We start from the raw sequence: 144,179 nt of genomic DNA on the forward strand, positions 1-144,179 counted from the left end.
TTTCAAAATGTCTAAGATGGTGGGGGGAGGGTGATGTGGGTATGCACTTAAAGTGAAAGGAGAAAATTTGAAAGGAGATGGGTAGGGGGAAGTTCCCTATAACAGTGAAAGCTCAACTGACCAACACAAAACTGGACAGCAAGTATAACTTTCATCCCTAAGACAGAGGAATATTAACCTTAGGTTAAGGTAAACCTTGACTGAGAGAAAGAAAGACACAGCAATAAAACTTAATGTCCGATTTATTTCTTCAGATCTTGCACCAGCACAATTCCATGTGTACACATGCAACACATTAGCTATCATATATAGTAAAGTGCATCAATAGAAGTAATTTACCCCAAGGTTTGGGGCAATCTTATGGCCAGATTGAACAACCAAAATGACTAGGCCAGCGGAGGTAAGCATACTTACGAAAATAACAGTTCGTCATATGGAAATGTCAGACTCACAGGAATAGGCAAGCATCACATTGCATCGTGAAGAGCACAGATGTTAAACTGAATTCTGTGGCATTGCATTAATTCCTTTTAGACGCAAGTTCACATAATGCTAATTCACTGGTGGCACAAATAGAAAAGTAATACTTTACTACATTTGTAATCGAAGTAGATAACTGCAGCACTACAAGTTAAGTTCACGTGGTACAAAGAGCCTAGGCTTGGTTACAGCTGAATTAAGAAGATAGTTTCTCCTTATCAGGCAGCTCTTTAAAGTTCCAATCAAATTCAATTAAGTTTCATTCAAGCATAAATCTCCCATTCACAGCTGCCAAAAATTCAGTACAGCAGTTGACCTCTTTACTATCTTTTGATGGGACAATCTTGTTCAGAGTTCACTAGGACAGGCAAAGCTCTAAGTATTTAACACGGACATGGTGATGGGAAGTTGTTTGCAGTTCTTCTCTATACTTGCACAGGGTTCTGTGCTTTACAGTGATAGTGTGAAACCTGAAGCTGACATCAAGCTCTTTTCACTACAGTCTCAACTTCTTCGCGCACTGCTCACAAGTGGAAAAGTAATCTTCCAAACTCTGTAAACCATTTAGCTCCTTTGATTATACCAAAGGAATAAAAACATAATTCTGGATTACTCATTTAATCCCAACGTACATTGATAAATAAAAATATAATGGCCCCAAATGAGTATTCTTCAGATCCAAGAAGCAAGTTCTGTTTCATTAATTAATTAGTTAAAAAAATAAATGTAAACCTGTTGAATTTTTGAAACTCAATGATGATCTTTTTGTTCTTTCCTATTACTGTGGCCAATGCATTTAATAATTTTTCAATCAATAAATAGGTCAATGAGAATATAGTTATTTTCTCATGAAGCATTTGCATTGCAAAAATAATTGTGATAATCACAATACTTTCTAATGACGTCCCTTCTTTTATACCTAGGATTCTCTGTATGACCTATCCATCTGTCATTTTCCCTGATGAAAACAGTTTTGTGTGTTATTTTCCTTTAATCCATTCAATCTTTTTTGAATATAAAACTAATATTTTATAATTTATATGTTGTTTTTCACTGCAAAATACATTAAAATTGCTGAGGTACAGAAGCGAGACAGTAAGCAGTCTGTGAGAAATGGCAAACTGATCTAGAAACTCTGAATCAGAGGAGTTTTTAACATGCTCGATAAGGTTTCTAATCCACTCAACCTGTACATGGACCCACAATCCCAGGAATTACTTTGGAAAATTCTTGTACAGCTGTTGTGTTTTTCCAACTCAATACCCACCCACTCCCACCCAACCCTGCCAAAATGAACACTGACAACCAGACGAATTGGGCCAGAAAACCCTTCACAGTGCCTAACCTGGATTATGTCTGTTAGAGGAGACAGCTTAAAATCAAGATAATACACAGCTCAGAAAAAACCGTCTTACTGGCTGCAACCCAGTGTGACAGAAATCAAATCGGCTGCACACTCTACCTCACTGACTGGTGGAAAGAAAAGGAATTTGAGGGTGATCTACTTTGTTAAAAAAAAATAAATCCGAAGCAATACACAAATAAATCTTGGACTTTTGTTTCTCCATCTAACCATTAACACGACAATGCGTGCAATTTCAGCAAATAAAGCTTATTTTTCCTTATTTTGCCCACTTATTTCTTTCTAATGAAATGAGAAGGGGCAGCAGGTCCAATGATCCAAAAGCCCTCATTCTGTCCAGCGCTCCGTTCCTTCCGAGGTCTGCCACTTAGGAGGAAGAATAAAACAGGGTTGAGTGGAGTCAGCGGGCTGGAGAGAAGATGAAGTCTAGAGCTTGGCGCTCGGTGGCTGCAACATTTGGGTGCCACAAGTCAATCATGAAGACAACCCGTGGACCATCTTCAGCTGAACCTGCAACCACAAAGAACGCTGTCAGGACTAGGTCTGACATTTCTTGGTTTGTCAGAAGATAAAGTATGGCGGCTGTCCAATGAGTTCTCATTTTGTACAACCAAAAGACCATATACATAGATAAAGAAGCAGAATCAGGCCATTTGGCACATTGAGTACGGCCCTCCATCCCATCTTGGATGATTTTATTATCCCTGACAACTCCATTCTCCTGCCATCTCCCAGTAACCTTCGACACCCTGACTGCTCAAGAATCTATTAATCTCCACTTTAAATTGTTGGCGAGAAAGAACTACAGTCTACAAATTAGTGAATTCAAATGAGTCAAGGACAGTGGAAGCAGATAGACCAATTGTCTTTATTATTGCCATGAGGGAGGAGATGGAGGCTGCCATTTTATGAAGATACTGTGTTCTCCATTTTGTGAGTCAGTCACTTGGCTTGATCAGTGTTTGAAATCTGACACAGTGATGCCTCAAATAATCTACTGAACTTGGGATCATTTCCAATTAAGAAGTTATTTATGAGGTGTTCTTTGATTGGATGTAACATTCAGGTTTATGAATGCTGGTCTCTGTGATTCAAGCTGGTTGGTAAGTGAGAACAAAGAGCCATGAATTACAGATTATCATTTGCTGGGAAGAAGGTAATAACTGGATGCTGGCCTGGACCAGTGCCAATAAAAAGGTGTTAATGGTCAGACAATTGACCTGTAGCCAATGACACTACTATGCACTTCTTGAAATTAAATATAAAAGTAGATGCTTCAAGTGTGCTGGCAGCAGTAACTCTGTAGGAGACCAACTATTGTGGATGTGAGGTGCCCCACAGATATATGGAGATTCAAAAATGAACTATAAGGAACATGTGACCAGCAGCAGGAATCCCTTTTTAACTTGTATTATATTTTCTGTTAGAAACATAGAAAACCTACAACACAATAACGGCCCTATGGCCCACAAAGTTGTACCAAACATGTCCCTACCTTAGAAATTACTAGACTTCTCCATAGCCCTCTATTTTTCTAAGCTCTATGTATCTATCCAAAAGTCTCTTAAAAGACCCTATCGTATCCGCCTCCACCACTGTTGCCGGCAGCCCATTCTGCGCATTCACCACTCTGTGCATAAAAAACTTACGCCTGACATTTCCTCTGTACCTACTCCCAAGCACCTTAAACCTGTGCCCTCTTATGGCAGCCATTTCAGCCCTGGGAAAAAGCCTCTGACTAACCGCACAATCAATGCCTCTCATCATCTTATACACCTCTATCGGGTCACCTCTCATCCTCCTTCGCTCCAAGGAGAAAAGGCCGAGTTCACTCAACCTATTCTCATAAGGCATGCTCCCCAATTCAGGCAACATTCTTGTAAATCTCCTCTGCACCCTTTCTATGGTTTCCATATCCTTCCTGTACTGAGGCGACCAGAACTGAGCACAGTACTCCAAGTGGGGTCTGACCAGGGTCCTATATAGCTGCAATATTACCTCTCAGCTCCTAAATTCAATTCTATGATTGATGAAGGCCAATACACCATATGCTTCCTTAACCACAGAGTCAACCTGCGCAGCTGCTTTGAGCGTCCTATGGACTCGGACCCCAAGATCCCTCTGATCCCCCACACTGCCATGAGTCTTACCATTAATACTATATTCTGTCATCATATTTGACCTACCAAAATGAACCACTTCACACTTATCTGGGTTGAACTCCATCTGTTCTTTGATTGTTCGTGGAAGGTCATCACACAGGTATTGGTTGTGTAAGTTCAGGTGTTCTTCCATTGGTAAGTACAGATTCTCTCTGTGCTTCACTGATCATTATTACAAGGAGTGATTCTTGTAACAAAATATACCCAGTGGCTTGGCCTCCACAGGCATCTGTGACAATGAGTTCTGTAGATTCACCACCCTTTGGCTAAAGAAATCTTCTTCATCTCTATTGTAAAGGGACATCCCTATATTGTGAGACTGTACCCTCTGGTCCACTCTGCCTACGACTTTCAATATTCAATTAGTTTCATTGAGACACCCTCTCATTCTTCTAAACTCCAGCAAGTACAAGCCCAAAGCCATCAAATGTTCTTCATATGGCAACCCTTTCACTCCTGGATTCATTCTCCTGAATCTCCTCTGGATCTTCTCCAATGCCAGCACATCCTTTGTTAGACAAAGGGCTCAAAACTGCTCACACTGCTCCAAGAGTGGTCTGACCAATGCTTTAATGACCCAAGCAGCTACAGTAAACAGGATCCCACTTCCAATCATTACCCAGAAACTTGTATTGGGAAGTATGCTTGTGTTAATGAGGAGGCAGGAGAGGATCAGAGAACGTATATAATGAGGAAAGTCTCTTACTATATAGGTGGACCCTGGTATATTTCTCAAATGAATCTCAAGGGGTAAAGGTAAAGACATTCAATAATTCAGATTTATTCCATATCCCATTTAAACACTTTTTTTCTGGATTGAAGTTTGGAAAGTCCTCTTGTCCTTTATGTCTTTATCTTAATTATTTATAACATAGAGCAAAGAAACAACCCATTTACCAATTATATTTCACCTGAGATTCCTCCAACTCTGTCAGATGGATTAAGAACATAAAACATTACAGTACAGATCCTTCGGCTCATGATGTTATGCTGTCCTTCTACCCTGCTTTAAGATCACTCTAACCCTCCCTCCTACATAGCCCTCCATTTTTCTATCATCCATGTGCCTATCTGAAGACTGTCTTAAATGTCCCTAATGTACCTGCTGCTACAATCACCCTGGCATCCAAGCACCCACAGTTCTCTGTATATAAAAAACTCAACGATACTAAATTTACTGAAAATTCACTGAACAATTACACACATGCAGGTGATTATAAAAATTATAAGTAGACACAAGAAAATTAAACTACAAGAAAAATACTAATTCTACACTGTACTCCAAAGGCTCTTTGCATAGATTGTCCCTGTGGGATAAGAGCCAGATGATGACTAAATCCCACTTCTCACTCACTCCAACATGGAACTGGCACTCAACAGCCGTCAGCACAGAGACTCTAGTGGGTTTGAAATACGAGAGGGTGAATTTAAGTATGAGAAGTTAGTGAAACTGTGATCTTTAACTAGAGTCTTACCTCCATGGAATGCTGTGTGAAGGAAGGAATCATCAAATAGCAAACATCGCCCTTCTGCCCAGCACTGGGGCTCTCCCCCTACCACCAGTTCACAGTTGCTGGGAACCTTCAAACCTGGAACAGCAGGAGACCACACTTACAATGAACATTCAGACAAGCATTGCCAAGGAAAACAAGACATAATCTTAAATCTGTTAAGTATAGCAGGTGCTGCCTGCTAACCAACACTATACCTGAATATACATATTGCTTTATTGCTTACATGCACTGTACTTATTGGTACACTTTATTAATTCTACAGTGTTTCATTAATTCGTGAACATGCTGCAAGAAAATGAATCTGAAGGTAGTGTTCAAAGGTTCATTTTATTATCGTAGTGTGTATGCACAATATAACTCTGAGATTTGTCTTCTCCAGATAGCCATAAAAATACAGAAAACCATAGAAGTAGCTGAAAGAAAGACAAATCCCAGCGCCACATGAAAAGAAAAAGAAACAGAAACATGCAACCTTCCCCCACCTGCCCCCCCCATCCCTGTCTCACACAAAAACTAAAAAATCACCCACATGGAGAAATAACAGCAAAAACATGAGTATATGTACTTTAATAAACTTACTTTCCTGTAATGTGACTTAGATTTATTCTATCTCAATGCACTGAGTAATGATTTGATCTGCATGAACAGTGGGCAAGACAAGCAGTTCATTGTAATTTGGGACATGTGACAAGAATAAACCAGTACCATTAGGTTCTTAATAGAATCTGTGTTTGTGACATACAGAGCAAAATAATCAAATTTAAAACCAGGAAATGTGTAATGCTTGGCACATGAGCATCATCAAACACCCAAGGTCCTTGAATGATTTTCTTCTGTTTCCCTGCAGAAACTGTGTACAGTAAGTCCCAGGTTATAACAATACTGTTCCTGAGTATTGTTCATAATATGAAGAGTCAGCCAGTTGGAAATGAACAAACACAGTGTGAAGGAGATGATTGTGGAAACTGTGGTGAAGGGAGAGAACACGAGTCCAGCAAGAGAGATCACTAGCCGGTCTCACTGACTCAGTGCATGAGCGAATGGCTCAGCTCCACATGGCCTCATCCAGCCCTTGATTGCTGTGACTCTGGGGAGCTGGTGTGGAGGGAGGGCAAGGAAGAAATGCCCTGTTCTCACCCAGCACAAGGTTCTGCCACAAGCAGTTGTCAAATCCATTCCGATCTATTCCATGGTGTCCCAGGCGCTTGTTCATGGGTAGGGGGCACTTATTACCTGTGCCTCCAGTATTGTTTGTCTTTATTTCAAATTTCCAGCATCAATAGCTTTTAAGTCTGTACCGTGATTAGAATTCTCAGTCAGATAGTTTACCAAAAACCAAGATTTACAGCAGTGATCCATGGCAAAGTATTGTGTCTACTTCAAAACTTCTAAATATACCTGTTCTGAATTACTGCCACTGTAATCTGCAGCCTGTAATTTCCCTTTAACTAATGAACTGTTAATGAACTAGTGATTTCAAGACCTTCTGAAGAACTTGGCAGATGTAACTCTTAAGCATGCAGGTATGGGAACTTTAAGCAGACAAAGGTACATCTCCATGGCTAGAAGAAAGGAGGAGGGGAGGACTCCAAGCTAGGCTGAGACGCAGAGGACTGAGACTCCTTCTACCCAGCATCTTATTAGCAAATGTACAGTCGCTGGAGAACAAGACTGAAGGCCTAACAACAAGATTGCTGTATCACAGAGAAATGAGAAATTGCTGTGTTTGATGTTTTGCAGAGAAAAACTCCAAACATGCTGGATTTGGCGATCAGACTCGAGGGCTTCTCAATAGATCAGATAGACTGGACTGGTGATTTGGAGAAGGCAAAAGGTGGGGGTTTGCGTTTCATGATAAAGTCTCAGTGGTGCTCGGACACAGTGGTCTTGGTCTTGTCACAGTCTTCTTCTCCCAACTGGAAATCTAATGATTAAGTACTGACCGTTCTACTTACCAACAGAGTTCTCCTCAGTGATCCTGATTGCAGCTTACATATGGTGATGTTAACTAGGTACTCGAGACATTGAATGTTGCCATCACCAAACTAGAAACAGCCTACCTAATGCATTTTAAATCATAGTCCGCCACTTCAATCAAGCTTGTTTGAAGAAATCTCCGCCCAGTTATCATCAGTAATTATCATCAGTTATTATCACCTGCAGTACCAGAGGTCCCAACATGCTAGACTGCATACTACCGTTCCATGCTTGGACTGCAATTTAGTAAATCTGATCACTTGGCTGTCCTTTTCCTAGCTGCATACAGTATAGGGAGAGGCTAAAGAGCAAGGCTCTAAAGTTGAGGACAACAATGAGGTGCTCACAGGAGGCAGAGGAGCGGCTACAGGATTGCCTTGCGTCAGTGGACTGGGTTGTGTTCAAGCACCCAGAGGACCTTAAGAAATACCCCATGATTGTCACTGATTTCATTAAAATGGTCATAGATGAGTGTGACCCCACAAAATCATTCAGTCTTCCTCAACCAGAAGCCGTGGATGAACCATGAAATTCACAATCTGCTGAGGGCCAGACCAGTGACATTCAGGTCTGGTGACTTAAGTAAGGTAAAAGAGGTCAAAGTGTGACCTCCAGAAACTCATTTCACACCCAAAGTAGTAATTCCAGACCAAACATGAGTCACTGGGGGATACTCACCCCCAGAGCTTGAACGCTATTACCTCTTACAAAGTAACATCAAGCAAAATAGATGACAAGTCTTCACTCCCAGATGAGCTCAATACCTCCTAAGCTTGCTTTGACTGCCAAAACATGGAGGAACCTTCATGAACTTCCTCAGCCCCCGATGACCCGGTGATTTCAGTATTCAAGGCTAACATGTGAGCATCCTTCATTCAGGAGGGTGAACCCATAGAAAGCAATCAGCTCACATGGGGTACCTGGCTGAGTACTAAAGAACTGTGCTAATCAACTGGCTGGAGTGCTTACTAGTATCTTTAACCTCTTACTTTAGTAGTCTGAGGTACCTTCCTGCTTCAAGCAAGCTTCAGTTATACAGGTGCCTGTGAAGAACGTGGTAACCTGCCTCAATGACTATTGCCCAGTAGCACTTACATCCACTGTGAAGAAGTGCTTTGAGAGGTTGGCGAAAACACATCAACTCCTGTCTAAGAAGTGACTTGGATCTGCTCCTATTTGCCTATTAGCACAGCAGATGCCATTTCATTGGATCTTCACTCAACCCTAGAACACCTGGACAGCGCAGATCAGGATGCTTTTTATTAACTACAATTTGGCGTTCAATACCATCATCCCCTCAAAACCAATTGATAAGCTTCAAGACGGATTGGGAACATTATCTCCTCCATAATCTACATCAGTAATGAGCATCACAAGGCTGTGTGCTTAGCCCCATCCTCTACTCACTTTATATTTATGACTGTGCAGTTAAAGCACAGCTCCAATACCATATTTAAGTGTGCCGACGACACCACTGAGCTGATCTATTGGTTTCAGGAGGAGGAAACTGGAGGACAATTAGCCAGTCCTCACTGAGCATTCAGAGGTAGAGAGTGTCATCAGCTTTAAATTCCTTGGTGTTATCATTTCAGAAGATTTGAACTGGGCTTAGCACGGTGGCACCTGTACTTCCTTAGAAGTTTGTGAATTCAGCATGACAAACATCTACAGATGTGTGTAAGATATACTGAATGGTTGCATCATGGGCCAGTAGAGAAACACCAAAGCACTTGAATGGAAAATCCTACAAGTAGTGGATACTCCAAAAATAAGCCTGTTATAGTGATAAAGGCCTTTGTGAGTGATTATGGTGAGAAACACTTTGGATTCTTCTTCCATCTCCATCTGTAGGTAGGCCTCCACTAAGTCTACTGTGCTGAGGTGCGTCCCTCCAGAAAGGTTTGCAAAGGTATCCTCTACCTTGGGCAGTAGGCATTGATCTACTTCCAGTAAAATCACCACAGATCCTGACAGATACATTTCTTTTGGCTACTGAGACCACAACCTTGGAAAGAATTCCTTCAGCCTCCATGCAATCTAATTCACTGGCTACTTTATCATAAATGGTATAAGGAACTGAACTGGCTTTGTAAAACTTTGGTTTGGCATTTTCCTTTATCACTATTTTATCCTTGATAATATTTGAGTTTTATGATGGCATCCTTGAATACTGTTGTGGCATTATCCAGTATCTTTCTTAATTCACTTCCAGTTGATTCTATTTGTGGCATGCAAATGATGGATGGATCTCCAAACAAGTTGTAGTTGTCTCAGCCAATCGTGACCCCACAATGCTGGCCCTCTTGTTTTTACCACGTACAAACTCAATGTGCCCTGTCAGTTGCTGTTATGAATGTCATTCCCACAGCAGTTATCTTTTCTCCAGTATAAGTTCTCTGTTGTATATCAGAAGTGCTTCAGTTAGGAGACATTTTTGAATGTACTCCTGTAGGATTTCACAAACTAAATAATCTCACAGTGCAACATTAATAAGCCCGTTACTGAACTAGCAATGCTTGGACAATCTCTTTAATTCAGCCACATAAACAAAAGGACTCCCTTTCCTTTTGATTCTACTTAGGAAACCTAAAGCATTCTGCAATCAACAATGGTTTCAGTTCTAACTGTTTGTGCATTACTTTCATGATATCAGCAAAGTTTATTTCAGCTGTTTTGGTTGAAACACAAACTATATATTTTCTCACTAATTACACTTAACAACACTGGCACTTACTTCGCATTAGCTATTTCAAAATACTGCTCAGTTTGTTCAGTATACATAAACAGTTATCCCTTGTGCAATCAAATGTGTCTATCTTCCTGATGTAGTCAGCCACTTCTGCTTTGTTTTGTTATTTATTATCATTATTGTCACTCAGAACTCACTGTTTATGAACCCGTGAATTTTTTTCAACAATATTTTTATTTTTTAAAATAAACAGAGCATGGTATAACAGAGGATTGTACAGTATATAACAAATGTATCAAATGTACAGTTCACATTTATGAAAGAGATGCACCCATAGTACAAACATGCTTTATTGCCCCACCACTCCCAGTCCCCAACTCCAAGCCATCAATGCACTGGCAAAAAGGTTTAAACAGAACCTTTGTGTTCCCACAAAGCTGCATTGGTATGGAGAAGGTGTATTTTACTAATACATAGGCTGTTGTATGATAACAAATTTGAGTCTGAAGAGTTTTACCGGAAAATGCTTAAAGTCAGGGATTTATGTACTGGGGAAAGGGAGAAAGAATGGACCTTTAGTCTGGCTGGGAATTTTGGAAATATTTAAGAAGGGGTTCCCTCACCTTTTGGAACTTCATTTCCAAATTGAGGATTGAATAGTGGATCTTCTCAAGGTGTAGACTGGACATGATGTCCCTGAGCCACTGAGCGTGGGTGGGCGGGGCAGCATCCCTCCACCTCCGCAAAACTGCGCGCCTGGCCAGCAGAGAAGCAAAAGACAGTGTGTGACGTTTAGTTGGACCTAGGTGCATGTCCCCCTCTCCGGAGGTGCCGAAAAGAGCAATCAAAGTGCTGGGTTCCAAATTATAATTAAGTATTTGGGATAGAGTTTGGAAAAAATCTTTCCAGTATTTTTCCAAACTAGGGCATGTCCAGTACATATGAATAAGGGAAGCCTCGCCCCTTTTGCATTTGTCGCAACAGAGATTAACATCTGGGTAAATGCGAAATAATTTAGTTTTAGACATATGTGTACGACTTTGAACTGTAACAGGCAGTGGCGGGCACATAAAGAGGTTGAGTTAACTAATTTGAGGACTTCATCCCAGACCTCAACTGACACTGAAAAGTTTAAATCTTGCTCCCAAGCAGTTTTAATTTGTCAAGAGAGGCTCACTTCAGAGCCACCAGCTTGTCGCAGATAAAAGATATTAGACCTTTGTGCAATGGATTCATACAGAGAAACATACCAATGACGTTTGTGCTGGGTGTCTCAGGGAAGTTTGGTATCAGAGGGAGGATAAAATATCTAAAGAAATGTGTGTTGGGTAGATTAAACTTTGCAGACAGTTGTTCAAATGATGCAAAACAGTTGTCTAAAAAAAATCTTTAAAGTGTCTGATGCCCTTTCTGTACTAGTCTTGAAATGTTGAATCATGTATAGAAGGCTGGAAGAAATGATTATGTAGAATAGGACTTGAAAGAGAGAAGCCATGGAGGCCACTATGCTTTCTTAACTGAGCCCACACTCTCTGGGTGTGCCTGATAACAGGATTAACAATTGGTTCAGACGTGCGAAAAGGGAGTGCAGATCCAAGAAGTGCAGAGATGGAAACATTCTTAGTAGAGTTTAGCTCCATTGTCACCCATATTGGGTAGTCGGATTGATTATAAAAATGAGACAAAAAGATGAGACAATGAATGTTAGCCTCCCAGTAGTATAGGTGGAAATTGGGCAGAACCATGCCCCCAACACTTTTAAATTTTTGAAGATGAACTTTATTCAGTCAAGGACGCTTGCCTTTCCATAGGTAGGATGATATGACTGAGTCTAGCGAGTCAAAAAAAGGCTTTAGGAATGAAAATTGGTATGGATTGAAAAAAGTATAAAATCTTAGGAAGGATGTTCATTTTGACAACATTGATTCGGCCCATCAGGGACATGGATGGGGTGATCACTGTGCTAGGCTGTTTTGCTTGATTTAACAAATTAATAAAGTTTTGAACCCTTGAATTTCATCCATTTTCTGCCTTCCTTTTAAACTCAACCATCTCTTTCCTCCTTCTGAAGAAAAACAACATACTGTGCTTTTTTTAAAAAACTTAAACATCATCACAGTGCTTCAACAAGTAGGGTTCATTTTAAAACTTACTCTTCACTACTGGTATGTTTTGTAACTCCAAAACATAAAACTAAATGTAAAAAAAGCATGGGACCCCAGGGATAAACGTATTTATACCATTTAGTGAGGTGCAAAAATATGTGGTGGAATATTGATGTAAGCTATTCATGCACTTACATATAACCCATAACGGATTATGTAAACAAATGAAGAATGCTGAATCAAACTGTATAATATAGACACACACACACACACACACACACACACACACACACACACACACACACGTACAATATTACTCAAATATTAGTGAACTATTAAAATACACAACACTATACGGCTCAGTCCATTATGGATGAAGCCCTCTCTTCCATAGCTGGCTGGTGGCATAGTGGCATCAGCGCCGGACTGAAGTGAAGGCTCCCAAGTTCGAATCCAGCTGGCTCCCCTGCATGCTTTCCATCCATGCTGGGTTGAGCATCGAGCTAGCAACTCAGCCTCGTAAAAACAAGAAAGCCTGCTAAAAATATGCCGTCATGATGGCACCCCGATAACTCCACTCGGAGTTAAGGGCTTTCTTCTTCTTCTTCTCTACTATCACACCTACATGGAGCGTTGTCACAGGAAAACAGCACCCATCATCAAGGACCCCAACTATCCAGACAATGCTCTCTTTTCACTGTCATCAGGAAGGAGGTACAGGAGCCTCGAGACCCATATCATCAAGTTCAGGAACAGTTACGACCCTTCAACCATCAGGCTCCTGAACCAAAGGGGATAACTTCACTCGCTGCATCACTGAACTATTCCCATAAGCTATAGACTCACTTTCAAGCACTCTTCATCTCAAGTTCTCAATATTTATCACTTATTTTTTCTCTTTATCTAGTTTTAGGATTTAACAGAAGATCTGATGACATTTTAGGTCATATTTATGCAGAAATAGAGAAAACTCTAGTGTTCACAAACTTTCTTGCACCACTTTATGTCACCTTATACTACCCTGAGGTTAATTTTTTTCGCAGGTTTTCACAGTAGAATGTAGAAATACAAGAAAATCAATGAAAAACTACACACTGTAGCGGAGTGCTACACGCAGCGCTAAAATTACGACACGGAGTCGGTAACTGTAGTCGAAGGAAAAAACTTTATTCGAAATCCTCAGCCTCACTTTTAAGCCTCCCTCAACCTGCCCCCCGTGGCGCAGAGGCTCCAAAGCTCTGTGCTCGCAAACCCCCGTAGGCTATCTAATTGTGAGTCGGTTCGGATGCGCCAGGAAATGGGTCGCCACATAACCCCCCCCCAGAACCGGCGATACACCCCCCAATGTCCAGAGTCTGGGCCAGAACCTGCTTGGGAGGTCGGCCTCTGCGCCGAGGTGCCGGAAACTCGGCCGGTTGCGCCAGGTCCACATGGGCCGGTTTGAGGCGGACTCTGCGGCCGGGCCTGGACTGGTTTGCTGCCGGAAGCGTGGCTGGGAGATCTTTTTGGCGTTCCACAGCAAGTCCGCCCGGGCTGCCACCTTCCGGGGGTCACTGAAATCCGCGTCGGATAGCAGCAGGCGTATGTCCTCGGGCAGCTGCTCCAGGAATGCCTGCTCAAACATGAGGCATGTGTGTCCGTCGGCCAGAGACAACATCTCATTCATTAAAGCCGATGGAGGTCTGTCGCCCAAGCCATCCAGGTGCAGTAAACGGGCAGCCCGCTCGCGCCGTGAGAGTCCGAAAGTCCTGAGGAGCAGGGCTTTGAATTCCGTGTACTTGCCGTCTGCCGGGGGCGACTGTACGAACTCCGCGACCTGGGCCGCTGTGTCCTGGTCGAGGGAGCTCACCACGTAGTAGTAGCGGGTGTCTTCTGAGGTGATCTGGCGAACGTGGAATTGGGCTTCGGCTTGCTGGAACCATAGGTCTGGGCGCTGGTCCAGAAACCCGGCAGTTTCAACAAAACCGCATGAACAGAGGTGGTGTCGGTCATTTCTGGTCCAAAAATCGTTTGGACCGTCGGGGTCACCAATTGTAGCGGTGTGCTACACGCAGCGCTAAAATTACGACACGGAGTCGGTAACTGCAGTCGAAGGAAAAAACTTTATTCGAAAACTTCAGCCTCACTTTTAAGCCTCCCTCAACCGGCCCCCCATGGCGCAGAGGCTCCAAAGCTCTGTGCTCGCAAACCCCCGTAGGCTATCTAATTGTGAGTCGGTTCGGATGCGCCAGGAAATGGGTCGCCACAACACAACCAATGTGGAAAAGACAAACTGTGCAAATATGAAAAAAACTATTGATATTATTCTAATACGACAAATTTTAGAAAATACTGCGTACACTCAAAAACACTTCGATTAACACTACCTAGGACAGAAGGAAGAGCAATAATAGATATAAAATTACAAACAGTCAGATAAAACTTCTAAGAATATATTTTCATCAACGAAAATAGAATTTACCATGACATGTGATCATATGCAATTCTGATAAGAAGTTCACACCACCAAACTTAACTGAAAGCCGAACCCAGAAAAATGAAGAAATTATCACTATGGAAGGAAAAGTTAACCAATGGAAGAGTATGACCCTCCATGTAAGACACCCCCACAATCTGAGCAGATGTTAACAAGGAAGCGTCAAACGCCTGGCTCAGAGTTGAAGACTTCTTCCAAGAAACAGAGAGGTTCCTTGTGGCAATATAGGGCCAAGCGGTTAACACAAAAAATTATCAAAAATAAATAATAAAAGACCAACAAATTCAATACAATAAATGCAGAAAATGCCAAGAGAAACCAGAAACAATCCAACACATTACAGGCTCCTGCAGCGGTTTAACTTAATCTGATCACTTACACAGGCACAATCAAGTAGCAAGCACTGAAGGGCCTGCATTGTGCTATAGGTTTTCCATTCACCAAAATCTTGCTTTAAAGCAAAACTCATAAAAGACAACACACACAAAATGCTGGAGGAACTCAGCAGGCCAGGGAGTATCTATGGAAAAGAGTACAGTTGACATTTTGGGCTGAAACCCTTCAGCAAGACTGCAGAAAAAAAGCTGAAGAGTAGATTTTTATATTGCTCAATTTCCAGCATCACCAGATTTTTTCTTTTTTGTACTTGTTTGTACTCTTAAAGACACCATACTTATTATAAATACAAGCCTGATGCAGTTTTAGAGTCAGAATCCCACAAATTATATTACAACATCCATTATTACAGATAGGACAATCCATAATAACTGCACAGATATAATAATACAGGATAAACGAGTATACGAGGATACAGCTTAATTAATAGATATTGCCATTCCAAACACACATAACATACAGAAATTGATGTGAAAAATACCAGAAGTATGCTGAATTAAAGGAGGATTTTGAAAGACTCTGGAACATGAACAGGGTATACATTGGGCCTATAGAGCAATATTTATGTAAATCTTGAGAAAGTCACAATTAAACAGCACCAGAACAGTCAGAAAGTCCTTAGCAACTGAAAAATGAGTGTGCTTGGCTATATGAGAAAAAAAATAATACTGAGAACATGAGTTGCAAAATCTTTGAAAGCGAGGCTATAGGTTGTGGAGCCAGTTCAGGACAAGGTGTGAAGTTATTCACAACGGTTCAGAGGCCTGATGGTTAAGGGGTAATATCTGTTCCTGAACCTGGTAGTCTGGGACCTAGGACTCTTATACTGCCTGAAGACACAAATTCAATGTTTCAGCAACAGCTTCTGCTCCCCTGCCATCAGATTTCTGAATGGACAGTGAGTCTATCCATTAATACTATTTCAGTATTTCTGCTCTCTTATTGCATTATTTCTTTATTTTTTGCAGCATTTCTTATTGTAATTTATAGTTTTTTTGTTACGTATTGCATTGTACTGCTGTCTCAAAACAACAAATTTCACAACATATGTCAGTGGTATTAAATAAAAGCACAAAATGTTGGCAGAACTCAGCAGGCCAGACAGCATCTATGGGAGGAGGTAGTGACGACGTTTTGGGCCGAAACCCTTCATCAGGAGTGAAGTAACATTGGATGGTCAAGGGGGGATAAGAAGTGAGGGGAGGGATAAAGTAGAGAGCTAGGAAGTGATAGGCTGGAGGGAAATAAAAGAGAAAGAAAGGTAGGGCTGGGGGGGAGATTATAATGAGGGGGGAAAAAGAGAGACAAAGAGAACCAGATTAAAGTAATAAATAGGGATGGGGGTAAGGGGGGCAGGGGTATCAACGGAGGTCTGTGAGTTGGATGTTCATGCCGGCAGGTAGGAGGCTACCCAGGCGGGAGATAAGGTATTGCTCCATCGACCTGCGTGTGGCCTCAGCTTGACGGTAGAGGAGGCCATGGACAGACATGTCGGAGTGGGAGTGGTCTGTGGAATTGAAGTGTGTGGCCACAGGGAGATCCCGCCACTGCTGGAGGAATGAGCGCTGGTGTTCGGCGAAATGGTCTCCCAGTCTGCGGCAGGTCTTCCCAATGTATAAATGGCCACATCGGGAGCACCGGATACAGTATATCACCCCAGTTGACTTGCAGGTGAAGTGGTGCCTCACCTGCAAGGACTGTCGGGGGGGCTGGGATGGGAGCTACACCTGCCCCCCACACTTCTTCCCTCACTACCATCCCAGGCCCCCGACAGTCCTTTCAGGTGAGGCACCACTTCACCTGTGAGTCAACTGGGGTGATATACTGTATCTGGTGCTCCCGATGTGGCCACTTATACATTGGGGAGACCCGCCGCAGACTGGGAGACCATTTCGCCGAACACCAGCCTTCAGTCCTCCAGCAGTGGCGGGATCTCCCTGTGGCCACACACTTCAATTCCACATACCATTCCCACTCCGACATGTCTGTCCATGGCCTCCTCTACCGTCAAGATGAGGTCACACGCAGGTCGATGGAGCAATACCTTATCTCCCGCCTGGGTAGCCTCCTACCTGCCGGCATGAACATTCAACTCACAGACCTCTGTTGATACCCCTGCCCCTCCTCTTACCCCCATCCCTATCTATTATTTCTCTATAGTTCTCTTTCTCTCTCTTTTCTCCCCCCTCACTATAATCTCCCCCAGCCCTACCTTTCTTTCTCTTTTATTTCCCATAATTCTCCACCTTCCCCCCAGCCCATTTCCCTCCAACCTATCACTTCCCAGCTCTCTACTTTATCCTTCCCCCGACTTCTTATCCCCCCTTGACCATCCTATATTACTTCACTCCTGATGAAGGGTTTCGGCCCAAAACATTGTCACTACCTCCTCCCATTGATGCCGTCTGGCCTGCTAAGTTCTGCCAGCATTTTGTGTTTTTATTTATTTCTAGCATCTGCAGCTTTACTCATGCTGTCAGTGGTATTAAACTTGATTCTGGTTCATTCTGCAGGCCTTTTGTCCCTTCACCTTCACACTAACCACTCTGCTTTATTTCCAGCATTCCATAACATTTTTAAAAATGATTCAAAGGTTAGCTCTTTTTGTCACGTGTACATCAAAGTATTCAACTGGACATTAAAGTGTGTTGGTTGCATCAAATCAGTGAGGATTGTATAAAGGGCTGTCTGCCAGCGTCAGCACGCTTCTAGTGCCAATGTAACATGCTCACTTAACATAGCACTTTAAATGCTGATTTAGAAGTTGTGAGGGTACCTGGCCCACCCTGCACCCAAAGCAGTGTGATTTAATCTCCCACCAACCCTGGTGAAAATATTTAACCCCTCACTCAACATCTCCAGAATTGCTCCAAAAATCTCCATTCTAATCCTGTCTCTCATCTGAATACTCTGCAGTCTGGTTTTTATACTCCTCTGCCAAATCTTTGGGTTGAACTCCTGTTTGAAGTATGACCAAATATTGGGCCAAGTCCGGGAGATTTTCTAAAGGCCTATCTTGATTTCTCAGAGCAGTTCTACAGAAATTCTCACCAGTCATATGCCAACTCACTTGGTTTCCATCAATCCTTGGAGAACTACATAAATTCCAGAGAAGTGCCCATATCTAGATACTTTTCCCCATCCCATTTTTACCTTGTTGGTGTGGACAGTATGTTACTGACAGTTGCAGAGATTAAGTCATTGTACATACTTAAAGTGGAGGTTGATTAGTTCTTGATTAATCAAAGGTTACAGGGAGAAGACAGGAGAATGGGGTGTGAGAGAAAATGTATCAGCCATGATTGAATGGCAGAACAGACTTGATGGGCCAAATGATCCAGTTCACTCCTATCATATACATGGTAAATGGTAGGGGACTGAAGAACGCAGTAGAAAAGAGTGATCTAGGAATAATGGTGCATAGTTCCCTGAAGGTGGAATCTCATCTGGATAGGGTGGTGGAGAAAGCTTTTGGTATGCAGGCCTTTATAAATCAGAGCATTGAGTACAGGAGCTGGGATGTAATGTTAAAATTGTACAAGCCATTGGTAAGGCTGAATTTGGAGTATTGTGTACAGTTCTGGTCACTGAATTATAGGAAAGATGTCAACAAAATAGAGAGAGTACAGAGGAGATTTACTAGAATGTTACCTGGGTTTCCGCACCTAAGCTACAGGGAAAGGTTGAACAAGTTAGGTCTTTATTCTTTGAAGTGTAGAAGGTTGAAGGGGGACTTGATAGAGGTATTTAAAATTATGAAGGGGATAGATATAGTTGGCGTGAATAGGCTTTTTCCATTGAGAGTAGAGGAGATTCAAACAAGAGGACATGAGTTGAGAGTTAGGGGGCAAAAGTTTAAGAGTAACACGAGGGGGAATTTCTTTACTCAGAGAGTGGTAGCTGTGTGGAACGAGCTTCCAGTAGAAGTGGTAGAAGCAGGTTTCGTATTGTCATTTAAAGTAAAATTGGATAGGTATATGGACAGGAAAGGAATGGAGGGTTATGGGCTGAGTGCGGGCCAGTGGGACTAGGTGAGAGTAAGCATTCGGCACAGACTAGAAGGGCTGAGATGGCCTGTTTCCGTGCAGTAATTGTTATATGGTCTTATGGTCATAAAAGTTATTAGTAGTATTCAGAAAGGCACAAATTGACCTAGGGAAGTCAGTATGATTTAATTAACAGAAAGTTGGGCCTGACTAGCTAAAAGATTATTTTTAAGAAGAGTTTTAATGAGGGTTGTGCTTAGAGGAATTTTAGCAAAGGCTTTTGTCCAAACATATCAAAAAGTAACTGGCCATAGGATTCAAGGGAAAACAGAAGTTGGGTTAAAACTGGACTCAGGGATGAAAATCAAAAATACTGGTTGAAAAGAATTTTATTGACTGGAAAGCTATAAGGAGTGGGGTTCAGAAGTTTGAACTTAGTATATGAATGTTTTAAATTGAAATACAAGATTAGAATTAAGAAGGTTGTCACTGATAACAAAAGCTGCAGTGTGGTTAACTGTGAAGAGGAAGAGGGTGTAGCAGGCACACAAGTGGCAAACAACAGTGCAAGGTCACACATTTAGAGATAGCAACAAAGCAAAGGAACACACAATAAATGCCAGGTCACTCAGAAATCTAAATGAAGAGAGGATCATTGATGTACAAGCTTACACATCCTTGCAAGACAAGGCTAAAGCAGATACTTGCATGCTCTATCTCAACCAACAAGAGTTGAGAGGGGAAATGCTAGGCTTGAAGTACCAAAAGCATTAGACAGCCTGTCTGTGATACTGGTCACCATGCTCACTCTGAGGATGTTGATAAAACAGCACCCGGTGGAGAACCTGAACAGCAGGGTCACAAAGCAAAAAGATTTTTTATTCTCCATAATGACTTACATAATTGGTTAGAAATGTGCTTGGTGGTCAGTTAAAAAGACTTAATTGAAATGATAAAGTCAAAATGCTTGAAATGAATGGTGAAAATAGTTGGATGCCATCTTAGTTATCTTTGTGAAGGAAAGCATCCCATTCCCTCTCAATATTACATGGAGAATGTGCAGACCAACAAGTCACAATTGATAAGGCTTTTCGTCACTGCACATTTAAATTACAACTTCTTAATCCAAGATACAAGGTTGTTTATGGTCTTTCTTCAGTACACAGGTATAAAGGAGAACAAAATGATTGTTAGTCCAGATCTAATTCAGCAGAAAGTAAAACACAATAAGCATAAAGTTCACAATAAATATAAAAGCAATCCTGTAAAACACTATGCATTGAGTGTGGCCATATTTAAATAAGACTAGCTTATATACATACTGAGCCCACTTCTTCGGCAAGAATTCCCCACCCTGCACCAGTTATCCCTTTTCCCGTCTCCAACCCTCCTCCTCTTTTGGATATCCCGTGCTGATTCCCTGCCTGCCCTGGATCTTTTCATCTCTAATTGCAAATGAGACATCAAATGGCTCAACTTTAGTACTCCTCTCTTCTCGAACTTTACTCTCTCTGTATGCACGGCCTTCCATTCTCTCTGCACCAATCTCACCTCTCTATCGAACCCACAGACAAAGGGGATGCTGCTGCAGTGTGGCAGACTGACCTCTACCTTGCTTTATCTTACTCTCTGACACCTCCTCATACTTACCCCTCAAAGAAAACTGAAGACCATCAGAAAACTGTCTACGACACCATTACTGACCACATCAACTCTGGAGAACTCCCACTGATTGCCATCAAACTTATAGTTCCCTTACCCCACACTGCTTACTTTTACTGTTATGTACCAGCAGCAACAGATCACAAAATGAGTCAGGTTTTAATGTTAATACCAGTATCTTTATTAGTATCTACTCATAATATAGAAAATTAAACAAAATAAACAGAAGTTGTGTGTGTGTGCGCGCGTCTCCCAAACAGTTAAGCTTAGGAATAGTTCTTAAAGTCATAAGATAGCAAACTAGAAAAAGTCCAGTAATCCACAGAATAAATGAAGGGAGAGATTTGTAAATCCACATTAAAATGTAGAGAGGAGGCAATTACGAAGAACTGTACAGATTCCACGCTGGAACTATCCCAACAGTGACAGTCATGGAATATCCCTTCGCACAAGTGGTTACCACTTAACACATCCAAATTCAGGTAAGACTTAATGAAAGTGTCCACCACAGGATACTCCAACAAAATCCACGTATGGATCATATGAAGTGACAGTCATACATCCAATGTGCACCATGTGCTGTTAATCAACCCAATCTTGGGCATGGGGAAGTATCAGACTTTACCCATTGTTGCAGCAAACTACTGCCAGCAGCTTGCAGTTCAAACTTCCATTCTCCCTCTCACTCTCTCCACTGAAAATATCAGTGGTCTGTCACAGCATGTTATACTGATATCATAGTCTCGCTTCATCCAAGTGTCTTAAAGTGACACCCACAGTACGAAACCGTGGTCACGTAACACATCCCCCCAAAAGGGAAAATTTTGATCTGTAAGAGCAAAAATTTAACTGCAAACTACAGTATGTGGAATAACACATATACAGTTACCACACAGCATACTACAAACTAATACAACATATTGCAGAAGCGTATACAAATAGTAAATTCCACCGCACTATTAAAAAAATGCATAGCAAGCTTAACATCTGGAATGACAATTGGCAATGATTGCCTTTAATATGAGCTATCATGCGATCGTACTCCTGAAAAATCAAGCCCTATTGTTGAATTGGAGTTTCCTTAACCATGCCCTGACCTACAACATAATCAAGACATGTCACAGTAGCATGGCCAAATTCACTCTTAGCTAAGTTAACTGTAAGGCTGGCCTTTAAAAGCCTGTCAAATAGGTTTTCCCATGGGTTTCCCAAGTGTCATTTCCTTTGACCAAATCATCAACATAGACATCTGTGTGTTCGAACCCTTGAATTATAGAATTAAACATTCTCTGGAATGTTCCGGCAGCATTTTTCATTCCAAGTGGCAAAACATTGTATTCATATAATCCAGAAGACGTTACAAATGCAGAAATTTCTCTACCTCTATCTGTTAATGGAACACACCAATATCCTTTTAACAGATCAATCTTTGTAAGAAACTTAAGCCTTTCCAACTTCGTCTACACGATCATCCACTCTAGGGATGGGTTAAGCATCTGTTTTTGTTATAGCATTCACCTTCCTGTAATCAGTGCAAAACCTGATACTACCATCTGGTTTAGGCACTATAACACAAGGTGAGCTCCAACCTGAAGTAGAATGCTTAATAATACCATTTTCCAACATATACTCAATTTCTTGTTCAACGAGTCTACATTTTTCTATATTCATGCATTATGGATGCTGTTTTATAGGTTTGGCATCATACTCCAACAAAATCCATGTATGAATCATACGAAGTGACAGTCACACATCCAATGTGCACCATGTGCAGTTAATCAACCCAATCTTGGGCATGGGGAAGTATCAGACTTTACCCATTGTTGCAGCAAACTACTGCCAGCAGCTTGCAGTCCAAACTTCCACTCTCTCTCTCAACTGAAAATCTCAGCAGTCTGTCGCAGCTTGTTATACTGGCATCATAGTACCGCCTCATCCAAGCATTTTAAAGTGACACCCACAGTACGAAACCATGGTCACGTAACATTACCTCGTACCAAAGATCCATAAAATAGACTTGCTGGGTAAACCCATTGTCTGACTGCTCCTTGCTCCCCTGAACTTGTGTCCTCATATCTCAATTCCTTTCTATTTCTCTTGGTTCTGTCCCTTCCCATTTATATCCACAACACTTCTCATATTCTCAATCTCCTCACGAACTTTTAATTCCCTGCCCCTGACTGCCTTATTTTCACTCTGGATGTCCAGTCCCTATATACCTCTATCCCCCATCAAGAAGGCCTTAAAGCTCGCCATTTCTTTCTCAATAAAAACAACCAACCAGTTCCCTCCACCACCCCTCTTCCATCTGGCAAAACTAGTCCTCACCCTCAATAATCTCTCCTTCAGCTCCTCCCACTTTCTCCAGATTTCAGGGGTAGACATGGGCACCCATATGCCTACCTTTTCATTGGCTATGTAGAACAGTCCATGTTCCAAGCCTTTCCTGGTAATGCTCCTCCACTATTTCTCCATTACATCAACAACTGCACTGGTGCAGCTCATTAATTTCATCAACTTTGCCCCTAACTTCTGCCCTGTGCTTAAAATTTTGATCCACTCCTGACACCTCCATCCCCTTTCTCAATCTCTCTGTATCCATCTCTGGAGACAAACTTTCACCTGAAGTTATTTATAAATCTACCCATTCCTACAGCTATCTTGACTATACCTGAGCAAGATAGCGGTAGAAATTATGGTGGCATTAGGAATAATCTTTCAAAAATCATTGGACTCTGGCTTGGTGCCAGAGGACTAGAAAATTGCAAACGTCACTCCACCTTTTAAGAAAGGAGGAAGACAGCAGAAAGGAAATTAAACACCAGTTAGCCTGACTTCAGTGGTTGGGAATATGTTGGAGTCAGTTGTTAAGGATGAGGTTATGGAATATTGTTGATACAAGACAAGATAGGACAAAGTCAGCATGGTTTCCTTAAAGGAAAATCTTGTCTGACAAACCTGCTGGAATTGTTTGAGGAGATTACACAGAGGACAGATAAAGGAGGAGTAGTGGATTTTGTATAATTGGACTTTCAGAAGGCCTTTGACAAGGTGCCACACATGAGGTTGCTTACCAAGTTAAGAGCCCATGGTATTACAGGAAAGTCACCTCTCAAGTCTGGTTAGAGCATTGGCTGATTAGTAGGAGGCAGCGAGTGGGAATAAAAGGATCCCTTTCTGATTGGCTGCCAGTGACTAGTAGTGTTCCACAGAGGTTGGGACTGGTTTTTATACTGTACATAAATGATTTAGATGATGGAATAGATGGCTTTGGTGCCAAGCTTTCAAATGATGTGAAGACTGATGGAGGGGCAGCTGGAATTGAGGATACAGGTAGGCTGCAGAAGGACTCAGATAGATTAGGAGAATGGGCAAGAAAATGGCAAATGAAATGCAATGTTGGAAAATACTTGCTCATGCATTTTGGTAGAAGAAATAAATGTACAAAGTATTTTCTTAATGGGGAGAAAATCCAAAAATTTGAGGTGCAAAGAGACTTGGGAATCCTTGTGCAGAACACCCTAGAGGCTAACCTGCAGGTAGAGTCAGTGGTGAGGAAGGAAAATGCAATGATAGTGTTTATTTCAAGAGGTCTAGAATACAAGAGCAGGGATGTGATGTTGAGGCTTTATAAAGCACTGGTGAGGCCTCACCTTGAGTACTGTGATCAGTTCTGGGCTCCTCAACTAAGAAAAGATGTGCTGGCTTGCAAAGTGTCAGAGGGCGTTCACAAGGATGATTCTGGAATGGAAAGGTTTATCACACGAGGAATGTTTGATAGCTCTGTGTATGTACTCGCTGGAATTTAGAAGGATGAGGGAGGACTTACTGAAAGCTTTTTAATGTTGAAAAGCCTAGACAGAGTAAGTATGGAAAGGATGTTTCCTATGGTGGGGGACAAGAGGGCATGTCATCAGGATAAAGGAGCTTCCATTTAAGATAGAGATGTGGAGAAATTGCTTTATCCAGAGGGTGGTGAACTTATGGAATTTATTAACAGAAGCAGCTGTGGAGGCCAGGCTGTTGGATGAATTTAAGGCAGAGCTTGATAGGTTCTTAATTGGGCATAGATCCTATCTGGGGAGAAGGTGGGGAGTGGGGCTGAGGAGTGGAAAAAAAGGATCAGCCATGATTGAATGGCGGAGCAGACTCAAAGCGCCAAATGGCCTAATTCTACTCCTCTTCCCACCCTGGTCTATACCTCTTCCCACCCTGTCTCCTGTAAAAATGTTATTCTGTTTTTGCAGTTCCTTCTTCTCCACATCTGTTCCCAGGATGAGGCTTTCCTTACCATGACATCAGAGATGTCCTCCTTCTTCAAAGAACAGGATTTCCCTTCCTCCACTGTTGATGCTGCCCTCACCCACATCTCCTCAATTTCCTGGACATCAGCACTCACCCCATCTTCCCCCTGCCATGCCATAGCCAGCAATAGAGTTTCCTTTGTCCTTACTACCACCCTATGAGCCTCCGCATCCAGTATATTATTCTCTGTAACTTTCATCGTCTCTGAAAGAATCCTACTACCAAACACATCTTTACATCCCCATCTCCACTCAATGCTTTCTGCAGAGATCACTCCCTCCGCGATTCCCTTATCTGTTCGTCCTTCCTGGTACATATTCCTGCAAGCAACCAAAGTACAGGTTGACCTTCACTAATCCGACTACCTGTTCCGGTTCTGACTAATCCAGTTCCTTCGATAATCCGGCACTGATTTCAAATTTCCCAGGCCACCGTACCAATCTGTTGCTCATTGTTTTGGTTGTGCAAGATCTGTTCACATGTTGGCACGTTCTTGTAAGCACAGATTCCTGTAAGCACAGATTCCTGCGATTCCTGCAAGATCTGTTCACATGTTGGCACGTTCTTGTAAGCACAGATTCCATGCGATTCCTGCTTGTTTTCCTGCGTTTATTAATATCATTTTTGTGAGGCGCGGCTGCCCGGCACCTGCCCATCTCACCCGCCAGTGGCGGGGGAACTGTCACACACTGGGTCGGTCCGCCTTCTCGCCTGCATGCCGGCAGTTGTGCACTTCCCTTCAGTGTTGCCTGGCCAGCACTCTGTTCTCTTCTGCCTACGATCTCAGATCAGATACGGCGACTCGCTGAATTTAAGCATATTACTAAGCGGAGGTAAATAAACTAATGAGGATTTCCTCAGCAACTGCAAGTGAACAGGGAAGAGCCCAGTGCCAGATCCCCGGCCGCCTGGCATCTGCGTGAACTGTGGCATATAGAAGACCTCCTTTTTCTGACTTCTGCTTCTGCTCACCCAGCTGTGCTGCCACCATCAACTGTTCTTGAAGTTCTTGTTGAGCCAGTTTCAGCACCAGTTCCTGATGCTTCACTCATTTTTCACGATGAAGATGTTGATGATCCTGACAACCCTACACTTGCAGATATGAAACTTTGCCTGAAGGTATATTAAACATCTCACTTTAGAAGCAGAAGTGCTCTACTGTTCTGTGTAAGTTAATTCCTGTACATTTACCTGTACCTTTTATTTTATCTGTGCTGTACAGTATTTTACTTTATTAAAATTCCACTTGCTATTGATTTAATATTTCTATTTCATTATTATCTAACTTGTACTGATTTACATGATATTTTATAGGTATGATGAGGCAGTTAGCTATTGCTTAATGTAATCCTTCCGTAATTCAGCATTTTCACTAATCTAGCACTCATCAGGTCCCAATGGTGCCGGATTATAGAAGGTTGACCTGTATTACACCTGCCCGTTCAACTCCATTCAGGGCCCTAAACGTCCTGATGAAGGGTCTCGGCCTGAAACGTTGACTGTTTGTTTCCACGGATGCTGCCCGACCTGCTGAGTTCCTCCAGCAGGTACATGTTGCTTTGACCCCAGCATCTACAGAGTATTTTGTGTTTAGGACCCTAAACAGTCCTTCCAGGTGAAGCAACACTTCTGGCTGTGAATCTGCAAGCATCGCTGATTGTACCCACTGCCCCCAGTGTGGCCTGCTCTACATTGCTGAACACCTTCGTTCCATCCTCTGCAAGTGGGACTTGCTGGTAGCCAAACATTTTAATTTCGATTCCGATTCCAACATGTTGGTCCATGGCCTCCTCTTGTGCCACCCTCAGGGTGAAGGAGTAACACCTTATATTCTGTCTGGGTAGCCTCCAACCTGATGTCACAAATATTGATTTCTCCTTCTGGTAAAAGAAAATTCCCTCTCCTTCCCATCTTTGGGGCAAAGTTAAGATGGCACTAAATGATGCCATTGCTAACATCTTTGGAGACAGCTTTATTTCTATCTTTAATATCTCTTCTCTTCCTTTTCAGGGTGTGGGGGTCCTTTTGAAGTACCTGACCTGGAGTTTCACTCTGACTTTGGTTTTTTGTGGAAATAGGACCTGCTCTCAGGGCCTCACGATTGGCTGCTTTTTGATATCCCAAGGACATGGCCTAGAAGACTAGCATGCCTTCAGGGTTCTGGGATTTGGTGGCTCGGAAGATGTGGTGATTCTAGGCCAGTGCCCCTGACTGACATATCGCGGGAGAACACAGAACATCAGTGAGTTAGCTGCTGCTGGGGATTGTGTGACCAGAGAGCTGTGCCTTTTTGGTGCCGACTCTCTGGGTGCAGAGCTCAGAATAAGTGACGCAACAGACTTTTAACATCGTAATTCAGTGAGTTGTTTGTTATGTCTCCCCTTTCACTGTGAAACAGGGACACCTCTTTTTCCCTTATTAGGTATGTTATTGGGTGAATGAGTAGTGTTTGGTGTACTGCGTCTGTGTCTTTATTGATGCTTTGCTGCATGCTTGAGTGCTCAGTGGAGGGTGCTGATGCTTTTTTGCTGGGGGGTTATTGCTTTGCTGCTGCTTGTGTGAGGAGGGGGAATGTTGGGGGAAGTTTTGGGACTCTAACATTTTATCTGTCATTCATTCTTTGGGGCACTCTTTTTTTATGGATGTCTGCAAAGAAAAAGAATTTTAGGATGTATATTGCATAAATTTCTCTGACATTAAATGTACCGATTGAAACCTATTCCCTGCTCTGGCCTCTAACCTCTTCTCACGGGCCTGTCATCTCTCCCTGGGTCCCCTCCTCCTTCCTGTTCTCCAGTGGTCCACTCTCCTCTCCTATCAGATTCTTTCTTCTTCAGCCCTTGACCTTTCCTATCCTCCTGGCTGTCTTCCTTCCTCTCCCCCCACCCCCAACCTTTTTACTTTGGCAACTTCCTCTTCCCTTTCCAGATCTGAAGAAAGGATCTCCGCTGGAAACATCAACTGTTTGTTCATTTCCACAGATGCTGCCTGACCTGCTGAGTTCCTCCAGTACTTTGTGTGTGTGGCTTATGTACACAGACTGATTGTATGTATATACTGATGGTAGATGCAGGGGCATCTGTACGAACACGCGCAGTCCACAGCGGCCTTGGAGGAGTTTCGAGACCGTTGGGCTCCGTGGGGTGTAAATGCCATCGTGGATAGGGATGGCAACATTCTGGTGTAATGTCTATTGTCTATTTGTAGTGCAGTAATTGTGTTTGCCACTGTTTTGTATATATTGTATAGCACCGAAATTTGTAATAAAGGATTTTGTAATAAAAAAAATGATAACATGACAAAGTGACTCTTGGCAAGAGGAATTCTTCTAGTCAGCAGCAGGGCATGTGAAAATAGCACAGTGACTGTATCAGAGTAGTACGAGGTGTGGAGTGGAGTGTCTGGTGTCACCCTCTCCTTCATCATTCCCCATTCCCATTTCCCTCTTTCATCTTATCTCCTTACCAGCCCTCTGGCACTCCTACCCCTTACTTTTCTTCCATGGACTTCTATCCTCTCCTATCAGATTCCCCCTCCTCCAGCCCTTTATCTCTTTCACCAATCAATTTCCCAGTTGTTCACTTCACTCCTCCCTCTCTCCCGGTTTCACCTATCTTGTATTTCTTCCTCCCCTTCTCCCACCTTCTTACTCTAACTTCTCATCTCTTTCTCCAGTCCTGACAAAGGGTCTTGGCCCAAAACATTGACTGTTTACTCTTTTCAACAGATGCTGCCTGGCCTGCTGAGTACCTCCAACATTTTGTGTGTGTTACTTGGATTTCCAACATCTCCAGATTTTTCTTTTGTTCATGATGTAGGTGGTGGTGGGTTAGAAAGTGGAGATACTGCTTGGGGAAAGTAACTGGTTTTGAGTCTGGTGGTCCTGATGTGGATGCTGTGTAGCCTCCTAACTAATGGGAGTCAGACAAACAGTCCATAAGCAGGATGTGTGGGATCCTTGCTGGCTTTTAACAGCACATTCCGATGTATACTGTTTGTCCTTGATGAACTCTGATTCACAATTACTTGTCCATTCAGTAATCCAGAATGATACCTCATTGCTTCAGGGATCAGCCAATAGCTGATACCAGCACAGCAGTGAAAATTCAGAGGACACCAAGCCTCAATCAATAGTTCAAAAAAAGCAGATAAACACAAAGATAAAATATTGACACAAACAGGTTTATACACAAAGTAGACACAATTGATCCTGACAAATGCAGATAACAGTTTGGTTCAATATTAGACTTCTGTTAAAGAATATGGATTTAAATCCATGAGGTGAAAAAAAGAAAGTTTCCACTGGATGAAAGTTTGACACAACATTTAGCTTGCTCCTTGTGACAGGTTTTATACGACAATGCCAGACTCAAGACAATATACAAAGGACACTTCACATTATGGATCATATACAAAAAAATAAAATCGAAGCAATAGTGATAAGCGTGGACGCTGAAAGAGCATTTGATTTGGTTAATTGGAATTTTCTTTACAGAGTTTTACATAGATTTGGTTTCCAAGACACAATTATTAAAACCATACAGACACTAAATGCAATCCTACTGCTAGGATTAAAATAAATGGATATTTATCAAATAGTCTTACCCTAGAAAGGGGCATGAGACAGGGTTGTGCATGGTCATCACTACTCTTCGCGTTATATCTGGAACCATTAGCTCAATACATCAGACAAAATAAAGATATCAGGGGAATGACTATTAAAGGGACAAAGCATAAATTGGCTTGTTATGCGGATGACATTTTGATCTATCTAGGGCAACCAACATACTCTTTACCCAAGTTGATGCAAGACTTTGAACAATATGGTCAATTATCAGGATACAAGATCAACACAGATGAAACCCAATTACTTTCATATTACTATAGCCCACCAAGAGAAATTGAAAGTAGATATCCCTGGGCATGGCACACAGAGTCTTTCAAATATTTGGGCATCATTATGCCAAAAGATTTGGCAAAATTATCAGAATGTAATTATCAGCCTTTATATAAAAAAATTAAGGAAGATATGGCAAGATGGAGCCTGATTCCTTTTTTCAGTCTCAGTTCAAGGACTGAGTCTATTAAAATGAATATACTGCCCAGACTGTTATATCTCTTTCAGACCCTACCAATAGAGATTAATCAAAATCAATTCAATGAATGGAACAAGATGTTATCAAGGTATATTTGGCAGGGTAAAAGGCCTAGAGTTCGTCTCAAAACTTTGCAATTAGCAAAGGAAAAGAGGGGATGGGGCTTGCCTTCTCATAGAGATTATTATTTTGTAGCACAGTTGAGAGCTGTGATATGTTGCAATGGAAAAACATTAAGGAGCAGGTACTTCCCATCCCCATACAATAAATTTTGGCTGATAACAACCTCCAAAGGTACATAAATACTATTGATAACCCATGGGTGAAATTGACTCTTAAAATATGGAAAACTACTATAAAAGAATGTAATCTAGAGCAGGGGTTCCCAACCTGGGGTGCCTACACCCCCTGGGGGTGCGAGACAGAATTTCAGGGGGTGTGACAAAGAGTGGCTTGTGACCTTGAGTGACAAGTCACGAGTCACACTCAGCCAGCTGCCAGTGTGCCTTGAGAAGTGGTAGTAACATTTGTCCCAAGCACACTCCAATCTCCCGCTGCCTGAGTCAGCGTTGAGGATTCTCATCAGTGTTACCTGGGAAGTTATACCTCAGAGTTGAGGAGTCTCATCAATGTTAGCTGGAAGGTTACATCTCAGAGTTAAAAATCATCTCATAATGCCAAAATCTTTATATATCCCAAATCAACCATCGAGTAACGTTAAAACCAAACCCACAGACAGTAGGTAAATTATTCAATTATAACATTTTAAAAAGCAGCATTTTGATAAAAAGCAGCTGAAGTTATTCATTCGTATTTGTCTCAATCCACTAAAGAAGTTTTTGAATTTCAAAGATTTTTTTTTCTCTTAAAAAGGTTTTTTTCTTGAATCGTTGATAATTTTGAATTGTGTTAGTTGAGGAGGTATCATTGTTAGCACCGAGGACTTTGAATCGTGTGATCGGAGTTCGTATCTCCGGTAATCATCGGAAATAGGTGTGTAAATTCAGTAGAGAGTAGCCTAATAAGTTGCGTCACGTCCCCATAGCATTTCTACCTGATGATTTATCTTGACGTAACCGCAGATAATATCATAATATTCAAAATTGTACTTCTCGTGATATTTTGCTATAGGCGTATCTGATTGAGTAAAGCGGTCATCCCTGACTTAGTCAGATAGTTTTTCCTCATATTAGCTCATATTTTTCTCTTTACCCATAACCCTTCATCATGTCAAAAAGAAGGAAATAGAATGATGACTATGTGTGCTTTGGTTTCACTTGCACAACAGGAAATGATGGCCTGCAAAAACCCCAGTGCATTCTTTGTAGCGTTGTGTTTTCCAACTCAAATCTGAAGCCATCCAAGCTTCAACAGCACTTCAAGAACAAGAGGGGGAATTTCTTTACTCAGAGAGTGGTAGCTGTGTGGAACGAGCTTCCAGTAGAAGTGGTAGAGGCAGGTTTGGTATTGTCATTTAAAGTAAAATTGTATAGGTATATGGACAGGAAAGGAGTGGAGGATTATGGGCTGAGTGCGGGTAGGTGGGATTAGGTGAGATTAGGAGTTCGGCACGGACTAGGAGGTCCGAGATAGCCTGTTTCCGTGCTGTGATTGTTATATGGTTATATATAAAATCTTCTGGTATGTTTTCTCCAATCTTTTTTAATTCTATTCTAATCCATGCCGGTTTTTCTTCATCAAAAAAAAACGCAATAAATCTAAGTTGATTTGCTTTATAATAATTCTTAAAATTTGGAAGTTGTAACCCTTCTAAATCAAATTTACATGTCAATTTTTCCAATGATATTCTTGACATCTTTCCTTTCCAAAGAAATTTCCTTACATATTTATTCAGTTCTTGAAAAAACTTCTGAGGCAATTATATTGGTAAAAGTTTGGAATAAATATTGCAATCTAGGAAATATATTCATTTTTACAGCATTAACTCTACCTATTAATGTTATTGGTAACATCATCCATTTATCAGGATCCTCTTTTATTTTTTTTAATAATGGCAAATAATTTTGTTTATATAAAGTTTTTACATCATTATCAACTCTAATACCTAAATATTTTATCCCATTTATTGACCATCGAAATTGAGTTACTAATCGACATTGATTATAATTTCCTTTGGTAAGGGGTAAAATTTCACTTTTATCCCAATTTACTTTATATCCTGATACTTTCCCATATTCTTCCAATCTAAAAGATAGTCTTTGCAAAGATTGCAATGGGTTTGTTAAATAAATCAAAACATCATTAGCAAATAAATTAATCTTATATTCTTCTCAATTAACTCTAAAGCCCCCAATGTCTGGATCTGTTCTAATTACCGTAAATTCCGGACTATAAGCCGCTACTTTTTTCCCACGCTTTGAACACTGCGGCCTATACTACGGTGCGGCTAATGCATGTTTTTTTTTTCATGCCGCCAAAAACATTTTGCCTCGTAACAGTAGACCAATAAAATTGATGAGTAGTTCACAGAGGTCCAATGAAATTGTACGATAAAACAAGCGCACTTTCACAATTAAATTATTGTAAATCAGTCATTTGTACTCAGCCTCATCAACATGGAAAACACTCGAAGAAAAGCATATGATGCAGCTTTTAAGTTAAAGGCGATCAATCTGGCAGTTGAAGAAGGAAATCGAGCTGCTGCACATAATCTTGGCTTAAATAAATCGATGTTGAGACGGTGGAGACACCAGCGTGAAGAACTGAGTCAATGCAAAAAGACGACAAAAGCTTTCAGAGGTAATCATAGCAGATGGCCCGAACTTGAAAACTTTCTTGAAGACTGGGTTAACACACAGAGAGCAGGCGGCCGCGGTGTTTCCACCGTGCAGATCAGACTGAAGGCTAAAGCAATCGCCACCAAAATGAAAATCGAAGATTTTAGAGGTGGGCCATCGTGGTGTTTTAGATTTATGAGACGAAAAGGCCTGTCCATCAGGGTACGCACGACTCTGTGTCAGCAGCTCCCTCCCGACCACGGGGAACAACTTGCTAACTTCCGCACATTCAGTCAAACAAAGATAGCAGAGAATTCCATCGGGCCAGATGATATCATAAATATGGATAAAGTACCTTTGACGTTTGACCTGCCTCTCACTCGGACTGTTAATAAAAAAGGTGACTCGTCCATCACACTGAAAACAAGTGGCCATGAGAGAACGCATTTTACTTGTGTTCTGAGCTGCACAGCATCCGGACTAAAGCTTCCACTGATGGTGATTTTTTAAGTGGCTGACAATGAAAGTTCAGTGAAAGCTGCCATCAAGAGTACAAACTCAATTCCAGCTGTGATTCCTGGGGGTACCACGAAGTATTTGCAGCCACTGGACATCAGCGTGAACCGGGCATTTAAAGTGGCGCTGCGCGTTGAGTGGGAGTCTTGGATGACGAGCGGCGAGAAATCCTTTACCAAAACAGGACGCATGCGAAGAGCATCTTTAACTCAAGTCTGCCAGTGGATCCTAAATGCGTGGAGCCGTATCACAACTTCCACCATCACCAGCGGGTTTCGAAAGGCTGGACTGCTGCGTGATGAAGAGGACCGCGTGCGCTCAAGTGAGAGCGACAACGAAGAGACTGGTGACGAGATCCTTAGGTCTTATTCAATTCGGACACTGAAGGACTTTGATGGTTTTAGTGCGCAGGAGGAAGATGAAGAAGGCGATCAATAACTTTTCCTGGTAGGCTGCAGTATATATATTTTTTTTACCAGTCGTTAGGAGATATTGGAATGTTGTTCGTGCACTGTTCAGTAAAAAAGTATACGCAACATAATTTGTGTGTTACCGATACGTATGTAATTTAAAAGTAGCTGTGTTACAGGCACTGTTCGAAAAAAAGCATTTGCAATATATATTTGTTTATGTTACCATATGGATTTAATTAAAAGTTAAAAAATCCTCAAGTGTAATACCTTTCTGTGTAAATATCTCATATTACAACGTGGGACACCTGCGGCTTAAAATCCGGTGCGGCTTGTACAAATACAAAATTGATTTTCTTTCTAAAATTAGAGCGTGCGGCTTTTAATCAGGTGCGCTCTGTAGTCCGGAATCAACGGTAATTCAGCTAATGGTTCTATTGCCAATACAAATAAAGCAGGTGATAATGGGCAGCCTTGTCTAGTTGACCTCGTTAAGCAAAATGGTGTTGAAATCTGACCATTTGTAACCCACTTTAGCTTGAGGATTAGTATTTAAGGTTTTAATCCATTGTATAAAAGATTTTCCTAACTCATATTTTTCCAATACCTTAAATAAAAAATCCCATTCCAATCTATCAAATGCTTTTTCTGCATCTAAAGCAACTGCCACTCTCATTTCCTCTCTTTTTTGTGCCAAATGAATTATACTAAGTTATATTATCCATTGATTGTCTGTTTTTAACAAAACCTGTTTGATCCATACGTATTAATTTTGGTAAATATTTAGATATTCTATTAGATAAAATTTTTGCTATTATTTTATAATCTGTATTCAACAAAGAAATAGGCCTATATGATGTTGGTTTTAAAGGATCTTTCTTTGGCAATACAGTTATAATCGCTGTTAAAAAAGATTGTGGGAGTTTATGCATTCTTTCCACTTGATATATTAAGTCCATAAAAGGAGGAATTAATAAATCTTTAAATTTTTTATAAAATTCAGGAGGAAAACCATCTTCTCCTGGGGATTTATTACTCTGAAGTGATCCTAGAGCTTCTTCAACCTCTTTTAATGTAAAAGGCATATCTAATCCTTTCTGTTCTTCCAAATTTAATGTTGGAAGGGTTATTTGTGATAAAAATTTATCTATCTCAGCAATCTTATTTCGTGATTCTGATTGATATAGTTCAGTATAAAATTTTTTAAAAGTCTCATTAATTTCTAAAGGTTTATAAGTAACCTTATTTGCACTTGTTCTAATTGCATTTATTGTTTTAGAAGCCTGTTCTGTTTTCAGCTGCCAAGCAAGAATCTTATGTGATCTTTCACCTAATTCATAATATTTCTGTTTAGTTCTCATAATTACTTTTTCTGTATGATATGTCTGGAGTGTATTATATTGTAATTTTTTATTAACAAGTTGTCTTCATTTTTCTTCTGTCATATATCTTTGAGATTCTTTTTCTAACTTTATGATATCTTTTTCTAATTGATCTATTTCTGCCATGTATTCCTTCTTAACTTTAGATGTATAACTTATAATCTGACCCCTTAAATATGCTTTCATCGCTTCCCATAATACAATTTTATCCTCAACTGTATGTAAATTTATACCCAAAAAAAATTGAATCTGTTTTTTCATAAAATCACAAAAATCTTGATGTTTTAATAAAATTGAATTAAATCTCCATCTATAGATCGATTCCTCCTTATCCATCATTATCATTGTCATTATCAAGGGGGAATGATCTGACAGTATTCTTGCTTTATATTCCACACTTTTCACTCTATCCTGAATATTTTTTGATAATAAAAAAAAATCAATCCTTGAGTAAATATTATGTTTATTTGAATAAAATGATTAGTCTCTTTCTCTTGTATTAATTTTTCTCCATATATCAATCAGGTTTAAATCTTTCATTAATGATAAAGTTAGTTTTATTACTTTTGATTTTGTAGCAACTTTAGTTGACCTATCCAAAACTGGATCTAAACAAAAATTAAAGTCTCCACCTATTAATATTTTATCATGTGCATCAACCAAGTTCAAAAAAACTTCTTGTATGAATTTTGCATCATTTTCATTTGGTGCATAAATGTTCATAAGTCCATAATTCTGAAAAAATTTGACAATGTATTATCACATATCTCCCCACAGAATCAATTACTACATTTTGTATTTTAATTGGTAAAGTTTTATTAACCAAAATTGCAACTCCTCTCGATTTTGAATTAAATGAAGCTGCAATGACATTTCCAACCCAATCTCTCTTTAATTTCTTATGTTCTGTTTCTATTAAATGTGTTTCTTGTAGAAAAGCTATATCTCCTTTCATTTTCTTAATATATGTTAAAACTCTTTTTCTTTTCACAGGTCCATTAAGTCCATTAACATTAAAACTTAAAAAATTAAGTAAATTAATCATTCATAATACCTTGGGAACTCTTTAAAATTCTCCATGTTGCTATGTGTCTCTCCCCAGCCATCCAGGCAAAAAAGAAGAAAAATAGAAGAAAGGTAACTAATAAATAAGAAAAAAAACAAAAACAAAATACCCCCCCACTAATGTTGTGAATAAAAAGAAACACAACATTACCCCCCACCATTTTACGGGTCATGGCAATCGCCATGATTGTACACGTGAAACTTGCAGCCATCGATCAGGAGCTCCTCCAGCTCCCCCGCAAAAAAAAGAAAGAAAATATATTAGTGAAGAAAAAAAAAGAAAATAATGAATGTCTCTACTCCCAATTAATACTCAACTATTTTTTTTTCTTCTTATTCCTTATAAATGTGCATCAAGTCCAACCTTATTTCAGTCTTCGTCATTAGTCCACTTCATTTCTATAATTCTTTACTCCCCCTCGTGGATATCAGGTAGTTCTTGTACAAATTTCTCCGCTTTCCGGTAGTCAACGAAAAATCTTCTTTCTTCATTATCCAGGAAAATTATCAATTTTGCTGGGTAGCTCAATAAAAATTTATAGCCCTTTTCCCATAAAAAATTTTTCACTGGATTAAACTCCTTCCGCCTCTTCAGAAGATCATAACTTATGTCTGGACTAAAAAAAAACTCTTTTCCCCTTCTATCATCAATGGCCCATTTCTCTTTTTAGCACCTTGAGTAGCTGCCTTCAAGATCATTTCTTTATCTTGGTACCTTAAGCATTTTATCAAAATTGATTTTGGATTTTGATCTTGTTGAGGTTTTGGTCTTAAAGCTCCGTGTGCTCTTTCAATTTCAATTACTTCCTTCTTTCATTTCCAAAATTTTCAGAAGAATTTTATTGGATTTTCTCCCTCTGTACCTTCTATAAGACCAACAATTTTAATATTATTTCATCTACTAGAGTTTTCAAGCGCATCTATTTTTTCCAACATCCGTTTTCTTTCTGTTGTCCAGGCAAGATTATTGTCTTCTATCTTATCTATTCTTTCAGTGTTTTCTTCCATTTTTCCTTCCATCTCTTTAACTTTATTATCCATCTTCTTTTGTTTTTCCACCACATTATCGAGTGTAATCTGCATCCTTCTTATATCTTTTAATTAATTCATCATATATATCAGGATATCTCTTATGTCTCCTTTAATCTCCTCCTTTTCCTCTTCTTCTTCATCTGTGTTTCCCAAAGAATCTGATTCCACTTCCGATTCACTTCCAGCCGTAGTTGGGATTTGTAGTTTTGTTATTATCTGTTCATGCATACTTGTTTCTTCGCGCATGCGTTGTTCTTGCCGTTTCTTCTTAGAGACCGCCGGCATTGCCGCAACTTTCTGCCCTGCACCATCAGAAGTGCCATGCACTTCGCCGGGAGGAGATCCAACTTGAGTACGAGGCTTCGCCGAGACGGTTAGGCCTTTTTCCCCGCTGACTTGCGCAGTCTTTGAAGTAGTAGCTTTCTTCTGTTTCGTTTAGGAGCCATATCTAAAAATAATCCTGAGTTGCTTATAAATAGTTTCTAGTAGGTATTTGTTAACTCTTCTTCACTTAAACCCTATTTCATTACTTTTTACGAGGGAGCTGGATTCCCAACGTCTCGACCCTATGTCATCGCGTGACGCCCCCCCCGACTGCCTCATTCTTATGAGTTGAAGGTCATCCAGCTGCTGCTCCAGATTCCTCACACAGTCTTCCAGATTGCCCAGCCGCATGCACTTCTGGCAGATGTGACTCTGCGGGAGAGGGGAGTTCCCCCAAGACTGCCACATCTCACAGGAAAGGCACATCACCGTCTCAGGAGGCATTGTAAAGACTAACTGGGAACAAGCTCGTCCACCGCCTCTTCTCGTCAAAGCCTCAAATCTCCACTCCTTCACTGGCCGCTTTCCAAAGCTGAGTGGTTTATGAGTGGTTTTGTCTCCTTATCTGAGAAAGGGTCTGTTGGCACTGGAGACGGTCCAACGGAGGATCACGAGAATGATCCCAGAGGAAAAGGGTTAACATATGAGAAGTGTTTGGAGGCTCTGGGCCTGTACTCACAGGATTTTGGAAAAATGAGGAGGGATCTCACTGAAACCTATTGAATATTGAAAGATCCAGATAGAGTGGATGTTTCCTATAGTGGGGGGGGGGGGGATCTAGCACCAGTGGGCACAACCTCAGAATGGAGGAACATCCATTTAGATGAGGAGGAATTTCTTTAGCCAGAGGGTGATGAATCTGTGGAATTCATTGCCAGAGACAGCTGTGGAGGCCAAGTCATTGGGTATATTTTTAAGTGAAGGTTGATAGTATCTTGATTAATAAGGGTGTCAAAAATTAAGGGAAGGAGACAGGAAAATGGGGTTGAGAGGGAAAATCAAGCGGCCACAATTGAATGGAAGTACAGACTCGACAGGCTGTCTGACAGGATGGCATAGTTAGTGCTGTCATCACACAACCCCAGAAATACTTGTACTATCTGGGTAAAGCTTTTCATTGCACCTTGGCCTCACCTGACTTATGTATAAGATAATAAATTCAACTCAGATTGAGGTTACACATTCTCTCTGTGAATCCGTGCTTCGTTTCCTCCCACATCCCAAAACTGTGTCTGCAAATTGCATCTAGTGTAGGTGGGTGGCAAGAGAATCACAGACTGGCACGAGAAAGGGAATCGGTTACAGGCAAAACAAACAGCAGAAGAAGGATTATGTAACCAGGCATTGCTCAATGTGGCAAACAGATTCCTTCTGTCATTTGAAAATATGTGGAATAAAATGCGAGCATTTTTGCTGAACTAATGGCAATAAATTATTGCCACTGCGCAGTTGATGCAGAATGGCCAGGTTAATTTTAACTATTACTGACAACAAGAGAAGTAAATAAATTAGAGGTTGAACAGAGAAGAAAGCAAAGAGCAAAGGAGAATGAGAGAGATCAATGGTTCAGTTTAATATCAGAGAATGTATCCACTATACAACCCGAAATTCTTACTGTTCATGCACATCCACAAAACAAGAAACCCCAAAGAATGAATGACAGAAACATGAGAACCCCAAACCCAGTGACAGAGGATAAAAGGAATGTAAGTGAATGAATGGGATGGAAGGATACATGGAATGTGAGTAGAAAGAGGGTAAAAGACAGAGGATAAAAGGAATGTAGGTGAATGAATGGGGATGGAAGGATACATACACTGTGAATATAAAGAGGAAAACAAAAGAAAGAACCTCATGCATAGTGCTTAACATAACACTATTACAGGCCCAATGATCTAGGTTCAATTCCTACTGCTGTCTGAAAGGAGTTTCTACATTCTCCCCTTCACCATACGGGAGGGTGGGTTAATTGGTCACTTGCTGTAATTGAGCAACAGGGGCATGTCGAGCTGGAAGGGCTGGTTATTGTGCTGCACCTTTAAAGAAAATAAAACCCTGAAGGAATACAAGAAGATGAGAGCAAAAAAGAAAAAACAGAGGAGCACACAAATGGACATAATTCTTCTACAAAGAGAGGAAGGCAAGATGGTGACACCAGAGGATAAAAGAGCTGAGGTGGCACAGGTTATGAGAAAATAAGGGAGGGGGACACAGGAATGTGCACATAGATGAAGAAGCAACTGCATCTAGTTCAAACATCATGAGAAAAGAAAGATATAGAATGATATAGACTGAAGACGGAGAGGAAAGAAAATGTCCAGAAAGAAAATAAACATATAGTAACAGCCTACTGACAGACACAGCACCTGCACAAAGGACTATGCACGAGGATGGATAAGAAAGGTTTAGGAAGATTAAGTCAAAGAAGATTTGATAAAAGAGATAGAAAAGGTTAAAAACGGGTTACAAAGTAGCAGATATGCAAAATAAGGTGGGATATGGAAGATAAAGAGAGAGGCAGAGTGTCACAACCCAGGTAGTGCAGTGGTTAATGTAAAACTATTAGTGCCAGCAATCCACCACTGTAAGGAGTTCGTACTTTCTCTCCGTGGCTCCAGGTACTCCGGTTTCCTTCCATAGTCCAAAGACGAACGGATAAGTCATTGATCATGTGTGTAATTGGGCAGCATGGGCTTGTTGGACTGGAAGGGCCTGTTATCAGGCAGTATCTAAAATTAAATAATATATTGGTAATGATCTCCTGGGAAAGCTCAACTGGGGTTAGGCAGGTTAAGATTATTGGACTGCCACTCACCTCTCAGATCATTTCCCATTGGTGTAATTAAACAGGACAGCCAATACTACAGAATGCATTTCCTGTTGGCAGTTCTCAGAGTAGGAAGGGACAGATTCAGATTGCTGCAGGTTTGTGATATGAGCAGCATTTTCACAAGGTCTGGCTGCAATGTCTTCCTTTGTGTTTCACTTAAACAGTGATAGGACTGCTGGCACAGAAAGTGAATAACTATAAACAAGTAGCACGTTTTAGCCAATATCCTCCAACTCGAGTGCTGAACAGCAGGTCTCATAGGAACTGCCTTTTGCTACTTCACCCACATCAGAGAGTTTAGCAGTCCTTTCAACTAACTTCAAACTTATACTCGTCTGACATCACTAATTTCCTTTCAAGAATCCATATTGGCCAAAGTTGCCCTCTTCACCCTAACATGAGTCATCATCAGATGAGCTTTGACTACCATGGCCCACACACTCCTGTTTCAGGTCAAGTGGGTCAATTCATTGGTATTCATTTCCAGTTCTGTGGCTGAGGTCTCCATCATCATTTGTCTTTGCCTTCCACTTGCTTTCTTCCATTCAATCTTTCCCATAATTACCGTGCATTCTAACTCCTCTTTCCTAATCACATGTCCAATGAAGTTACGTTGCCTTTTCATAATCTCATACATTATTTCTCTTTTTGTGCTTGCTCTGTTCATGACATCCTCGCTCGATATTCATTTTGTCCATGATATTCTTTGCATCCTCCTCAAGAACCACATCTCCGCTACTTCAATTCGCTTCCTCATGTTACTAGATATTCTGAGCCATATAACATAACTGGATAAATGTAACATTTCGGTACTCTGAGCGGGTTGTTGTGCCTAGTTTAGCATTGCTCAGTATTCTCTTCATTCTCTTTTATCATCCCTATTCTTTTTTGATGCCCATGTCGCACCTGCCATCTGATGTCATCCAGCTTCCTAAGTAGCAAAAGTTCTGTACTTGTTTTATGTCTTCCCCATTTATTCTCAGCCTGCAGATAGGATTCTCCTTTTTGGATCTGTCTTTTTGCAATTGATAGACAGACCCATTTTTGCACTTTCTTCAACAACTATATCAATTAAGTTTTGTAATTCTTCCTCCATACTTGCAATTAACACAGTGTCACCAGCATATCTGAAATTACTGATATTTTCACAGCCAATTTTGATTCCCAATGACTCTTATATTTTGTAATATTATTTCACTATATACATTCAACCAACTGCGAATCGGGAAAACCCGGAAGTTCTCTCTCCAGCACTCGTTTGAGCATTGTTCACCTTGCGTCTTGTGTTATGAGCAGGAGGAAGGAGTTTAAGGCTAGTAAGGGATGGCTGGCTAGCTATGGAAAGCGCTACAGCCTCAAGAACTTAAAGATCACGGGAGAATCCCAGAAGAGCTACAATGGTTGTGTCTGTACTGAACATGTGTAGGCTTTTTTTTTATTGTCATTATTCCCTAAACAATACAGCATAACAACTATTTACATAGCATTTACATTGTATTAGGTATTACAAGTAATCTAGAGATGATTTAAAGTATACAGGAGGATGCGCATAGGTTATATGCAAATAAGGGACATTTTATATAAGGGACGTGCATCCGCATTTTTTGGTATCCACGGGGCGGGGAGGTGTCCTGGAACCAGTCCCCCACGGATAAGTGGGGCCAACTGTATCCTATTTCTTGTACCTTTGTCTTTCACAAAACCACATTGTTCATCACCTATTTCAGCTTGTATCTTATTTTTAGCACTTGTCATCAAAATTCTTAGAAGTATCTTGGTGATATGACTCACTAAACTTATGGTCCTATGTAATTCATATTCTATTGCTCCAGCTTTCTTAGGAAGAGTGATAAATATAGATTTTTTTCATCTCTTCTGGTATTATTCCAGTCTCATAAATGTCATTGATTAAATCAGTAAGTTTTTCAATTCCATAATCTTCAAGGGTGATAATTTGTTCTATTACTAATTCATCAGGACCTTTCCTTTCTTCATCTTATTTATTGCATTACGAACTTCAGATTTTAAAATACTTGGACCTTTAATGTTTTTCTTAATTTCTGGTTTTTCGCCTTGATCATCTTTAAAAAAATTCCTGAATATACTCAGTACATCTGTTCATAATCTCATCTTTTTCCATGATAATGGTACTGTCCTTTGCTTTCAAACATCCACCTGAAGAACAGAGGAGCTCTTTACCAGTGATATTCTTGATTTGTTGATGTAACTTTTTTGAATCAGTAATAGGGATTCTTTCTAGTTGCTCATATTCCTGGTTTAACCATTCTTCTTTGGCTTTTTGACATAAGCTTTTAACTTTTTTTAATCTAAGGACTCATATTCTATAGGGTTTGCTTTCTTCCATTAGATTTTTGATTTCATCTGTCATCCATTTGTTCTTTGTACTTCTTAAAAACAAGATTATAGGGTGCAGTGTTGTTCCAGCTGCTATCCTGAGTCGTCCCTGAGGCGATGGCATGAACTGCAGCAGGTCGAGGTTGTTCATCACCAAGTACTGGATGGTGGAACAGGTTAACTTTAAGATGGAGTGTCGATTAAGCTCCTGATGGCTATTATTTAGTAGATCACTGTATAAACCATTAACTCAGTGAGCTACTGAACTCCCCAGCTTCTTGTTTCTAGCATAAAGTGCTTCAAATTTGCTGTCATGCAAATCATTGAATGACTTTCACCTGATATTTTGTTCTGAACGTGTCTACCAATGATATAACTATTTGGTACTCATTTTCAAGACTATTATTTTATAAATTGTGACAATTTCATTACGAACATTAATCTTTAAGCAAAGGTATAAACATACATCAACAAACAAGAAACAAAGCCCATGAGATCATAAGACATGGGAGCTGAATTAGGCCATTCGACCTATTGAGTCTGATCCATTCCATCATGACTGATTTATTATCCCTCTGAACCCCATTCTCCTAACACTCCGTAACCTTTGACACTCTTACTAATCAAGAACCTATCAACCTTCTCTGCTTTAAATATACCCAATGACTTGGCTTCCACTGCTGTCCCTGACAATGAATTCTATAGAATCCCCACCATCTGGCTAAAGAAATCCCTCCTCATCTCTGTTCTAAGTGGATGTTCCTCTGAGATTATGACCTCAGGTCCCAGACTCCTCCACTATAGGAAACATCCTCTTCATGTCCCCCCTATCTGAGCCTTTCAATACTTAATAGGTTTCAATGAGATCCCGCCTTCATTTTTCTGAACTCCAGTGAGTAAAGGCCCAGGGCCTCAAGCTCTCTACAGATTAACCCTTTCATTCCCAGGATCATTCTTGTGCACCTTCTCTGAACCCTCTCCAATGCCAGCACATCTATTTTTCAGATAAGGGGCCCAAAACTGTTAACAATGCTCTGTGTGGCTGAACCAATGCCTTATAAAGCCTCAGTATTATATCCTTGTTTTCATATTCTAATTCTCTTAAAATGAATGCAAGTAGTTCTATATCTTTGTAATAGGTAGCATAAGGCACTTCAGAATACCCGGACTAGATGGTGACCCTGGTAAATCACTCCAACACTTTATTCACAGGAAGACCAGAGCTGCATTATTACAAATTCCTTTCATGACCACTAGCCTCCTGAATTCAATTAACCTTTACTAACGTGAGGAAGTTGCTACACTATATAGTAGCTGGCTTGTACATGGTAAGTTCTCACAACCAGAAATTGGTAATGAGCAGACGAGATAAATACTGATCCTGAATGAGTCCCAATGCATCAGCCCAGAATTTATAACAAGGGGGTCAGGAAAACAGGCAAGTCAAGCAGAGGGAAATAGATGACTGATACTTCAAAGTGGGACCCTTCACCTGGAGTGAAAACATATGATCTGGTTCTACCTTTTGATCCAGATGCAAGACCTGGAGTGGAAGAATATGATCTCCCCTCTACCTTTTGGTCCAGATGAAGGATCTTGACCCAAAATGTCCCTCCATGGATTCTGCCTGACCTGCTAAACTCCTCCAACAACGTTTTCGTTCGTTCCAAATTTCAGCGTCTGCAGTCTCTTGTCTTCCATGACACCCCCTTTGATATTGAAGAAGGCGTTAAAGAGAAAAGAGAAGCCATACCAGTAATGCCCGCCACACAAAGCAACAATTACGTCAAAAATCAAGTACTCACACACCTAAATGGCAGCGGATCCGGACGTTTGTGGGTCCGTAGTGTTCGGTGATGAGTGTTTCTGGACTCAAAACAGAGAAACATGCATTCCCAAAGACATTATTACTGATGAAAGTGCGAAGACTGCCTAGTAATCGATACGTCCGAGGGCACCTTCTGCAATTACTGGGAAGGCAGATGCCCTGGTTAACCAGATAGAAGGTGAACCAATCGCCTCTTGGGGTGGTATTAACCTTCCAGCCCTGTGGAAGGCTGCAGTTTGAGAATGCCTTGAAAATCAATTCAAATTCAGCCAGGATGGTTTGGTAGTTCCGCTCCAGTAACTCTACGTCATGCTTCTGGGCGTCTCGTGAAAAATATGGAGTCGTGGGTAGGTCAGGCAGGAAGAAAACTTCTGGTTTCTGGATGGAAGGTCTAGTGTTCAAGTATCGGCTCTGCTCCCGAATTCCCTTGTGGATCCGTCCCATTCCTGACCACGAGTAGTGCTTGGCATACTCCTGTAGATTGTGATACAGTTTCTGATTGCGTCCCTCGTTATGGGTGCACCTTATGCAATCGGCGGATTGACAGCATGTGTAACCATTCTGCAACCCATTTATGTCAGCATTCTGCATGATGGCATTCACTGGTGTGTGACTGCGGGGCTGCTCGCTGCCTACATGGTAGCAATACCACACAAAAAGCCCCAAAACACAGGCAAAGGTGGTCACAGCCGTTACGTCACACTCCCGCACTGCATACAAGCTTGTCAGCACCAAATCTTTAATGCGGTCCAGTGTCAGGTCCCAGTCTGTCAACCACTCAACGAACATGTTCATAAGATTCGTATTAGATCGGTGTAGCAAGGCAATGTTGTCAGCCTTCGACTTGTGCACAGGCACCCACACCATGCAGTGTTAGGTAGTGGAAGAAAAGTAGCTGTGGTCTAATCGACAGGCAAAGATGGCATTTTGGCTCCCAAGCACTGTATTGGTAGCCTGGACACATTTAGTCTGTCTGCTCGTCTCACAGAACAAACACATAACCACAATCCTCTTGCTGCATAGGAGAGGAACCAGCTAGCCTCGAATTAGATTGTTGTATTGGAGCATCTGGATATAAATCAGCATTGCTAAAGCCTCAGGTCCTACAAACAAGAGCACAGAGACAAGACATGTACTCATTAGTTCTGTAATATACTGGATTCCGAGAATATTACAAACAATTCTGGCATTTAAACATTGTTTTATGTCAACCTTTTGCCAGTGCATGTCTGGAATGATTTTGCAAAAATGGAATGCCGAGCAAGAGAAAATAAATAACAGAACAACCCAGTAAAACAAAATCATCTTTGTGAAGCAGTATCTTGAAAATGAAGTATAAGAAAGGATGTAAAGTTGGCTAAAATAGTTTGTAGGTAAAGAATTAACAAATTCATTTTGTCTTGTTTGATATTAACTAAAAACTGAAAGCTTCAAACACAAGAGGGCAATTTTAAAAACCATTAGTATACAGGTTAAGACAATGAATCACAAGTAGACTCCAATACTATTCAGTTTTTTCAAAAGGCATCAGATTACTTTTTCAGAAAGATTCTTGTATAATTTGCATTCTAACAACTTAATGTTAAACTTAAAGACGCAAGTTTGTTAAGTGTCATTTAAATGTAAAGGAGAACAAAATAGTTGTTACTCTGGATTGGACGCAGCATTAAAAAAATAAAGAACACACTAATTAAAAAACATGATAAATATAAATGCACATGTAACGCTCTGTAAAGTTTCCCTGCTAATGTAATAGTTTCTCTGTAGCAGCAGTGTATAGGTTATGACTAGAGATAACAGGGCTTTGGAATGCGTGCCATCAAAATGAGAGACATGTTGCTTCTTTCTTGTGCGTCTGAGAGAAGGTTTTCGGGGGCTTTTGGTCAGCGGAAGATGGAGAGAAGATGCCAGAATGGAGAGGTCGTAGACTGCAGGACTGAGTGGATGTGGAATGGGGTTGAGACTTGACTATGCCCAGGGGGAAATTGATGGAGAACAAATGGACAGGAAATTGTGAGCTTCAACATGCGCAATAGACTATTTAATTAAACTGGGCCCTTTTCTTTTGCTTTCTTTACTAACCCTCTAGTCAAATTAAGAACTATAAAGCTAAACTGTTTAATTGCATAAGATGTACTGTTTGTTATTTTGTGGTACTGATTTGTAACAGGGGAAAACATCACACAGCATCCACACAAAGAGATTTCACAAGTTTGGAGGGCCGGAGAGTGTCTTTCCCTAGACTAAGACAGTGCATCAAACCTGGGGGTTACACACGAAATAGCTTACATACACAAAGTGATGCTAGGTACAGGAGTATCTGTACATAAAGTGACTAAGAGGAGTGGTGGTGGGGTGGGATATGCTGAGGTGGGTTAGTGGGTGGAGGTGTGGTGGTAATGGAGGGGGGGTGGTGGAGGGGTGGGTTACACTTTGATGAGAAAAAAATATACCAGTGAAATAACCATCAAGAGAAAGCCTCTCTAAAGAATGACAAAGATGCCTTATATCAAGAACTTTAAAATTAGGAAGGAGGAGTGAACCCAAATGAAGTGAATGTACAAACATATGTGCTCAACCCACTGAGTTCCTATAGCAGTGTGTTATTTTTGTACAGCAACAGATCTGGAGTAAGTAACAATTATTTCATTCTCTTTTACGCTACAGACTGTTTTCCACTCCAGACTGCAGCATCTGCAGTTTTGTTTGTAACTGTATGTGCAGTTAGAAGGATTGTAACTCGAACTCCAGATTCTCTCCTTCACCCCTTTATAACCATATAACAATGTTTACTCTCACGTAATCCCACTGACCCGCACTCAGCCCATAACCCTCCATTCTTTTCCTGTCCATATACCTATCTAATTTTGCTTTAAATGACAATACCGAACCTGCCTCTACCACTTCTACTGGAAGCTCATTCCACACAGCTACCACTCTCTGAGTAAAGAAGTTCCCCCTCATGTTATCCTTAAACTTTTGCCCCCAACACTTAACTCATGTCCTCTTGTTTGATCTCCCCTACTCTCAATGGAAAAAGCCGATCCACGTCAACTCTATCTATCCCCCTCATAATTTTAAATCCCTCTATCAAGTCCCCCTCAGCCTTCTACGCTCCAAAGAATAAAGACCTAACTTGTTTAATCTTTCCCTGTAACTTAGGTGCTGAAACCCAGCACCTGCTAGTAAATCTTCTCTGTACTCTCTCTATTTTGTTGACATCTTTCCTATAATTTGGTGACCAGAACTGTACACAATACTCCAAATTCGGCCTTACCAATGCCTTGTACAATTTTAACATTACATCCCAACTCGTATACTCAATGCTCTGATTTATAAAGGCCAACATACCAAAAGCACCACCCTATCCACATGAGATTCCTCCTTCAGGGAACTACGCACCATTATTCCTAGACCACTTTGTTCTTCTGCATTCTTCAATGCCCTACCATTTAGGATGTATGTCCTATTTGGATTATTCCTACCAAAATGTAGCACCTCACACTTATCAGCATTAAACTCCATCTGCCATCGTTCAGCCCACTCTTCTAACTAGCCTAAATCTCTCTGCAAGCTTTGAAAACCTACTTCATCATCCACAACACCACCTACCTTAGTATCATCTGCATACTTACTAATCCAATTTACCACCCCATCATCCAGATCATTAATGTATATGACAAACAACATTGGACCCAGTACAGATCCTGGAGGCACACCATTAGTCACCGGCCTCCAACCTGACAAACAGTTATCCACCACTACTCTCTGGCATCTCCCATCCAGCCAATGTTGAATCCATTTTACTACTTCAATATTAATACCTAACGATTGACACACACAAAATGCTGGTGGAACACAGCAGGCCAGGCAGCATCTATAGGGAGAAGTGCTGTCGACGTTTCGGACCGAAACCCTTTGTCAGGACTAACCAAAAGGAAAGATAGTAAGAGATTTGAAAGAAGTGGGGGGAGGGGGAAATGCAAAATGATAGGAGAAGACCGGAAGAGGTGGGATGAAGCTAAGAGCTGGAAAGGTGATTGGCGAAAGTGATACAGAGCTGGAGAAGGGAAAGGATCATGGGACGGGAGGCCTCGGGAGAAATAAAGGAGCGGGGGGAGTAAACTCCAGAGGGAGACGGAGAACAGGCAAACAACTAAATATGTAAGGGATGGGGTAAGAAGGGGAGGGGGCATTAACGGAAGCTAGAGAAGTCAATGTTCATGCCATCAGGTTGGAGGCTACCCAGCCGGTATATAAGGTGCTGTTCCTTCAACCTGAGTTTGGATTCATTTTGACAGCACAGAAGGCCATGGATAGACATATCAGAATGGGAATGGGACGTGGAATTAAAATGTATGGCCACTGGGAGATCCTGCTTTTTCTGGCAGACCGAGCGTAGGTGTTCAGCGAAATGGTCTCCCAGTCTGCGTCGGGTCTCACCAATATATCAACGGCCACACTGGGAGCACTGGATGCAGTATACCACACCAGCTGACTCACAGGTGAAGTGTCGCGTCACCTGGAAGGACTGTCTGAGGCCCTGAATGGTGGTGAGGGAAGAAGTGTAAGGGCAGGAGTAGCACTTGTTCAGTTTACAAGGTTAAGTGCCAGGAGGGAGGTTGGTGGGAAGGGACGGGGGGGGGGGGGGGGGACAAGTGGACAAGGGAGATGCGTAGGAAGCAATCCCTGCGAAAAACAGAAAGGGAGGGGGGAGGGAAAAATGTGCTTGGTAGTGGGATCCCGTTGGAGGTGGCGGAAGTTACGGAGAATTATATGTTGGACCTGGAGGCTGGTGGGATGGTAGGTAAGATCAAGGGGGACCCTTTCCCCAAGTGGGATGGTGGGCAGATGGGATGAGGGCAGAAGTGCGAGAAATGGGAGAGATGAGTTTGAGAGCAGAGTTGATGGTGGATGAAGGGAAGCCCCTTTGTTTAAAAAAGGAAGACATCTCCTTCGTCCTGGAATGAAAAGCCTCATCCTGAGAGCAGATGCGGCGGAGACAGAGAATTGTGAGAAGGGGATAGCATTTTTGCAAGAGACAGGGTGGGAAGAGGAATAGTCCAGGTAGCTGTGTGAGTCTGTAGGCTTATAGTAGATATCAGTAGACAGGCCGTCTCTAGAGATGGAGACAGAAAGATCAAGAAAGGGGAGGGAGGTGTCGGAAATGGACTAGGTAAATTTGAGGGCAGGGTGAAAGTTGGCGGCAAAGTTAATGAAGTCGACAAGCTCAGCATGCGTGCAGGAAGCAGCGCCAATGCAGTCATCGGTGTAGCGAAGGATTGGATACCCGTATAGACTTGGAACATGGACTGCTCCACAAAGCCAACAAAAAGGCAGGCATAACTGGGACCCATATGGGTGCCCATGGCTACACCCTTGGTTTGGAGGAAGTGGGAGGAGCCAAAGGAGAAATTATTGAGAGTAAGAACTAATTCCGCTAGACGGAGGAGAGTAGTGGTAGAGAGGAATTGGTTAGGGCTGGAATCCAAAAATCCATGTTGTCTGATTAGGAACAGTCAACATGGATTTGTGTGTGGAAAGTCATGTTTGACCAATCTTATTGAATTCTTTGAAGATGGTTACTAGGAAAGTTAACGAGGGTAAAGCAGTGGATGTTGTCTATATGGACTTCAGTAAGGCCTTTGACAAGGTTCCACACAGAAATTTAGCTAGGAAGGTTCAATCGTTAGGTATTAACATTGAAGTAGTAAAATGGATTCAACAGTGGCTGGATGGGAGGAGATGCAAGAGGGTAGTGGTAGGTAACTGTCAGGTTGGAGGCCGGTGACTAGTGGTGTGCCTCAGGGATCTGTACTGGGTCCAATGTGTTTGTCATATACATTAATGATCTGGATGATGGGGTGGTAAATTGGATTAGTAAGTGTACAGATGATACTAAGATAGGTGGCGTTGTGGATAATGAAGTAGGGTTTCAAAGCTTGCAGAGAGATTTAGGCCAGTTAGAAGAGTGGGCTGAAAGATGACAGATGGAGTTTAATGCTGATAAGTGTGAGTTCCTACATTTTGGTAGGACTAATTAAAATAGGACATACATGGTAAATGGTTAGGACATTGAAGAATGCAGTAGAACAGAGTGATCTGGGAATAATGGTGCATAGTTCCCTGAAGGTGGAATCTCATGTGGATAGGGTGGTGATGTAAGTTTTTGGTATGTTGGCCTTTACAAATCAGAGCATTGAGCCTCCTCTACTGTCAGGTTGAAGCCACACTCAGGTTGGAGGAACAACACCTTATATACCGGCTCCAACCTGATGGCATGAACATTGACTTCCGTTAATGCCCCTCCTCCCCTTCTTACCCCATCCCTGATATATTTAGTTTTAGTTTTTTAGTTATACTTTTTAGTTTTTTAGTTATATTTAGTTTTTTAGTTATATTTAGTTTCTTTCCTCCTTTTTTTCTCTCTCTGCCCATCACTCTGCCTGTTCTCCATCTCCCTCTGGTGCCCCCCTCCCCCTTTCTTTCTCCCGAGGCCTCCTGTCCCATCGTCCTTTCCCTTCTCCAGCTCTGTATCCCTTTTGCCAATCACCTTTCCAGCTCTCAGCTTCATCCCTACCTCCTCCGGTCTTCTCCTATCATTTCACATTTTCCCCTCCCCCTCCTACTTTCAAATCTCTTACTATCTTTCCTTTTGGTTAGTCCTGACGAAGGGTCTTGGCCTGAAACATCGACAGCCCTTCTCCCTATAGATGCTGCCTGGCCTGCTGTGTTCCACCAGCATTTTGTGTGTGTTGTTGTTTGAATTTCCAGCAGCTGCAAATTTCCTCGTGTTTGACCTAACGATTGAACCTTCCTAACTAACCTTCCATGCAGAACCTTGTCAAAGGCCTTACTGAAGTCCATATAGACAACATCCACTGCTTTACCCTTGTCAACTTTCCTCGTAACCTCTTCAAAAATTCAATAAGATCTGTCAAGCATGACCTTCCACGCACAAATCCATGTTGACTGTTCTTAATCAGACCCTGTCTATCCAGATAAATATATATACCATCTCTAAGAATACTTCCCATTAATCTATCCACCACTGACGTCAAACTTACAGGCCTATAATTGCTAGGTTTACTCTTAGAACCCTTTTTAAACAATGGAACCACATGAACAATATGCTAATCCTCCGGCACCATCCCCATTTCTAATGACATTTGAAATATTTCTGTCAGAGCCCCTGCTATTTCTACACTAACCTCCCTCAAGGTCCTAGGGAATATCTGGTTAGGACCCGGTGATTTATTCACTTTTATATTCCTTAAAAGTGCTAGTACTTCCTCCTCTTTAATCGTCATAGTTTCCATAACTTCCCTACTCGTTTCCCTTACCTTACACAATTCAATATCCTTCTCCTTTGTGAATACCGAAGAAAAGAAATTGTTCAAAATCTCCCCCATCTCTTTTGGCTCCATACATAGCTGTCCACTCTGATTCTCTAAGGGACCAATTTTATCCCTCACTATCCTTCTGCTATTAATACAACTATAGAAACCCTTCAGATTTATTTTCACCTTACTTGCCAAAGCAACCTCGTATCTTCTTTTAGCTTGTCTAATGTCTTTCTTAAGATTCTTCTTACATTCTTTATATTCCTCAAGCACCTCATTTACTCCATGCTGCCTCTATTTATTGCAGATATCTCTCTTTTTCCTAACCAAGTTTCCAATATCCCTTGAAAACCATGGCTTTCTCAAACTTTCAACCTAACAGTAACATAAAGATTCTGTACCCTCAAAAATTCACCTTTAAATGACTGCCATTTCTCTGTTACATCCTTCCCATAAAACAAATTGTCCCAATCCACTCCTTCTAAATCCTTTCGCAACTCCTCAAAGTTAGCCTTTCTCCAATCAAAAATCTCAACCCTGGGTCCAGTCCTATCCTTCTCCATGATTATATTGAAACTAATGGCATTGTGATCACTGGATCCGAAGTGCTCCCCAACACATACTTCTGTCACCTGACCTATTTCATTCCCTAACAGAAGATCCAACACTGCCCCTTCTCTAGTTGGTACCTCTATGTATTGCTGCAAAATACTATCCTGCACGCATTTTACAAACTCCAAACCATCCATCCCTTTTACAGTATGGGCTTCCCAGTCTATGTGTGGAAAATTAAAATTAAAATCTCCCACAATCACAATTTCTTAACATTAATTTATCCACCATGGTCTTAAAGCATTCAAATACTGTTGTTTCTACATACTTGAGAGCTTTAAAGACTCACGACGTTGAGAGACAAACAATGCCTTGTCTATCTAAAATGGATGCCCTCTTAATTTTAAACACTGACTCCCAAGTTCTATATTCTCCCACTAGAGGAAACATCCTCTCCAATTCCACTCTATCACTGAGGATTAAGTCTGCTCTCACTCTTCCAAAGTCTATAGATACAAGCCCAAACCTTCCCTGTGAGACAACAAGCTCATTTCAGATGCCACTGAGTAAAGGTTATTCTCTGCTGGAGCATCTTATCAAATTGCTTCTTGAAATTTAGGTATGGTACATCCACCAGTTCCCTCTTTATCCACAGCCCTGATGAAGGGTCTAGGCCCGAAATGACAACTCTTTATTCTTTTCCTGACCTGCTGAGTTCCTCCAGCATTTTGTGTGCTGCTCTAGATTTCTAGCATCTGCAGAATCTCTTGTGTTTACCTCATTATGCACAGCATGTTATCTCTTCACAAAACTCTTGGGAATTAGTCAGAAGTTTTCCTTTCACATATTAATGTCAACTCTGCTGGAATAGGTTGAATTTTTTTCAACTACTCTGTTATAATGTTTTTAATAATAGCTTTTAACATTTTCCCTTTGACAAATATTAAGCTAAATAACCTGAAGTTTCCTGTTTTCTCACTCCCTCCTTTCAAGAGATTATATACCAATTTGTCACTAACAGCTCACCCAATGCTCAGGAAGCCCCATCCAGCTCAAAACAGATCACTTCATCTCCAATCTAAACATTCACTCCTCCCACCACTTTTGCAGTATAGCTCGAGTGAACACAATCTGCAAAATACAACAGAACTTGCATGGCTTCTTTCGCACTGTCTTTCAAACCTGTGATCTAGAAGGGAGCACTATTACCTACAGATTCCAAGTCACAACCTCATAACGTTGCTTTTCCTTAATTGCTGGGATAAAATCCTGAAGCCCTTAACTAATTGTTCTTTAGATATAGATAAGCAGCATTTCAGATATATAAGGAATGGATCAGATCTTTGAAGAAGCCCAAAAGGAAAATACTTGGATGCATAAACAGAGTTTATACTTATTGATTTATAACAGCCATTTTTAAATTTCTGTTCCTGAGGTGTAAATCAACTGTCGGACACACAATATCAAAACAGAAAGTGCTGGAATGCTTAGCAAGTCAGCACTATTACAGGCAATGATTCCAGTATTTTCCTGGTTTAATTTACATGAGCATCACTTGAAGTGTCACTTTCAGTTCTGAAAGGTCACCTGAAACACTGCATCTGTTTCTCTCTGCATGTTATTTTTCAACATGCTATCCCATCCTCCTCACACCCTGATGAAACGGGTTAATTCATCAGAGGCCATAGATCACACTATGCTAAGTAGAATGAACCCTGTGAACTTGACCCTTTCCTTTATTAAAAGCAGAAAAATCTTACAGTCCGCCAGAAAATTTTCCTAATTTATAGACAGCAAGTGTAGTATGAAACTATGCAGACAATAACCCAACATAAGCATTCAAAAATCAGAAGAATAATTCTTGCCCCAGTTACAATTGGCACTTGAGAACAAACTTGGCCTGTTTTGATATCCACATAACCCTGTCTTGGTAATGTTCAATAAGGACTATTCTTGACAAGAGAAAATCTGCAGATGCTGGAAATTCAAGCAACACACACAAAATACTGGAGCAACCCAGCAGGCCCGGCAGCATTTATGAAAAGGAGTATAGTTGATGTTTCGAGCCAAGCCCTGAAGGATTCTGGCCTGAAATATCAACTCTACTCTTTTCCACAGATTCTGCCTGGGCTTCTAAGATCCTCCAGCATTTTGTGTGTGTGGCAAGGACTATTATTGGCTAGGATGGTGGGAAGTACTTCAAAATAGTCTTCATGGAATCCTTCATGTCCCCTTACTTAATGTTATTGGTCCATGGCATAAAAAAGGTTGGGAATTCCTGCTCTAGCCGTTTGTTTTTTTTGGCTGTCAGTTTAAAATATTGATCCCTCAAACTTCTGAGAATATTACCCACTGGGCTATGGCCGTCACTAGTTTGGACAATGTGCAACTTGGAGAAGTTCCCATTTATAGTGACATTCCCAGACATTTGTTGTCTTCTGGGAAATGCAGACTGTTGGATTAGGGCTTGGTGCAAGATAAACAATTGCAGTAAGAGCTTGCTAATTCGATGTACTACTGAAGGAAGGGATGTATTTTTTTCAAGCCTTGCTAGGCTTCCAATCATGACAGCTGCTTTATCACAGGTAGCCTTAAGCTTCTTTGAATTTGTTTAATCTGCACTCATAACCTGATTTATACCTCAAACAACAGGCAGGATTTGAGGAGTCAGAAGATACACCTTTTCCAGGAAAATCAGTTGGAAATACCTGAGGTTACATCAATAAAGATACCTAATTCTTTACATTCTGAATCTGAAAACCGTACACTCGCTGACTTCAAAAATTAGTTATAGAACAGAATTCTCAAAATGTATCTGTTTAGGGAGGCTTACAAGATAATCACACTTGAGAAAGAGGGGATTAAAGAGATCTGGGGAAAGAATAGCACCAGATAACTAGTTGGGTTCAATAGTCTAGTTCAGCAGAGTGCATTCCATGTAAACCTAGCTACTATTCATCCAGTTTTTGAACTTTGATGAACCAACTGATCATGTTTTGATTACAGAGGACTGAAAACTCCAAGATCTCCACCCAGTTTGGAAACCCAAGTAACTGTTGGAAACTGGATTCAAGAACTGTCTTGTTTCATATTTTAATTTCTACCACTATAATTTGTAAATATTTACTGAGCCAATGAAGTAGTTTGTCTCCCGTCTGAACATTTTATATAGCTTTGCATTTCATGTTTTTAATACCTATATCATCCCCAATTCTTTCCTTTGCTTCTCCTTCAGATACCGATTCAGATTCCCATTTATTTACCACACGTACATTGAAAGACATAGTGAAACGCATTGTGTGTGTTAAGGATCTGCTGGGAGCAGCTGCAAGTGTCTCCACACATTCCAGCGCCAACATAACATGTCCACAATGTTCAGCAGAACAACACATTCAGCAACAACAAGCCTCTTTTCCACTCTCCCAACCCTATGCTCCTTTCTATAAAATGCTTCTGAGTATATGCAATTTCTAGGGCTTCTGGCAATGAGTTAGGTTATGAACTTCACAGGATAAGCACTGTTCTCACTTAACACTGGAACAGGCTCAAGGAGTTTGATGTCTTAAACCTGTTTCTATTTCTTTCTTTCTTTTTCAATCTTTTTATTGATTTTCATATATACACAAAAAAAAACATAACATAATAATGAGTAAATTATGAATACAATAGACTTGAAATCACGTTGATAATAAGATAACAATATCCTATTAAACATCAACAGAAGAAAATACCTTAATCAATCAAGTCCATATGATTATATATGAAAAAAACCCAAAAATAACCATTAAAAAAGAGAAAAAAAAATTTGAAAATATGTGAAAAAAAAGTATATATTAAGAAAAATAAAACTCTACACTAAACTAACATGGGCAATAATAATAGTTTACAAGTATATGATAGTGTCAACAAACTCCGGAACTCCATACCTGAACATGAATAAGCAGAAAAAAGGTCTGGAAAGGGCCAAATTAATTCATATGAAAATGTCGAATAAATGGTCTCCAAGTTTCTTCAAATTTAATTGATGAATCAAAAGTAGTGCTTCTAATTTTTTCCAGGCTCAGATAAGAAATAGTTTGAGAAAGCCATTGAAACGTGGTAGGAGGATTTACTTCTTTCCAATTTTGTAATATAGACCTTCTGGCCATTAATGTTACAAAAGCAATCATTCGTCTGATTGAAGGGGAAAACTGATTACCATCTTCATTTGGTATGCCAAAAATTGCAGTAATAAAATGAGGTTGTAAATCTATATTCCAAATTGAGGAAATAGTAGTAAATATGTCCTTCCAGTAATTATGTAAAGTGGGACATGACCAAAACATATGGGTCAATGAGGCCACTTCTGAATGACATCTGTCACATTGAGGGTTAATATGAGAATAGAATCGAGCAAGTTTATCTTTAGACATATGAGCTCTATGTACAATTTTAAATTGTATTAAAGCATGTTTAGCACATATAGAAGAAGAATTAACCATTTGCAAAATTTTTTCCAATTTATCTGTTGATATATTATATCGAAGTTCTTTTTCCCATTCTTGTTTAATTCTAACTGATATTTCTGGTTGTATCTTCATAATCATATTATAAATAAAAGCTACTAATCCCTTCTGACAAGGATTTAAGGTAAAAATCAAATCTGTAAAGTCCACCAAAGTTGAATTAGGAAAAGATGGTAAAACTTTATGTAAGAAATTTCTAATTTGTAAATAACTGAAAAAATTAGATTTAGGTAATTCAAATTTGTTGGAAAGTCGGTCAAATGACATCAAAGTATCTTCAAAAAAGAGATCACGAAAACATTTTATACCTTTCCTTTTCCATATGTTAAAAGCTTGATCTGTCCAAGAGGGTTTGAAAAAGAAATTAAGTAAGATAGGGCTATCAAGAACAAAGTTTTTCAAAGTAAAAAACTTACGAAATTGAAACCAAATTCGTAATGTATGTTTAATAACAGGATTAGATATTTGTTTATTAAATTTAACTAAATCAGCAGGAAGACAAGAACCAAGAACAGAGAATAGAGAATATCCCTTTACCTCATTACATTCCAAATTTACCCACTGTGGGCACAGTGGTGAATCCAAATCTAGTTTCCAATACATTAAATTACGAATATTATTTGCCCAATAATAAAATCTAAAATTGGGTAAAGCTAAACCACCATCTTTTTTAGATTTTTGTAATTGCTTTTTACTTAACCTAGGGTTTTTATTTTGCCACACAAATGAGGAAATTTTTGAATCAATGTTATCAAAAAAAGATTTAGAAATAAAAACTGGTAGGGCTTGAAATAAGTATAAAAATTTCGGTAAAATCATCATTTTAATAGCATTAATCCGACCAATTAATGATAAAAACAGAGGAGACCATCTTGTAGTAAGTTGATGAATTTGATGAAGCATAGGTAAAAAATTCAGTCTAAATAAATCTTTATATTTCTTGGTAATTTTTATACCTAAATAGGTAAAGTTATCAGTAACAACTTTAAATGGTATCCTATCACTCAATAAAAGGAAAATTTAAAGGAAATTAAAGCATTTAAAGGAAATAATTCACTCTTATCTAAATTTAGTTTATAACCAGAAAAAGTACCAAATTGAACCAACAAGGATAAAATAACGGGAATAGACCTATCAGGGTCAGAAATATATAACAGCAAATCATCAGCATAAAGTGATAATTTGTATAACTTCTCATTACGGGTAATACCAAAAATATTAGGAGATTCACGAATAGCAATAGCTAAAGGTTCTAATGCAATATTAAATAATAAAGGACTTAAGGGACAGCCTTGTCTCGTACCACGAGATAATTGAAAAAAAGAGGATCTATAGTTATTTGTAAGAACAGAAGCAACAGGTTTATGATATATTAATTTAATCCATGATATAAAGTTAGGACTAAAATTAAAATTTCTCAATGTATTAAATAAATATATCCATTCAACTCTATCAAAAGCTTTTTCAGCATCTAATGAAATAACACATTCTGGGATTGTGGGTGGTGAAGTATGAATTATATTATAATTTTCTAACATTAAAAAAGGAATACGATTCCTCATAAAACCAGTTTGATCTTCTGAAATAATCTGTGATAGTACTTTTTCTAATCTAATAGCTAAAATTTTTGTAAGAATCTTAGAATCTACATTTAATAGTGATATAGGGCGATAAGATGTACATAAAGTAGGATCTTTATCTTTTTTAAGAATTAGAGAGATATTAGCTTCATAAAAAGATTGAGGTAATCTCTTCTTAGCAAACGCATCATTAAAAATTTCACATAACCAAGGAGAGAGCAAAGAAGAAAAAGTTTTAAAAAATTCTACTATATAACCATCAGGACCAGGAGCTTTCCCTGAATTCATTGATGAGATAGCCTCTCCTATTTCCACCATAGAAATAGGAGCATCTAACAGGCTATGATCTTCATCAATCAGTTTAGGAATATTCAAATTGTTAAAAAAATTATCTATCATGGACTGGTCACCATCAAATTCTGATTGATATAAAGATTTATAAAAATCTTGAAAGGTATTATTAATTTCTTTATGATCAGTAGTTAAATTACCGTCTTGTTTGCGAATTTTAATAATTTGTCGCTTAGTCGAGATAGCCTTTAATTGATTAGCTAACAGTTTACCAGTACGATCACTGTGAATATAGAATTGAGCCCTGGTCCTAATTAATTGATTTTCAATTGAAGAAGATAATAGTAAACTACGTTCCATTTGAAGCTCAACTCTCTTCTTATAAAGTTCTTTGGTAGGAGTCACGGAATAAATCTTATCAATTTCCTTGATTTTATCCACTAATAAAGCAATATCTAAATATCTTTGTTTTCTTTTACCAGCAGAATATGAGATAATTTGTCCACGAATAAAAGCCTTAAAAGAGTCCCAAAGTATTCCTCTGTCGATTTCTTCAGTACAGTTTGTTGAGAAGAACAAGTCAATTTGCTGTTTTATATAGGTGATAAATTCTGGGTCTTGAAGCAAAGTAGCGTTAAGCCTCCAAGATCTGATATTATTGGAAATAGTCCGAAATCTTAATAGATAACTTCAAAGGTGCATGATCCGAAATAGTAATAGAATCATATTTACAATCAATAACATCCGTTAATAACTGATGATCAATAAGAAAATAGTCAATTCTAGAATAGCTATGATATACATGTGAAAAAAAATGAAAATTCTTTATCTTTAGGGTTCAAAAACCGCCATATTTCTGTAATTCCCGAGTCAACCATAAATGAATTAATAAGTAGGGCTGATCTGTTCGGAAGAGTACGAATAGGTTTAGATCTATCCATCGAAGGATTCAAACAACAATTAAAATCTCCACCCATTATCAACATATATTCATTTAGATTAGGAAGGGAAGTAAATAAACGTTTAAAAAATTCAGGGCAGTCAAAGTTTGGAGCATAAATATTAACTAGAACAACTTTCCGATGGAAAAGTAAACCAGTTATCAACAAAAATCTACCCTGTGGGTCAGAGATAATTTCATGATGTGTAAACGATATTGAGGGGTCTATAAAAATAGACACACCCCTAATTTTAGTGGTACAATTCGAGTGAAATTGTTGACCCTTCCAGAACCTAAAAAAACATTGATTATCCTCCCTCCTGATATGGGTCTCCTGTGCAAAGATAATATTAGCATTCAGTCTATGGAATACTTTAAATATTTTTTTACGTTTAATCGGATGATTTAAACCATTAGTATTCCAGGAAATAAAGTTAACAGATTTATCCATCATACTAATATTAGTTGTGTGTATCATAAAAGGTTAGAAAGACACATAACCCACAATTCAGGAAGGAGGAAAATTGATTCAGGAGCAACCGGAGAACATGACACCTCAACAATATTAATAATTTAAAGTCGGCCCATAAACTAAAAGCAAAAAAATAAAAAGCAAAAGCGTGAAAAAAGATCCCTACCCCCTCCCCCCACCCTTCGAAAAAAAGCCAAGCGGCAGGCGCATAATCTAATACTAATATTACCCCCATTTCAAGATGGCAGCTCTATAAAAAGATTAAAAGAAAACTATATAACACCCAAATTAAGATATAGAGTTGCAAAAAAAAAATATCAATCAGAATAAAAGAAAACTAATATAATAAAACAATCATTAATAAAAAAAGTATAAACGTCAAAATTTAAAAGTGTAATATACCTTTAAAAAAAAATCCCGTGTTCAAATACAAGATGACGTTTCAAAAGCAACGACTTATGGGAAGAAGAAACGCCATTTTGAAAAAGCCATATTACTAAATACAAATGTGAGTTCAGCAATCTATTAAAAGACAAAATAAGATTTTAAAAAAAGGGATGTAATAAACAGTGCAATATATATAAAAAAAACCAAAAATCCAAAACATTCGTCCCATATCTGAGTACAGGCAAACAAATAAATGCTTACAAAAAACAGAATCTTACGGGAAAAAGAAACGACATCTTAAAAAAAAGTAAATCATTATTGCAAAATATAAACGTATATAACCAAAACAGAAAGAAAAAAAAAGATACTATAAAAATTAAAAAGAACATCTATAAACAATGATGATAGTAAAAAAAACCAGACCCATAGATCAAAATAAGAAGTTATAACCCAGCTTCATAGGTTAAAACTTAAAATAGAAAGATATCCTCTCTCCGAAAAATCTTCCACATAACACATAGTTCAAGTTGCAGTAGAAGATCGAAATTCTTCAACAAATTTCTTCGCTTCTTCCGGAGTGTTAAAAATTTGCTGACTGTTGTCGCTCAGCGTAATTCTAAGCTTCGCTGGATACATTAAAACTTGTTTAAGTCCAATCGAATAAATCTCTGCCATCACTGGTTTAAAAGCGATTCTGGCTCTCATAACCTCATAAGAATAATCCTCAACAATTTGAAATTTGAAGTTATTGTAAGAAATCATACCTTTTTTACGAGCTAATCGAATTAAAAGCTCTTTCTCACGAGGATAATAAAGGCGAACAATCACCGCTCGTGGTTTATCAGTCATAGACGAAAACCTCGCAACTCTGTGAGCACGGTCAATAACAGGTTTAGTTTGCAAACCTTCATCACCGAAAATTTCCCACAGTAATTTAGAGAAAAATTCAGTTAAATCACCGGACTCAGCTCTTTCGGGAAACCCAATAATTCGCAAATTCTGTCTGCGAAATCGATTTTCGAGATCAGTAATTTTAAACTTATGCTGATTTACAACTTTAAGAGTCGATTGTACCTTCTTATCCAACTCCTCAAGTGTACATGCTTTTTCAACAATTAATTTTTCAAGAGTCTCCAACTTATCTTCATGCTGCTGAATATCCGTTGCCTGCGACTGAAACTTAGTATCAAGCGATTTAACAGCTCCTTCAAGTTCAGACATTTTCGTGGTAAACTTGTTTTCCAAACTTGCTATTTTACTTTCCAGGTTATCTTCCAAACTTGCCATTTTACTTTCCAGCTTGCTTTCCAAACTTGCAAGTTTAGTGTCCAGAAGATTAGAAATTGCATCGATAGATAAAGGCTCCTTAGACGATTTCTTACTTGTAGCCATTTTAAGTTCGGCAAAGTTAGATCAAATATAGTTTTAAGGAAAAAAAAGTCAGTCGAAAATATCAACTCATTTGATTAAATTCGAAAAGATTTGATTAAAGGGTGATTATAGTTAGAAAAGTGAAGAGCGCCTAAAAAGGCAGATGTTTACGTCGCCATCTTGAAACTCCACCCCCTGTTTCTATTTCTTCTCTTCCAATTCACTCATTTTATTGGTTCTCAGATGTTACTGATGTGATGAGCATTTTCCACCTTACAAGCACATTATTTGTTCATAGAACAGCAGAGGGTATGTCCTGACAAAATATGACAGGATGCCTTTCCAAAAACTCTGACTTGGCACCACTCACTGTCATGAAACGAGGCACATCTCTTTTCAGCCCTCACAGGATATATGCTAATAAGCTTCAAATTTATTGAAAGAATAAAGTTGAAAACTTAAGGTGATTGGACCTAAATGGATCATACTGAAGCTTATTTTCTTCACAGGTCTCCTCATTATAGGAAGGAAGTGGAAGCTTTAGAGAGGGTGTAGAGGAGATTTACCAGGATGCTGCCTGGATTAGAGAACATGTCTTATGAGAAAAAGTTGAGCGAGCTAGGACAAAGGAAGGAGAGATGACTTGATAGAGGTGCAGAAGACAAGAGGCATTGACGGAATGTAGAGCCTGTGCTTTTTTCCCAGGATGCACTGGCAAATATGAGATGACATAATTTTGAGTGTTTGGAGTAAAGTACAGGGTGGACATTAGAGGTTTTTTTGTTCTGCACAGTGGTGAGTGCACGGAAAGCTCTGAAGGGGTAGAGGCACAGACAATAGGGAGGTTTAACAGACTCTTAGATAGTCACATGGATCACAGAAAAATGGACAGCTATGTGGAAGGAAGGCATTTAATTGAATTTGAAATAGAAAGGAAGAAAGATTGGCTTTATTTGTCACATGTACATCAATACATCAGAATATACAATGAAATGCATTGTTTACTTCAATGACCAAAACAGTTTGATGAGGTGTCAGGGCAGCCCACAAGCTTCACCACACTTTTGGCACCAACAGTACACGCCCTCAATTTACTAATCCTAACTCGTACTTCTCTTGAAATGTGGGAGGAAACCAAAACATTCAGAGGAAACCCACAGTCACGGGGAGGTTTAAAGGTCGGCACAACATCATGGGCCGAAGGGCTTGAACAGCACTGTAAAAAAACATACTATTTAACAACAGGATGACACTTTGAAGATCGTAACACTGACTGCTTGTGCAAATTAAAACATCAATTATTGTGAATGAAGACAGGCTGTTCTAATTTGTCTTGCAGTACTGCAATACCCAGTATTTATAATGGCAGCATGTAATCTGCGAAGGTAAAAAAACAAAAGATACCTCATCTTTAAAGATACAGATTGCTGACTAGTTAATAACCTCTTATGAGAACAAAGAAAGACTGTCTGGTCTCTGGGCATCACTGGTTCATAAGAATACTTAGCAAGTCCTGTGAATACAGGATCATCTTGAATGGCGAACATTCTATTTTGTTAAGACAAATATTGGACCATATATCTATACAGGCAGTCCCTGAGTTATGAACATCCGACTTACGAACAACTTGTACTTACGAATGGAGGGAGGAGAACATCATCCGCCATTTTAAGTCAGATCACGAGGCCATCTGCCATTTTAAGTCCAATCACGACGCTTTCCACCATTTTAAGTCGTTGCCGTTAACACTGCTGAGTGTGTAACTTTGCATTTGGCTTAAATATTTCTTAGCAAGATTCACTCTGATTTCCCCCCCCCTCCCCACTTTCCAGTCAGCACAGCCCCTACTTGTCCCATTTAATCTGTCTCAGTGTGGGTGAACTTTAGGACCCAGGGCAGCAGAGGACCTGCCGCCCGCTGCTGCTGCTGCTGAATCTGCAGTTTTCTGTTCCGTTGACGGAAAACGATTGTGATTGAAAATAAAGCGGAAATAATAAAGCGATCGGAAAGAGGTGAAACGCCATCAGTCATTGGAAAAGTGTTAGGCTACAGTCCGTCAACGATTGGAACAATATTAAAGGATATAGGTAAAGGTTAAAGTGGGAATAATGGAGCATGTGAAAGGCCCTGCCCTGTTGAAAGCTACAATTATTACTAGGCAATGCAGTGGTTTAATTATTGAAATACATACATTTCTTAAGTGTTTTATATGCATAGAAAGGTGAAACATGTACTATATACTAAGACAAACGTTTGACTAACTGACACTAAATACCGGATTACCTGTTCCGACTTACGTACAAATCCGACTTAAAGACGGACTCAGGAACAGAACTCGTTTGTAACCTGGGGACTGCCTGTATGCACCTCAGCTCCACCTGAGGAATTATATGCAGACTTAAAAGGGCTAGAACCTAACTGACTTCTTGGCAGCTTGAAAAGTCGTTCTGTGAGAATAATGTATAAACAAAGAAGTGTTTGTTCCATGAGAAGTTTCTTAGGCTATGTCCACACTAGATCGGATAATTTTGAAAATGTCAGTTTTGCATAAAAACAATAGGCGTCCACACTATGCGTTTTAAAAAATATCTCTGTCAACATTAAAATGGATATTTCGGCGAATCTCCTCCGACTGTGCATGCGCAGGACACATCTACCGAAAACAGATGTTTGGTGTCGAATCTTGCTCTGAAAGTGCGCGTTTGTGCAGTTACAGACTAGAAAAACTTAAACAACAGACAGCTGTTGGCTATCGCGCAGGAGGACTTAAAAGTAAAAAAAAAACAAATATTGGAGCGTATGGAGGCAACCGACAGGATGACCTGGTTGACAACGAACACTGAAAAACTGATGAACTCTGTTGATTTAATAAAGCCCCTTGTTAAATGTATAAAGCATGTCTGCATCAGTATTATCTTGTATTTCCACACAATTGTCAGAGAAGTACTTGCATAAATAGGTAAACCACCCTCATACGAGCAAGGACAGAAAGTAGGGCAAAGTGAGTATACTTATTTATTCAGTAAGTTATGGGTCAAAGTATTTGGTGAGTACGTTTCTAACTCTTCTGGCTTCAGTCTTGTTGTCATCTGTTCTGAAATTGTTAGGTTGTGTTCAAGAAAACAATGAAATGGTGCGCTGCTATCACCATCTGTTCCGGCACGTCATGACAGCATTTTTAGATTTCTCCGCTTACCCTGTCCACACTGCTCCAGCCAAGCGGTGTTTTTAAAATTACACACTCTGGAGAGCATTTCTGAAAATCTCCGGTTTCGGGGGACAAAAACGCCGTTTTAGTGTGGATGGAGGGTAAAAACAAAGAGAAAAAGCTTTGGTTATGAATTTATCCAGTGTAGTGTGGACGTAGCCTGAGTCTACCCTTATCTGTATGTGGTAACAATGTACATCAATAGCTCCAAACATCTTCTGGGCTCACTTGACTGCATATTTTCTCAGGCTCGGTAAGCAGAGGTTCTGTGTTGCCAACTGAGAACACAAGCTTGCTAATAAACAGCATGTACTTTTAAGTAAACTGTGTTTGACAGTTATTCTCTAGGTCTGAACCTAAATGGTTTCCAGTAGAGAGGCAGGTTAACATCTTGGTGCTGTGAGCAGGGTCCCAATATATGGTAGACCCCTAGCCAAAACTGAATAAGTTAGGGTGAATCAGAGACGAACAGGCCCACAAGGTAGGGTTTAACGTTGGTTCCTTTCTGCTCTCTGACTCTGTTTGTTCTCTTATTTTGGCGGTTAACAACCACTAACAGGACCCAAAGGGAATAGCAAATCAAGACAGTCAGTTCATGTCCCCTAGAATAGTGAATCAAGACGGACAGTGTGAGTCCCCCAGAATAGTAAATCAAGACTGGTGGTTCATGTCCCCCCCAAAAGAGATTAAAAAGATTTTGAACAATTTATTTTCTTCAGTATTCACTAAGGAGAAGGATATTGAATTGTGTAAGGTAAGGGAAACAAGTAGAGAAGTTATGACGATTAAAGAGGAGGAAGTACTAGCACTTTTAAGGAATATAAAAGTGAATAAATCACCAGGTCCTGACAGGATATTCCCGAGGACCTTGAGTGAAGTTAGTGTAGAAATAGCAGGGGCTCTGACAGAAATATTTCAAATGTCATTAGAAACAGGGATGGTGCCGGAAGATTGGCATATTGTTCATGTGGTTCCATTATTTAAAAAGGGTTCTAAGAGTAAACCTAGCAATTATAGGCCTGTAAGTTTGACGTCAGTGGTGGGTAAATTAATGGAAAGTATTCTTAGAGATGGTATATATAATTATTTGGATAGACAGGGTCTGATTAGGAACAGTCAGCATGGATTTGTGCTTGGAAGGTCATGTTTGACAAATCATTGAATTTTTTGAAGAGGTAATGAGGAAAGTTGACGAGGGTAAAGCAGTGGATATTGTCTATATGGACTTCAGTAAGGCCTTTGATAAGGTTCTGCACGGAAGGTTAGTTAGGAAGGTTCAATCGTTGGGTATTAATATTGAAGTAGTAAAATGGATTCAACAGTGGCTGGATGGGAGATGCCAGAAAGTAGTGGCGGATACCTGTTTGTCAGGTTGGAGGCCGGTGACTAGTGATGTGCCTCAGGGATCTGTACTGGGTCCAATGTTGTTTGTCATATACATTAATGATCTGGATGATGGGGTGGTAAATTGGATTAGTAAGTATGCAGATAATACTAAGACAGGTGGCGTTGTGGATAATGAAGTAGGCTTTCAAAGCTTACAGTGAGATTTAGGCCAGTTAGAAGAGTTGGCTGAAAGATGGCAGATGGAGTTTAATGCTGATAAGTGTGAGATGCTATATTTTGGTAGGAATAATCAAAATAGGACATACATGGTAAATGGTAGAGCATTGAAGAATGTAGTAGAACAGAATGATCTAGGAATAATGTTGCATAGTTCCCTGAAGGTGGAATCTCATGTGGATAGGGTAGTGAAGAAAGCTTTTGGTATGCTGGCCTTTATAAATCAGAGCATTGAGTATTGGAGTTGGGATGTAATGTTGAAATTGTATAAGACATTGGTAAGGCCAAATTTGGAGTATTGTGTACAGTTCTGGTCACCGAATTATAGGAAAGATATCAACAAAATAGAGAGAGTGCACAGACGATTTACTAGGATGTTACCTGGGTTTCAGCACTTAAGTTACAGAGAAAGGTTGAACAAGTTAGGTCTTTATTCATTGGAGCATAGAAGGTTGAGGGGGGGATTTGATCGAGGTATTTAACATTTTGAGAGGGATAGATAGAGTTGACGTGGATAGGCTTTTTCCATTGAGAGTAGAGGAGATTCAAACAAGAGGACATGAGTTGAGAGTTAGGGGGCAAAAGTTTAAGGGTAACACGAGGGGGAATTTCTTTACTCAGAGAGTGGTAGCTGTGTGGAACGAGCTTCCAGTAGAAGTGGTAGAGGCAGGTTTGGTATTGTCATTTAAAGTAAAATTGGATAGGTATATGGACAGGAAAGGAGTGGAGGGTTATGGGCTGAGTGCAGGTCAGTGGGACTAGGTGAGAGTAAGCATTCGGTACAGACTAGAAAGGCTAAGATGGCCTGTTTCCGTGCTGTAATTGTTATATGGCTATATGGTTAATGGTGAATCAAGACAGGCGGTTCAAGTCCCCCAGAATAGTGAATCAAGACGGGTGGTTCATGTCCCCCAGAATAGTAAATCAAGACGGGCAGTTCGAGTCCCCCAGAACAGTGAATCAAGACGGACTGTATGAGTCCTCCAGAACAGTAAATCAAGATGGGTGGTTCGAGTCTCCCGGAATAATTGGGAAGTTTGAGTCTTCTTGTAAGTGAAGATGGGTGTTTCGAATCCCCCAGAATATGATGGGTGCGTGCTTAGACAAAGTGGGGGGGAATAGACCGTTATAGAAAATAATAGACGAATATCCAGACAATGAAAAGAAACTGAGACTATTGTCTAAACTTTTGGGAAAAGACTACTGGCCTGCAGGAGGTACATTTGATTTAAATTTAATACAGCAGGCGGAAGAGAGAATATGGAAAGGGAAGGCAGGGAAAGAGTATGGTCGGCTGATTGGCCTACAGCAACAAGAGGCAGAAATAAAAGATAGACATAAACTAAGTTGTTGGACTGATAACGCTAAGCAAAGAGGGTTAGACGTACATGATAAAAGAGGCAATCCCAGGAGTTGGCAAGAGTTGAGACCGATTTGTGAAGAATGGGATTAGGGACAGAAACAGACAAAGGAGACAGAGAAAGAAACTGTATCAGAGATAAAACATACTGGTCCTGGAAGTATAAATAAAGGGAAAATGGAAACTGAAAATAAAAATAATTTTGGGGTATCCCACCTCTATCCAGACATTACAACCGATTCCCTAAACGATACTGATAATTAGTAATGGGTAAGGCAACCTAATAATCTCGCCGTACTACCCACAACTGTGTCGGCACCTGTTTTACCACGGTCCAGTTCCCCAACCCCATATGGTTCTCGCCCTGGTGCCTCAATCACCATCTCAACAGCCATTGCATCACCACTGACCAATGCAGTTCCTGCAGAACAGTTGGGAAACCCAATACCTGTTTCTGACCACACGCACAGTCAGACTGGACCTCTCTTGCAGTGGACCCCTGAGCAAGGGTCATTGGTTTTACCGGGACTAATACAGACTCAGTATCAATTGCCCATGAGGACTGCTCCTAACCCACAAGCCAGAATGGCGGAACAAGAACCTACTATGCAAATCCATAAACCCTGGACCCCTTCCAAACTCTGTGGTACACTGAATGCCGCACTGACAAGAAGGTCAACCCCCAAGGGTTCTGTAGTTATTTAAGAACTGTCCTGACTATTTATTCCGCTAACTCCTGAGATTTATTCCCTTTGGCTATAGCCATCCTTACTCCTACTAATCAGACACAATTCACCATTCGACCTAGACAAGGCAACTACGACCAGTTAATCGCGACCAGGCAAACCGAACCGCGGACGATTGAAAATACATTGAACGCCTTGTCCCACATTCTGGCCCCCTCCACAGATGTAAGTGTAAACCGGGAAAAGATGAGACCCCGATGATTTCCTAGAACGCTTTAATGCCATTTATTCTGCACGATCGGGAGATCCACTGTATGCAGCAGGGAACCAGCCCCCACAGTACAGTGCTCTCCTCCTCCATGCCTCACCCAGCAAGGTGGCCGACAAGGTTAAATCCAACAATATGAACTGGTCAGAATCCACTTAAGCTTCATAAAGCCATTTTAAATTAGATTGTAGTTTGCAAAGACAAAGTATTTCTAAGAAAGCAGTATATCAGATAAAGAAGTACGTTATTTATCATTGTAGCTGTATGAACAATTTGTGGCCTTGTCAGAAAGAAGTGTCTCATTCAGTCTTTCAAAGCAAACCACCGAGGTCATCTAAAGGGAAAAAGTTCACTTAAATTTTAGTACATAACATTTCAGTGGGTGGCAAGAGCAATCTTCTATATTTAAATGTTTGTTTTTTTCACTTGTGAGGAAAGGTTGATTTTTGATTTTGTCCAATTCTGAACAAATATAAGGACACTACATGAGGTCCTGCTTCAGAACCCCCTTCTCCATTTTTTCCCCTGTTCTACTGTGAACCCAGCTACCTTTTTAGAATGCCCTCCTGAGAGTCTAGATTGACCACCCCATGATTGTGCAACAATTAATCACCAACTGACAGAAGTCTGACCTGACATGACTGACATCCCCCTTGCTAATCCAGACTTAGTCTTCTATGTAGATGGGAGCTTCTTTATAGACAACCAAGGCCAGTGTTATACAGGCTATGCTGTTGTTTCCGACATAGAAACCGTGGAGTCTGATTCCTTTCTTTCTCCTCACTCAGCACAGCAAACTGAACTCTTTGCACTCACTAGAGCATGCATCCTAGCTACTGGGAAATCAGCCAACATTTTAACAGACTAGATATGCCTTTGGAGTCACTCATGACTTCAGGCAACTTTGAAAAGCTAGGGCTTATGTCACCTCCTCTGGTACGGCCATGACTTAAACAATTTACATCGACAACCTCTTGTCTTCCTTCTTCCTTCACAATTGACCATTATTAAATACCCTGCACACACTAAAGGTACTACTGAGATTGATCGTGGAAACAACATAGCTGGTTCTGATTGTTCCCCAAATGACAAACTGCCGGGGAAAAACTGAATCCCCCATTTCCGAATCAAAGGGTATGCCTGGAATTGAAGATACAAACATAGAAAACCTACAGCACAATACAGGCCCTTTGGCTCACAAAGCTGTGCTGAACATGTCCTTACCTGAGAAATTGCCTAGGGTTACCCATAGCCCTGTATTTTTCTGAGCTCCATATACCTGTCCAGGAGTCCTAAAAGACCCTATCTTATCCGCCTCCACCACTGTTGCTGGCAGCCCATTCCAAGCACTCACCACTCTGCGTAAAAAACTTACTCCTGAAGTAGTACCTACTTCCAAGCACCTTAAGCCTGTGTCCTCTCTTGATAGCCATTTCAGCCCTGGGAAAAAGCCTGACTATCCACACAATCAATGCCTCTCATCATCTTATACACCTCTATCAGGTCACCTCTTATCCTCTGTCACTCCAAGGAAAAAAAAGGCTGAGTTCACTCAACCTATTCTCATAAGGCATGCTTCCCAATCCAAGCAACATCCTTGTAAATCTCCTCTACACCTTTTCTATGGTTTCCACATCCTTCCTATAGTGAAGCGACCAGGACTGAGCACAGTACTCCAAGTGGGGTCTGACCAAGGTCCTACATAGCTGAAACATTATCTCTTGGCCCTTAAACTCAATCCCATGTTTGATGAAGGCCAATGCACCATATGCTTTCTTAACCACAGGGTCAACCTGCACAGCAGTCTTGAGCCTTTATTTTGAAACTTTGAGCAGGTTAGCAATGTTATGAACATTGATCACATTGCACTAAAATGGACTTCCGAGTTTTGTTCTAATTGTGATCTTCTTGTAAAAATTTATATTATTTATTTGTGTATAGTTTACGCTTTTCTTGTGAATACTGCCTACATGATGTTTTGTTGCTATGATGCTGTGACAAATTAGTTTTTCATTGCACCTGTGCATTCATGTACTTGTGCAGATGACAATAAACTTGACTTTGATCAGAAGACAATCCAGAATACCCTTTCTTGCTTATTTTAAAGTAGCTGCATTTGGTGTCAATGTTATTCCTAGCCAGAGCACAACAACTTATATAATTACCACCATTAAACTTGAGCCTAGTGACAACCTGTAACCTGCATGGCTTTATGAAAATCAAACAGCATGTAATTATCCTCCACTCACTGCATTTTCTGCAGAAGTCAGCCTATTCTTACTAATGGAGGCTGCTGTCATTTTGGTTTTCAGTCTACTTCCATCAGTTTTTCAAGACTCCTGAGCAAACTGTTTCATGTGATACAGGCATATGCTTGGTCCTGATTGTCAATAGGCTGAAAAAAAATTGTCAATAAGAACAGAAGCCTTCTGTTGGTTGGGGTCAACCATGGATGTTACCATGGTTGTCTCCATTGTTGGTGCAGTGTCACAAGGCAGTATGCAAGCCAGAACAGTACAATATTGAGAGCAAGCTGTTACCCATGCAGCAGACTTCTCCTCTCCATGCAACGGCATCACCACCATCACACAGATCACAGACCAGTTCATCAGTAATGCCCTGACTAGAAGCAAAGAGAGGTGTTCTTGACATGATTTCCTGCTGTCGAGAACTGCTTCACGAGAGGAGCAAAGGGAGACAAATCTTGATGTCCACTTGAAGAAAAAGCCAAAGGCTAAAGAGTTCTCATAGTTGGTCTCTCTAAGATTTAATCACCATCTGCTTCCCTCCACTGATGCTGCGGTGTTAATGCTACGATGGGTTGTTGCTCCACTGATGTACAGGTTACTCCACAAATTAATGTGTATACATAAAATATCATACATCTTGGGTTTGATTTTATAAAATCAGGCACCTATGTCCATTTATCTCCTCAGCATTAAGCTTGGTCTGAGTGCATCTACCACTTCCTCTGGCATCTTGGTACTGCAGCATTATAACTATTAGCCATTCTTAGAGTACATCTATTATAATTGTTCCATGCACTTAAATCTAAATTGTCTCACTTATTGAATTCTCTGATTTCCTATCAATTTTATAAAGCCAACCCTTTGATCTCACAGTCTACATTTTCATTGCCCTTGGATCTCATATCTACCTGCACTGCACTTTCTCTGTACCTGTAGCATCTGTTATTGCTTTTACCTTTGTACAACATTGATGAACACCATAAGACCATAAGATATAGGAGCAGAATTAGGCTATTTTGGCTCATCAAGTCTACTCCACCATTTCATCATGGCTGATCCAATTTTCCTCTCAGCCCCAATCTCCTGTGCTCCCTATGATTCCCTTCATGCCCTGACCAATCAAGGATCTATCCATCTCGCCCTTAAATATACTTAAGACTTGGCCTTCACAGCTGCCTGTGGCAATGAATTCCACAGATATATTGCACTCTGGCTAAAGAAATTCCTCCTCAGTTCTATTCTAAAAGGACACCCCTCTGTTCTGAGACTGTGTCCTCTGTTCATAGACACTCGCACCATAGAAAACATCCTCTCTATCAAGGCCTTTCACCATTTGATAGGTTTCAATTAGGACACCCCTCATTCTCCCAAATTCCAGTGAATACAGGATGAGAGCCACCAAACATATGACAAGCCGTTTAATCTTCTAATCATTTTTGTGAACCTCCTTTGAATCCCCTCCAGTTTTAGTACATTCTTTCTAAGGTAATGGGACAAAAACTGCTCACAATATACCAAGTAAGATCTCACAGTGCTTTATAAAGTCTCAATATTTTGTCCTTGCTTTTAGATTTTAGTCTTCTTGAAATGAATGCTAACATCACATTTGCCTTCCTCACCACTGACTCAAACTGCAAATTAACCTTTAGGGAATCCTGCACAAGGACTCCCAAATCCCTTTTTGTCTCAGATTTTTGTATTTCCTTTCCACTTAGACAAAAACCAACCCCTTCATTTCTTCTACCAAAGTGCATGACCATAAACATCCCAACACTATATTCCATCTGCCACTTCTTTGCCCATTTTCCTAATCTGTCTAAGTCCTTCTGTAGCCTCCCTATTTCCTCAAAGATACCTGCCCCTCAACCCATCTTCATATCGTCTGCAAACTTTGCAACAAAGCCATTAATTCTATTCCCCAAATCATTGGCATATAATATAAAAAGAGTCAATCCCAACACAGACACCTATGGAACACCACTAGACACTGGCATCCACCTGGCAGCTCCCTTTATTCCCACTCTTTATCTCCAGCCAATTGACCACTGCTTTATCCATGCTGGAATCTTCCCTGTAATACCATGGGCTCGTAGAGGCTTAATATGTGGTACCTTGTCAAAGGCCTTCTGAACTGTCCAAGTGTACATCAACGAATTCCCCTTTGTCTATCCTGTTTGTTATTTTTTCAAAGAATTCCAACAGATTTGTCAGGCAAGATTTTCCTTTGAGGAAACCATGCTCACCATGGCCTATTTTAGCATGTGCCTCCAAGTAACCTGAAACCACATCCTTAATAATCGACTCCAACATCCTCCCAACTGTGGAGGTCAGACTAACTGGCCTACAATTTCATTTCTTCTGCTTCTCTCCCTTCTTGAAGAGTGGAATGACATTTGCAATTTTCTAGTCTTCCTAAACCATTCCAGAATCTAGTGATTTTTGAAAGATCATTACTAATGCCTCCACAATGTCATCAGCCACCTCATTCACCATCTGGTCCAGGTGACTTAAGTACCTTCAGACCTTTTAGCTTCACAAGAATCTTGTCTCTAGTTATGGTAACTTCAAACCTTCATGATCTCTGACACCTGGAACTTCCACCATACTGCTAGTGTCTTCCACAGTGAAGACTGATACAAAATATTTATTCAGTTCATCAGCCATTTCGTTGTCCCCCATTACCACCTGTCCAGCATCATTTTCCAGCGGTCTGATATCCACTCTTGCCTCTCTTTTACACTTTATGTATCTGAAGAAACTATTGGTATCATCTTTAATATTATTGGTTAGCTTACATTCATATTCCATCTTTACCTTCTTAATGAATTTTTTTAGTTATCTTCTGTTGGCATTTAAAAACTTCCCAATCCTCTAACTTCCCACAAATTTTTCCTTTATTCTATGCCCTCTCTTAGGCTTTTATGTTGGCTTTGACTTCTTTGTTAGCCCTGGTTGTGCCATCTTACTTTCAGAATACTTCTTCCTTTTTGGGATGTATATATTCAGTCCCTTCCGAATTGCTTCCATAAATTCCAGTCACTGCTGCTTTGCCATCATCTCTGCCAATGTTCTTTTCCAATCAATTCTGGCCAACTCCTCTCTCATGCCTCTGTAATTCCCTTTACTCTACTGTAATACTGATACATCTAACAAATTTCAGGGTGAATTAAATCATGTGATCACTTGCCCCTAAGGGTTCTTTTACCATATGCTCTCTAATCAATTCTGGTTAATTGCAAAACATCCAATCCAAAACAGCTGATCCCCTAGTGGGCTCAACCACAAGCTGCTCGAAAAAGCAATCTCGTAGGAATTCTAGAAATTATCCCTCTTGGGATCTCCCAGCAACTGGATTTGCCCAATCAACCTGCATATTGAAATCCTCCATTAGCATTGCAATATTGTCCTTTTGGCATGCATTTATTTCCCATTGTAACTTTAGAGTACAGTCGGCCTTCCTTATCTGCGGGGGATTTGTTCCGGGACCCCTCGTCGATACCAAAATTCACGGATGCTCAAGTCCCTTATTCAACCTGTCTCAATCTGGTGGACCTTAGGACCCAGCGGAACCATAGACCTTATTTAACCTGTCTCAGAGCGGTGGACATTAGGACCCGGCGCCAGAGATCTGAACGTGCATTGTTTCTGTTCACGAAAATAATCATGATCACGATTGAAAATAAAGTGGAAATAATAAAGCGATCGGCAAGAGGTGAAACGCCATCGGTCATTGGAAAAGCGTTAGGCTAGGTTGGTCAACGATCGGAACAATTTTAAAGGATAAAGTGAGAAAGGCTCTGCCCCGATGAAAGCTACAATTATTACTAAGCAACTCAGTGGTTTAATTATTAGGTTTTAGGGTTTTGAGTTTTTGACCATCCACATCAACCCAGCACGGTGGAGAGTGCACTAGGGAGCGATCTGTCCCGAGTCCTGAGAATTTCCGGTCCTGAGCCCGGCGCTGAAACATACGTTCTTAAGTGCTTTATATGCACAGAAAGATAAAATATATACTATATACTAAGACAAACGTTTGACTAACTGACGCTAAATAATACCAAATGTACCTGTTTTAGTAAGAGAACTTCCGATTTTTTCAATTCCAATGCACAATAACCCACGCACATCCTCTCATATACTTTAAATCATCTCTAGATTACTTATAATACCCAATACAATGTAAATGCTATGTAAAATGGTTGTTATACTGCATTGTTTAGGGAATAATGACAAGAAAAAAAAGTCTGTACATGCTTGAACAAGTGCTGCAAGAGCACTTCCGGGTTTTCGCGATTCGCAGTTGGTTGAATTCGTGCATGCGGAATCCGCCGATAAGGAGGGGCGACTGTATATACTATTGCTTGGGGGTCTGTATACAACTCCCATCGGGAGTTCTTTACACTTGCAGTTCTTTAGCTTTATCCACAACAATTTCACCTATAAGTCACCTCTTTCTAATGATTTAATTTCATTTTTTTTAACCACTGAAGCCACGCCACCCCTCTGCCTTCCTGCCTATCCTTTCAATACAATGTGTACCCTTGGACATAAAGGTCCCAGCTATAATCTTCTTTCATCCATGATTCAGTGATGCCTATTTCACACATGTCAATCTGCAACTGTGCTACAAGTTCATCTACCTTATTCTATATACTGCATGCATTCAAATATAACACCTTCAGTCTTGTACTTACCCTTTTCAATTTTGTCTGCATCTTACATTGCAAATCATCCTATTGACTGCAATTTTGCCCTATCATCAGCCTCTCCTTGCTAGGAGCCTCACTACATGTTGATTCAAGTACTGCGCAGACGCAATAGGAGAGTAGGGGTCTCAGATTATTAACAGTAATGTTAACTGTCAACTGCATATATAAAATGGCTTCCCTGTAGTGCTTATAATGAAATAGCTTCTCTGTATGTTAACTGATGAAGTAATGCTCTGTTTAGCCGAAATGTTTGGGTTATAATTATAGATAACTGAGGAACTAAGCAATGGAAGCTATGTTATTCTTTCTGTATGTGTGGGAACCTGAGTCAGTGCGTGGGCTTTTCGGGAGGAGATCCGAAGAGGAAGGACGTGCTGGATGCACCCTGGTCGACCACCATGGTTGGTCCCAGGCGGCGGGTCAAGGAGGTCAGAGGAGATCGAAGGGTGGAAAGAAGACTCCGTTAATTGAGCTCCAATGGTCGTGCACAAATTGGTTGAACTCTGATAAGTTTGGAGCCTTTTTCTTTCCTTTTATATTGTATCTCTATTAATTACATAGTTCCAGTTAAGATTTATAAAGTGTAATCTGTAAATCATACATTATGTGCTGTCTGATATTTTATGTGTGAGTTTGTACCAGTGTGCATTACACAGCCTCTACGCAAATGTGAGACCCGGTTTGGTGGGCGGACAGGGTTTCCAGTAGACAAACATGAGCTGATCGCCCTGAGCATTACAGAAGCATTCCCGGGCAGGTCCAGCAAAGATATTTAAAAACCCAGTCTCTATAAAAGAGAGGTACTGCCTAGTGGAGCAGTCATTGTCGGTGTTGTCTGAGGCAGCAAAATAAGGCTTTGAATAGGGGGAATGTCTACATCAGACAGTGGAGAGCATCCTTATGGCCGTCCCCCTGAACAATAAGTACTCCAATTTGAGTACTGTTGGGGGGGGGGGGGCCGAGCGACCTACCCGGGGGAAGCAACAGCAACCATGCCTCTCACACTGTGTCTGGCCCTGCGGTTCAGAATGGGAGGGAACAGAAGAGGATGGCAGCAGAAAGTCTATAGTCAGGGTGGCAGACAGGCAATTCTGCGGATGCAAAAAGGAAACACAGATGGTAGTTTGCCTCCTAGATGCCAGGGTCCATGATGTTTCCGGACACGTCCACAATATCCTGAAAAGGGAGGGTGAGCAGCCAGAAGTCGTGGTACGCATTGGTACCGATGACACAGGTAGAAAAGGGGAGGAGGTCCTGATTAAGGAATCCAGGGAGTTAGGAAAGAAGCTGAGAAGCAGGACCTCACAGGTAGTAATCTTGGGATTGCTGTGCCATGCAACAGTGAGGAAGAATAGAATGAGCTGGCAGTTAAATGTGTGGCTCAAGAATTGGAGCAGGGGCAGTGATTCAGAATTCCTGATAAATGGGATCTCTTCTGGGGCAGGTGGGACCTGTACAAAAGGGATCATTTGCACTTGAATCCGAGGGTTACCAATATTCTTGTGGGCAGGTTTACTAGAGCTGTTGGGAGTGATTTAAACTAATATGGTATGGATGGGAATAGGGCTGAGGATGAGCCAGCAGGTTTACAAATACATGATGGGTATAACATGGATGAAAGGAAGGACAAACCAATGACTGGGTATAAATGCAGACAGAGCAGAGTTAAATTGTACCACAGAGGCAAAATTCAAAAGGGCAAAGAATGCAGGACTGAAAGTGATGTATTTAAATGCACATCATATTTGGAATAAGGTGGACAAACTCGTGGCACAATTACAGATTGGTCAGTATGACATTTGGGCATCACTGAGTTGTGACTGAAAGAAGGCCATAGTTGGGAATTTAACATCAAAGAATATACTTTGTATCGAAAGGGCAGGCAGGAAGGCCTAGGTGGTGGTGTGGGTCTGTTGGTAAGAGATGGAATTACATCTTTAGAAAGAAGTGACATAGTGTCAGAGAAAGCTGAATCTTCATGGGTGGAGTTAAGAAAATGCAAGGGGGAGAAAAACATTATGGGATTCATATATAGGCCTCCAAATAGTAGCCACTATGTGGGGGTGATATTGCAAAGCGAGCTGGAAAAGGCATTTAATAAGGGTAATGACACAATTGTAATGGGGGACTTTAGTATGGAAGCAGATTGGGAAAATCTAGTTGGTGTCAGATCGCAAACGAGGGAATGTGTTGAATGCCTATGAGACGGCTTTTTAGAGCAGTTTATTGTTTGAGCCTATGCAGGGAAAGGATATCTTAGATTGGGTGTTGTGTAGTAACCCATATCTTATTAGGGAGCTTAATGTAAAGGAACCTTAAGACAGTGACAACAATATGATAAAATTCATACTGCAATTTGAGAAGGAGAAGCAAAACTCACACGTATCAGTATTGCAATGGGATAAAGGGAATTACAGAGGTATGAGAGAGGAGCTTGCCTGGGTGGATTAGAGGAGGATACTGGCAGGGATGAAGGCAGAATAGAGATGGCTGAAGTTTCTTGGAATAGTTCACAAGACACAGGATAGATATGTCCCACAGAAGAAGTTGTTCTGAAATGGCAGGGATAGGCAACTATGGTTAATAAGGAAAGTTACAACTACGTCGACTCAGGCCTGGAGGGCCGGCGTTGGGCATGATGATGGACCCTCTCTCTCTCCCTCATCAGTGTGTTAAGTTCATCTGCATTAACCGCGCTGCTATCTTCTAGGAACGTGTTGACCATGGTCTTGGGAGGGCACCCAGGGTTCATCCTCCCATGTTTGGGCTCCCATGTGATGACTAGGTTGGCAGGTAGCTCAGGGTGCTGTAGACAGTGCCCCGCTAATTGCAGTCTTCTCGCCTCAATTTTAGTAGTGAGCATCGGTAGGTCGTCATGGAGCTTGTCGTTCATCATGTGCTGTTGCCAACTCATGTCAAGAGCCACCCAGAGCGTTCGTTTATAACAACCATCTAGTGACTTTCGCATGGTCTTGGTGAGTGTTCACATCTCGCATCCGTATGTGAGAATGGACTCTATGACTGCTATGAAGATCATCTCTTTGAGCCCTCTGGTCAGGTTGGACCTCCAGACTTCCTTCATGTCATTTACAGCCCTCCACACCAGCGCCTTCTGTATCTTTACGTCCTTCTCCAAACTCATCATTCTTGATCTGAGGTACTTGAAGTCTAAGACTTTCTTAATGGTATCATTCATTTCGGTCTTGAGAATATCTTCGTCGTAGTTGAACGCCATGTACTCTGTCTTCTTAGAGTTTAGGTGAAGTCCAACTTTATTGCACTCAATTTCCACTTTTGTCAGTAGCTGCTGTGCTTCCTCCATCTGGTCAGAGAGCAGGACTATGTCATCTGCAAAATTGAGATCTATGAGCATAACTAGTCTGATCCTTTTGGTTTGTCCTGGTTTCATGGTAAAACCAAGTTTGTTATGATCTTTGGTAGCTTGACGTAGAGCGTAATCAAGGATGATTATAAAGATGTAGGGTGCCAGAGTGTCTCCTTGCAGCACACCAGCTGGGAGCTCGAACACTATTTTTTCTCCATCTGGTGATACAACTTTCGCCATGGTCTTGGTATAGCAGGACTCTATTGCTCTCAGTAGACGGTCTGGCACTCTGTAAGCTTTCAGGATCTTCAGCATTTTACCTCGGGGAATGGAGTCAAAAGCTTTGCAAAAATCGATAAAAGTAAGCACGGCTGGTAGGTTGTTCTTCTTGACTTCCTTGATGATTCTGCGGAGAGCAAGTATTTGCATTATTGTTGTGAGCTTCTGCCGAAAACCATTCTGATTGAATCTTAGCTTAGGGTCAATGACGGTACAGGGATTTGGGGACAGGGACGATGCTTGAGAGTTCTGGTTTGTCGCCTTTCATCAGTGCCGTATTAAACATGTCCAGCAAGATGTCATCCAGGTCACAGTTCTTACGGACATCTGGTGTTACCCCATCTGGTCCAGTGCTTCCGCCCTGTTTGAGTGCATATTTGGCCTTCTTCAGTTTGTCAATGGTGAATGGGCCATCATTGATGTCGACTTGCGTTAGTATCGTGGGTATATCCTCTTCTTCTTCCGTGATTGTTGGAGGGCTTCCCAGAAGGTTCTTGAAGTGGGTAAAACATGTCTGGACACAGTCCTCTACTGCTTTACCACTTATTTGACCTGATGGGGACTTCTTCCATCCGCTGATCTCGTTGACCAGGCGCCATACTTCTCTGTGCTGCTTGTCTTCATTAGCAGCTTCTACCCCTCTAATCCTCTCAGCTAGTTCCTCTTCCTTCAGTCCGTCGTAGGTGCCAAAAAGATTCTTCTTTGCTGTTTTGAACTGGTCTCTTAGCTCTTCTGTTTTGCTCCTTCTAAGTTCAGCATGACAAGCATTGACCACACTCCTTGCTGCGACGACGTCAGGATGTTTCGAGATCCGGCTTTTTTTGATTCACTTCACAGTACACAGACTCTTTGTTGCATCGGTGTGTGCGTCTATGAGCTGTTGATAGCGGTCGGTGGCAGTCTCTTCCTCCTCCCTCTCCAGTGGGCAGAAGCAAATTCTCACTTCCACAGTGTACTGGGCTTGAAGAATAGGTTGTGAGGAGAATGCCTTCCAGTCTATCTTCTCCTTGGGACCTGTGGCTTTGGGTTGCTGCAGGCTCAGTCTCACTTGCATTGACACTATTCTGTGGTCAGAACTGACTGAGTTGAAGGTGCTGTAGGCTTCAATGTTGATCACACAATTACGTCATTTTGTTCTAACGAGGATGTAGTCCTGGGGATCCAAAAACACCATCATGTACACCCAGGCAAAGAGATAAGGTTCGCAGAGGTAGAGGGGATGCACCTCATCACCTTGTCCGCATGGAGGGAGTCAACGATGATGTCAGCACAAGGCAGAGTAGAGCTGATGTTGAACCGCAAGGCGAAGAAGGCACTAAGGGGCATAGTCTCAGTCAGTGACAGAATCCTTATTGCGGTTTAATCAATATCGTGAAAATCCTCTGGTGCAGGTTTGAGGAATTCGGTGGCCTTGACGGTTGCCTGTACTACCATCAGTGGCTTAGCCAGCAGTAGGTCTCCTAATGAGGCCATCATGCGGTTCAGAATACATTTGACAATGGCAATACAGACAAAAATCGCTATAATGGTCGTCAGCGCGTAGATAGCCCCATTGATCAACCAGTCCTTCCACGCGCTTAGTCCCCAATCCCCCCCATCTTGCCCAACCTGTTCCTTCCTTAATGGATCCTAACTGTTCATCTATTTTATTCATGCACCGTGTTATGTTGGCAGTAGTATCGTCTAGCCCCATTATGCATTTGTCCTCTATGATAGCACAGAGCCCTCCCTCCCTGGTGAGGAGGTAATCAAGTGCATAGCGGTTTTGCATGGAGAAGAGCCGCAGTTGGGTAAGGCTGTCAGTTATGAGTCTTAATGCTCTCCTGGTGGCGTTCCCAAGGCTCATGAGACCACAGGCCAGATAGTTCCAATTGTGGGCTGCCATAGTGGCTCCTGATGCTCCCAAAGAGAAAAAGCCAGCTGCCCTGTATCCGGCCACCTGACCTGCGATGAGGGTAGTCAGGACTTGGTAATCCGCATAAAATTCTTGGGAGATCTCTCTCTTGTACCTCCCAGATGGGCGGGACAGGGGACCCCAAGTCCCAGGGCAAGGGACCGAGGTAGGGAGGAAGGTGCCATAGGCCACCGAGGAAGGGTAAGGGTACTCCAGGAAGTTGGTAGCAATGCCGTTATAGAAGAAAAAAATACCCTGGGAAGGTATACATGGTCTCAGTGCAACCTTTATCCTTTAGGTTTTTGTCGTCGCTCCACTGCCCAACACCGGCAGAGGGGTACACTCATTTGGTACCCCTGCAATAGTCAGGTAGTGGGAATACATGATCATTGATCAGGAGGTGGATGCGGTTCTCCTCCCCACAAAGGAGTTGCACCCCCTGGGTCAGGGGCTGGCACTTTGTCTCATGACAAGAGCAAGATCCTTGGTAGGGTCCTTGGTAGGGTGACACTCCCTTTTCCCACAGGGCTTGGAGAGGCAGGTGACGTTATTCGAGACATACACGTCTGAACATCTTCACCCTGTTCCAAAGTAGCAGTTCTCATATACTCCGTCACTCTTCGGGGGTTTGGGATTCCCCTCCCACCAGAGATCTTCTTTCATCCACGGGAGGAGTCGAACGGCTCTTATATGATCTGACCACTTAATGATGGACGGGGGAACTAGGCAGTCCGCGACAGGGGCCTTGGAAATCATATAGCTGAGTTCCACCCTCTTTCCCACAAGCAATGTTTCATTGGCGGGGGCGCATCGGAAGTGTTGATCGGCATGATCCCAGTGCGGGAAAATGGTGAAGAGAGAGGAGACACTGGTGGGGTGGGGATAGCAAACGATGGTCGTAGTTCCATACAGTCGTTTGTGCACGTTTTGGAAATAGTTCTCACTTATAAATCCCGAGGGAGGTCTTCCAAGGGTGGGGCCTTTGGGGAAACTCCAATCCCTTTTCCGCCTTGAAATGTCCCCCTTCGATCTCTTTAGGGGGTGTTGTTCCTCATCCAGAGTGTCCCGCAAACACTTCCCCTTGTGTAACAGGCCCCTTAATCGACCCTCTGCCCGATTTCTCTTGCAAGTAAAGTCGAACCTGCAATTCTGGTCCCAACAGGGAAGGGCCCATAGTTCCTTTCACCTAGGACCAGTTGACGGTCTGAGTGTGTAAGTCTCCCAGTACAATAATTAACCCTGGTTACATTCCATTTCTCCAATTGGCCTTCACCATCGTCACAGACCAGGACATCCTGGCTGCAAAGATGGTATACTCTACTGTTCTTCCCCGAACGGCATCAATAGACCCGTCCCTCGACCTTTACCTTATACCCCACTATCCCTAAAAGAATATAGATAACCAACAGCATCCTACCTTCCATTACCAGAGTACAATTTCAAGGACGCGGCACCACAAGGAAGAAAAGGAATTTAAACACACAACAGTTCAATCAAGTCCGTTTATCAGTCCCTTCATTTATCTGTGGTTTCTAGCAGGTCTGGGGTCCAGCGCTTGCAGTCGCTCAGATGAATCCAATGTTCTTGTCCTTTCACTTTGACATCAGAGGGGGTCTGCAGGATGACCTGGTACGGTCCTTTCCATCGGGTCCCAGCTTGGGTTGATCCCAGTTCCTTATTAGCACCCAGTCTCCTGGTTCTGCTCCCTGCCACTTGCCTTCTCTGTCAGGGACAGGTCTTGAGGCTTCCTTCACCTGAGTGTGTAGAGACTTAAGAGACAAAGTTAAAAGCTGAAGGTAACACTGCAATTTCTGGCCCATCATTTGTAAATCTACTTGCACTGGCGGTGGGGTTTTGGTCACTGCCCCACGGGGTTCCATTCGGGCGTCCGTAAACTATCTCAGCAGCAGTTAACCCGGTACAGGCTTGAGGTGTAATGGGCATGCTATACAGTGCCAGGGGAAGGACTTTAAGCCAATTTAGTCCTGTTTCAAGGGTCAATTTAGTTAATTTATCCTTCAGGGTGCTGTTTGTATGTTCCATGATTCCTGCGGCTCAGGGGTGACGGGCACAGTGGAATTGTTGTTCAATCTTTAGTATTTCACAAAGTTCTTTGTTTACTTTCCCAATGAAGTGCAGACCTTTATCAGATGAGAGTCTTTGTGGGATACCAAAACGAGGAATAACTTCTTTCAGCAGTATTCACACTCCCGTGGAAGCCTTGTTGTTCGTTGTGGGGAAGGCTTTAATCCATTTACTGAAGATGTCAATTATAACTGAACAGTACCTGTAACAATTCACCTTAGGTAACTCAATAAAGTCTCGTCCCCCCCCTTCTATACGTACCCCTTACCCTCTCCACATGTGGGGTAAATGTAGCAAAATATGTAGACAGGACCAGGGAGAGAATACGTCACTGGGGAAGTGTAGCAGGACAGAGAACAGATAACTAAAATAAAATGCCAGACAGGACATGGAAACCACAAGGAAAGGGGAACCTTGCCACCACAAGACAATGTGCTTGGCAAAGTATCTGAGCTATATACCTATTTCAAGTGTTTTGCTTGTGTCTATACTTATTCCAAGTATTTTGCTTGCGTCTATGCTCATTCCGAGTATTTCGCGTGCTTAGCTATGCAATAGCCAATTAATCGATGAATTTGAATCGGTAACCATATTGGCGAATGTAGTACCCCGCTTTTGACCTTTATAAACCGACAAATTGGGAGTTGGCTACCTTACGCCCAAAGTGCGTGTGGCTGCAAACTCCTCTCTGAATAAAAACCGCTTCAGAGGTAATTTCGTGTCTCTGGTGTTTTTCCTCAACTGAGCAGGTTAATAATTTCAATTGAACAGCGAAATTCGACTGAAACCTGGTGACCTCTGTCATCATCTGTTACTCCCTGCACAACTGCAGCAAAGAGAAGGAGGTGGAGAACTTCACGAAGCTGTTACTTCAATAGCGGCCAATAACTTGCTGGCTGTGCGCAGCAATTTTAAGGCCCAGGTTGGACTGGAAAATGTTCCATACTCATACCACGACTTTACCAACAGAAATGGACAATACTTAGTTGATTTCATCCTGGAACACAGTCTCATTGCCGCCAACACTCAATTCAAGAAGCGAGCTGGTAAACTGTGGACATACGAAAACAGAGCCTCCCTCAACAGGAAATATCTCAACTACGTCCTCGTAAGGAAAGTTAAGGACTGCATAAAAGACAAGGAAAGGGCATATAAGGCAGCAAAGGTGAGTGGGAAGTTGGATGATCTGAAAGTTTTTAAAATCCAACAAAAGGCAACTAAGAAAGCTCTAAAAAGGGAAAAGATGAAAGATGAGGCAGACTAGCCAATAATATAAAGTAGGATAACTAAAGTTTTTTTCAGTTCTATAAAGAGTAAAAGGGAGGACAGTTGATATTGGACCACTGAAAGATGATGCTGATGAGGTAGTAATGGGGGACAAAGAAACGGCAGGTGAATTTATTAAGTTTTCACTGTAGAAGACACTAACAGTGTGCCAAAGGTCCATGAGTGTCAGGGAGCAGGAGTGAGCGCCTTTGCTATTACAAACAAAAAGTGTTAGACAAATTCAAAGATCTTAAGGTACATAAGTCACCTTGACCAGATAAACTACATCCTAGCGTCCTGAGAGAGGTTGCTGAAGAGATAATGGATGTATTAGTCATAATCTTTCAAGAACCACTTGATTCTGACATGGTCATGGAGGACTGGAAGATTGCAAACTGCACTCCACTCTAGGGGAGGAAGGCAAAAGAAAGGAAATTACAGGCCAGTTAGCTTAACCTCAGTGGTTGGGAAATTGTTGGAGTCTATTGTTTAAAGGATGAGGTTTTGGGGTACTTGGAGACTAATGATAAAATATGTCAAAGTCAGCATGGTTTCTGTCAAGGGAAATCTTGCCTGACAAATCTGTTAAGAGTTCTTTGAGGAAGTAACAAGCGGGGTGGACAAAGCAGAGGCAGTGGATGTCATTCACTTGGATTTTCAGAAGGCATTTGATAAAGTGCCACACGTGAGGCTGCTTAACAAGACAAAACCCTATGGCATTACAGGAAAGATACTGGCAAGGACAGCAGGATGGCTGACAGGCACGAGGTAGTGAGTAAGAATAAAAACAGCCTTTTTTGAGTCTGTGGTAACAAAGGCAAATTCAATGTTAGCATTTATTTCAAGGGCAATAGAATATAAAACTGAGGAGATAACGCTGTGCCTTTATAAGACACTAGTCAGGCCTCACTTGGAGTACTGTCAAGTAAGTGTTGTCAATGGAGAGAGTCCAGAGAAGGTTCACGAGGATGATTGCGGGAATGAAGAGATTAACATATGAGGAACATTTAGCAGCTTTGGACCTGTACTCACTGGAATTCATTGAAACCTACTGAATGTTAAAAGGATGAGATAGGGTGGATGTGGAGAGGATGTTTCCTCTGGTGGGGATATCCAGAACTAGAAGTTACAGCTTCAAAATTGGCGTGGCCAAGTGGTTAAGGCTTTCGACTAGCGATCTGAAGGTCTTTAGTTCAAGCCTCAGCCAAGGCAGCTTGGGTGTCCTTGAACAAAGCGCTTAACCACACACTGCTGCTGCATGTTTATAGCCCAGTGGTGGCAGTTGGTGCAGTATAAGAGAAAAAAAATTGAGGGGTCACCTTTTAGAACAGAAGTAAGGAGGAATGTTTTTAGCCAGAGGGTAGTGAATCTGTGGAATGCCCTGCTACAGACTGCAGTGGAGATCAAGTCCATGGGTATATTTAAGGCGGAAGTTAACTATTTCCTGATCAGTTAGAGCATCAAAAGATATGGCGAGAAGGCAGGTGTATGGAGTAGAGTGGCATCCAGGATTAGCCATGATCGAATGGTGGGGCAGACTTGATGGGCTGAATGGCCTAATTCTGCTCCTATGTTTTGTGGTCTAGTTTGCCTCTGTTTGTGAGCCAAGTACATGATCTTCAGCACTATCACTCCAGTTCCCATCCCCCTGACAAATTAGTTTAAAACCAACCCAAACAAGTCCAGCCAACCTGCCCACAAGGATATTGTACCCCCTTGGGTTCAGCTGTAACTCATCCCTTTTGTACAGGTTATACCTTCCCCAAAAGAGATCCAAATGATCCATAAATCTGAGCTCCTGCCCCTGCACCAGTTCCTCAGCCACATATTCACCTGCTGAACCATCCTATTCTTACTCTCAGTGGCAGGTGGAACCAGCCGAAATCTAGAGATTACTACCTTGGATGGAGGTCTTGTACCCTGGAGGTCCTGTTTCTCAGCTTTCTACCTAGCTCCCTAACATCTCTCTTCTCTGTCCACCAATGTCATTGGTGCCAATATGTACCAAAACTTCTGGCTGCTCACCCTCACCCTTGAGAATGCCATGGATCAGAGGCATCCCTGATCCTGGCACTTGAGAGACAACATACCCTCCGGGTGTCTCTATCCTGCACACAGAACCTCATCTCTGTCCCTCTGATTAAATAATCTATCAACACTGCAGTCCTCTTCACCTCTCTGACTCAGTGCCAGAGACCCAGTCACTGTGGCTCCTCCCTGGTAGGTTATCCCCCTCAATAGTATTTAAACATGTGTACTTATTGAGGGGAACAGCCACAGATGTACTCTGGACTGCCTGTGCATTTCCCCTCCTTCTCCTGACAATCACCCAGTTAACAATCTCCTATAACCCAGGGGTGACTACCTCCCTGTAGCACCTGTCTATCACCTCCTCATTCTCCCATATGAGTTGAAGGTTATTGAGCTGCAGCTCCAGTTCCTTAATACTTTCTCTCAGAAGCTGTAGCTCAGTGCACTTGGAACAGACTTGTTTATCTGAGAGACTGGAAGTGTCCCAGACTTCCCACATCCCACACACAGTACAGGACACCTCCCCTGGAACCATTCTGACTATACTCTGCACTGATCAATGAGGAATAAACAAATAAGAACAGAGAGAGCTACTTAGAAGACAATCTACCTCATCCAACCTGATGAGCCAAGGCCGCTCTAAAGACTGGCACACTCACAAAAATGTCCACTCCGCTTGCACCTGTATTACTTGTATTTCCCCTTTCTAATCAATCCATCCCTTTTGCTCACGAACGAGAGAAGGGGCAGATGCTGAAAATCCGAACAGCACACACAAAATGCTGGAGGAACTCAGCAGACCAGACAGCATCTAGGAAAAGTGTACAGTTGATGCTTTGGGCTGAAACCCTTTGGCGCTTTTTAAAATTTTAAGCGTAGACCTGACTGAAAGGTATCTCTTTTTATGCAATGCTTCTTGCTGATTGGTCGCTCCTCATCTCAGAAAGGCTGCCGCAAAACTCTGCCTTTGAAATGTCAATCACCGCGTGCATTGTCCAATTTACGGGCACTTTGAAATAATCCCTATGGATAGCATGCAAAGCAAAGTTCTTTACTGTACACTGGGCACTTGGGATGTCACCATAGACTCTTGCAAATTTCTACAGATGTACCGTGAAGGTACATCTAACAGGATGCATCATCTAAATGGGGAGCAGAGGGCACTGCAAGGATTGGTAAAAGCTGCAGAGTATTGCAAAATTAGCTCCATCACAGGCACCAGCCATCCCCCTGCACTATTGAAAGCAATGTCTCAAAAAAGCAGAATCCATCATTAAGGACCCCACCACCAAGGATATACCCTGTTTCTCACTGATACCATCAAGCAGGTGGTACAGGAGCCTGCAGACATACTCTCAATATTTTAAAACAACTTCTTGCCCTCCAACAGATTTCTATCTCACTTATTTTTTTTCTTCTTTTCTCTTTTTGCACTATTATTTTTAATATATATTTCTTATTATAATTTATAGCTTTTTATTGTGTATTGCAGTGTGCTGCTGCCACAAAACAACATATTTCGCGGCATATGGCAGTGATATCAAACCTGATTCTGATAATAAACAAATGGATGACCGATAAACATTCCATTCACAGTTCACGTGGGCCTTCGACCATGACAGATACACACTTTAATCACAGTTCACGTGGGCACCTGATCATCATGACAGATACCCACTTAAATCATAGTTCATGACAAGAGTCAACTCAACAATGAAGATCGAATTTAAAAATCAAATTCCAGTTAAGCGGTGTAAGTTTAAATATTACTCAATGGATAATACATTGCTATTCACATTTCTGTGGTAATTTTGCTGTCACGTTGTCTTTCCTTTAATTTTTTTCTCTCCTCCCCACTGGATTCAGATTTTACCCTGACAGCCCTTAGAATCTCAGCTATGTGGCTAATCCTCAACTGTAATTTCAGACAAATAATATTGACAGAGTTCAGTAACACAAGTTGGAACTAGTTCGCAAACCAGGCATCATAAACAGACAGAAAGGCTGTTCACTTTTCTGGCCACTGACTTTTTTAAATATATATCAGATTTGTAGACCCGAGACCCGCTGATTTTATAAAAAAAAGTTTTATTTCACACATCCACAGTATCTTGGTTTTGACCTTTGATCAGAATTGCATCTTTTGAGGAATGAAAGGTCATTGATCTAAAAACATGATCTCTCTCTAGATACTGACCGTCCTATCCCCGCATACACCAGCTGCAGTATTTTCCTTTAATTTTGGTAGAGCAAGGTGGTGGGGATGGGGAAGTGGGGCAGGGGTTATTCACAACCCTAATGCTTTTCAAGCATGACTAAAGAGGGTTCTGGAACAAGAATCCTGGGCAGAAATCCCCTTTGCGTCAACTACCCGTCAAGGAATGCACTGATACAGGCGATCCCAACAAAAAACACTAGAGACATATCAACATTTAATATCGACATCTATAAAACTCTCTACAATAGATCTGCAAATTGAATTCATTCCTGCATAATAAGCCATTCCAAAAGAGGCTTGATAATTTGAAAATTAATATCACACGCTTTTCGGCAAATAAATAAACTGTTATTCATTTGCACAACGCTTTAACGGCCCACTGGTCTGCTGGCAGCATTACACCTGCTCCAGTAGCAAGTCTAGCCAAACACTGCCAAGGGGGAATAAAACACACACCTGGTTCCCTCTGACACACTCATAATACACGGGGAATTAAAATAATAAAGCGCAACGTCATGCTCATTCCCCTTTTGCAGGTGAGGTGACCGATCAGGCCCGAGTTTGCAGTCTCTGACCCTGCATTAACGTGACACAAGCAGAGCAGCAAATATCAAAGCAAACTCAGTCATCGCTCGGCTGCCGCTACACGTCTCCAACAAGTCCCGGTCACCTTCCCTCCCCGATGCAGAGACACGATGCCCACCTGAACAATGCCAACGACCCGATTCATTAATCTGCAGCTTCCTCTCGCCAGCCAGCCAGCCGGCCGTGACGTCACGGCGCCGCTCGGCCCCTCCGACCAGATCCCCGTGATGTAAACGCGTCGCTCGCACCACCCAGCGGCTTCGCTTGACGCGGTGACGTCAGGCAGGTTTCCTCGGTTACGTGATGAAGTCCTCCCTGGAGATTCTTTCCCGCAGCCATTTATCAGATTTCCCTCAAAAACCTCTACAAGTTTGGTTAGATACCAAGCGGTGCTAATCAGTCCATGTCTATCCACTCCCTTAGAATAACTTATTATAACTTCCCACTGCTGATGTTAGGCTCACTGGCCTATAATTTCCTGGTTTATTTTTAAAGCCTTTTTTCAACAGCAGAACAACTTCAGATATCTGATCGCCTGGCACCTCACCTGTGGCTAATATCTCTGCTAGATCCCCAGACATCCCACCCTGCAAAACTTAATTTCAGGGAAGTAGCACCACCACCCCTGACCCCCCCCCCCCCCCCCCCCCCCCCCCCCCCCCCCCCCCCCCCGCCCGGTCAACCTCCAAGGGTGTATTTGTAGAGGACATTTAATTATGAAAGAACACAACAATTTATTTGATCAGATATTGAAACTATTTACACACACACACACATTCCTTGTTGAGTATTTTGGCAGTCTCAATGCTAATAGCTAAATGCTAATGCAAATTGCTTTTCTATTTCTTTTACAAACTTTCCTTGTACTGTGGCTTGCAAGGACTTCCAAGTGGAGCTGTTCTCTTGCATCTGCCTTGATCATATTTGGAAATCTCTGTCAAAGTCGAAGTCTGCTCTGGATTCACCTCATCTTGGCTCTCTGTATTGATCACTGACAGATTTTTCAAGATCTGGTCTCTCATTGGGAACTTCTCCAAGATTTTTTGAAAGCTCCTGACGTAGAATGTTCTGGCATCTTTGAAGAACTGCTTTGTATTGTAAGGGGGGGATCTGTTGTGCTTCCTCGCTTAGCAACTGCCTCTTTGCCAGGTATCCAATAAAAAACTCTTCATCTAGGCAGAATTTCAGAGTTGCTTGCATCTATCTCCTGAACGTTCTGTTCCCTCAATACTCAAATGAACAAATGACACTTGCCTGTTAAACTCACCTCAACATGTCTTTTACGGTCATTTAACCCACCATGGGCAATAGAAAAGTCACAGTTACAAACACTGTCATTATTTTTGACCCCTATTAGGCAGGGGTACACCTTAGTGTAGTCTGGGGTGAAGTACGTTTTATAATTTCTTTGTTTTGAACACTCTGCCATGGCACTGCAGGACACTAAACTGAACTGATGGACAATGAAGGAGAGAGACCGAGAGGTTGACTGTAAAGCCCGCCACAGAGAAAACTGATAGGTCTACTCAGCACAAAGAGAGACCAATTAGGATGCTCTCCCTGTCACCCTTTCGCTACATCTGTCACTGTCTCTCTCCTTCATGCTCACTCGCTCTCAAAAAATCAATTTCTGGGATATTCTATATAACTTGTGGGCATCAGGGAGCCCACTATCAATATGAGGGAGACTCCCGGAACTTCCGGGAGAGGTGGGATGTCTGGGTCCCTGGCGACTTCTTCACTTGTCAAGCTCTGGGGATTTATCCATGGTAATTTACAGCAAACACTGCTGTAATCTGTACAGAGTTCATGAAGTTGATGCTGTTTTGCCTTACTTCTGTAGATACTCTGTCCACTGTCCAATACTGATGCAAAAAAAAAACTGTATTTAAGAGCTTTTAGTTCCACACATGGATTACCATTCTGATCTTCCAGAGGACAAATTTTGTCCCTTGCAATCCTTTTGCTCACAGAAGCCCTTAGGATTCTCATTAGATGGTTGCCTCTCTGATTGGAGGCCTGTGACAAGTGCTGTGCCGCAGGGATCGTTGCTGGGCTCTTTGTTGTTTGACATCTATATCAATGATGTGGATGATGATGTGGTTAACTGAATCAGCCAATCTGCACATGACACCAAGATTGAGGGTGTAGTGGACAGTAAGAAAGGCTCTCAGGGCTCGCAGCTGGATCTGGATCAGCTGAAAAAATGAGCTTAAAATGTCGGATGGAATTTAATGCAGACAAGTGAGAAGTGTTGCATTTTGGGAAGACCTACCAGAATAGGTTTTACACTGAGTGGTTGGCCACTAAGGAGTGTGATCGAACAAAAGGATCTGCGAATACACATTCATAATTTATTGAAAGTGATGTCACAGGTAGATAGGGTTGTAAAGAAAGCTTTAGGCACATTGGCCTTCATAGATCAAAGTACTGAGTACAGAGTTGGGATGTTATGTTGAAGTTGTATAAGACATTGGTGAGGGCTAATTTGGAGTATTGTGTATATTTTAGGAAAGATGTAAATATGGTTGAAAGAGCACAGAGAAATTTTTCAAGGATGTTGCCAGGTCTGGAGGACCTGAGTTAAAAGAAAACATTGAATAGTTTAGAACTTAATTTCCTAGAATTAGAGGAGTGAGAAGAGATTTGAAAGAGGTATACAAAATTATGAGGTAAATGCAAGCAGGCTTTTTCCACTGAGATTGGGTGGGACTACAACTAGAAGTCATGGGTTAAGAGTGAAAGGTGAAATATTTAAGGGAAACATGAGAGGAAACTTCTTCACTCAGAGGGTGGTGAAAATGTGGAATGATTGGTGGATGCCATTTTAATTTCAGTGTTTCAGAGGTGGTAGGGGAATGGAGGGCTATGTTTCCATTGCAGGTCAATGGGAATAGGCAGTTTAAATGGTCCAGCACTGACTAGATGGGCCAAGGGGGCAGTTTCTGTGCTGTAACTTTCTATGATTCTATCCAGGGACAGGAAGCCAAGTGGAATGCTGGCTTTACTACAAGCAGACAAGAATAGGGATGCAATTCCATAGTGTCATGGTAAGACCACACTTGGGATTTTACCCCAGAGCTTCCATCACCTTGCCTAAAGATGAACATTTACTAAGTGTGCTTCTGGGATTACAGATGTGATTTGAAGAGCTATTAAGTAAGGTGAGAGTAGAAGGCAGTTGGTGACCTAGTGATGTCTCTGGAATTGTACTTGCTGTAGTTCAGAAGGATGAGGGATTGCAACTGCTCAATGCTGAAGCACCTGGATAGAGTGAATGTGGAGAGGAAGTTTCACAATCATTTAATGCCATTTCCAGTTCACAAATGTAAAGGGGAATGGATCACCATAATAAAAAACACAATAAATATGAACACGCACATATATATAATGCTGGACATTAAGAACTTCAAGAACTGCAGGTCTACTCCATCAGTGAACTGCTCATTGGCAGAGGAACTAGAAGAGCTGGTCTTGGTGTGACCATATTGTTGCCTGCTATAGGAAGGCACTGTAGAGTGCGTGACTGCAAGGTCCTGTCGGATCCTTTATATTACGTAAAATGCTGTAAGCCTGTTTCCCTTGTTTACTGGTGAAACAGACAGTGGTGAAGCTGTGTGGTCTCAGTTGTACTTAGGACTAGGCCTCAAGCCTGTTGTAGCAGGCCAGGAGAGGAGGTGCCAGAGATGATGCAGCACAGTGTTTATGCTGAGTTGGGGGCAATCCCCTCCCATTGATGCTTCCCTCCTGTGTTTGATTGGTGGAATAATAATTTGGATTGCATGCATACAGACATTCATCTATGGACTAGTGAGAACTACTGGTTCTTGCTGATAACACACATGAACCATCAACTTCCATCATTTCAATCAGGGACGGGCTATTTACGTGTTTTTGTGTGTTACTGTATGTTTACTTGCTATCTTAAATGTGCTATGTGTGCCTCATGCTGTGCGTGACTGTTGATACTCTATTTTGCCCCTTAGCCCCAGAGTAACACTGTTCCGTTTGGCTGTATTCATCGGTATTCATGTATGGTTCAATGACAATTAAACTTGAACCTGATTGTATGCCCATAAACTGGCACTAGACATTAGTGGTCCTGGCAGAGATGCTACATAGCCTCCTCCCTGGTAGGAGTGGGCCAAACAGTCTGTGATCAGTGTGGGTGGGACCTTCATGATGCTATTGGCCCATATTTGGGAATTTTCTCTATATGTGTCCTTGATGGCAGGTAGGCTGGTGCCAGTGATGCATTGGGCAATTTTGACTACCAGTTGTAGAGCTTTGCTGTGCACTGCAGAGCAGTCTGCGTACTATGCAGTTTGTTAGGATGCTCTCTACTGCACATCTGTAGAATGATGTGAGTATGGATATGCGTAGCCCAGCTCTCCTCAGCCTTCTCAGAAAGTAGAGGTGTTGGTGAGCTTTCCTGATTATGTAGGATGTGTTCTGCGACCATGAGAGTAGAGTCCAGGGTCTGAGGAAATGGCCGCAGAATAAAGGGACATCCCTTTAACTGAGATGGGGAAAAATTTCTTCAACCAGGCAGTTATTGTTATCTATTATTCTGGTTAGCCCACCCAACCTCCCTCTATAGAGTCATAGAAAAGTACAGCACAAAACAGGCCCTTTGGCCCATTTAGTATATGCCAAAACCATTTAAATTGCCTACTCCAATCAACCTGCATGGGGACCATAGCTCTCCATATCCCTACTATCCACGTACCTATCTAAACTTTGCTTAAATATTGAAATCAAGCTCGCATGCACCACTTGTGCTGGCAACTCATTTCACACTCTCATGACTCTTTGAGTGAAGCAGTTTCTCCTTATATAAAAGTTTTTACTTTTCATCCTTAATCCATGACCTCTGGTTGTCATTCTACCCAACCTCCTTGGAAAAAGTCTGTTTGCAGTTACCCTATCTATATCTCTCATAATTTTGTATTTCTCTATCAAATCTCCTCTGAACTTTCTATATTCTAAGGATTAAAGTCCTCATCTATTCAATCTTTCTTTATAACTCAAGTCTCTAGACCGAGCACTGTCCTTGTAAATTTTCTCTGTATTAAATCCCTTCCATACCAGATGCAGCAATCCAGATTGACAGGTTTACTAAACACCGTCAGGATAGATCTATAGAAGCTCTCAAAAGCAGAGGTGGAGGAGTATGCCTCATAATCAGCTCCTCTTGATGCACAAATATATCAGTGCTGTCCCAATTCTGCTCACCAGACCTGGAATATCTTGTCCTCAATTTTACCTACCACGGGAGTTTACTGGGATCATTTTGGTAGCAGTATACATTTCACTGCAGGCCAATGTCAATCAGGCTTTAGATTGTCTGAGCAATGGGATCAACATGCATGAAACAGCCTTCACCATTATTTTGGGGGATTTTAACCAGGCCAGTCTGAAAAAAATCACTGAACAATTACCATCAACAGATCACTTACAGTACCAGAGGAAACAACACCCTGGACCATTGCTACACCATCATCAAGAATCATCTGATGACCCTGTGATCTCTGACTCAGAGGCTGATGTCAGACTGTCTTTAAAGAGAGTGAACCCTCGCAAAACAGAAGATCCCGATGGAGTACCTGGTAAGGCGCTGAAAACTTGTACCAACCAACTGACGGGAGTATTCAAGGACATTTTCAACCTCTCACTGCTATGGGCAGAAGCTCCCATTTGCTTCAAAATGGAACAATTATACCAGCGCCTAAGAAGAATAATGTGAGCTGCCTTAATGACTACTGCCCAGTAGCACTCACATCTACAGTGATAAAATGCTTTGAGAGGTTGGTCATGACTAGACTGAACTCCTGCCTCAGCAAGGACCTGGACCTATTGCAATTTACCTATTACCATAATAGGTCAATAGCAGATGCAATCTCAATGGCTCTCCATGTGGCTTTAGACCACCTGGACAATACAAGCACCTCTGTCAGGATGCTGTTCATCAACTATAGCTCAACATTTAACATCATCATTCCCACAATCTTGATTAATGTTACAGAAACTGGGTCTCTGTACCTCCCTCTGCAATAGGATCCTCGACTTCCTAACTGGAAGACTACAATCTGTGGGATTAGTGATAATACCTCCTCCTCACTGATAATCAACACTGGCGCACCTCAGGGATATGTGATTAGTCCACTGCCTATACCTGTGACTGTATACCTATACTCTCTATACCCGTGACTGTATGGCTAGGCATAGCTCAAATACCATGTATAAATTTTCTGATGATACAACCATTGTTGGTAGAATCTCAGATGGAGGTGAGATATGCCAACTGGTGGAGTGGTGTCGCAGCAATAACCTTGCACTCAGTGTCAGTAAGATGAAAGAGCTGCTTGTGGACTTCAGGAAGGGTAAGATGAAGGAACACACACCAATCCTCATAGAGGGATCAGAAGTGGAGAGAGTGAACAGTTTCAAGTTTCTGGGTGTCAAGATCTCTGAGGACCTAACCTGGTCCCAACATATTGATGTAGTCATAAAGAAGGCAAGACAGCGGCTATACTTCATTAGGAGTTTGAAGAGATTTGGAATGTCAACAATTCACCCAAAAATTTCTATAGATGTAATGTGGAGCATTCTGCCAGGCTGCATCACTGTCTGGTATGGGGGGGGGGGGGGCTACTGCACAGAATCAAAGGAAGCTGCAGAGAATTGTAAATTTAGTTGTCTCTATCTTGGGTGCCAGGCTACAAAGTACCCAGGACATCTTCAAGGAGCGGTGTCTCACATAGGCAGCATCCATTATTAAAGACCTCCAGCACCCAAGGCATGCCCTTTTCTGATTATTACCATCAGGTAGGAGATACAGAAGCCTGAAGACACACACTCAGCGATTCAGGAACAGCTTCTTCCCCTCTGCCATTTGTTTTCCTCAAGGATTGCTCCCTCCATGATTCTGCTGTACATCCATCCCTCCCTACTAATCTAACACTAAAGAGGTAGTGCTGAGCAGACTTGTGGGTCTGAAGATAGGAAAGTCCCCCGGTTCTGATGGAATGCATCAGGATGAAAGAAATGGCAGAAGTTATAGTAGAGCCTTTGGTGATAATTTACAAAAATTCTCTGGACTCTGGGCAGGTCCCAGCAGACTGAAAGATGGTGAATATCACGCCACTGTTCAAAAAGGATGTAGGCAAAAGGCAGGTAACTATAGGCCAGTTAGTTTAACATCTGTAGTTGGGAAAATACTTGAAACTATCATAAAAGAATGTTATAAATGTACTATAGCTCTGAGGGGCCGAAGGGGTGGGAGCAGCCCCCTCCTTCCAGAGAATTGCAAGATCACTATTAATTCGGGTCTCGGACCCAGGAAATGAGAGACAATGCAATGGTTTTGACCATTATTCTTAGAGACACCTGTGTGAATTGCAACTCCCTGCTACGTGCCAGCTACCAGGGACATGGACACCCTCGGGCAATGTGGGGGTGGGGATTGCATCACCCTACTTTGATGGACATCTACAACTCTGCAAGTCAAGATAAAGGGGACTGCAGGAGGCGGTACCCTAGCGATGCACCAGAAGGACACCATCGCTCATCGCTCCCATGATAGCGGGAAGCCATTCAAAGCCACGTGTGTTCCGTTCTCCTTTGCCTGGGGAGCGGGTGCTTGATAACACCGAAAAAGACTTCGAACTAACAACGGGGAACCAACGTTCCCCTGATTCAACGGATTTGCTTCATAAAGACCCGGGCAAGTTTTCCTTTTTTCACCAATCTCTCTCTCTCTCTCTCTCTCTCTCTCTCTCTCTCTCTCTCTCAAACACGTGAAACGCAGCGATTCCCAAAAGGCTGAAGCCTGCAGACTTCTGAGTGACTTTTATATTTCCAACGGACAATATATTATCCCCTAGACAACAGTAGAGCTTATTTCTTAATGATGATTATTACTATACTCGCGCTTCAGATTGAGTATTGACGATGTATATTATCTGAATGTTTGTATTAACCTTACTTTTGTGCCCCTTTATAAATAAAAACGTTTGAAAATAGTGCCATCAGACTTCAACGGACCTCTCTATCTTCGCTGGTAAGTGATCCAGTTACGGGATACGTAACAACTTGGGGTTTCTCGTCTCGGGATTTGACACCAAATTGGGAGGCCAGTGAATCGGGCTTGAAAGTCCAAACTTGAATCTGGTTACACAGGTAGCCAGATGGGAAACCAGCAAAGATGGACGTGGGTGAATTTATGAAAAATCTGACTGTGGGGGCTAGAGGTGTCCACCAAGTTAAATTTGGTGAAGGGGTTGAACCTTGCAGAAGTGAGGTCGTCCATGAAAAAGCGGGAGGTGTGAAGGGCCATAACTCAGTTTTACATTGGGAAGAATGTGTTTGAAGCTGAGGTATTGGAAGATATCCCTGAAAAGGTACCATCAAGTGGGACGGCTCAGTTAGAGGTGGAGAAATTAAGGTTGGAACATAAAATTAAGTTAAAAGAGCTGGAAGCAGCTGAGAGAGAGAAAGAAAGGGCAGACAAAGAAAGGGAGCAGGTGTTCCACCTAAAGGAGCTAGAGGTGAAACGGGACCATGAGCTCCAACTAAAGGGGTTAGAGGTGAAAAAGGAGCAGGACCAAGCTGAGAGGCAAAGACAGCATGAAATTCAGCTAAAAGAACTAGAAGCAGCTGAGAAAGAGAAGGAACGAGTGGAAAAGCAAAGAGAGTATGAGGAGAAAGAGAAACAGAGGAAACATTACTTGGAGTTGGAGAAGATAAGGAACGAGCGAAGAGATCAAGGGTTAGACCGAGCGGAGCGGTTTAATGTTAGTAGGGAGTTGAGATTGGTACCTCCGTTTGAGGAGACGGATGTTGATAGTTATTTCTTGCTTTTTGAAAAGGTGGCAGTAAATCAGAAGTGGCCAAAAGAGCAGTGGGTGGCGTTGTTACAAAGTGTGTTAAAAGGGAAGGCCCAACGAGCATATGCGGCGTTGTCCCTGGAGGAGGGAGAAGCGGAGAATTATGCTGAAGTAAAGGAGGCCATTCTCCGGATTTACGAATTGGTACCTGAGGCGTATAGACAAAAGTTTAGAAATTTAAGGAAAGGGTGGAATCAAACGTATACCGAGCTAGCCCATGAGAAGGGGGTGCTCTTGGACCGTTGGTGCACCGCGGAAAGGGTGGATGAGGATTATGGGCGTCTCAGGGAGTTACTTTTGATTGAGGAATTTAAAGGTTGTGTTCCGGAGGAGATCCGGATGTATTTGACTGAGAGGCCGAATAAGTCCATCTCAGAATTTGCTAGGTTCGCAGATGAATATGCCCTAACCCACAAGACAAAGTTTTCCTCGAATAAAAGTTCCCAGTGAGACCGTGGGAACGATCGAGGAAGTCCGCCGAGTGAGACAGAGGTCCCGCTGGGAGCTAGTGGTAAGGTTGAGGGGAAAAGGCAAGACAGCCAGAGATTTCCAGGCTTGACCTGTTTTAATTGTGGAAGGGGAGGACATATTGCATCTCAGTGCTTTGCTCCGAGAAAGGAGCCAGAAAAAGGGAAAGCAGCGGTCCCTATTGTCAGAAACACACTGAGTCTCAGCAATTTGCAGAACGGTAAACTTTATTTTTCGAGTCTGCAGAGTCGGACCCAACCAGCTCCTGCTAGATTGAGTGCCGAATTACACTTTGCACAGTTTTTTATACCCTACTTGTTTACGACTTTGTGAGTTGCACCCATGTGAGGTGCAGACATTCTTCCTTAATCTCATTACAAAATTACAAATGTGATTACCCTTTGGCCCACTTATCAGCCTCAGCACATTAACACCGTTATTGTTCAACCGTTAAGCATGTCTTCCCGTTACCTGTATCGCTTCTTTAATCAGCAAGCTATTGTTTCATCCTCATTTTGCAAATTGGTTTATACGTTGCCCTGCAAGTTGCTTTGCACGCTCTTTCTGTGTCAGCACATTCTAAATGGACTCCTTAAGTACCGTCTTTAATTTAATCATTTCTCTCAATCCACCCTTTTTCTTTTTAGAATGTGCTATCAGTTGGGCTTTTGCCACGGGTTTACATAGGCTTCTTCCTCTAGCTCTATTTCCCTTTGTAGGAGTACCTGAACAGGATCAGCTGGGGCCCCTGGTTGCATGACTTGTCTTGCCACCCGAGCTACTAGCTCCCGCAAGCAGGGGATCAGACATGGTAGCAGAAGGAGGACCATCAATCCCCCTCCTATAACCCCTAAAGCGGTTCGCCACCAGCCTCCTTTCAACCATCCGTCCAGCCAGTCCCAATACCCCAGCGGCTTCCAGGTCTGTACCGGCACGTGGGCCAGTTTCCTTATTTTATCTGATATTTTTTTTGAACCACCTTTCCGTTGTCATCTATCTTTAAGCAGCAGTTGGTTAGATTAAACTTTCCACATACTCCTCCTTCAGCCGCAAGCAAATAATAGCAGTATATACATTACAGTCCCAAAGTTCATTCTGTCCGTCTTTTGAGCTTTAGCACCATCGGGTCTTCTCCCTGGACGCAAGTCCATTCTGCACCTTCTTCGGGCTTTACGGGTCCCTTGATTCTCGCGGCGTGGGTCCACCCTTTTTCTTTTGTCCTTACTGCGGCTTCGGTGGTCAGTAGCACCTGGAATGGGCCTTCCCACTGCGGCTGTAACTTCTCTGGCTTCCAAGTCTTAATCAGGACCCAGTCACCGGGCTGAGTTCGGTGGAGTGCGAAGTCCAGAGGTGGGGTTTGTGCGAGTAACCCCTTCCTGCGCAATTCTGCAAAAGAACGAGACAGTGCCTGTAAATAGTCCCTTACAAAGACATCTCCCCCTTGCAGGGAAGGATAGCCCTCCACCTTGTTCCAATATGGAAGGCCAAACAACATTTCATAAGGGGATACTCCTATATCTTTTCGAGGAGCCGTGCGGATTCTCAGTAGGGCCAGGGGTAGACACTTGGTCCAGGGTAGCTTGGTTTCCATCATCAGTTTTGTCAATTGCGTCTTCAAAGTGCTGTTCATCCTCTCGACCCTTCCTGAGCTCTGAGGGTGCCAGGGTGTGTGCAGCTTCCACTGGATTCCTAAGGCGTTACAGATTAGCTGGTGTGTTTTTGAGGCAAAGTGTGTTCCCCTATCTGAATCAATAGACCCCATTATTCCATATCTCGGGACTATATTTTCTAATAGGATCCGTGCCACTGTAGGGGCGTCCGCTTTAGTGGTTGGGAATGCTTCCACCCACCGAGTGAAGTGATCCACAATTACTAACAGGTACTTCCATCTCTGAACTTGTGGTAGTTCCGTAAAGTCTATTTGGATCCGATGGAACGGTCGGACGGCTAGTGTTTGTCCCCCCTTATGGGTGGCACGCATCATTTTCTTGTTTACCTTTTGGCAGGTGTAACAGCCCCACACCTCCTGTTGAGCTAGTGTGAATATCCCTTTACAAACATAGTCCCTTAGGATAGTGTCGCACATAGCTTGCACTCCCCAATGGCTTTGTTGGTGTAGTTGTTGCAGTATATGACGAGTTACTTCCTTATTCAGTACTTGCCGTCCGTCGGGGGTCTTCCACTCGCCTTCTGATGTTTGTCGGGCTCCCAGCTGGCTCATAGCGTCTATTTCTACTTGGGTGAAGACTGGTAGTTTGTTAAGCCCTTCCCTTATTGGTATCAGGGTTAGAAGTCGGACCGTTTTTTCCATTGCTGCCCGTTTGGCTTCTTCATCTGCGAGCCGGTTTCCTATTGCTTCCGGGGCTGTTCCTCGTTGATGTCCTGGAACGTGAACCACTGCAATTTCTTGAGGTAATGTTAGGGCTTCCAGAGTCATGCTTATCATTTGTTCGTGAGCTAATTCCCTTCCCCTGGCTGTTATCAACCCCCGTTCTTTACAAATCTTTCCGAAGGTGTGTACCACTCCATAGGCATACTTAGAATCGGTGTATATAGTGCCTATTTTGTTTCTTAACAGTTGCAGTCCCCTCTGCAAGGCATATAGTTCACAAGACTGGGCTGACCAATTACCCGGGAGCCGGCCGGACTCCACCGTCTCCCTAGTCCTCCCGTTTATAATAGCATATCCACTGTGTCGTACCCCATTGATGCATCTGGAGGAGCCGTCGATATATAGTTCCTCGCCTTCAATTAGGGGAACTTCTTGTAGATCTTCCCTACTTTTTGTCTGAAGGTCTGTTAGCTCCACGCAGTTATGCTCGGTTTCCTCCCCTGTTGATTCCCCGTATAAGAACTGTGCCGGGTTACAACTATTGTTCTTTTCAAAGCTTAAATCATCCCCGACCATCAGAATGGTTTCGTATTTCAGTATGCGAGAGTCCGTCAACCACCGCTGAGCTTTTTGGGCTAAGAGGGTGCTAACAGAGTGCGGGGTATACACCGTCATTCTTCCCCCAAAGGTTAATTTCCGTGCTTCTTCTACTAGTACGGCTGCTGCCGCTACGGCTTGTATGCACGTCGGCCATCCCCGGGATACCGGGTCTAACATTTTTGATAAAAAGGCCACAGGTTGCCGCTTTCCTCCTTTTTCTTGGGTTAGTACTCCTAACGCAGTTCCTTCATTGTTTGTTGCATACAGCTGAAAGGGCTTTTCCAGTGCTGGCAGTGTTAATACTGGGGCCCGAATTAGTTGCCCTTTTATTTTCCTGAACTTCTGTTCTTCTTCTTCGGTCCAGCTGATTATTCCCCGGTCTTCCTTTGCCAATTTGTCGTACATAAACTTCACCAGGGAGGTATAATTCTCTATCCAAATCCGGCAATAGCCCACTAAGCCCAGAAATGGTCTTATTTCCTTCTTTGTCCTGGGAAGCGGTATTTTAGTTATTCCCGCTATTCTTTCTGGGGTTATTTGGCGGTGCCCTTTACTGACTCTGTGTCCGAGATATGTTATTTCCTTCTCGACAAATTGCAGTTTCTTCTTGGACACCCGCAATCCTTTTTCTCCTAGGTAATTCAGGAGTCTTATAGTATCGTCTCGCACTACCTCCTCTGCTGGTCCCGATAGTAGTAGGTCATCGACATACTGTAATAGTTGGTTCTTTTCGGTACAATGGAATCCAGCCAATACTTGCTCCAGTACCTGTTCGAATAGGTTTGGGGACTCCGTGAACCCTTGGGGCAAGACGGTCCACCGGAGTTGCTTCTTCCGGATGTCTTGCCATGCTTTTGATACAAATTCAATTCGTATGAATTATTCCCCTACTGCCGAATTAGGGTCCACCCCCGCATACTGTTGCACATTTTTCCGCACCCTATCGAGGAAGTCGGTTGGGCTCTCATCTTTCCCTTGGTGGTTTCCAAACGCCTTGGCAAAGTTGTGACCTTTTGGCACAGCCTCCCTTATTCCCTTAATGATGTACTCTCGCCACTGTCGCATATTGCGTCTTCCCTCTTCTGCTTGTTTGTCCCACTGTGGGTCGTTTACTGGAAATTTCTGGTCCCCCGGTAACTCATTCGGCTGTTCCCTTCCCCAAATTGATATTGCAGCTTGTCGTATCATTTGCCTCTCTTGTGCAGAAAATAGCGTTCCCATAATCGCATGCATTTCTTCCCAAGTGTAAACATTAGGTCCTAAGAATTGATCCAACTGTTCTGCCAGTCCCATTGGATCTTCTAATAAAGTTTTCATATCTTTCTTAAATCCTCGTACTTCGGTACTTGTCAGAGGGATGTTTACAAATCCTGTCCCTCCTCGTGCTCCTCCCATTGGAACCTCTCGAAGGGGATACATCGATACCTCTTCCCTTTTTGATTCATCCTTCTTTTTCTTATCTGCTCCTGTCACACTCCTTGTTTCGATCCTTGCCTTTGCTTTTTCCCTAACATCCCTCTCCTCCCTCTCCGGGTCTATTTCTTCTGTTTTTTTACTTTCTTCACGTCCTCCCTCTGCTCCCGCAAGGGGCGCAGAAGGCTGGACATAGGGAGGGGGTAAATGATCGAGTGGGTCCCACTTCCGCTCCCCTTTAATGCCCAATTTAAAACTCTTTGTTGTTACTCCTGGCCAGGGAGCCCAACAAAAAGCATAAGCAATTTCTTCCGGTTTTACATTTGGTTTTGAATTAACGTAAATGTTTAAGGCTTGTCGTACCCAATCCTCCTCAGACCCAAGCCGCGGCCACCAGACCGCAGGTTTTTCTATCGGCTGTTTCGACCAAATTAAACAGTACTGTATCATTTTTTTCTTTTGTTTCCCTTTTAGTCTTCCACATCCCCAATTCTCAAACATTCTACCAAGGGGGCTATCAGGAGGAACCCCCGGGTATGGTCCCGGTCTTTCCGTTTCCTCTTTCTTTTTAGAGCCACCCCCTCCCATCTTATTCTGCTCTTACTTAATCCCGCACCCTTCTACTGCAACAGTAGGCACTTTACCCGGTGCGTCCCAAGGACTTTTATCAGGAGGACCCCCGGGTAGCGATCCCGGTCTTCTCCGTCCTTACTTATTCCCGCACCCTTCTACTATAATAGTAGGCACTTACCCGGTGCGTCCTGGGGACTTCCAGTACCAGGTACTGTCCCCTTCTCCCCGTTTACCGCTCTGCGCTGTCCGGATATCACTCGCTCAAGCCGCGCCGGAGCGACGAGCAAGGAGTCAGGGACCGCCAAACTCGGCAGGGTGCACCGTCTCCGATGTCCTTCCTCGTGTCCACCGCGGCCGGAGTGTGGATCCCGGACGAGCCCCCACGTTGTCAGAAACACACTGAGTCTCAGCAATTTGCAGAACGGTAAACTTTATTTTTCGAGTCTGCAGAGTCGGACCCAACCAGCTCCTGCTAGATTGAGTGCCGAATTACACTTTGCACAGTTTTTTATACCCTACTTGTTTACGACTTTGTGAGTTGCACCCATGTGAGGTGCAGACATTCTTCCTTAATCTCATTACAAAATTACAAATGTGATTATCCTTTGGCCCACTTATCAGCCTCAGCGCATTAACACCATTATTGTTCAACCGTTAAGCATGTCTTCCCGTTACCTGTATCGCTTCTTTAATCAGCAAGCTATTGTTTCATCCTCATTTTGCAAATTGGTTTATACGTTGCCCTGCAAGTTGCTTTGCACGCTCTTTCTGTGTCAGCACATTCTAAATGGACTCCTTAAGTACCGTCTTTAATTTAATCATTTCTCTCACCTATCGGGCGTGCATTGGTAGTCAGAGAATCAGCAAGAGGGTGCCGGGTAAGCAGAGTGCGTGAGGGGTCTGAGATTTATCTGTCACACGGCACCGTGTCTTTGAGGGAGGGGGACCCACCAATTCCCGTACAGATTTGGAGAGACACGGGGGCGGAGCTATCATTGATTAGCCGAAAAGTGTTAAAATTCGGACCTCAGACGGGAGAGGTAGCCCTGAGAGGAATAGGAAAATGGACCGGAATGGTGCCTTTGCATCGGGTCCTTCTAGATTGTGAGTTGGTGTCGGGACCAGTGTAAATGGGGGTCCTGCCGGAGTTGCCGGGGGAAGGCGTGGACGTCCTTCTGGGTACCGACCTAGCGGGTGGGAAGGTGGGAGCAGCCGTGAAGCTGACAACCCAGCCTGCAAGGGTTGAGGCCACTCCCTCAGATCCTAAGATCTATACCGCATGCGCGGTCACTTGCAGCCTGTCGAGAGCGGCACCTGAGGACGGGAGCAGTTTAAAATTGGCCAGTTTTGATTTGGCCGAGACATCTTTACCGACCCTGTGCCATGAGGGTTTAAAGGGTGGAAAGACGAAGAATAGTAAAGTGAAAGGCGGTAAGGGAGAGGAGTTAGATCTGCCCTTAGCGAAGAGAAAGGTCCTAGAGGTAGGAAATAAAGATGAGAAACAGATAAAGCTGTTAAAAGGTCCAGAGTTGGACATGGATGATCTGTTTGGGGTGGCAGCCCTGTTTGAAGAAGTTGAGAGTTCTAAAGGTGTTCCCGATAATGAGATGAGGGCAGTCCTAGAGGGAACGGGTATCCTCGCCTTGAGGAAGTCTGCTGGAGTGGCCGAGGAGGTTGTTTCAGCTCGCAGGGTTGCGCCTTCCCCGGATGGGAGCTGCCTCGAGAGTAACTGGGAGGATCGGGGGAATTTAGAATTTGGAAAGTGTACGGATATTGAAAGCCTGGAAGAGGTCCATGTCCTGTTTGAATGTGTCCAAGATGGGGATGCACGTGGTCCTGAACGTAGTCACGGAGCTCAGAAAAAGTCTGAGGTATTTGATTCAGCTGGACGAGACGGCCGTCCTTTTGGATCAGATAGACCTGGTTCGGGGAAGAAAGGGTTAACCTTGGTAAACGTGGGAAGTGTGAGTTCCCCGTTGGTCGTGCTGAAGGGGGTGTTCAGAGTTAATGTGGAGTTTACAAATGGAGAGATAACTGTTGTTGTGGAGGGGAACGGGAGATCTGTAGTTCCCAAATCGAGTGAAGAAAATTTAAAGTCTAGATTGATGCCTGCGCATCGATTACAGGTTGATTTGGAATGTAAAGGTGCCCCACACGCTATTGTTATTCAAGAAGGCGCTGTGAGGAAGCCGAAATTTAAATGCAGCCTGAGGGAAAGGTTCGAACTGAAACCCATCAGCCTGCTCTTGACAAAAGGGTTAGCTACCTGTGTAGTATTAAAGAATTGGGTGGGAATTCACACGATGGTCTAGGTTTGGGGCATGGAGTTAAGAGAATAACCCTAATGGGAATGAAAGGCGGGAGAGTACCTCGCCAAATTACCCAGGTCCCCCACGAAGGAACTCACTGGAAAAGAGGTGATGGTTAATGGGAGGCGCCAGTTTTAAATAGAACCACCGGCTGTACGGGATTTTGACAAAGCAGGGGAATAACAAAGACAAATCCCTTGGAACCCTGCCTGTTAAATGAAGTCTGATGCTACCAGCCTTTAATCAGGGACAAGATGTTACAATATTAAAAGGGAGCGCCACTGTAATCGTTAACTATCTAGATGCTGAATTAAATGTATGACTGTATGGCTCTGTAGTTAAAAGAAAAAGCTTGGGTATTGTGTTAGATTAAAAATCCTGTAAGACTCTGTACAACTCCGTTTTTAACCGCTGGTAAAAAACGTTTTTTTAAGAGGGGAGGTGTTATGAATGTACCACAGCTCTGAGGGGCCGAAGGGGCAGGAGCAGCCCCCTCCTTCCGGAGAATCGCAAGATCGCTATTAATTCAGGTCTCGGACCCAGGAAATGAGAGACAATGCAACGGTTTTGACCATTGTTCTTAGAGACACCTGTGTGAATTGCAACTCCCTGCTACGTGCCAGCTACCAGGGACATGGACACCCTCGGGCAATGTGGGGGTGGGGATTGCATCACCCTACTTTGATGGACATCTACAACTCTGCAAGTCAAGATAAAGGGGACTGCAGGAGGCGGTACCCTAGCGATGCACCAGAAGGACACCATCGCTCATCGCTCCCATGATAGCGGGAAGCCATTCAAAGCCACGTGTGTTCCGTTCTCCTTTGCCTGGGGAGCGGGTGCTTGATAACACCGAAAAAGACTTCGAACTAACAACGGGGAACCAACGTTCCCCTGATTCAACGGATTTGCTTCATAAAGACCCGGGCAAGTTTTCCTTTTTTCACCAATCTCTCTCTCTCTCTCTCTCTCTCTCTCTCTCAAACACGTGAAACGCAGCGATTCCCAAAAGGCTGAAGTCTGCAGACTTCTGAGTGTCTTTTATATTTCCAACGGACAATATATTATCCTCTAGACAACAGTAGAGCTTATTTCTTAATGATGATTATTACTATACTCGCACTTCAGATTGAGTATTGACGATGTATATTATCTGAATGTTTGTATTAACCTTACTTTTATGCCCCTTTATAAATAAAAACGTTTGAAAATAGTGCCATCAGACTTCAACGGACCTCTCTATCTTTGCTGGTAAGTGATCCAGTTACGGGATACGTAACAAGAAGAAATAGCGAGGCATCTGGAAAGAAATGGATCCATCAGGCAGACACAGCATGGGTTCAGCAAAAGCAGGTCCTGTTTGACAAACTTAATGAAGTTATTTGAGGATATAACGAGTGCAGTGGATAGAGGGGAACAGATGGACGTTATTTACTTGGATTTCCAGAAGGCGTTCGATGAGGTGTACATAAAAGACTTATCTTTGAGATAAGGACGCATAGAGTTGGGGATGATGTATTAGCACAGATAGAGGATTGGTTAACTAATAGAAAGCAGAGAGTTGGGATACATGGGTGTTACTCTGGTTGGCAATCAGTGGTGAGTGGTGTGCCACAGGGGTTGGTGCTGGGCCCGCAACTGTTCATGATATACATTAATGATCTGGAAGAGGAAACTGAGTGTAGTTTATCTAAGTTTGCTAATGACACTAAATTGAGTGAACAAGCAAATTGACAAGCAGAAGATATGGAGATTTTGCAGAGACATATAGATAGGTTAAGCAAGGGTCTGGCAAATGGAGTACAATGTTGGTAAATGCGAGATCATCTACTTTGAAAGGAAAAATGGAAGATCAGATTATTATTTAAATGGTTATGCTGCAACTGTACAGGGTACTGCTGAGGCCACACCTGGAGTACTGCATGCAGTTCTGGTCTCCTTACTTGAAGAAGGATATACTGGCTTTGGATGCAGTGCAGAGGAGGTTCATCAGGTTGATTCCAGAGATGAGGGGTTAGACTATGACGAGAGATTAAGTTGCCTGGGACTGTACTCAGAGAGAGGAGATCTTATAGAAGCATACAAAATTACAAAAAGGTATAGATAAGATTGAGGCAGGAAAGTTGTTTCCACTGGTAGGTGAGGCTAGAACTAGAGGACAAAGCCCCAAGATTCATGGGAGTAGATTTTGGATGGAGATGAGGAGGAATTGCTTTTCCCAGTGTTATGAATGTACCACAGCTCTGACGGGCCGAAGGGGCGGGAGCAGCCCCCTCCTTCCGGAGAATCGCAAGATCGCTATTAATTCGGGTCTCGGAAGTGAGAAACAATGCAACGGTTTTGGCCATTGTTCTTAGAGGCACCTGTGTGACGTGCATGTCCCTGCTACGTGACAGCTACCATGGACATGGACACCTTCGGGCAATATGGGGGTGGAGATTGCATCACCTTACTTTGATGGACATCTACAACTCTGCAAGTCAAGATAAAAGGGGACTGCAGGAGGCAGTACCCCAGCAACGCACCCGAAGGAGACTCTCGCTCAGTGCTCCCGTGGCTGGAAGCCACTCAACGCCAAGTGCGCTCCTAACTCCTTTGCCTGGGGAGCAGGTGGCTGATAATACCGAGAAGGACTTCGAACTAACAACGGGGAAACAACGCTCCCCTGATTTAACGGAGTGGTTTCATAAAGACCCGGGCAAGTTTTTCCGTTTTTCACCGATCCCTCTAAAACAATTGAAACCCAGCGATTCCCCAAAAGGCTAAAGTCTGCAGACTTCTGAATGACTTTTATATTTCCAACGGACAATATATTATCCCCTAGACAACAGTCGAGATTACTTCTTAATGCTGAACATTACTATACCCAGGTTTTAGATGGAGTATTGACGACGTGCAATATCTGAATGTTTGTATTAACCTTACTTTTGTGCCCCTTTATAAATAAAAACGTTTGAAAATAGTGACATCAGACTTCAATGGACCTCTATCTTTGCTGGTAAGTTATCTAGTTACGGGATACGTAACACCAGAGAGTGGTGAATCTGTGGAATTCTCTGCACAATGAAGTGGTGGAGGCTACCTCAGTAAATATATTTCAGACAAGATTGGGGATATACTTTTGCATAGTAGGAGTATTAAGGGTTATGGGGAAAAGGCAGGTGGGTGGAAATGAGTCCACGGCCAGATCAGCCATAATCTTATTGAATGGCAGAGCAGGTGCAACAGGCCAGATGACCTACTCCTGCTCCTATTTCTTACGTTCTTATCTCCCTCCCAGCACTTATCCCCATGAGCAGCCCAAGTGCTACACTGCCCATTCATCTGCTTCAGGGATCCCTCACCTCCATTCAGGGATCCAAACAGTCCTTCCAGGTGAAGCAGCACTTCACCAGTGAATCTGTTGGGTTGTATATTGTGTCCAGTGCTCTTGATGTGGCATCCAATGAGACCTGCCATAAATTGGGTGACCAATTTGTCGAGTATCTCCATGCTATCCACCAAAAGCGGAGCTTCTTGGTGGCCAAACATTTTAATTCTGATTCTCATTCCTGTACCAACTTGTTGGTCCATGGCCTCCCCTCGTGCCAGGATGAGGCTACCTTCAGGATGGAAGAACAACACTTTATATCCTGTCTGGGTAGCCTCTTACCTGATGACGTGAATATCATTTTCTCCTTCCGGTAATTTTTTTTCCCTCCCCCTCCTCTTCTATTTCCCACTCTGGCCTTTTACCTCTTCTCACTTCCCCTTGGGGTCCCATCCTCTTTCCCTTTCTCCTCTGGTCTGCTCTAATCTCTATCAGATTCCTTCTTCTCCAGCCCTTGATCTTTCCCTCCTACCTGGCCTCCCCTTTCACCTTCTAGTTTGTCCTCCTTTCCCAACCCTCACCTTTTTATTCTGGTGTCTTTCCCCTTCCTTCTCAATCCTGATGAAGGGTCTCTACCTGAAATGTCAACTGTACTCATTCCCATAGATGCTGCCTGATCTGCTGCGTTCCTCCAGCATTTAGTGTGTGTTACTTTGGATTTCCAGCATCTGCAGAATCTCTCGTGTTTATAATTAGCTATGTTTGTATATTTTCATAATCTTTTGTACTGTTTTCAGATTCAAGTCTTTCCCTGTCAAGTTTCACACAACAGACAGGTCAACACCAACCTGTAAAGCTTTTGCCTCTTTCCTGGTTGCAGAAGACTACTGAGTTTACACTATTCACTGACAATTCTCAAATGTTTTTATTTGAACATCTTTCCAAGTTATTTACAAACAGGCCACAATGCAATTTAAAAGTGAATTCAGGGATAGTAAGTTGACTCACTCATTAGTGGAGACTGAGGACCTTTATAATAACTTTTTATTTTTATTTAATTAGAGATTAAACAGGATAAGAGGCCCTTCTGGCCCAATGAGCCTGTGCTGGACAATTACACCCATGTGACCAATTAACCCACTAATTTGTGCATCTTTGGAATGTGACAGGAAAGCCACTTGGTCCTGACAGAGAGCAACAGAACTGAACCTGTGTTGCTGACACTGTAATGGTGTTACACTAACCACTATGCTTATTAATCCTATTTTCAATCAGATTAAAGGAACTGCATCGCAATTATCCAATATTGTATAAGCCACACTTGGAGTATAAAGTCCAGTTCTAGTTTCTAACATCTGGAAGAGTTTGAAGATCTTACAGAGGATGCACAGAGATGAAGGATCTTAGACATGAGGTTAGAGTGGAGAACCTGCAGTTACTTTCCCCTGGAAAATTGAAATGCAATACTGAAATAAGTTATGTAGGCAGAAGCTGTTTGCACTGACAGGGCACTACAATACAGAAACAGACCTTTTGGCCCATCAAGTCCAAGTTGAACTATTATGCTGCCTAGTCCCACTGATTGGCACTCGGAACATACTCTTCCCATCCATGTACTGACCTAAATAGATCTTAAATGTTGCAATCAAACCCTCATCCATCACTTTCACTGGCAGCTTGTGTATCACTCTCAACCCTCTCTAAGTGAAGATGTTCCCCCTCATGTTCTCCCTAAAGAAGAAGTTTGCAGACGACACGAAGGTTGATAGTTTGTGGATAGTGTAGGGGAAGACAATGCTCTCTTCTCCAGGGTCAGGAACAGTTATTATCCTACAACCATCAGGCATGAAACTTCACTTATCCAAACACTGAACTGATTCCGCAACCTACAGACTCACTTTCTCATGTTCTCTGTATTATTTTTATTTTATTTGCACAGTTTGTCTTCTTTTGCACATTGGTTGTTTGTGTAAAGTTTTTGTGAATTTTATGGGGTTCTTTATTTTTCTGTAAGTGCCTGCGAGAAAGTAAACCTCAACGTTGTATGCAGTGACATATATGGGTTTAAGACCATAAGACCATGAGACATAGGAGGAAAATTAGGCCATTCAGCCCATCAAGTCAGCTCCACCATTTCATCATGGCTGATCTTGGCTCTGCCTTCTCAAATATCCATTTATGCCCTGACTGATCTGGGCACTGATAATAAATTTACTTTGACTTTGGTAATGCTACCTTTTGGTGCTAGTTCATATAGACTGAATTTCCATTTCACTGCTGGAGGACTGCCTTGGGGGGGGCGTAAAAGATCCCTGACATTACTTTGAAGAAGAGTTCAATTTTTTCACCTGGTCCTATATTTATTACCAAACCAGGGGTATCATTATAATAATTTGTGATAATTGCTGTACTTTATTCATCGGCATGTAGGAGAATAAGAGGTAATGCTGAAGAGGTGTAAAAAATCATTAAGGGCATACATACCAGCTTTTCCCCAGGGTTGAGGATTCAAGAACTGGAGAGGTAGAGTGGAGAGATTTACTGGGAACCTGAAGGGGCAACCTCTTCACGTAGACAGTGGTCTGTACATGGAAGGAGTTGCCAGAGGCTGGTTTATTAACAACATTTAACAGACACTTGGATTTGTGCATGGATAACAAAGATCTTGGGGTCCACGTCTATAGATAAATCAAAGCTGTCATGTGGTGCAAGTTGATAGGGTGGTTAAGGAGGGTATTAAAGTTGGCTTGCATTAGTCAGCAATTGAGTTCAATGACCATGAGGTAATGTTGCAGCTCTATAAGACTCTGATTAGACCTGAAGGACTGTTAGCTTCTAGTTGCCTCATTATAAGAAGGATTTGGAAGCTCTAGAGAGGGTGCAGAGGAGATTTACCAGGATACTGTTTGGACTAGAGAGCATGTCCTACCAGGAAAGGTTGAGTGATCTAGAACTTTTCTCTTTGGTGCAAAGGAGGATGACAGGTGTACAAGATAATAAGAGGCATAAATAGAGTGGATAGCCAGAGACTTTAATCGAGGGCATTCTTCTAAAGTGTTTGGAAGAGAGTATAGAGGGGGTGTCAAAAGTTTGTCTTTTACACAGAGAGTGGTGGGTGCGTGGAGCACGCTGCCAAGAGTGGCGATGAAGGTGGATATATTAGGAACATTCAAGAGACTCTTAGGTAAGCGTATTGGTGAAAGAAAAATGGAGGGCTGTGTGGGGAGGATAGCTTTAGACTGATTTTGAAGTAGGTTAAGAGGTCAACAACGCACCTTCTAATTTTTTTCCAGCTGCATGGATCAGTTATTGCTTTGAGTAGGCAATTTTTACACAGTCTGAAAACCGTGCCGCACTTTAATAAAACATTATGTAGAAGAAATTCCCAGCTGCATGGCAATGAAGTCTATGTGGGCGGGAGCAGTCAGGGTCCGTACTGAGCTGTACTGTTTTATGCTTAGAGGGATATGGGCTAAATGTGGGCAAATATCGTATAGTGAAAGGCCTTGATTGAGTGGATGTTTCCTATTGTGGGAGAGTCTGGACCAGATGACACGGCCTCAGAACAGAGAACGGAGATGAGGGGAAATTTCTTTAGCCAGAGACTGATGAATCTGTGGAATTCGTTGCCATAGGCAGCTGTGGAGGCCAAGTTTTCATGTATATTTGAGGCAGAGGTTGGTAGATTCTTGATCGATCAGAGCATGAAGGGATACAGGGAGAAGGCTGGAAATTGGAACTGAGTAGAAAATCGATCAGCCATAATGAAATGGGGGAGTGGCCTAATTCTTCTCTTGTATCTTGTGGTCTTCTGGTCTAAATGGGCAATTTGGGCTGGAGGGCCTGATTCCATGCCATAGAACTCTGATTCTCTGGTCATTCTCACCTTGTGGAAGCACTTGCTGTCTGCTGTTCAGTTGCCATGTTTTATTGTGAACTACAACTGTGGTTCTAAGGATATGCAAAGACTATCAAGCATTTCTGACTGTCCCACTGATGCACCATCAATAACTCTCGGAGACGGGAGGCAAACGATAGACTTTTATTAGCAGCAAAAGTGACCACAACATCTTGGACACTGAGGGAGGAGCAGTGCCTCCAATCGCCTTTATACAGGGGTCTGTGGGAGGAGCCACAGGAGCAGTCAGCAGAGGGGCGTGTCCAGACAGGTATACATAGTTTACCATATTCACACCCCCTTTGTTTTAAAAGAGAGTCCCCAAGGGGCGAAGTTTCTCACAAGTATATTTACAGGTCAAGTCTATCAGGTGGTTGAGTCTGTTGCTGCGAGCTACATAGCACCGGTGACAGTGGTTGTGCTGGCTCCGGCCTGACTTGAGGTGCCAGCCCATTGGGCGTCAGTAATCCCTCATGCGTGTGCGTGGCGCCCGCTATGGGAGTGTTGTGAGGTGTCTGTATAGGGCTTGACATGCGTGGTGTCTCGTGGGTATATACATCGGTGGGTACAGGGTTCATAGTCACCGTGGAGTGTTCGGAGGTAGGGGTCTGGTGCTCCTGCGGGTGCCAGGTCGCGGACGGAGACCGTGTCCTCCCGCCCATCAGGTAAGACCACGTAGGTATACTGGGGGTTTGCATGAAGTAGGTGAACCCTCTCGACCATCTTTATTTATTGCTCCTGGCATGTTTCCGGAGGAGCACTGGCCCTGGGGACATCAGCCAAGCCGGTAGGGTGGTCCCAGTGGCAGACTTCCTGAGAAAAGAAAACAGTCGCTCCTGAGTGGTGGCATTGGTGGATGTGCATAACAGGGAGCGGATAGAGTGGAGCGCCTCGGGAGGACCTCCTGCCAGCGAGAGACCGGCAGTCCCTTTGACCTAAGGGCTAAGAGTGTGGCCTTCCACACAGTGGCATTCTCCCTCTCCACCTGTCCGTTCCCCCAGGGATTATAGCTCGTGGTCCTACTAGTAGCAATACCCCTAGCCAGCAGGTATTGGCGCAGCTCGTCACTCATAGACGAGGACCCTCTGTCGCTGTGGATATAGCAGGGATATCCGAACAGAGTGAAGAGCTGGTGCAGGGCTTTTATGACGGATGTGGCAGTGGTACCGGGGAAGGGGATGGCAAAGGGGAACTGGGAGTAGTCGTCGATTATGTTGAGAAAGTACACTTTGTGGTTGGTGGAGGGAAGGGGGCCCTTAAAGTCGATACTCAGTCGCTCAAAGGGGCAGGTGGCCTTGATAAGTTGTGCCTATTCAGGACGGTAGAAGTGCGGTTTGCACTCAGCACAGACTTGACAGTCCCTGGTCATCGTCCTGATTTCCCCAAGGGAGTAAGGCAGGTTCTGGGCTTTCACGAAATGGTAAAGACGGGTGACCCCCGGGTGGCAAAGATCTGCATGGAAGGCGTACAGCAGGTCGAGCTGCGCGCTGGCACACGCTCCCCGGGATAGGGCATCAGGGGGCTCATTGAGCCTTCCAGGCCGGTACAGGATGTCATAGTTGTAGGTGGAGAGTTCAATTCAACACCTCAAAATTTTATCATTTTTGATTTTGCCCCGCTGTTGGTTGCTGAACATGAATGCAACTGAGCGCTGGTCGGTCAGCTAGGTGAACCTTCTGCCGGCGAGATAGTGCCTCCAGTGCCTAATAGCTTCCACTATGGCCTGGGCTTCTTTCTCCACCGTGGAGTGTCAAATTTCAGGGCCCTGAAGGGTACGAGAGAAGAATGCTACCGGGCTTCCTGCCTGATTGAGGGTAGCAGCCAGCGCGAAGTCGGAGGCGTCACTCTCTACTTGGAAGGGAATGGTCTCGTCCACTGCATGCATCTTTGCTTTGACAATGTCCCCTTTAATGCGGCTGAAGGCCACGCGGGCCTCGGCTGAGAGCGGAAGTGCAGTGGACTTGACCAGGGGGCGGGCCTTGTCTGCGTAGTGAGGGACCCATTGGGCGTAATAGGAAAAGAATCCCAGGCACCGTTTGAGGGCTCTGAGGGTGGTGGGAAGAGGGAGTTCCAACAGGGGGCGCATACGGTCGGAATCAGGGCCAATGACCCCGTTCTCCACGACATACCCAAGGATAGCAAGTCAGGTGGTTCCAAACACACACTTGCCCCTGTTATAGGAGAGGTTAAGAGCTTTGGCCGCTTGGAAAAGTCATTGGAGGTTGGTGTCATGATCCTGCCAGTCATGACCGCAGACAGTGATGTTATCCAGATATGGAAATGTGGTCTTCAGTTGGCACTGGTCCATTATAAAGTCCATTTCCCTCTGGAAGACAGAGACACCATTTGTGACACCAAAGGGAAGTGATAGAGCCTGCCGCCTGCCTGGAAGGTGGTGTAGGGGCGGTCCTCCGGGCGGATGGGGAGCTGATGGTAAGTGGATTTCAGGTCTATGGTAAAGTACACCTTGTACTGAGCTATCTGATTGACCATATCCGTGATGCGGGGTGGGGGGTACGCGTCAAGCTGTGTGAACCTATTGAAGGTCTGGCTATAGTTCACGACCATCCTATTTTTCTGCCCGGTTCGAACCTGGGCTCTCCAAAGACTTGTGCTTGGCTCAATGATCCCCTCCCTGAGCAGCCGCTGCACCTCCAACTTAATGAAGGTCCTGTCCCCCGTGCTGTACCTTCTGCTTTTAGTTGTCACAGGTTTACAGTCAGGGGTCAGGTTGGCGAACAACTGTAGGGGAGCGATCTTGAGGGTGGAGAGGCTGCAAATGGTGACAGTAGCACGGCCGTTGGGATGGTGTTGGGTGGGATGTGTGGGTTGGTGTGTGTGTGTGTGTGGTCAGTAGTGTGGTATATGATGAAGACCCATAAAACTGAGGATTTCTGGCAGTGATTGGTGGGAGGGGCCCATCATACTCCATTGTCACACTTTTCAGGTGGCTCTGGAAGTCGAGCCCCAATAGCACAGGGGCACACAGTTGAAGCATGACCAGTAATGCAAAGTTCCGATATTCTGTGCCCTGCACCACCAATGTTGCTACACAACCCACCCGGAAGCCATGGTGACCTTCTGGCTTACCGGCTGGGTCACGAGTCCACAGCATTGCACTGTGTCCGGGTGAATAAAACTCTCAGTGCTGCCCATGTCAAACAGGCAGTTAGTCCTGTGCCCTTCCACCAGGATGTCCATCACTGACCTTGCGAGCTGGTGTGGAGCACTTTGGTCGAGGGTCACGGAGGCTGGAGTTGTATCGCCCTCTTGGTGCCTGGTAAGCACCCATGGGTCGGAGGTGGGGCGAGGTGGCGCCGACAAAGATGGCCGCCCCCATGCCCCGCATGCGGCAGGCAGGCAAGATAGCGGCGACCAAGATGGCGACCCCCATGCCTCGCACGCGGTGCTGCTCGACCCCGCTCGTGGTTTGGACTTACAGGCCTTGGTGAAGTGGCCCTTCTTTCCACAGCTGGAGCAAATAGCTTCTTGGGCTGGGCAGCATTTTCAGGGGTGCTTTTCGAGTCTGCAGAAGTAACACTGCGCAGACTTGCGACTGGCAGCAGCCAAGGTCGATTCGTCGGCGGGTTGCGGGTTCTGCAGCGTCCATGAGGCCGTTGGGAGATCATGCACCTGGAGAGCGTCAACGTTGTGCAAAGCAGCCTCCAGAGTGTCGGCCAGCTCGATTGCCGAAAGTAAGGTAAGATCGTCGTGTTCCAGCAGCCACTGGCGCACGTACACTGACCTGATCCCCGTAACGAAGGCGTCTCTTACTAGCAGCTCCGCATGTTGTTCCACCGTCAGTCCCCTGCAGTCGCAGGCCCACACGAGTGTCTGTAGGGCCCGGACAAATTCAGCGCTCGACTCTCTGGCCCGCTGCCGCCGTGTTGCTAAGCGATGTCTTGTGTAGACGGTGTTCACCAGCCGCAGGTATTGTCTTTTGAGGGCGTCCACTGCCCCTTGGTAGGTCGGCAGGTCCCTGATCAGGGAGTAGAACCGCGGACTGACCCTGGAGAGGAGAATTTTGTGCATCGTTGCCGGCTCGGTCACACGAATCTCCTCCAGGTACGAATGGAAGCGTGCAAGCCAGAGTTCAAAAGCGATGTCGGCTTCTGGAGATTGAGGGTCAATATCCAATCTGTCGGGTCGTAAAATGCTCTCCATGTTTTAAAATTGCTGCTAATAAAATTGATGCACCATCAATAACTCTCGGAGAGGGAGGCAAATGATAGGCTTTTATTAGCAGCAAAAGTGACAACAACAGGAGGAGCAGTGCCTCCAATCGTCTTTATATAGGGGTCTGTGGGAGGAGCCACAGAAGCAGTCAGCAGAAGGGCGTGTCCAGACAGGTATACACATAGTTTACCACACCCACAATGGCCTATGTAAAAGATTTCTTTTCTGTCTATATTTCAAAATTTTATGTTTGTTATATTGTAACGGAATTTCTGAGAAATGTGAATGGGGAAAGAAAGCTCTTTTTAAATGTAGTTTTCCCGTTACAAGCACTGTGGAGCTTTGATACACACAGAGCAGAAACACAACTTCCTTTTGCTGCAGGCCTTTGAACCCTGGTAATAAGATGACAACTGAGACTGTAGATCATTCACTGTTTCATTATCAATAAGTGCACCAGCACGGAGATCCCTCAGGATCAGGGACAGGGCTGGCTGAGATTGGCAAATGAAATGCTTCATAAAAATTAATTAAAAAACATTAAACTGATATTCAGGTTAAAGCTAGCTCAATCATTCTGGATTTAATTATTCTCCTGTAAGAGGTTAATGATTTTTAATTATAATAAAGGTTAATTTAAGAAGTTGGCTTGAAAATCCTGGAAAGGATTATGATTTTGTAGGATTTGTTGTTATTGTAAGAGCTTCAACTACTGGCCCTGATCCTAACTTACATGCTACTGTACGGTATTCAAAATGTAGGAGTATTTACGTTCTATTTATTGTATGATATTCGCACGTATGCACAGGTGCAATGAAAAACTTACTTGCAGCAGCAGAGCAGACGTATAGCACCATACAAACAGCTTTAATAAAACATTTAAACACACATTATTACAGTTTTTACAAGAAAAAATACAATTTGAACAAATAAAGGCCACTTTGAGTGCAAAATAGTCATGGTATTACTGAACTCTAGTGATTAGGGTTGTACCAGTTGGTTCAAGGACCAACTGATTGAAGAGAAGTAGCTGTTCTTGAACCCATAGGTGTGGGACTTCAGGCTCCTGTACCTCCTACCTGATGGTTTTTTTTGCCTTTGTTTTATTACTGTCACATATTCCAAGATACAGTGAAAAGCTTGTCTTGCGTACTGTTCATACAGATCAGATTATCATACAGAACATTGAGGTAGAATAAGGTAAAACAAAAACAATGCAGAATAAAATATAAAAGCTACCAAAAGAATCCAGTGCAGCTAAACAAAAAACATAATGAGGTAGATTTTAAGGCCTAAATATCAAAAATCATAGTAACTGGAAGAATGATATAAAGTCCGTTTATGAGTAGGTTAGATAGAGTGTGAAGGCAGATGTGCCAAACAAAGGAATTGGACTTCTCGATTGCAGGATAAATAACTATACAGAAATAAAAATATATGTAGCGGCAGTAGACCAGGCAGACTTTTGGTAGGCTCCGACAAGGTATGCTGGTCCAGAGGTTAGAATACATAGGATCCACGGTGAGAATGCAAATTATATACAAGGCACTAAACTATCAATGGGTCCAACAGCATTTTCAAATTGAATTAAATTGGCTTATTTTTGTCAGATACACCAAAACACAGTGAAAAGCGTGTCTTGTAAACTGTTCATATAGATCAATACATTAGGTGCAGTCATGTCACATGCTCTGAGTGATGGAAGAGAGGTGCATTGAGGTGGAGCAAGCTAAAACTGTAACAAAACTCAAGTGACAACTGCTGTGTTTTGTAACTGCAAATGCAAATGATTAAACTAATTGAAAACAAAAACACAGATGGTATAACGTGGCTTACTATTCATTACACTTTTGGCAAGGCAAGCACGTATGACATGATAGCGTGACAATGTACGTTATTCACATACTTTTACATATAAAGCATAATGAATTATTTTAATGAACAAGAATGCTTAATTAAACAATTTATAATATTACTCAAATGTTATTGAACTATTAAATACACAACACTCCTCCCTGCTTAGCTATAAACTCCAAATTGATAAAGAATGCATCCCAACTTATATATGTATGTAAAGTCTGCTATATAATAAATACAACTACTATATAGCATAGTAAATTTTAAGTGTCCCATTCAGTCCTAAACATTTAATCACTGCAGAAGATTTCACACTTGTGGGATAATGTCTTTTTGACACAGGGGATCACCCTGCTTGGCAGGTGAGAAACAGTCTCCTGTTCAGGGGCCTCCCCTGTGATGGGTGTAAGAGTTGACTCTGACTGCAGGAAGTGGTTCTGGATGTGTTGGTACCCCAAACAGTGCATGGCAAGCTGCTCGATCTGCTCATCTGTCCCAGGCCACCACACAAAATTTTGAGCCAATGCTTTCATTTTGACCACACCTGGGCGACTGGCATGGAGTTCCCCCAAACTCTAGCTCTCAATGGCTGCTAATGGCCATCTCTGTCAAGAGCAAGTGCATCCTGCTGATGAAAATAAAGGAACAGGAGTTTCTGCTGCTCATTCTAGCCATTTTGGGTGGCCACGTGGACCAAAGATGATGTAAAAGTGTTTCTGGTTTCCCTTTTGTTATGTACCCATGGGTATCTTGTACCTGTCACATGACCGTGATGTAATGCTGGACATGAGGTAATGGTCTTGTGATGGGGGAGTGATGTCATTTTCCCGCCAGTGGGAGGTCATGTGATAGTTTTTTCAACAGGGTATAAAAGGAGAATCCCACCCTGTGATGTGGGCAGTTCGAAGCTGAACTCACCACTGACTCCATGCTGCTGCGTATTCTGATATTATGACGCAGTTTTGTTTAAAAGTGGAGTTTTACTTTCTGTTTAAGTCTCAAACGTTATTGCCAGCAGTTTCGCTATAATATTGCCAGTCCAGTCCGCGGAGAGTGAAGATTTTAAAGGAGTTTGGAAATCCTGAAGGATTGGAAAAGTTAATGTCGACAGTGAAACAGATTCAACCTTTGTTTAATCTTCGCACGAGGAATTAGTAACGAGTATCCATGATAACTCCTGCTTTGCCAGAAGAGTAGAGGGTTGGGTACAAAGTTTTGTCAAGGAAAGATCAGTGCCTTTAAGCTGTTTAACTTTCTTCTTCATAAAACCTCCGGGAAAAGCATACTGCAGTTGGAATCAGCAGTAACGCCATGAAAGAGAATTTAAATGATTTTCAAGAAGCCTCTCCTAAGCGACTGGGTAAAACTTTGGACATTTGCATTACTACTTCTAAGAACTGTTTTTGCATTCTCGTTTTAAGAACTGTTTTCGCATTCTCGCTTTAAGAACTGTTCAAGCTGCCACACAGCAGCCGACTTCCGGTTAAGTTAAAAAACACAAAATGCTGGCAGAACTCAGCAGGCTAGACAGCATCTATGGGAGGAGGTAATAACGACATTTTGGGCCGAAACCCTTCATCAGGAGTGAAGTAACATGGGATGGTCGAGGGGGATATGAAGTGGGGAGAGGGATAAAGTAGAGAGCTGGGAAGTGATAGGCTGGAAGGAAATGGGCTGGGGGGAAGGTGGAGAATTATGGGAAATAAAAGAGAAAGAAAAGTAGGGCTGGGGGGAGATTATAGTGAGGGGGGAAAAAGAGAGAGAAAGAGAACCAGACTAAAATAATAGATAGGGATGGGGGTAAGGGTGGGGGGCAGGGGTATCAACGGAGGTCAGTGAGTTGGATGTTTCAAAGGCAACGTGAGTGAATCTGCAGATGCTGGAAATAAATAAAAAGCACAAATTGCTGACAGAACTCAGCAGGCCAGACAGCATCTATGGGAGGAGGTAATAACGACGTTTTGGGTTTTTATTTATTTCCAGCATCTGCAGATTCACTCGTGTTGCCTTTGATCAACATCCAACTCACTGACCTCCGTTGATACCCCTGCCCCTCCCCTTACCCCATCCCTATCTATTATTTCTGTATAGTTCTCTTTCTCTCTCTTTTCCCCCCTCACTATAATCTCTTCCCCAGCCCTACCTTTCTCTCTCTTTTATTTCCCATAATTCTCCACCTTCCCCCTAACCCATTTCCCTCCAACCTATCACTTCCTAGCTCTCTACTTCATCCCTCCCCCCACTTCTTATTCCCCCTTCGACCATCCCATGTTACTTCAGTCCTGATGAAGGGTTTCAGCCCGAAACGTCGTTATTACCTCCTCCCATAGATGCCGTCTGGCCTGCTGAGTTCTGCCAGCATTTTGTGTTTTTTATTTATTTCCAGCATCTGCAGATTCACTCGTGTTCCGGTTAAGTTAGTCATTAGTCGAAGACGCTACTCCAAAAATAAGACAGTTATAGAGCTAAAGCCCTATGTGAGTGTTTATGGTGAGAAACACTTCAGACTCTTCTTCCATCTCCATCTGTAGGCAAGCCTCAGCTAAGTCCACTTTGCTGAAGTGTTTCCCTCCAGAAAGGTGTACAAAGACATCCTCTATCCTGGGCAGAGGTTGTTGCTTTACTTTCAGTACTGGGTTGATGGTGACATTAAAATCCTGACAGACACATTCTTCTTTGCTACTGGGATCACTGTAATTGCCCATGGGCTCCACTCAACCTTGGAAAGAATTCTTTCAGCCTCTGTGCAATCCAGTTCACTGGCTACTTTATCACTTAATGCGAAACTTAGGTGCAGCATTTTCATTTAACGCAATTTTATCCTGGATATGTTTGAGTTTTCCAATGTCATTCCTGAACACTACTGTGGCATTATCCAGTACCTTTCTTAATTTGCTTTCAATAGACTCTATTGCAGAGGATGAGGCACGCAAATGATGATGGATCTCCAATCAAGTTGTCAGCCAATCATGATCCTACAAAGCTGGCCCTCCTCTTTTTACCACATACAAGCCTAATGTGTCTTGTCAGTTGTTGTATCTCATTGTTACAAAAGGCATTCCCACAGCAGTTATCTTTTCTCCAGTATAACACTGTGGGCCGAAGGGCCTGTATTGTGCTGTACTATTCTATGTTCTGTGTTCTTAGTTGGATGTTTAGAGGCTTCAGTTCAGAATCTTTGAACATAGAACACAGAGCATAGAAACCTACAGAACATTACAGGCGCTTCAGCCCACAATGTTGTACTAACCATGTAAACTACTCTAGAAACTACCTGGAATTTCCCTACCACATAGGCCTCAATTTTTCTAAGCTCCATGTACTTATCTAAGAGTCTCATAAAAGACCCTATTGTATCTGCCTCTACCACCTTCGCTGGAAGTGCATTCCACGCACCTACCACTCTGTGTGAAAAACATACCTCTGACATCTCCTCTGTACCTGCTTCCAAGCATCTTAAAACTATGCCCCCTCATGTTAACCATTCCAGCCCTGGGACAAAGCTTCTGAATATCAACATGATCAATGCTTCTCATAATCTTATACATCTCTATCAGTCACATCTCATAAAATAAAATAGTTATGGAGAAAACAATGAAGAATCCTTCAACCTCTGAGGGCGATGAGCCATCATCCAGAACTTGCATGACTGACAATGAAAACCAAGACGGAACTACAAACATAAGGAAGGAAGACGTGTGCATTGGCAGAGATAGAGGACCTTCATTGCTGTCCGAAATACCAGCAGAGTAATGGACAGGTGAAAAGGGGAATCCAGGCGGATGCTGCAGTCTGCAGTCCCAACTACAGGATCTCGATCCAAAATATCAATAGTTCCCACATCCTCCAACATCTGCCACTCAACCTGCTGAGTTCCTCAAGCAGATTGTAGCGATGAGATCATGACTGACCTGTGACCCAGATTTGTTGGTGAATGAAAACCTAACAATCGTAGATGTCTTTTTGGGTGTTGTTAAAGTAACTTGCCATAAATTTGCCCTCAAACTGATCATGATGTTCAGAGATGTGTAGCCAACAAGAACAGAGAGGGGAATTCTGTTCTTTGTTACTCTATGTGATCCTGAGAAATGGAATGGTCTCAGCGGCGAAATCCGCCACGGTCAATAGGAATAGACAATGGTCTTGGCATTGAAATCCGCTATAGTCAGTAGGAACAGACAATGGTCTCAGCAGTAAAATCCCACAAAGTCAACATGAAAAGGCAGCGCTGTCTGCAGTGAAATCTGCCATAGTCAAAAGGAATAGACAATGGTCTCACCAGTGAAATGCACCATAATCAATAGGAATAGAGAATGGTGTCGGTAGTGAATTCCCCCAAAGTCAACACGAATAGATAGTGGTCTCAGCAGTGAAATCTGCCAAAGTCAATGGGAACAGACAATGGCCTTGGCAGAAATCCACCACAGTCAATAGGAGTAGACAATGGTCTCGGCAGTGAAATCCACCATAATCAATGGGAATAGACAATGGTTTTGGCAGAGAAAATTGCCATGGTTAATTGGAATGCACAATGTTCTCAGCAATGAAATCCACCATAGTCAATGGGAATAGACAATGGTCTCAGCAGTGAAATTCACCATAGTAAAAGAAAATAGACAATTGTCTCAGCATGAAATCTGCCATAGTGAATAGGAATAGAGAATGGTCTTGGCAGTGAAATCCCACAAAGTCAACACGAATGGACAGTGCTGTCAGCAGTAAATCCACCATAATCCACATGAATTGACAATGGTCTCTGCTGTGAAGTCCACCATAGTCGATGGGAATAGACAATGGTCTCGGCAGTGAAATCTGCCATAGTCAGCACCCTTAACCTCTGTAAAAATCACTCATAAATACTCTTTCCTGTAGTGAGGAACTGATGATGTCTAGCATTCATAGAAAGAGTTAAAATTTCCACAGCTTGCTTGGAGATAATAAATAATGAAAAAAATTATACTGATAAAGAAAGGTGGCTTTGCACTACATTAATTTCTGGAGCTCTGTCATATAACCAAATAACAATTACAGCATAGAAGCAGGCCATCTCGGCCCTTCTAGTCTGTGCCAAACGCTTACTCTCACCTAGTCCCACTGACCCGCACTCAGCCCATAACCCTCCATTCCTTTCCTGTCCATATAGCTGTACAATTTTACTTTAAATGACAATACCGAACCTATCTCCACCACTTCTACTGGAAGCTCGTTCCACACAGCTACCACTCTCTGAGTAAAGAAATTCCCCCTCCTGTTACCCTTAAAATTTTGCCCCCTAACTCTCAACTCATGTCCTCTTGTTTGAATCTCCCCTACTCTCAATGGAAAAAGCCTATCCACGTCAACTCTATCTATCCCCCTCATAATTTTAAATACCTCTATCAAGTCCCCCCTCAACCTTCTACGCTCCAAAGAATCAAGACTTAACTTGTTCAGTCTTTCTCTGTAATTTAGGTCCTGAAACCCAGGTAACATTATAGTAAATCTTCTCTGTACTCTCTCTATTTTGTTGATATCTTTCCTATAATTTGGTGATCAGAACTGTAAACAATATTCCAAATTCGGCCTTATCATTGCCTTGTACAATTTTAACATTACATCCCAACTCCGATACTCAATGCTTTGATTTATAAAGGCCAACATAACAAAAACTTTCTTCACCACGCTATCCATATGAGATTCCGCCTTCAGGGAACTATGCACCATTACTCCTAGATCACTCTGTTCTACTGCATTCTTCAATGCCCTACCATTTCCCATGTATGTCCTATTTGGATTATTCCTACCAAAATGTAGCACCACATACTTATCAGCATTAAACTCCATCTGCCATCATTCAGCCCACTCTTCTAACTGGCCTAAATCTCTCTGCAAACTTTGAAAACCTACTTCATTATCCACAACGCCACCTACCTTAATATCATCTGCATACTCACTAATCCAATTTACCACCCCATCATCCAGATCATTAATGTATATGACAAACAACATTGGACCCAGTACAGATCCCTGAGGCACACCATTAGTCACCGGCCTCCAACCTGACAAACAGTTATCCACCACTACTCTCTGGCATCTCCCATCCAGCCACAGTTGAATCCATTTTACTACTTCAATATTAATACCTAATGATTGAACCTTCCTAACTAACCTTCCATGCGGAACCTTGTCAAAGGCCTTACTGAAGTCCATATAGACAACATCCACTGCTTTACCCTCGTCAACTTTCCTCGCAAACTCTTCAAAAAATTCAGTAAGATTTGTCAAACATGACCTTCCACGCACAAATCCATGTTGACTGTTCCTAGTCAGACCCTGTCTATCCAGATAATTATATATACCATCTCTAAGAATACTCTCCAATAATTTACTCACCACTGACGTCAAAGTGACAGGCCTATAATTGCTAGGTTTACTCTTAGAACCCTTTTTAAACAATGGAACCACATGAGCAATACACCAATCCGCCGGCACCATCCCCGTTTCTAATGACATTTGAAATATTTCTGTCAGAGCCCCTGCTATTTCTACATTAACTTCCCTCAAGGTCCTGGGGAATATCCTGTCATGATCCAGATATTTATCCACTTTTATATTTCTTAAAAGCACCAGTACTTCCTCCTCTTTAATCGTCATAGTTTCCATAACTTCCCGACTCGTTTCCCTTACCTTACACAATTCAATATCCTTCTCCTTACAAAAGAAATTGTTCAAAATCTCCCCCATCTCTTTCGGCTCCACACATAGCTGTCCACTCTGATTCTCAAAGTGACCAATTTTATCCCTCACTATCCTTTTGCTATTAATATAACTGTAGAAACCCTTCAGGTTTATTTTCATCTTACTTGCCAAAGCAACCTCGTATCTTCTTTTAGCTTTTCTAATTTCTTTCTTAAGATTCCTCTTACATTCTTTATATTCCTTGAGCGCCTCGTTTACTCCATGCTGCCTATATTTATTGTAGATATCTCTCTTTTTCCTAACCAAGTTTCCAATATCCCTTGAAAACCATGGCTCTCTCAAACTTTTAACCTTTCCTTTCAACCTAACGGGAACATAAAGATTCTGTACCCTCAAAATTTCACCTTTAAATGACTGCCATTTTTCTATGACATCCTTCCCATAAAACAAATTGTCCCAATCCACTCCTTCTAAATCCTTTCGCATCTCCTCGGAGGTAGCCTCTCTCCAATCAAAAATCTCAACCCCGGGTCCAGTCCTATCCTTCTCCATAATTATATTGAAACTAATGGCATTGTGATCACTGGACCCGAAGTGCTCCCCAACCCATACCTCTGTCACCTGACCTATTTCATTCCCTAACAGAAGATCCAACACTGCCCCTTCTCTAGTTGGTTCCTCTATGTATTGCTGCAAAAAAACTATCCTGCACACATTTTACAAACTCCAAACCATCCATCCCTTGTACAGTATGGGTTTCCCAGCCTACGTGTGGAAAATTAATATCTCCCACAATCACAACCCTGTGCTTACTACAAATATCTGCTATCTCCTTGCAAATTTGCCCCTCCAATTCTCGCTCCCCATTAGGTGGTCTATAATACACCCCTATAAGTGTTACTACACATTTCCCATTCCTCAATTCCATCCAAATAGTCTCTCAGACAAGCCCTCTAATCTATCCTGTCAGAGCACCGCTGTAATATTTTCTCTTTCAAGCAATGCAACACCTCCCCCTCTTGTCCCTCTGATTCTATCACACCTGAAGCAATGAAATCCAGGAATATTTAGTTGCCAACCACACCCCTCTTGCAACCATGTTTCACTAATAGCTACAACATCATATTTCCATGGATCAATCCATGCTCTAAGCTCATCCACCTTTCTTACAATGCTCCTAGCATTAAAATAAATGCATTTAAGAAATTCTCCACCTCTTCCTCTCTGTTTATCTCTAAGAGTACAAAGAACTTTACTGTCTTCTTTTTCTTCCTTCTCCCATGCATCAGTTCCTACACTCTGGTTCCCCTCCCCACTCGTATCTAGTTTAAATCCACTGGAGCCTCTCTAGCAAATCTACCTGCAAGAATATTTGTCCCCCTCCAGTTCAGATGTAAACTGTCCCACTGGAGCAGGTCCCACCTTCCCTAGAAAACTGCCCAATTATCTATAAATCTGAAGCCCTCCCTCCTGCACCATGTCTTCAGCCACGTGTTGATCTGCACTATCTTACTATTTCTAAACCCACCTGCACGTGGCACTGGTAGTATTCCTGAGATTGCTATCTTGGAGGTTCTGTCCTTTAACTTGGCACCTAGCTCCCTAAACTCACCTTTCAGGACCTCCTCACTCTTCTTACCCTCGTCATTGGACCACGACATCCGGCTGCTCACCCTCCCTCTTGAGAATATTGAGAACTCGATCCGAGATATCGCGGACTCTGGCACCAGGGAGGCAACAGACCATCTGGGATTCTCGATCTCTTCCACAGAACCTCCTATCTGTCCCCCTAACTATCGAATCCCCTATCACTACTGCTCTCCTCTTTTCCCTCCTTCCCTTCTGAGCTGAGGGTCCAGTCTTGGTGCCAGAGACGCAACCACTGCAACTTGTCCCTGGTAGGTCGTCCCCACCAACAGTATCCAAAACGGTATACTTATTGTTGATGGTAACGGCTCTGCTCTTCCTGTCTATTCCCCTTCCCTCTCCTGACAGTCACCCAACTACCTGTCTCCTGACTCCTAGGGGTGACTATCTCCCTGAAACTCCTGTCTATTTCTGCCTTTGCCTCCCGAATGATCCGAAGTTCATCCAGCTCCAGTTCCCTAACACAATTTGTCAGGAGCTGCAGCTGGATGCACCTTTCGCAGGTGTAGTCATCAGGGACAGCTGTGCTCGCCCTGACTTCCCACATACTGCAAACGGAGCACTCAACTGCCCTAACTGCTGCCTCCATTACCTACTCCTAATCTAATTCAATTAATTAAAGGAGCTTACCTGGCCTTACCTCACCTGGAGTGAAGCTTGTACTCAGCCTCTGCTTGCTTTTTAAATTCCCCTGCTGATCTCAGAGGCCGACTTTCACACGCTTGCGCAGTCGTGCCCTGTTCAAACCTCGCCTCTGCCTGTTCTCGCCGAAGCCTGATCGAGCCAAAGCTGTCCCACTCTACCTCAGTCCACTCCAACAATGGCCACTACAACGATGGCTGCCTTATATGGTGGTCTTTTTTAAAAAACCTTTGGCGTGCTACATCACGCGCCTGCAGTCTAGCCTCTTTGCCGAAAACAGCTTCTCTCCGAGCTTCTTTTACCTCTTCCCTCTCCGCCTCTTGCTGTGATTTAAAAAATCGCATAATGTGCTTGATTAAATAATTTGAGATGGATACCAGCAGGATTACCGAAGCAACTTCCTATGAAGTGTTTGGGCACATGCAGTCCACGAGTTTGAATGACAAAGATGACTCACTTTAGAATCAGTGCCACTATAATTTATTGCATTGTCAACTTATTTTATCTGCAATATATGACCGACACCATCGCAATTAGTGCAATTCTTTGGAAGTCCCAGTCATCAGCAATCAGGGTATAATTCCTGCCGCTGTCTGCCAGGATTTTGTACATTCTCTGCATGACTGCATGGGTTCCATCCAGTGCTCTGGTTTCCTCCCACGTTCCAAAAGACATGGGTTAGGGGTAGTGTTAATAAGTTGTGGGCATTCTATTTTGGAGCCAGAAGCATAGTAGTACTTACAGGCTGCCCCCAGCTCATTTCTGACAGAAACAATGCATTTTACTGTAGGGTTCGATGTAAATGTGACAAACAATATTAATCTTTAATCTTTACATGAAGTAATATGTTTTTCTCTGTTTTAAATCATCTGGCCAACCAAAAGATATTGCAAAGGCATTGCAACATTACGGGTTAGAAGTGTAGTCAAAGTATCCGCTGATGATGTTATGTGGGAACATTTTAATGTCCCAGTTGGGTTACACGACTGCTGTCCCCTGACCCTTTTCTTTCTCCTCCCGTTCCACCCAGTTCTTCCTACACTCTCTCCAGCCCCATCAGTATGTTTCTTCCCCCAAGACCACTTTTCTTACAAAAGTGTTTTAAGATCTTGAGCTTTCTGGGATAAGCCCTTATGAGAATCACTCACATGGACCACAACGATGTCAAAGGCAAATGCTGCAGACAACATACCCATCCCTATCTAATGATCATCATAGAATGTCCAATGCAATATTAAATAAAATGGGGGAAAGCTGGCCTCTCTGCTTAGCCCCTCCCCTTAAGATAGGAATGAGCCCAGTCTTGACCTTGCCATGGTCAATTAAAGGAAAGGAATCTGTATACACGAGTGACTTGTGGTGCTTGTAATGGGCACCAATCCCTATCACCTCCCAACTTGAGGTGACATTTCCACTCTTTCTTTTTCCATCTGCCTGTCACTACTTCTCACCTGGGTTCACCCTATCACTCATTTCATCTTGCTCCACCCCTTTCTTTCGCATTTGTATATGAGCTATCTCCCTATCCATCCTTCAATCCTGACCTGAATTATCAACTGCACCTTTCACTCCATAGATTCTGCCTGACCTGTTGAGTTCCTCCAGCATCCTGGATATTGCTTCAGAATCCAGCATCTGCAGGCTCTTGCATCTCTAAACTAAGTGAAGGTGGGCAAGAGAACAGTTTGTTTATAATCACAAAGTATTACTAACTCAGTGATCCTGGGAATTAACCCTCATGTTAAACGTTCAATCAACCCTCCACACATAGAACAGCACATGCCCTTTGGCCCATAATGTTGTGCCAATCTTTTAGCCTACTCTAAGATCAATCAAGCCTTTCCTCCTACACAGTCTCCCATTTCTTTATCATCCATGTGTCTGCCTGCGTTTCTGAAATGCTCCTAATGTAACTGCTTCCAGCACCACTCCTGGCAGTATGTTCCATGTGTTCACCACTCTGTGTGAAAAAGGCTTATCTTTGTCACCTCTTTATACTTTCTTACAATCACCTTAAAATTTTGGTCCCACAATGCCAGCAGCGGTGCAGAATGGACTTTATCACCAGCTTTCAAACACAAAGACATCTCTTTATACTCTATCTTTTCTCTGAAGCATCAAATTGGTTTAAAGGGCTAATTTCAACAGGGGCATCTTTACTATTAAACAACAGAGAAACAGAGGAGATTGATCAATCTTCTGGGCTCAAATACTGGGAGACAGCGAGACACAAAGTTGTACATGTGGCTTGCTAATCATGGTCCTGGCTATAGGACAGGGGTTCCCATCCTGGGGTTTACAGACCCTTTGGTTAATGTATTGGTCCATGACATAGAAAGGGTTGGGAAGCCCTACTATAGAAGGATGCCATTTTATCCTAGTTGCATTTAAAATTCATCATTTGACTCATAAGATCACACACAAATTGTTATTTGTACTAATACACAGTAGGGGTTATGGCCAATGTTCCAACAGGTTTATTCCCAAGCTGCAATTATTTGATTACCAAAAAAAAACTTTGTCATTAGCAGTAGATAGTGAATGGATTGAAAAGTACCATCTCACTGCACTTGGTCAAACCCTTTTTTGGGAAACAGAGAGTCAAATGAAATTAATCTCAGTGTAAGTACGTATAACCCATTTATCATTACGCATATCTTCATGGTAAAGGGATGGATATCTTGCTGACTGCAGACTAAATACTATGGTCAATATCTTTGAGATGACACCTTAATCAAATGGAGGATTGATGCACATGAGGGGTACCTGATCTGTAAGTTAGGTTCCAGTGGACTAGAACTACAACACACCAATAACATAGAACAGTACAGCAGAGTACAGATGCTTCAGCCACCATGTTGTGCTGATCGTTAAACCTACTCCAGGATCAATCTAATATTTCCCACCTGTCTGGTCCTCTATTTTTCATTCATCCATGTGCCTAAATGTCCCTAATATATTTGTCTCTTCCACCATCCATGGCTGTGCACTTGCAATCTCTGTATAACATAACATTCAGTACTGCTAGTATCATACCATATACTTTCCTCCAGCCACCTTAGAATTATGTCCTTTCATATTAGCCATTCCCACCCTGGGAGAAAGGTGCTGGCTGTCAAATCTGTCTATGCTTCTCATTATGTTGTACACCTCTATTGAGTCACCTCTCATCCTCCTTCACTCCAAAGAGAAAATCCCTAGCTCAACCCTTCCTCATAAGACATGCTCTCTAACCTAGGCAGCATTCTGGTAAATCTCCTTTGCTTGTTCCCTAAGGCTTCCATACTTTTCCTGAAAAGGGGCAACGAGTGTGGTCTAACTCGGGTTATTGGTCCACATTCACATTGAGAACCAGTTGAGGCTGCAGAAGGCTGGGTGACTTGTTTGTTTTCTGCACTCTTCCATGAGAAAAGGATACCTTAACCCACCTCCCACCCTTTAAATGATAGATGTGTAACTTCTGCCTACTTCCAGAGATAAATTACATCAAATTCACAGACAAAAATAATACTCCACTGGTAAATATCATGTAGGTGGATCGAGGGAGACTTGTCAGCAAAAAAATAATTTAGATGGATGCCATTTTTAGACAATGTGCTTTCTGAATTTCATACCTTGTAATTTCCTTTTATTTCATTTACATTTTGAAATATGACTGTGCAGGCAATATCAAGCAGGTATAATGAACAAAGCTTTTCCAATGCAACAGCACAATTTTGATTCACTTAAAATGCACTTAAGAAACTAGTCTTTGCATTGATACTGAGAATGATATCTAGTTATCACAGAGATCATTATTTTCAGTATCAATGCAAAGACTACAGGAAGATTTATGATTGGATATTTTTTATAGGATATTATTGCTATCAATCACAAAACACAATTGCACATCTTATTCAAAACAGAAGTGGGCCACTTTGCTCAGCTGCTCCACACTAATACTTATAAAAACATAGAAAGATAGAAAACCTGCAGCACAATACAGGCCCTTCAGCCCACAAAGCTGTGACGAACATGTCTTTACCTTAGAAATTACCTAGGGTTAATCATAGCCCTCTATTTTTCTAAGTTCCGTGTATGGATCCAGGAGACTCTTAAAAGACCCTATCATTTTTGCCTCCACCACCGTTGTCGGCAGCCAATTCCACGCTCTCACCACTCTCTGCATGTAACACTTACCACTGACACCTCTTCTGTACCTACTTCTAAGCACCTCAAAACTGTTTTGTCTTGTGTTAGCCATTTCAGCCCTGGGAAAAAGCCTCTCACTATCCACACGATCAATGCCTCTCATCATCTTATACACCTCAATCAGGTCACCTCTCATCCTCCGTTGCTCCAAGGAGAAAAGGCCGGGTCCACTCAACCTACTCTCATAAAGCATGCTCCCCAAACCAGGCAACATCCTTGTATGTCTCCTCTGCACCATTTCTATGATTTCTACATCCTTCCTGTAGTGAGGTGACCAGAACTGAGCACAGTATGCCAAGTGGGGTCTGACCAGGGTCCTATATAGCTGTAACATTACCTCTTGGCTCTTAAACTCAGTCCCATGGTTGATGAAGGCCAATGCTCCATATGCTTTCTTAACCACTGCTAAGAGTCTTACAATTAATACTATTACAATTAACACTACCATCATATTTAATCTACCAAAATGAACCACCTCACTCTTATCTGGGTTGAACTCCATCTGCCACTTCTCAGCCCAGTTTTACATCCTATCAATGTCCTGCTGTAACCTTTGACAACCCTCCACACTATCCACAACACTCCCAACCTTTGGGTCATCAGCAAATTTACTAACCCATCCTTCCACTTCCTCATCTTGGTCATTTATAAAAATCACAATGAGTAGGGGTTGCAAAACAGATCTCTGAGGCACACCACTGGTCACTGACCTCCATGCAGAATATGACCCATCTACAACCACTCTTTGCTTTCTGTGGGCAAGCCAGTCCTGGATCCCCTTGGATTCCATGCCTCCTTACTTTCTCAATAAGCCTTGCATGGGGTACATTTTCAAATGCCTTGCTGAAATTTGTGCTTCATGTGAGTCTCCTCTCACTATCACCATTTTAAAGGTGTTCAGTATTTGTTTTTTTTTGTGCTTGGTAAGGCAATGGTTCCATGAGAATGTGCTGCTGTGGCATCCAGCCAAAATGATACTATTTTGAGAATGGCCCTTTACCCTGACTGTCAGATATCACAACCTCAGCAAATTAATTCTCCACCAGAGCATCACCACATCCACTTCTGGCAGTGGATCCTGAATAACATCCAGCTGCAGGACTGCCAATTGCTTTGCTTTCCATAACTCTGCAATTTAGGTTAATTGCCAGTCATACAAAGAGCAAAAATACTGTATAGGCAAGATAAATGTAAAAGATTCTGCAAAAGCTGGAAATCCAGTAAACAGACACAAAATACTGGAGGAACATAGCTTTGGCCTGAAATGTTGACTGTTTCTGCACAGAATCCTGATGAAGGGTCTCAACCTAGAATTTTGACTGTTTCCCTTCATAGATGCTTGAACAGCTGAGTTTTTTCAGCATTTTGTGTGTGTTATACAAGAATAAATCATGCAAAGCCTTTTCATTTGTAGGCAATGCTTTAAGCAGTGTAAACTTACATTATTAAAACCAATATCACTGTTGCTACTCAGGTGGCCATCTGTGGTGATACACTAATATAATATTTAAGGAGGTTCCCCACTTGGCACAGCCCATCTTAGTCCATTAGCAGAAGAAACATAGCAATCCTACAGCACAATACAGGCCCTTCGGCCCACAATGCTGTGTCAAACATGTACTTATCTTAGAAATTACTTTAGGTTACCCATAGACCTCTATTTTTCTAAGCTCCATGTACCCATCCAGGAGTGTCTTAAAAGAGCCTAACGTACCTGCTTCCACCACAGTCGCTGGCAGCCCATTCCACGCACTCACCACTCTCTGTAGAAAACCTTACCCCTGATGTCTCCTCTGTACCTACTTCCAAGCATCTTAAAACTGTACCCTCTCATGTTGGCCATTTCACCCTGGGAAAAGGCCTCTGACTATCCATGCGATCAATGCGTCTCATCATCTTATACACCTCTATCAAGTCACCTGGCATCCTCCACCTCTGTAAGGAAAAAGGCCAAGTACACTCAACCTATTTTCATAAAGCATGCTCCCCAATCCAGGTAACATCCTTGTAAATCTCCTCTGTACTCTTTCTGCAGTTTCCACATTCTTCCTGTAGTGAGGTGACCAGAATTGAGCACAGTATTCCAAGTGGGGTCTGACCAGGGTCCTATATAGCTGTAACATTATCTCTTGCCTCCTAAATTCAATCTCACAATTGATGAAGGCCAATGCACCATATGCCTTCTTAACCACAGAATCAACCTGCGTAGCAGCTTTGAGTGTCCTATGGACTCAGACCCCAAGATCACTCTGATCCTCCACACTGCCAAGAGTCTTACCATTAATACTATATATTCTGCCATCATATTTGACCTACCAAAATGAACCACCTCACACTTATCTGGGTTGAACTCAATCTGCTACTTCTCAGCCCATTTTTGCATCCTATCAATGTCCCACTGTAACGTCTGACAGCCTTCGACACTATCCACAACACCACCAACCTTTGTGTCATCAGCAAATTTACTAACACATCCCTCCACTTCCTCATCCAGGTCATTAAAAAAAATCATGAAAAGAAGGTGTCCCAGAACAGATCCTTGAGGCACACCACTGGTCACCGACCTCCATGCAGAATATGATCTGACTATAACCACCCTTTGCCTTCTGTGGGCAAGCCAGTTCTGAATCCACAAAGCAATGTCCCCTTGGATCCTATGCCTCCTTACTTTCTCAATAAGCCCTGCATGGGGTACCTTATCAAATGCCTTGCTAAAAGCCATATACACGACATCTACTGCTCTAACTTCATCAATGTGTTGAGTCACATCCTCAAAAAATTCTATCGGGCTCATAAGGTATGACCTGCCTTTGACAAAACCATGTTGACTATTCCTAATCATGTTATGCCTCTCCAAGTGTTCATAAATCCTGCCTCCCAGAATCTTTTCTGTCATGGTCCTGACCATTAATTCCCCATATTCTCCTAATTCCCTTTGATTGCAGCACACCTGATTCTCATCTAAACCTGCAGCATAAATTTCCCAGCTTTGCATCCACTCATCACCAGATCATTGTTTTAGCCAGTGTAGTAATTCATGTTTCCGGCCCCTTAGGATTGTCTATACTGTATCGAGGTTTACCTGTGTAACTCAGTCTCTCCGTGTCAAGATAAGTATTGCCTGCCGTTTGCCTTTCTATTTGCCGTTCAGTTCAACAACGCTCTGTGTCAAGCTAAGTGTTGCCTGCCTTTCAGGTTGCTGTTCAACTCCAGCAATGCTTCCTGTCAAGTTCCAGCCATGCTCATGCCCTTGTCTGCATCCTAACTCTATCTCCGTGCCAGTGTCCTGCGTTTGGGTTTGCCCGGTCCGAGTAACAGAGCGATCTAGCCACCATGGACCCAGCGGACGCAAACACCCTTCAACAAACCCTCGTCAGCCAGGTTACTCTACTGGGACAGCATGACAAACTCCTCTGGGAGGTAATCTGTTCTCTGTCTGCTCACGTCACACAGATCAGTAACCAGGTGGACCGTGTCTCCACTCATTTCACTGAAACCACTCCTGGAACCCAGCCTAGCCAGCCCAGACGTAGCGGCAACTCCCCAGGTGTCACCAGCACCCCCGCCCAAAGAGCCTCACGTACTTGAGCCGGAGCACTACGCTGGAGATTTGGGGAAGTGCCAGGTTTTCCTCCTTCAGTACTCCCTAGTGTTTGAACAGCAGTTGTCAACCTACTCCACAGATAAGTCAAAGATTGCTTATGTCATGGAGTTGCAGCGGGGAAGTGTATTAGTGTGGGCCAAAGCAGTTTGAGACAACCAGCCGGGTATCTGGTCTTCTTTCGCCACTTTTATCGCAGAAATGAGAAAGATCTTTGACCACCCAGTCGCTGGTAAAGATGCCACCAAACGCCTACTCATTCTCCACCAGGGTTCCCGCAGTGTTACCGAATATTCTGTGGAGTTCCAGACTTTAGCGGCCGACTCGGTGTGGAACGATGAGGCACTACAGTGGTTTTTTGGGAATTGGCTCAGTGACCTGGTGAAGGACAAGTTGGCGGCAAGAGACGACACTGACAGCCTGGATTCCCTGATCTCCCAAGCCACCAGGTTGGACAATCGCCGCCAGGGCAAGCCTCTCTCCTCCTGCACTCCGAGTAGCTCCCAGCCCTGCCGTTTCCACCACCTCGGGAAAGGAACCGCCCTTCTCCCGCTGAACAACTCCGGAGAATGAGAACGGGTGAGTGTCTATATTGCAACCAGTCCGGCCACCTGCCCCCTTCGGCCAAAAAGGGAAGGTTCACCAGTAGCAGGGGTCCCTGGTGAGCCAGACAACCAACATTCCCTTTCTTCCCCCGACCCCGGATGCAGCTTCAAGCCACTCTGTTACAACCAACAGTCCTTGCCTCTGTTAGCACTAGTGGACTCTGGAAAAGAGGGAAACTTCTTGGGTTAAAACTTAGCCTTCCAAGCCGGAATTCCTCGTGAGCCATTGTGTACCCCCCTGGACACCCGGGCACTGTACTGTAGACTCCTGGCCCGAGTCACGCACTGCATGGAACCCCTGCTTCTCCTTCTCTCCAGAAACCATCCGGAACAAGTATGATTCAATTTAATTTCCTCTCCTCAAGCCCCTATAGTTCTTGGCCACCTCTGGTTAAGCCGTCATAACCCCCACATGGACTGGGCCACCGGGAAGATGGTCAGCTGGAGCTTGTTCTTCCATTCCTCTTGCCTGCAATCAGCCCTTCCCCCAGTGTGACCTCATCCGCCTCTGAGCCCCCTGACTTATCCACGGTTCCCGTAGGGTATCACGCTCTGGAAGAAGTGTTTAGCAAGCAACGGGCCCTTTATCTCTACATCGCCCTTACGATTGCACAATTGACCTTCTTCCCGGAGCCTCATTACCCACCAGTTGGCTGTACAACCTGTCCCTACCCGCAATAGAAGCTATGGAGACATACAGTACATAAATGACTCCCTCGCGGCTGGCATTATCCGACCCTCATCTTCCCCTGTAGGTGCTGGTTTCTTCTTTATGGAGAAGAAAGATGGCTCTCTGTGCCCATGCATCGACTATCGTGGCCTGAACAACATTACCATAAAGAGTAAGTATCCGCTGCCCCTTATCAACTCTGTATTCGAGCCCCTTCATGGAGCCACAGTTTTTACTAAATTGGACTTGTGGAATGCTTATCACTTGGTCAGGATAAGAGAGGGAGATGAATGGAAAACAGCTTTTAACACTCCCCTCAGTCATTTTGAATACCTGTTGATGCCTTTTGGCCTGACCAATGCTCCGCAGTGTTCCAGGCTCTGGTCAATGACGTCCTTAGGGACTTTATTAACCATTTTGATTTTGTTTATTTGGATGACATCCTAATCTCCCATAATCTCCAGGAGCACATCCATCATGTCCGCCAGGTTCTTCAGAGGCTTTTGAAGAACAAGCTATTTGTTAAGGCAGAAAAGTGCGAGTTCCATGCTTGTTCCGTCAGTTTCCTGTGGTACATCATTCAGAGCGGGCAGGTGAGGGCAGATCCCGAAAAGATCTGGGTGGTGGCAGAGTGGCCCAAACCCACGATGCTTAAACAACTCCAGCGATTTCTGGGGTTCGCCAGCTTCTACTGCCGCTTCATTAAGGACTACAGCCCCTCACTCAGCTCCCCTCTCCTGCGACCCCCTTCCACTGGACCCCAGAAGCAGACTCGGCCTTCTCGGAGCTGAAGAGGCGTTTCACCTCTGCTCCCATCCTGGTCCAACCTGACCCCTCTTGCCAGTTCATTGTGGAGGTAGACTGTGACTCTGGGGTGGGAGCAGTTCTCTCTCAACGTTCCGTCCCAGACCGAAAGCTCCGTCTCTGCGCCGCTTTCTCTCGCCGTCAATCCCATGCTGAACGGAACTACGATGTTGGGAACTGGGAGTTGCTGGCTGTCAAACTCACCTTGGAGGAGTGGAGGCACTGTCTGGAGGGAGCAGAACACCCATTCATTGTCTGGACAGACCATAAGAACCTAGCATACATCCAGACAACTCAACGCCTTAACTCTTGCCAAGCCCATTGGGCACTTTTTTTTGACCATTTCAATTTCACCCTTGCCTACTGTCCTGGTTCCAAGAACGTGAAGTCAGATGCTTTCTCTTGTCAATGCGTCTCTGATGAGGACCCTTCCAATCCTGATACCATCCTTCTACCATACTGCGTTGTGGCTGCCCTCACCTGGGGAGATCAAATCCATAGTTAAAGAGGCCCAACAGACTCAATCTGACCCAGGCAATGGACACCCCAGTCGCCTCTTCGTGCCTGACTCTTTCCGTTCTCAGGTTCTCCAGTGGGGGCATACTTCTCGATTGGCCTGCCAACCTGGAATCAGTTGAACTCTGTCCCTTCTGAAGTGACATTTCTGGTGGCCCACCATGGATACAGACACTTGCTCCTTCGTCTCTGCCCGTACTGCCCACGGAAAAGCCTCCCATCGGCTACCTGCTGGGCTGCTTCATCCTGTACCTGTCCCTGGCCGCGCTTGGTCCCACATTGCTCTGGATTTCGTCACTGGACTACCCCTTTCACATGATAACACAGCTGTACTTGATGCACCATCAATAACTCACACTGAGACGTAAGGCGAGATATCGGCTTTTATTGACTGGAAGAAGGAACCAGGAGTGAGTGTCCATCATACTATGTCCTGGAGACTGAGGCCGAGCGTCAGGCCTCAGATCGCCTTTATACAGGGGCCTGTGGGAGGAGCCACAGGAGCAGTCAGCAAGGGGCGTGTCCAGACAGGCACATAGTTCACCACAGTACTCACCGTGGCGGACCGTTTCTCTAAAGCATTGCGCTTCATAGCCCTTCCCAAACTCTCTACAGCCTGTGAAACAGTTGACCTCCTTGTCCAACATGTCTTCTGCCTTCATGGAATTCCCTCTGACATTGTTTCTGACCGGGGCCCCCAATTCATCTCCCAAGTCCCAAGCCCTCAGAGCTTAGTAAGTCCGTCTTCCGGTTTCCATCCGCAGACTAATGGCCAAACGAAGTGAGCAAATCAGTATTTGGAAGCAGCACTGCGCTGCATTTCCACCAGTAACCTGTCATCCTGGAGCACCCATCTCACTTGGGTGGAGTATGCCTGCAATTCCCTGGTCAGCGCCGCCACCAGAATGTCTCCATTCAAATGCTCCCTCGGCTATCAACCCCCTCTGTTTCCTGCCCATGAAGACAACATCACTGTGCCTTCATTTCAGGCCCATCTCCGCTGGTGCCACAAGGTCTGGAAGGATGCATGCTCGGCCCTGCTCCACAACCAGAGTACTGCCGATCGCCACCGCATTCCAGTGCCTGACTATCAGCCTGGTCAGAAGGTTTGGCTCTCTTAAAGAGACATAGAGGGATGTCTCTTTAACTGAAACCAAGAAACTCACCCCTTGTTACATTGGACTATTTGAATTCGAGAGCATCATCAACCCCTCGGTGGTCAAACTCAAACTACCCAGATCCATGCACGTTCATCCCATGTTTCACGTCTCCCAACTGAAACCTGTATCTGTCAGCACTTTGTGCCCTCCTGCTGAGCCTCCTCCACCTGCCCGGGTCATCGACGATTACTCAGCTTACACCATCCGGTGAATACTGGATGTGCGCCGCCGAGGCAGGGGTCTTCAGTACCTCGTCGATTGAGGGATACGATCCTGAGGAGCGCACCCGGATTCAGCTCCATCTTGGACTTTTCCATCATTGGAGATTTCCATCGCGACAATCCGGGCAAGGCTGGTGGTTCGCCTGGAGGCTCCCGTTTGGGATGGGGGGTTACTATCACATTCCCGATTGTTAATTCCCCATATTCTCCTAATTCCCTTTGATTGCGGCACCTGCTTCTCATCTAAACCTGCAGCATAAATTCCCAGCTTTGCATCCATTCATCGCCAGAGCGTTGTTTTAGCCAGTATGGTAATTCACGTTCCCTGCTGCTTAGGATTGTGTATTTTAAGTTTTACTTCTATACCGAGGTTTACCTGTGCAACTCTGTCTCTCCGTGTCAAGATAATTATTGCCTGCCGTTTGCCTTTCCATTTGCCGTTCAACTCCATCAAAGCTTCGTGTCAAGCTCCAGCCACACTCATGCCCTCGTGTGTATCCTAACTCTATCTTTGTGCCAGTGCCTGCGTTTGTGTTCGCCTGTTCTGTGCAACACTTTTCCATCAACTTACCAACCACTGAAGTACGACTCACTGGTCTATAATTTCCTGGGCTATTTCTACTTCCTTTCTTGAATAACAGAACAACATCTGCAATCCTCTAATCCTCTGGAACCTCTCCCATCCCCATTGATGATGCAAAGATTACTGTCAGAGGCTCAGCAATCTTCTCCCTCATCTCCCAGGGTAGCCAAAGGTACATCTCATCTGGCTTTGGTGACTTATCCAACTTGATATTTTCCAAAAGTTCCAGCACATCCTCTTTCTTAATGTCAAAATGCTCAACTTTTCAATCTGCTGTAAATCATCCCTACAATCGCCAAGGTCCTTTTCTGTAGCAAAGTATTCATTAAGTATCTCTGCTATCTCCTCTGGTTTCATACACACTTTTCCACTGTCACACTTGATTGGTCCTATTCTGTCACGTCTTATCCTCTTGCTTTTCACATACTTGTAGAACGCCTTGAGGTTTTCCTTAATCCTGTTCGCCAAGGCCTTCTCATGGCCCCTTCTGGCTCTCCTAATTTCATTTTTAAGCTCCTTCCTGCTAACCTTATAATCTTCTAGATCTCTATCATTAACTAGTTTTTTGAACCTTTTATAAGCTTTTCTTTTCTCCTTGACTAGATTTTCAAAGGCCTTTGTACACCACAATTCCTGTACCTTACCATCCTTTCCCTGCCTCATTGGAACATACCTATGCAGTACGCCACACAAATATTCCCTGAACATTTGCCACATTTCTGCCATACATTTCCCCGAGAACATCTGTTCCCAATTTATGCTTCCAAGTTCCTGCATGATAGCTTCATATTTCCCCTTACTCCAATTAAACATTTTCCTAACTTGTCTGTTCCTATTCCTCTCCAATACTATGGTCAAGGAGATAGAACTGTGATCACTACCTCCAAAATGCTCTCCCACTGAGACTTGACATCTGACCAGGTTCATTTCCCAATACCAGATCAAGTATAGCCTCTCCTCTTGTAGACTTATCTACATATTGTGTAAGGAAACCTTCCTGAACACACCTAACAAACTCTACCCCATCTAAACTCCTCACTCTAGGGAGATGCCAATCAATATTTGGGAAATTAAAGTCTCCCACCATGACAACCCTGTTATTATTACCCCTTTCCAGAATGTGTCTCCCTATCTGCTTCTTGATGTCCCTGTTACTATTGGGTGGTCTATTAAAAGACACCCAGTAGAGTTATTAACCCCTTCCTGTTCCTAACTTCCACCCACAGGGTCTAGAATGATCTTTTTTAACTGGTTAGAGGAAGAAGCCATCTCACCAGATATTAACGTTCATACCTCTTTGGACTCCTGGCCTTCATAATGCACTGAGTAGTATCACGTGAGCACTTTCTGATAAATTGAACCCATGAACCATTGATATGTATTGAGATTCCAAACAGAGTCCATGAATGTGTTTAAGAATAAGTTCAATTGAATCTTGGTCAATTGTGTTTCACAGGTAACATAAATAACTATTGGAATTTCACTTTGTTCTCACATGCTGAAAGACTTACAGCTATTAAACTTTTCTTTGGGTGACATCAGGAATCCAAAAGTAATTTGTAGTGAACCATTGACTATATTGTTTCTTACAATATAGAGGGATAATGAATTAGCCATAATGGAATGGTGGAACAGAGTTGATGGGCTGAATGGCTCAATTCTGCTCCAGTGTCCTGTGGTCTTATTACACCAATGACTGGATTCTAATGCTCTGGAAGGGTGTTCAATAATTTAGTGTAGAAAGCCTACCTATTCTCAGCTAACCCCACTGTTGCTCACATTATGTGGGGAAATAGCAGCAGAATGACTAGAAATGACACAGAAATGACTAGACCACAGAAATGACTAGACCACAGAAATGACTAGACTTGGGATTGCTCTGTAAGCACAGAGGTCTTGACGATGCTATCCATGAATTGCAATAATCTCCCGATTGTGCTCAAGTGTTGGCCAGGAGTTGGGAAAATCTCCCAACAGTTGGGGTGTTCAACACAAACTCTGCCAAGAGTAATTGTGCTGCAGGTAAAACATTTTTGCTCATTGGAACTTGGAAAGAAAATGCTGCACGAGAGATAGGTCTGAAGTGACTGCCATTTTTTGTGTTGTCCTTTTAAATATCTTTAATTGGGGTTTTCCCACCAGTGAGATTAGCTTTATATGTCACATGTACATCAAGACATACAGTGAAATGCGTCATTTGTGTCAATGACCAATACAGTCCGAGGTTTGTGCTGGGGCAACCCATAAGTGTCGCTCTCTTTCCGGCGTCAACATAGCATTATGGTAACGGTGAAAGTTTTGGTTGAGTAACATTTCTAATTTTTCTAATAACATGTTCTTAAGAGTTTAATTTTAGTAGTTTGGAATGCTTCTAGATGTCACAGACAATTGGGAACCTTCATAGTTTTCAACAGTGACAACTGATTAATATAGTTCAAAGTAAAATATATTATCAGAGTACATCAGAGATTCTTTTCCTGCTGGCATACTTAGCAAATTTTATAGAACAGTAACTGTATACTGTAAACATCAGGAACTATGAACAAACTGTGGAAATGCAGATATAAATAAATAATGAAAATGAAATAACAATATAGCAGAGAACTTAAATGACCCCTTTTTTCAAGAACCTGATTGTTAAGGCATAATAACTGTTCTTGAACCTGGTGGTGTGAGTTCTGAGGAACCTGTACCTCCTAACTGATGGCAGCAGTGAGAAAAGTGCATGATCTAGGTGGTGAGGATCTTTGATGATGGATGCTAAGCTTCTATGACAAGGTTTCATATGGATATGCTCAAAGATTGGGAGGGTTTTACCTGTGATGTACTGAGCTGATTCCACTACCTTTTGTAGGATTTTCCATTCAAAGGTATTGGTGTTCCCATACTAGGCTGTAATGCAGCCAGTCAGCACACTTTCCCACCACACATCAATAGAAGATTGCCGAGGTGTCAGGGCAAGTGTAGTACTTGTTCCTCCTCAGTGATAAGTGCCAGGAGGAAGATCAGTGGGGAGGGATGAATGGATGTGGGAGTCACATAGGGAGCAGAAAGTGGGGGGAAGGGAAAGATGTGTTTGGTGTTGGGATCCCGTTGCAGATGGCAGAAGTTCTGGAGAATTATCTGCTGGATGTGGAAGCTGGTGGCACCATTCGTCCCTCCCTACTCTCCCTGTTGGC

At 42.6% G+C, this 144,179-nt stretch overlaps 1 protein-coding gene across 3 annotated transcripts; it reads right to left on the minus strand.

The window, feature by feature from the left end:
• Positions 1-224: 224 nt before the first annotated feature.
• asphd2 (aspartate beta-hydroxylase domain containing 2) lies at positions 225-90,058 on the minus strand. 3 transcript variants are annotated; one of them, XR_009515405.1, is made up of 6 exons: positions 89,977-90,035; positions 60,777-60,896; positions 44,673-45,794; positions 36,312-44,572; positions 5,481-5,594; positions 2,331-2,353 (listed from the first exon to the last, which is right to left on the minus strand). XR_009515405.1 is itself a non-coding variant. In XM_059987871.1 (5 exons), the coding sequence occupies exons 3-5, from the start codon at positions 45,556-45,558 to the stop codon at positions 2,244-2,246; spliced, it is 1,110 nt and encodes a 369-aa protein (XP_059843854.1). In that variant the 5' UTR covers positions 45,559-45,794; positions 60,777-60,896; positions 89,977-90,035; the 3' UTR covers positions 225-2,243. The 3 variants fall into 3 exon arrangements, 2 of the variants coding, with proteins under 2 accessions (XP_059843854.1, XP_059843855.1); XM_059987871.1 differs by lacking the exon at positions 36,312-44,572 and having other exon boundaries at positions 225-2,353; XM_059987872.1 differs by lacking the exons at positions 36,312-44,572; positions 60,777-60,896 and having other exon boundaries at positions 225-2,353; positions 89,977-90,058.
• Between the last annotated feature and the right edge of the window lie 54,121 nt (positions 90,059-144,179).

The sequence above is a fragment of the Hypanus sabinus genome, chromosome 13, assembly GCF_030144855.1.
Source record: "Hypanus sabinus isolate sHypSab1 chromosome 13, sHypSab1.hap1, whole genome shotgun sequence".
Taxonomy (NCBI): domain Eukaryota; kingdom Metazoa; phylum Chordata; class Chondrichthyes; order Myliobatiformes; family Dasyatidae; genus Hypanus; species Hypanus sabinus.

Excerpts from the sequence above, each read along its gene's own strand:
- asphd2 (XM_059987872.1), bottom strand. The coding sequence starts at position 45,558 with ATGGTGTGGGTGCCTGTGCACAAGTCGAAGGCTGACAACATTGCCTTG. Across the intron at positions 5,595-44,672 it reads CCGGATCCGCTGCCATTTAG|GTTTGAAGGTTCCCAGCAAC; the intron begins GTGTGTGAGTAC and ends CTGCTGTTCCAG. Across the intron at positions 2,354-5,480 it reads TCACACAGCATTCCATGGAG|GTTCAGCTGAAGATGGTCCA; the intron begins GTAAGACTCTAG and ends TTGTGGTTGCAG.